The 102,836-nt window shown below is 43.1% G+C and overlaps 1 protein-coding gene across 1 annotated transcript; it reads left to right on the top strand.

Moving 5' to 3' along the window:
• Positions 1-10,781: 10,781 nt before the first annotated feature.
• On the top strand, positions 10,782-78,352 carry CCDC170 (coiled-coil domain containing 170). Its single transcript, XM_054976315.1, has 13 exons — positions 10,782-10,980; positions 14,411-14,475; positions 15,487-15,514; positions 20,598-20,729; positions 30,975-31,231; positions 34,667-34,805; positions 36,477-36,662; positions 52,928-53,245; positions 66,833-67,033; positions 69,835-70,008; positions 70,121-70,363; positions 74,676-74,912; positions 77,956-78,352. Exons 1-13 carry the CDS (start codon positions 10,858-10,860, stop codon positions 78,142-78,144), a joined length of 2,292 nt encoding a protein of 763 aa, XP_054832290.1. The 5' UTR covers positions 10,782-10,857; the 3' UTR covers positions 78,145-78,352.
• Positions 78,353-102,836: the final 24,484 nt, after the last annotated feature.

A 102,836-nucleotide genomic window follows, 5' to 3' on the forward strand; every position in this document is an offset into this window, starting at 1 on the left:
CATGTTGTGCATCTCCCAGAGGTGTCTCAGTATTCCCGTGGCCATACATTTTACTTTATTTCCCTCCCCTCCCTTTCCTTCTTTCTTTCCATGTCTTTCCTTCCCTTTTCCTTCCTTCCTTCCATGATTTTCATATTTTCAATAAAAATGTTGGGGTTGCCAGGTCTTACTCAGAAAATACCTGGGGACTTTGGGGGTGAAGCCTAGCAAGGATGTGTGACATCATTTTTGTGATGTCACTTCCAGCATACAGCACCAAAACCCTACCCCTTCCTGTGACGTCACTTTCAGGACACTCCACCAAACCCGCCTCTTCATCTGAAGTCACTTCAATGCATCATGTCTTGCGGCTCTCAAACATCTGACGTTTATTCTATGTGGCTCTTACATTAAGCAAGTTTGGCCACCCCTATAACTCAATCAAATGGCTCATTAAAAAGTAGTCCAACTGGTGAAGAGTCCATATAGACATCCAAAATTTTCTTATCTAGATGTTGTTTTCAAAATGCAGACCATCATTCAGGTGTAAACGACCTGGAGCTGAATCTCTTTGTCAAAGATCAGCCAACAGAACAGTTCTTTGACGAAGAGATTCAGCTCCAGGTCGTTTACACCTGAATGATGGTCTGCATTTTGAAAACATCTAGGTAAGAAAATTTTGGATGTCTATATGGACTCTTTACCAGTTGAACTACTTTTGAATGAGCCACTTGAATGAGTTATATTGATTGTTGCACTGTTGCTAGTTATGTAACTCTCTTGTTATTTATGAATTGTTTATATTAGCACAAATTGTTCTTTGCACTTAGCACTTTATTAAATTCTACAAAATTTATACTTAATAAGGACTAGTACCTCCGAGGTGTTTTGGTTAAGCCCAAAATGATCAAGGCAGCTGCTTCCAAATTGGTGTAACCAAATATGTTCAGGGCAATTTGTGTAAACTTCCTTATCAGTGTTAACAGGATTCAGGTCCAAGCTCAGAAAGTGAGGAATGAACACTGCATGCTCAGAAGTTCGGGATCAGAAGGAAAAGTGACGAAGCTCCGAAATAGGATTAGAAAGGAAAACAGAAAACAGACACTGTAATAAATTGAAATAATCAAGCCCTGTAGGCGTAGCTCTCTGTGCACTGACTGGGAGAGCACAGAAGGCAAGCAAGCTGGCCCTGTTCCCCACCTCCATGTGATTGCCAGCTCATGAGCATGGTGCCTACCCACAGAGCAAGTGTTTGTGCATACCCTCCCACCTGCTGAGCCACATTTGGATAGCAGTATCCCCAATCAAGGGGAAAGAGTGTATGCAGACACTTCCTCTGCATTTAGGCACCATGCTCATGAGTGTGTGATCATGCAAAGGCAGGGGGTGGGGCCTCTTGTGCCCACTCCCCTTCCTTGCATTTTCCGTTAATGTTGAGAGGGGTGTATAGAGGGCTTCTGAGATTGTTTATTAAAGGGGCACAGGCAATTAGAGCAATATTCTAACACATTTCAGCATAAAATTCTAGCACATTTCAGCATAAGCACATGTGCAAGATATCAGTGTACTGTGGGAATGGCACTTGCTTATAAGGACCAAGCAAAACAGAAAACCAGAGTGGACTTTAGCAGGCTTTCTATATAAGGAGGAAGAAGGTGGAAAAACTGAAAGTAACAGCTTGCCATTCCTCCAGTTAGGAGGGATTGGGGCTGTAAAAGAGGCTTGTTTGGTCCACATAAACAAGAACTGGGTGTGAAGCATCTAATTTACCTGTTTGGGAACTACTGTGAAGAAACATTTGGGAATAAAGGCAGCTGTTCAGCTTGCATTGCTTGTCAACATACAATATAAGAGCCCTGTAGTGCAGAGTGATAAGCTGCAGTACTGCAGTCCAAGCTCTGCTCATGACCTGAGTTTGATCCTGGCGAAATCTGGGTTCAGGGAGCCAGCTCAAGGTTGACCCAGCCTTTCAGCCTTCCGAGGTTGGTAAAATGAGTACTCAGTTTCCTGGGGGTAAAGTGTAGATGACTGGGGAAAGCAATGGCAAACTACCCCGTAACAAAAGTCTGCCAAGAAAACGTCGTGATGCAATGTCCCCCTCCCCCCCCCATAGGTCAGTAATGACTTGGTGCTTGCACAGGGAGACTACCTTTACCTTACCTATACAATATAATTGCCATGGTTGTCTTGGCTGTGCTGGTTTGGGTCCACCTCCCAGGACTTCTCTAATGGTTCCACCTGCATACCGTATCATCTTCCTTGATAAACCACCAATTGCCTCATGGGGCCTTGCATTCAATCATCCCAGCCTTGCATTCTTTTTACCAGCCTGCCTAGAGATCTGTCAAACTATTCCAGATATGGCAAAGGTAGCCTGGTCAGGTGCTAACTGATGCCAACAAAATGGAGGCATATTGGTCTTGGCAGCAGTACTTCTTGTAGACACAAAGGTCTCCGGGGATCTTCTGAAGCACCTCCTGCACTAGGGTGGTGAAAAAAAGTATTGGTGCTCTGGGAAAGCAGGAAGTGGGTGTCATATTGGAGAACATCGACCTAAAACATATTCTGTTATTCTCAGGGGCCTCTCCTAGGCAGCTATCCTAACCCTTAAAGAAAAAAATACTGAATACCTAGGGCAGTCTCTCAAAATCACAAGAAAAGCAAATCCCCATCAGCAGCGCGCACACGCGCGCGCACACACACACACATGTATTTTAAACAGTTTGTAAATAGGTGTTCATGACACACTGCATTGAACTCATAAATGCGGTGAATGCATTTGCTTAAAGAAGAATTCAGAATTTCTCAGCAACTTCATTTAGTGGTTTGTATGCCGTACAACTGCAAACTGCCATGAAGTAGATATGGGTGCTTTGGAAGAATCAACTGAAAGGTGTTCATCTGCAAACCAGTAACCACTGTTCAGTTTCCCTCAGTCCTCTACCACCACCTCCGTAACTTGTCTTTTGAACACATTTCTTTATATAAATGGTATATGAGTTGCTGTAATAGCACAATTCAGTTGTCAGAGATCTGGTACTGGTTGCAGAATTTCACCACTATTATAGAGCTCCAGAAGAATACTGCATACTTCCCACCAACAGGTAGGACAATGGCTTTTGTTTTGTCTAGTTGAGACAGGTAATACCTCCATTATACTTCCAACCACTCCCTTGCATCAATTTGGTTCTGTTGGGCTTCCTCTTGGTTTTGGAAGTGTGCCTTTGGCCCCTGGCAGTCTTGCCCTTGTGTGTTTCTGCCTGAAAGCTGGATGGGGGGGGAGGGTGTTGCACACCCCTAGAGTGAAATACTTCAGGCACCTGACTTAGAAGAATAGTATGGCCAATGGTAATGATAGCTACTGAACATTGTAGAAGTATTAACAGGGCTGCACTTCCACACAACAAAGATAATAATTAGATGACCTTGGCAATTTGTGTCTCAAAGCCAGTGTGGGATCCAGATTGTAATGGACCTATATTATCTGTCTCATCCATGAAAATATTATACTTTACAGTGTGGTTACATGATCAGTTCTCACACCACACTGATAGTCCTTGCAAAGGAATCCAAATGGAATGGATACTTCACACCAGTGCAGAACCTTTTTGGGTTGGCAGTACTAGCATGGAAACTAACAATTTAATGCACCCATCTCATCACAGTTTACAGTTTTGGTACAATGGGGGATACAACCATGCAGCACTGGCAGTCACCCAGCAAAGTGAACACATATACTTTGGGTTCACTTACCAGGACAGAAGGCACAGTTTCTCTGTGTTAGGTGTTCAGCAAACGTTGTCTGTTAGAAAAGTAATATTCTTAGTTATTTCATTTATGCCCCACCTTTCTCCCCAATGGTGGCCAAAACAGCTTACACCATTCTCTCACAATTCTCACCATTCTCACCGGGTCTCACAGTTCCCAGTCTGGTACTCTAACCACTATACTACACTGGCTTCGGCTCACTCCAATGATACAGTCCAATGATACAACCATGGGATGAAATGATATATAATTACTACATTGTTATAAACAGGATTCTGTATCCATTGTGGGGAAAATGCTAATTTGCTGTAAATCTTGCATGTGTGGATGTTTAGTAGTCAGCTGAAATATTTCTAATCTTTATAACATCCTGTCCAAAGTTCTGGCAATTCTCATAGACAAGCAAAAGTGGTCCATGAAAAGAACAAAGGCTTTGTTCCCTTCCTCTTTATTAATTGGAGAGACCGTTTCTTTTTTGGAAAGGAAATTGGCATGCTTTAAAAGGACAGTTGAAATATATCTAAGAGGGTCATGAAAATCCCACACTCCCACTACCCATAAATAACTTTTAAAAATGGATGTGAGTGGAAGTTTGCCCAAGTAAAAACTGAAATTGCTTTTTGAGTTTCCACAAAAAGATTAAAGGCTTGTCTAAGATTTTTACTAAGTGTTCTGAATTTTATATACCTTTACCAATAGAGTTTAATAAGCTGAGATATGATTTCCAAAGATGACGACCCACAGTGCAATCCTATGCAGAGTTACTGCAGCCTAAGTCCATTGAAGCCAATGGGCTTTGATGGAGTATCTCTAGATAGTATCGCACTGCTAGAAGTCTAATGAATTTTATAATTTGGTCTCACTTAGATCTAACGTATTCTCCTTATAATAAGAGATAGAACTCAAATTCTTTAGCAGTCTGTTCTTAAAGATCCCAAATTCTGTCTGCAATTAAAGTAAGGGGGAGTGGTAGAGTATAAATAATGAAAAAAGGAGCTAGTTGGTTCTTTGTGTCATTGTTTCATGCCATTGTTAGCAAATATTAATTTATTCTGCCCTTATAATATTGTAGAAGCCAGCAGACAAGTGCTGAAGGAACAGAATAGCTGGGCTGAGAAATTTATTTTCAACTCAGATTGAAATAATTGTAAGAAGTTATCTTTCATTATATCCTTATATAAAGTGTGTGTTATGTACCATCAAGTTGCTTCTGACTTATGGCAACCCTATGAATTAACATCCTCCAATTACCTGTCATTGACAACCTTGTTCAGGTATTGTAACCTGAAGTCTGTGGCTTCTTTTATTGTGTCAATCCATCTCATGTTAGTTATTTCCCTCTTCCTACTAGCTTAATTTTTCCCAGCATTATTGTCTTTTTCACTGTCTTACATAGCAGAATGCTATACAGAAAAAGTGAACCACTGTTTAAGGATATAGAATTTGCTTGAAAAAATGCACTGAAAATGTTCTGTCAAAAGTGGCCACCCTTTATTGATTTCATGTCTTGTTTTAATATAATTATGTTTTTGTAAATAGTAATATTAATTTGTAAATAGTAATATTAATCATGCCTTTTTCTTGACTGTATGACTGCTCTGCTGTGATTTTAACCTTTTGCACATCACAACAAAGATGAGTAAAGAAAATGTTTTCCTTCAATAACTTTCTTTCCCATGCTGATCCATCAAATTCTGGAGTTAACAGACAATTTAGAAGAAGAGTGTGAAAATGTGTGGTTGACTACAGGAAACAACTATAGATGTGCCAAGTGATAGTTAATTACAGATAGAGGACAGTGGGAGCATACCTAGGACATAAGTAGTTGTATCCTAAAGCTATTTATCTCTACCAACTCCTCAATATCAAAATGTACGAATTAACATGTAGAAAATATTATGTTTCAAAAGAAATCTGAATTTTTTTTAATGTATTGGTTTTATTCTGCTTCCATACGCCTTCTTGCATGGAATGCAAGAAAACCCTGAATGTCCAAATGAAGTTATGCTAATTCTGAGCAAGATTCGCGGGCTTCCAGGGATTTTTCCCTCTAAACTGATTCACCTCCTTCCCTTTGAGGTCGGTAGATCCAGACTAAATTTTCTATCAGCAGAATAGAACTTTCCTGACTATGCCCTCCCACTGCAGCCCATGATCTCCACAAAATGCTGCTCCCACCTTCAAGAACAACATAGTGGGGGTTGCAGCAGGAAGGATGATTGGTAGAAATTGCCAACCCTTGATCTGGTTCAAAGGGGATACTGTGGGATGGCTGCAGAGTTTGTGCATAAAACCACAGTTCATAGCCATTTCAGGAAGGAGAGTTAGTCCCCCGCTCTTTGTTCAGTTGAGCCACACTCTAGTTTTACACTGTGGCTGAGGCATGAAAGAGATAAGAAAGGGAAAGCCCATGTAGATCTGGCCTGAGGCATTTTCTGAGGGAGCAATTTCAAACTATTCAGTTGTTAAGAACTTGGGCTATGCGAACAAAACAAGCAAGCCAGAAATACACCCAGAAATCACTGTTTTGTTTCATTAAAGCAGCTTCAGGAATGGTGAACCAAATCAGGGAGATCAAGTTATAATGAACTCCCTTCCACCCAAAAGTTTGTTTCTTTCTTTCATTTCTTACTGTACAATTGTAGCAACAGGCAGGCACTGGGCTGGCAGCATCTTGTTTCCTTAACACCAACATCTCCTACCAATTTCATCCCAAGGGGAGAGAGGTCCTTACGTTATACCACCAATTTAACTCCACTGGAGCAATGGGGATATGTGTACAGGAGTGCTTTTTTTTTTTTTTGCAGCACTGCCTTGGCAATGGCATTGTCTTCCTGCTATCTGGGTCCTCACAAGGGGAGAAACAATGACCACTCCCTGCCTATCACATTTGGAAACATCTGATTAATTAACTCTATTGGAGGGAAGGGCAAATGTGTTGGGGTATGTGAGGTGGAAACTACAGTTCACAGCCTGAAAATATAATAAGGAAGGTACTGACTGGTCTGAAATGAAGGTCTCCTGAAGGGAGGCTGGAGGCTGGCCAGAGAGAGGCACCACTCCAGCACCATGGCTGTGGTCTGTCTCCCCCACCCCCATTAGGCTCTTAGATGATCAGTCACAGTCATCACTGTGAGGAGAAGTGCCACCGGGTGGGGTGCGAGCAGACTGTTCAATCATTCAAACTTGATAAAAGCTTGGAGGCTTCAGTCATGGTCTTTGGGGGCTCTCTCTTTCTCCGAGTCAAACAGCAAACATGTACCCCAATACAATTTTAGCTACTTCACAGTTCCTACCTATGCAACAAACAATCTAGTCTTAATAATAACAATAATAACATTCAATTTATATACCGCCCTTCAGGACAACTTAACACCCACTCAGAGCGGTTTACAAAGTATGTCATTATTATCCCTACAACAAAACACCCTGTGAGGTGGGTAGGGCTAAGAGAGCTCCAAAGAACTTTGACTAGCCCAAGGTCACCCAGCTGGCTTGAGGTGGAGGAGTGGGGAATCAAACCCGACTCTCCAGATTACAATCCCGTGCTCTTAACCACTACACCAAACTGGCTCTTAAGATTTCTCCATCCTACTGCAGTGACTCCCCCATCCAGCATCTACCAAAACATTTTTAAAAAGAACTCCACATCAAGATTAAATGAAGCCCCCTGCAAGCCATTAGCCTACTCTGCTCTTTCAAAAGTAATCCTGTTTGCACACAGCAAAATGAGAACTTATGGGGAAAATATAGGTCTGTTTGTGGAGGAGGGGGAATTCAGACAATCATACTGCCCGCCTGCCCTCCCGTCCACCCTTGGACAATTGGCCGGCAATTGCCACAAGAACTCCCTTTTGTCGCAGAACACTCAGCATCAAAAGGAAGTGTTGTTTTAGTTGTAAATTTAATAAAATTCATTTTTTTAAAAAAAAGGATCTGCCTCATCATGGGAATGAAGCTGCAAAGCACAAGAAAACATGTTAGCAACAGGCAACATCAGGATGCAATGGTAACAATTTACTGGCACTATCATCACTCAGAAAAAGAAAAAAGGGAACATAAAGCAGGTTTTTTTTTATGTTGCTGTGCTTTTTGGAGAGCTTTCCTGTTTGGGCATCACCCAGCCCTGTCACCCTGCTACTGCTTTGCCAGTTTCCCACCATAGTGTGTGCCCACTGACATTCACCTTCTTCAGGGTCCATTGTTGTGTGTGTTGGGGCAAAACTCGGTGGATCAATATTTAGAGGGAGGACTATGGTCTGTGCAATTTTTATGCCATTAGGTATGAAAACAGTTCTCATTTCCCCACCTCACCTTTGAAACAGTGAGTGCACCAACACTTGCCTTCTCCAAACTCAGTTGTTGTGTGTGCTTTATGCTCAATGGCTTGATGGTTTAAAGGGGAGACTATGGTCCATGTGATTTGGGTACCATTAGTGAGAAAGAGCTGCCTCCAAAAGTCTTGAAGTCTTCATTGCAAAGAATGGGTCTGAAATGCACGATAGCAAAAAACAAAACACCAGATTAGAGCCGAACTGGCAACACCCCACCCAAACACCCCAATAATGGCAAATAGTTCAAAAACTCCAGAGTTGAAACTGAAATGAAAATTTTCTCAGTGCACACTTCTAGTAAGAACTACAGAGCATGCATATCACAGCCACTCTGCAGTCACTCCACTGACTACTAATCAGTTACTAGGTTCAATTCAAGGTAATAGTTATCATAATCAAAGCTCTTTATGGACCTGGACCTACAGGACTGCCTCTCCTGCTATGTTCTGCTGAAATAGCTTTGCTCATCCAAGTAAAACTTTCTGAAGGTCTCACCCTGAAAATGGGTAAGATCGATAGCTGCCTGCTCACGTGCATTCTCTGTTGTGGTTCCCACCTTGTGGAATAGCTTGCTTGAGGAAGTCAGGAAGGCCCCCAGGCTTCTGTCATTCCACAAACTATAGAAAACTAATTGTTCAGGAAGGTATTTGCATATAGTCTAACTGAATGGTTTCAGGGAAGTGCTTTTATAAATGAAACAGAAAAAGAAAGCTTGGTATCATTCCCCTCCACTGGTCTACACCATGTCAGATATAACTGAACACTCTTAGGGATGCTGCACATTTGGAATGTAACAAATCAAAATCTGATCCAACCACATCCCCTTTTAACAACTTCGGAAGTATAACTAAAAGGACTAAAACTTCCCTTGACTTTGGCTCCAAATTCGCAGGCCAAAAGTGGCTATTTTTGTGGCAACATCATGTTGTCTGTTGCTGCACTTTGTTTTCAACTTCCATTTCCCCAACTATCTTTAAAATTTAATCTCCTGGGTGTGGCAAGAGGAAAGAGATGGACAGTGAGGGAAAAAGAGACAGCAAGTATGTTGCAGGAATGAGTCTGCTTTCTCATGTGTAAAGCAGATGGGGGGATTTGTTACAAAAGCAGGTCATAGACGTGAGGGGGGGGGGGGAAGCCTGCCCCTACTGCAGAGCCTTATCAACTGGACAGTTTGATTGTTTGAGAATTCCAAGGAAGAGGTTCTTATCTGTCTGAAAGTTGGGAAGGAGAATCCCCTGGTTTACAGATACAATTCTTCAGAATTTCACCTTATTTGGATGGGAGACAAAAAGTTCTAGGTGGAATTGTGTTTCCCACTAGGAGCAATGTAAAAATCACCTGAACATAATAACTACATTAAATAATCAATTTTCTAAAAAAAAAAGAACTAAATGAATCAAACACAAATGGGAATTTATAGGCCACATCTCCAGAGACCTGTTTGAATATGAACTGGACACTAACTATTTGCACTAGTCATTGAAAAGGAAGAGGCTGGGAGATAACAACATTCGTGAAAATAACTTCTTTCAAAAATTCTGTGGAAATTGCACAACAATTTCCACAGGAAGTCTGGAGACTAATAATTCAGTAAATATGAGAATATTAATTGGATGATAATTTTAGCTCTGGTTTTATTTACTGTAATTTTGAAATATTGTAACAGTAGTTGTGTTAAATGTTGTATGTATGTGTAATCACTCTGGAATTTTTCTTAACCATTGGGGGAAAGGGCACCATATGCTGCCATTTGGAGACAGCCCCTAAAATTCACTGCATAAGCAACCAAGGCTCCTTGCTTCAGCAAGTTCCTGTATCCATTCAAGATGAACCAAATAACTACTCTGTCATTCCTGAAGACTTACTGGGCAACTCAGCATCCAACTGCCTGCACTTGGGAGAGTGAAATGGCATGAAAAGGGGTAGAAACTACATTGACCTCATGAGACTGCAGGAGGCTCTCTCTACTAAGCAGTATATTGGTGAAGATGGAAGCACCGCTACCCCCATTTAATTGCATTTTATTATTTTAAATAAGTTACCTTGGGGATCCTTCTTGAAAGAAAGGTGGGGCAGAAATCAAGCAAACAGAACATAATAATACTACCTGAATTCACATGAAGAGACAGTATCATAAAAATAATAAAATGGGCACGAGGACGAATTAGTTCACGGCTCCCTAAGTATTTTAAAACTTTATCAAATGGATGCCAACTTGTCATATTTGCCCCCAAAATTTTTACCTGGTGAAAGTAGCACGTTGCCCCAGAGAATCTAGTACTTTGACAACTTAAAAATGTACAGTCTCTAAATCGGTAGTGCCACCTTGAGGGATAATACAGAGACAATATGTCACAAATTAAAACCACACGAATGCCTTTTAATAGTGATTTTTAAGTCTAGAAAGGCGATTTAAAAATCTTTTGCCGAATGCCCAGGACGTAAAAGATTATCACTTGTTGCTGTACTTACAGTCTTTCTAAAAGTAGCTAAGCTCGCTGGCCAGCTTTAACACCTTCAGGCCGACCTGAAAGCATGGAGCAGTAAGAGAGAAAGAGGCAAAGGCGCTCACGCGATTTGCCATGCTCCTCGCGAGAAGGGCGAAGCCAGTCCCTCCTCCAATCAGCCGCCCTTTGGCATGCATCTGTTGCCATGGTGACGGGCGTCGCTTAGCAGGATTTCTCCTTGGGGACGCGCGCGGACGATTTCCTGGGGAAAGTTCTGTGCGAATGCTGGAGCAGCCTAGGGGCTCGCGCGTGGGGGGCCGACGGGGAGCATGAGGAGCAGTGGCGGCGGCGGCTCTCGCGCAGGTTCTGCCGGCTCCAAACTCATCGACATGAACAGCAACACATCGTTGCTGCCCTCACCTGTCTCTGCGGCAGGGTCGCTAGTCCCAGAGGTACGGAGCAGACCTGCGTTGCTGGAGGGCGGCTAAGAGACCGTCGAGTTGGCAGGCAGTGGTTTCTAGGTGTTAGCGCCCAACCCACGAATTTTCAGCTGCCACCTTGAGAAATAAGTTGTACTTTAAATAATAATTCCCCTGGGGAGGGGTTGACTGTTCACCTCAGGTAATGATATGTAATTAGGACCCGCCCCCGCCCCCCGCCCCCGTGCTTCTAACAAAGCCCCAGTATAGGCAAAGCGTGAGACACACTATTGCAACACCCCTGGTATAGTTGTTGGGGAAAGTTGCACCTTGAATTTCTGCTGGATACACTTCTCCCAAGAGCACGGAAATGTTGCCAGAAAAATGGTGTAGGGGTGATTAAAGCATACAGTTAGGAAAAGGAATGCACCAGTAGTGGCTGAAAAGTGCCCTCCAGTTTTCCTTTCGCTTACCAATTCCTGTTTGCAACACTTCGTTGATGCAACTGACTTAAGTTCTGTGTAACTCTGGCCCACGGTCAGTGCTGCAGTTGTCCAGTTATACAGACTGAACCATTCTTCTCTGTTGTAGATTAGCAACAATATTGAGTAACCGCTCCACCTATATATCGGACCAGTTTCTTCTTGCCCTCCATGCATCTGACGAAGAGAACGGTGATTCTCGAAAGCTTATGCTACAATAAAGTTGGTTAGTCTTAAAGGTGCTACTGGACTCTTTTTGAGTTCTGAAAAAGAAATTGGAGTGACCACATGTGACTGCAGAAGCTCCAGTTGTCCTCTTTATAGATTTCTAATGCCTGACCTTAGTAAATCACAGCTTATACTGTGTACCTATTTCCCCCCTTTTGGAGATGGTTTAAAAATGTTAATATGCACTATGCACTAGAGTTTCCATTTTTCACATTTCAGACCCCTTCCCTGGTTTTTAGAAGTTAAGGACATAAGTGGGGGCTGCAGTTACCAGTGCACATACATGCGTTATGTGCAAACAGATATCAGACACTGCAGAGTGCAGAGCCCACCATTTCATACAGTGTTTGGGATGCAGGGTTTTTTGTGCTTTTTGTTGATCAGTTTCTGTTATATTGTTAGCCAGAAGGCACTCTCTTTGCTTTTAAGTCACATGACCAAAGCTTGGTTGTGGTAGTGGAAAAGCCAGAGCTCTCATTTTTTTGTTAATTTCAGTTGATACTAGGGGAGACAATCACTCCCTGTAATCCCATGTGCAAGCATTTATTGTGTCTTGCTGCGGGGAAGGCAACATAGGAAAAGTTCTCTACCAACAGTAAAAACCTCGTTATACAAAAAATGGATCATCCTCCCCTTGTCTCATCCTATACCATTTCTCAAGACTGGCCAAAATTAGGAGTAAAATGTGTTTTGATCTGGATAACTGCTTGTTTATATCAAAAAAAAGGGAGAGCGCAGGTAAGTGAGTGGAACCTTGCTCCTCCACTCCCTACTTTGCTGCTGTCTGGTGTTTGAAGTGTTTTTCTTTGAACCCAGGTGTAATACTGGAAGGGAGGTGCACAGAAGACAAATGCTTTGAGCAATGGAGCATAGCCAGATAAAGAAAGGGCAAGGTTTAGAGCCCTCCACCAGCGAGTTCCATTTTCTTTAGGCTATTCCTGTTTTCCATGTGAATGGCAGGCACCTGAATAAAGAGGTAGAGATGTTCTCATCTCATCTATTTCTAGGTCTTACTTGGTTTATTGAACTTTCTGATACTCCCTTGTTAATCTATCTTCATGTTCTTATTGCCCAGTAACTTCTCAGTTTTGGCAATTTTCTCTTTGATCTGCAGACCGAGATGGTCTTTCAAAGGGAAACAGAAGAATTATGTTCTTTAGAAATGTTATATATGAAATCATTGCCACTTTTATCCTGTAATCTGAAATGTAATCATTTTTTTCCTCCTTTGAAATGTAAAGCAGGATTTTTCTTTTATAGACTGGTTTGCTCAGTAGTAAATCTGGCCCTGATTTCAAAGAGTTTAGTAAAATAAATTAGGAAGGTGTAGGTTAATGAAAACATGGTACATTAGCCAAAACAAATGGGGAGTGGGTGGGAGGGTGATTATGGTTCAGCTACATTCTAAAATACTTCTAAAGTTGCTGTTATTGAGTCCATTGCTGGTGTGCAGCCACTTGTTATTTGGCATAAGGGCCCGCATCAGTATACCAGCCATGATGCAGTCAGGATTCTGCAGCTTCTGTGCTGCAACTTACAAGGAGATAAATTCGCAGGTGAAGGCAGGCGGAACCTCCTCCATAAGCTCAGTGATAATTCTGTAATTGGGAGCTGAGAGGATACTGCTACTTTGAATCACAATGACCATGGCTAGCTGCAATGCATCATGCGGGGCAGTGCACCTGCTCTGCCTAATACATTGCTGAGAAGGAGTGGGAAGTGAGGGGTGGGTGGGATGGGCAGAAGGACATGTCTGAAGTTGTTTAATTACTGCTTAGCATAGCTTGCTGTACTTACGTTTCTCTTGGATAAGGAAAGGTAGCCACTACTAAAAAAAAAAGTTTTGGAGCAGGGTGTTAAAGGGAATGATTTCAAGGTCTCATTTCAGATCAATCTTACTTAGTTGACCACTTCCTATCAGGAGAGTACTTAATTTCAGCAGCTGCAGTGCCTTGTATGTTACAAAACCCTGAAGATTACTGCTTCAGTTATATTCAAGTACAGCTTGATTATTAAAGCTTATCTTTATAGATTCAAGGACTAAACTGTTTCTTGTTAAATGTTGTAGAAGGGAGGATTTATCCAAGGTTTTCTTCTCTGCAGTTCTTTATCTTTCATCCTGCTCATAGCTTTGATCTAAAGTTCAGAGAAACTCAGGAATAGTGCTGTTTAACTGGCTCCCCCAGATGATAGGGGTGGGGGGAGAACACAGTCTGTGTGTAGCATTCCACTTGTACTGCCTTTGCTCAGCACCTATACAATGCATGGAAAAGGAAGATTTTGTTACAGAGAATATCATTTTTGTGCAGACTAGAATGCTGCCCTCTCCGTCTTTGAAGTATCTAGGATGCTGATTCACACACAGGAATTGTTCCAGTCCTAGTTCCCTGAGTCCAAGGGGCAGACTGGAGGAGTTGACTTGAGTAGTACAATTAACACATTTGTACAAACTAATACAAAAATTTCACAACCTTTTCCTGAATATAGTTTTGTGTTTTCCCTCAATTTATTATAGTTATTGTGAATTTTGAAAGAATGAAAGTGCAATACTAGTTTGTATTGATGCTAAAGCTAAGCAGCATAGGGATTTTGTTGCAGATGTCTTAAGTTATTTATTTTAAAGTGCAACAATAAGAAACAGTGATGAAAATAAATGCCCACACATTCTGCTGGGCCAGCCATTACATAAATAATTGCTTTGCAATATTGGCTTTCAGCTAAGTTCGCAAACTTTTTTTTTTACCATTTATTAGGCCCTGGATCAGCACAACATGCTGAAAAATGAAGTAGAACGAAGAGATATATTGCCAGCAGAAAGGTAAGAATCAGAGAGATGCTTAGAATTTGCAGGGCCTAGTGGAAGATGGCAGGAGGAAGATTTTCAATAAATCAGTCTGGGGCACCGGAGATTGTGATCCCATATTCGACCTGAGAGAAGAAATTATAATGGAGAAGCAGGTTCCTCAGATAGCTGTCTCTTAGCTGGGGTGGGTGGTGGTGGTTCTGGGCACATGGAGAATTTGGGGGCAAGTTCTCAAGGCTACAAGTGAGCCAGTGAAAATTTAGTGCCTTGGATCCATGGTATATCCCTGCTAATGGAAGGCATTCCATGAATGGAAAGAGACTTCCTCACCTGCCCTCTCCTGTTGTTGCCTGAAGTACTCCACCGAATGGTGCTTCTGGGGGACAGGGGACCCTCAAGAACAGCATGAGGGGCAAATTGGCGGTCTACAGCCAGGAGAGGGAGAATTGGCAAATACCAACCACCTTTAATTCATTCATGTAAATTTACCATGGAATCCAAACCAGTGAAATTAGTACTGTGGACACTGGGGAAGTCTGGATGTTGCTTCAATGACCAGTTTGTAGCATGGTTTTTCAAGGAAGTGTGAATGCAAGTATGGCTGCTTAAGGAAGACAGGAATTGAGATAATGTGCAGAAGTTAAGACAATGCAGTTCTGACCAATATTCTGTCTAATATGATGGTAAGCAAGTCACTGGAGCAGTGTACAGTCTGTGGAAAGTAGTACCATGGCTGCAGATTTGAACCATGCTGTTGAAATTGATCCTGCTAAGTCCATTTGCACCACCTTTGTTCAGCACAAAGAGAGACTGGTACTGTGTTCATTTGGCTTGCAGGAGTGAGGCTTGCTGATCCACAGTGCCATCCTAAGCAGTTATACCCTTCTAACTCCACTGCAATTAAGGGGCTTACAAGGCTCCTTAGGATTGCACTGTAGTGCACAAAACTGTCCATGCTCTCAAGGCAGAATTTGGAAAATTCTAGATAGTCAGATGTCAAATGTTTATTCTGTTTTTGCTCTGCAGAAACCAAGAAATAACAGAGACACAAAAGGTTAGTATTGTTATTTGAGAAGTTTCTTTGTCTTACCGCAAAAACTGTTTCCAATAATGGTGTAGCTGTCAATCTGAGACTACTGTATCATGTACAGCTGGTTCTCCACCAAAGTGACCCAAGCAGTTGTTTGAGGTGCCACTTAGGAGGATGTGATAGGTGTGGCTCATATTTAACAGTACCTCCCAAACTGGTCCAGGGCATCTTGCTTTGGAGCAACGTAAGGGGGGATACATGCTCTCCCCCCGCCACATGCCACTGCTACTCAGCTCCAAAGTGCTGCAGAAACCCTATGAATACGTACCTAAACCCATGAAGTTGCTTTAGACTGAGTCGTGCCATTAGTCTTTCAAGGTCAGTATTGTCTACTCACACTGGCAGCAGCTGTCCAGAACCTGAGGCAGGGGCAGATGTGTCTTTCACATTACCACTAAATTGTTTTAGCTGGCAATTCTAGGGATTGAACCTGCGACCTTCTTCATGCCAAGCAGATGCTCTGTCACTGAGCTATATGCTCCCCAAGGTCTATCAGGGTTAGTATTGTCTACTCTGGCACAGGTTCTCCAGGGTCTCTGGTGGAGGGCTTTCGCATCACCTGCTGCCTGGTCCTTTTTTTTACTGGAGATGCCAAAGATTGAATCTGGGACAAAGGAGGTGCATTGAGCTGAGGCCCTTCCTCCTTGAAGTTCAGTGAGGACGGCAAGGGATGAGAAATGCCATCCCATCCTACATATTCCACTACTATCTGGCTCCAACATGATGTAGACTTCCCTGCATTCCCTTGGAGCTAATAGGAGCTCTGCATGAGAGGAGATTCTGTACTGCTATTTCATAACCATTCTTTATTTGTAAGAGAAATGAAGAGTTGATAGGCCTGTGCTAGAAGAAAATGGCTCAGAGAGATGTGTTGGTGACTATATATTATACTACTGTGTACTGTCTGTTGCTGTAAATATGCTCCTACTGGATAGTTCCATGCTGTTTCATGTTTTGTTTCAGCATTATTTTTCTTTTTATTGCTCTTGCCCTGTATTGAATTTCTGCCTGTTTTCATGTTTCTGCTATTCTACCCTATTGTATTGTTTGTTAAATGTCCAAGCTAATGTTCATATTGATTTATACTTTCTAATCTGCCTTGAGTCTCAGTGAGAAAGGCAGACTATAAACTAAATAAATAAAATAAAAACCAATCTGGTAAAAATGCAAAAATCTGCTTTCCCCTTTTCATGCATTTATCACCTATAGATGGCATTAATTGTCTCATGTTTATTGGTTTTGTAATACAGAATTATTCCTGCTTGAAGTTTATTGTATATCAGGATGATTATACTTTCTTTCATAACCCATCCTATATAATAGGTGCCGGAACTCTCCATAAAGTTATTGAGGGATTTGTGGCCACAAGTGCCATTTACTAACCCTGTGTACGCTAAAGGCAATTTTGCCTTTAGTTATGTGTGACTAAATTTAATAAAAAAGATAGGATAATTTTCCTGTCAGAGGGTTTTTTAGAGTTATGGCGGTTCTTTGAAATGTATTTAACTCTCTACTTAAATCTGAGCTTTGAGGTTACAAAGGCATGAAGGGCATCTGAGCATGTCTCCTCCTTTGCACACATTTCAGCTGCTCACTCTACCAGACTGTGAAAGAAAATAAATCACTGAGCAATCCTCCTCTCTTTACTCTTCCAGACTTCATTCTTGAGCAAGGTGATTGAAAGGGTGGTTCCTAGAAAACTTCAGGCTTTCCTCAATGAGGCAAACCATTTAGATCCTTTCCAACCTGCTTTTAGGTCTGGTTATGGGACTGAAACAGCCTTTGTCTCCCTGGTGGATGCCCTGTACCAAGAGATGGACAGAGAGAGTAAAACTGGGGAGTTTGGGGAGTTTAAAGGGCCCTGCTGCTTGCAAGGGGCAGGACCCTTTAAACTATCAGCTGGCAGGCAGCAGGGGGGTATTCCCCTGCCTGCCAGCTGATAGGTTAAAGGGTCCTCCCCCTTGCAAATGGCAGGAAAGGGCCCTTTAAACAATTAAATGCCCCTTTCCCTGCCAGAAAGGGGCATTTAAACCCCACAAACCACAAACTGGTTCATAACTGGGCCAGTTCCATGCCAGTTCGTGGTTCATGGTTCATGGAAACCCCACAAAACACAAACCCACAAACAAACAAACAAATGATGAAATCATGGTGTAGAAAGTACTACACACTGTAGAGGCAGAGATAAGAACTTGATAGGAACTTGATAGGAACATGGACTTCTGCTCATAAGACATAATGATGAATTTATCAAACAGCATCTGGTGCCTGAGCACAAGTAAGCACCAGAACGAGGTTCCAAGAGTACATTTCTAATAAATTGTTTGTTACTTTAAAAGCTATAGCCCAAAGATAACCGAAGTGGAGGAAGGAAGATGTAACATGAAAATTATAATCTAGAGACATTTTGGAACACTCATTTAAATAAACTGCAAATTTAGCTTTAAGCTCAGTTTAATTAGCAAAAAGAAGTTGGATAACCAAAAAATGATGGAAATGCCATAGTTCCTCAGTCAAGTAGATATGCTTCACACATACTAGGCCATTTGTATGAATAGGCAACATATAAACAGCACTTTGGTAGTGTTCTATTTCTGAAAGTGTCAAGTAGTGAGGGAGGGAGGAAAACATGGCGAAACAACTTGATTGAGTTATATTCCTTAAGGAATACTTGGCTGTTGAAGAAGGCAGATCTAAAATATAATTCTGCCAGAAGGCATCATAAATGTGTGTATATGTAGTCGGGGCTTTTTATTTAAAAAGTCAGCAATGTAGTTTAATATTGCTAGACATTCAGCAGCTGTGGGTTTTTCTTTTAGCATTATATCTGAAAAGATGTCCCTTATACTGATCTTACAGTTTAAGGTGGGTCACAAAATGGTGGTATTATTATCAGCATGATATATTACATTATGCATTTATGACAACATTCTTCAGCATCTCTTCTGGTGGAATTATGGATGAATTTAGGGCATTTTCCTATGTTTCCTTAATAGTGTATGTGCTGTAGCAGCATGTTCCTTGCTAGGCCTCTTAGGCGATGCTGGAACCACAAAATTATGTGGGAGAAGTCAACATGCAGCTTTCCACCCAGGACCCCTCTTCAACATTAAGAACCAAGATTCATGTTATGCTTATTTTGTGAAAACAACCTAAACCTGCCATTGAATAGTTGTGAAATTAGTTGCAGCTTTGTGGGTTGAATCCAGCAATTGGTCAGAGGAAGGCAGTAGTGGCTATAGGTTTTTCCTGCATTCCCCTCCCCACAGGAGTCTTTCTGACCCTGGAAAAGTTTACGCGTACAGTTGTACAACCCATGTGGACTAATGGCCGCAAGAGTGGGGAGGCTGCAGTGAGGAGGGCAAAGGTGGAAAAAAACTGTCCTTTCTGCCTCTACTGTCAGCATAGACCTGCTGTCAGACGGTGGGGGTGAGGAGGTGGTTTCATCCCCCTCTTACTCCCCATTGTAGCCTTCCAACTTTCCTGGTGATTAATCTATGTAGGTCCAGCTACCATTGGTATGCACTTTCCAAGTTTGGAAAGGACTAGTGGATGGAGAGCAATGTGGAAACGATCTGTGATCCTTCCATCTGTGGATTGCTGGATCCTACTCATTGAAAGGTAACTGGAGATAAAGAATACAAGGAGGAAGCTAGCTAAAACTCCATCTCTGTCACTATGACTTCAAGCCTCTGCAGCTCTGTGTGTCTGGCAGGGAGGCTCCTTCCAAGTTATGCACAGCTAGTCTGCTCTCCATGTGATAAGCATAATATGAAGTATAATTCCAGCACTTTTCAACAGTAATATCTTGTTCTCTGTTTTTGAAAAACATGATTTTGTTGGTTTTACAACTTTGTAAATATACAAGATATAAGACTATGAAACGCAAAATCCTTTCCCCACTTCCCAAAGCATCTTGCAAGCAAATACTAGCCCAATAGGTACTGTGTCATTTGTATATAACAACTTATCATTATCAACTTGGTCATTGTAGCCTCCATGCTACGTTATAAAAATAGGACCAATACACACACCATGACCCCAATTCCTTATTTAATGTGAAGAGCCAATAATCCACTTCAAGATCAGTCCCAGAGCTTAGTTCTGATGCTTTTGTATAATGATTTGAACAACACATGAAGAGTAATTCTTGCCTTCCCTAGTTTTTCATTTGTAGTTGCACTGTTTATGCCTCCTTACTAGAGTTAAATACATTTATGTTCCAAAAATGCATGAGGCTTAATCTTATTTAAATGGACACTGCAGCAGTTGCTCAGACATCCTGTTTAGAAGGTTATTTGGAAAACACTGCTTTGATTCACCTCACTTTCCTACTTATATACCCCCCCCCATTTTATTTAAGATAATCGGGCTTTGGGGGATAATTGCAACCAGCTGTTCTCAGGGCACAGAAGCAGTGCTTGATATTTTGATGCTCCAAAGCTGAGCAAGAGAAAGATGCAAATGAATACAAAATACCTGCCCTGATACTCATTTCAGCCACTCATCCGGGCAGGATTAGGCATGGCTTACGTACACATTGTTCCAGTTGCTTTTTGGTTACAGCTTTTGGTGACATGTTGCAGGCCTGAAACACAGTAGTAATGGGCTCTGGTGGGGTTTCAGCTTGACCCCCAACACTGTAGAACTTCACTTGCATGTGCTTGCAATTGAACCTGTACACATACCTGTGCCCCAGCTCCATAGGATTTGGATGATGGAAGTGAATCCTGTTTCTGCCTAAAAGCAGTTTTATAAATTGCATATGTAACTAACTCTGGACGTAATCCTACATGCGCTTAACTGGAAATACAAACTACTGAATTTGCTGGCTCAGTTTTGAATAAACATGCAAAGGTTTGGGCAGCCAGTTGCTTTCTTCCAGAGCTATAAAGGGGAAGGTTGTATCTCCTGGGTGTTGTTTGTTGGCATGCAGCTTCTTGGAAATGGTTCTTTTGTAAAACTGAAGCAATGAATGTGAAGCTGGGTGAGTTCTTCTGATTATTTTTGTCCATCATGTTTTATTTTCTTTCTTTTTTTTAACCAGGGAGCTTATAATTATTTTATCTTGGATATTCCTGTCACCCGAGAACAACTATTTCACTATCGGAATGCAGCAGAAACAGCCCGTAGTGAGCTTGCCGCTCTCCTGGTGAAGTATGAATGTGCTCAGGCAGAAGTAGGTTTTGAAACAGATGACTGTGCCTTTTGGCATAAATATTCTTTGCACGCCGTATAGAACACTTCTTAAGTTGCACTTACCAAATGCCACGTGCTGTTGTGTGTTTCTGTAACAACTCCTGTCTTCTACTGATACATGCATTGTGGTTTTGGCTACTGTATCCTGCCTATATCGCAAACTGTATTCCTCCTCTACAGCTTCCAAAATGTGTGTCAGTCCATTCATTATTCTTGCTCCTCTTCCTTTGTTTAGCCATTCATGTTCCTTTGAACACAGTTAAGCAACAGTGCATAAATCCCATTGAAATAAATGAACTGTAAGCAGCAGAACTATGTGGAACTGTAGCCTTTCCCCTTCTTTTGTATATTTGACATCTGTAGTCCCTGCCCATGTTTAGCTTTTAAATTTTCCATTAAAGTTGATCCATTCAGCCTCTGTTTTATCATGACCCTTCCTACAGTTTCTGAAGCCTATGTTTCCTTCTTCCTTCTAACAGCTTCTAGCATCCACTTCCCCGTGGTAGCTTTGCTATGGGCCTTTTTCTTCACTGTAAATGTGTATCAAGCCTTTACTTGGATTCACTGCTTAGACTGGAAGGAGAGCAAATAACATAGATGCCCAAGTAAACACATTGTTAGGCTGAATGTTTAATTTGAGGATATTTTGCCTGCGTAGCTGAATGACCATTGTTGGTTAATGAGATTTCTATGTTTGTATTGTCTAACCCAGAGGTCCCCAATTTTATTGTGCCTGTGGATAATTTTGGAAGTTAGAGAATGGGGTGTAAACATCACCACAAACCGGCTGCCATGAGATATTGGGGCCAATCACAAAATTTTGGAAGGTTCAAGACAGGCATTCTCTTATTTTTTTTTAATTGTATTTTATTCAACGTTTTCAATAATTTTTTTTTAAAACAACAAGAACCAGTTAACAACATAGTATTTCTCTTATAATGGAGACAGCTGTTTCCGAAAAGGTACTCCTGTTCTTCTGAAGCATTTCCTGCTCTAATGAGGTGGAGGAAAGCCAGGGCTAGCTATTTGCTTGGAGAAGAAGCAGATAGGCAGGCACCAGGAAACCCGTTAGTGGGTTTCATGGTGCCCATGGGAGCTTTGTTGAGAATCACTGGTTTAGCAACGAAATATACAGAAGCAGTAAGCAAGCAAGCTTTAGTAACTTGCGCTTAATTGGAGAACATTGATGCATGGATAAACAACATGTGAATAGTGTTTTCTGTGTTCATGGTTATGTATATTCAACAATTTGTACCCGTAAGCATTAAAATTGGTACTAGCGCAGATTTTGACAACCAGAAGTTTCCAGCTTTCTGGTTTTTTAAAAGTTTCTAGTCTTTAAGACTATGAAGACAGTGGTAGCTGTTTCAGGTGAATTTTGCATGATAATATGTTGACTGCCTCTTACTTTTAAATACATTTGTTTCAGAGAAAAATTGAATATTTCATGGCTAGGGAGAATCTCTGCTGTTAAAATGAATATATTACCAAAATTGAATTTCTTGTTTCAAATGTTGCCAATTTATATAGATGAAAAAAAAAATTAAGGTGGCAAAAAAAGGATAAATGACTGTATGGGATGAACAGAAACCAAGGATAAGATTCAAAATATTACAATATGAAAAAAAACGAGGTGGATCAGCGGTACCAAATATCAAATTGTACCACCAAGCAGCAGTATTAGTTTCGATTACAGATTGGATTATAAATGCAAACAGAAGACTTATAATATTGGAGACAATTGATACCAAGAAAGGAATTCATAATTATTTATGGGTTAAGAAATCACTGAAAACTATTCAAAGACAAGACAGCACTCATGTTTTGAGAGAGGGACTATTAAGAATATGGTTTCAATGTAGAAACGGACCAAGTCTGCCAATTTCACCAATGACATCACCAATAGACACCTACTATGATATGACTACAAGAAATAGAACTGATCATGTAAATTATGAATATATGATAGACAAACATGGAAAAATAAAAATATGGCAAGAAATTCAAGCTCAAGGGGAAAAGATTCCATGGTTGATGTACCATCAAGTGGTGTCCAAATTTAAAGAGCAACTATCCAAGAAGGTGGCCAAATAAAAGAAAATACAGTTGTTTGAACGACTGATCAGTGGAGCTCCAAAACACTTGTTAGGAAAAGTGTATAAAATCTTGTTGCAGTATGAAACAGAATCAGAGCAAGTTAAAAACTGTATGATAAAATAGATGCAAAACTTTGAAGAAAATATGTCTTTGAGCCAATGGGAATCTTTATGGACTAAAGAAATTAAATTTACGGATTGTCAAATGTTAAGGGAGAATTGGTATAAAATGTTTTTAGATAGTATATTACTCCTAAGGAAATTGCAACAACCAATAAACACTATAGTGGAAGGTGCTGCAAATGTCAATGTATGGTTGAAACATTCTATCACATGTGGTGGACATGCAAGAAAGCGAGAAGATATTGGATAAAAATACATGAAGAGATGCAAAAGCTACTAAAGCTCTGCTTTGTGCTAGACCCCAAAAATATGTTATTAAATACTACACCAAGTAATATTGCAAAAGAACACAGTGAACTCTTTAAATATATGATGATGGTGGCGAGAGTAGTATATGCAACAAAATGGAAGGCAGAACTTTGTCCTGACATGACTGAATGGTTGAATAAATTGTATGTTTATGGGACAATGGCTAAACTAACTTCTTATATGCATGATAGACCAATTTCAGAATTTCAAGAAAAATTGAGTCTTTTCTGACTATATGGCTGAAAGAGGAGTTTTTTCTTAATATCCTGAATATAAAATTACAACTATAATGTATTTTAACATTAATAAGTGAGGAGATGGGGAGGAGAAATATGTAGTTTTAATAATCTGCTATACATTCTGGTTTTGATATTATTATGCCTGTTCTTTAATGGTATGGCTTGTTATATTATTATGTAGTTTTAATACTTCATTACATATTTTGTTTTTGATATTATGTTTACAATCTAATGTTACTTTCTATTATATAGTTTGCTTTTGATGTTTTTTCTACAGTCCAATGCTATCTTCAGTTTTAATAAAATTATTAAAAATAAATACATTTGTTTCAGATTAGATTATTAGTAAGTTTCAGCAATGTTCCTCTTTCTTTCCTTTAATGTATTGCATGATGAATAAGCATTGCAATTTAGTTTCTTAAGTCGGATGCTCAATTGCTATACTTATAAAATGGTAATTGGGGGATCACAGATACAGTTTAACCCTCCCAAGGAACAAACCCCGATCACACTACTTTGAAATTGGGGTCAAAATGACCCCAACTTACAACCCCAAAACCAGAAATCTGATAGCTCTCTCAATCATGGCATTAGCTATTAAGAAAAAAAATCAGGCCTCAAGGATAAAACTTCCTTCAGCAATGCAGAACAAAGAAGAGAGAAATCTGGAATCGGGGTCAAAAATACCCCTCATTGAAAACATGAAATCCTCACAGAAATGTAAATGGGGTAAAATTTACCCCCATCACTTTTAAAGCACAAGGCACAGTTTATTTTAATGAAAGCAATCATTTTTAACAGTTATAATACTGAAACTGCCACCATGTGCAATTTGCCCACCGTTGCCACCATGTGTGACTTGCCTGCAGTTGCCACCATGTGCAAGTTACCTCATTTGCCTCCAATGTGTTCCTTCTAAACTGTGCAGTGTTATAAGCCAAAAATCTACTTTGTTAGCTGAAACAACAACTTAAAGTTCTGAGCACACCTTTTTTTAAAAAAAATATATTTCTGTCTACAAACATACAAACATAAAATTACAAACTACTTTAATTTGTATTGTTTCTCATGTGGAAGCAACAATACAAGCAGTCATTCATAAATGATTTCTAAATATCAAACTAAATTACTCTGTAGGTAAAGTTATTAATGCTTCTCCTTCCAAACTGCTTGATATACAAATATATATATATCTGAGAACATGTTCTAGGGTCTGCATCCCATCCTGAGCACATTAGCCTTTTCTATTCCAACATGATTGCAGCAGGTAGGTGGAAAAATTATAGTATAATCGTGTACAAAGTAACTCCAGTCTAAGCCCATTGATTTCTAGCCTCTGTAGAATCCAAAAACAAAAACCATGCAATACATTTTGATTATAATCAAAACAAATTAACAAAAAAAACCAGTTGTCCAAGACCATCTAGTTCCATTAGATGAAAGGGACAGAAAAATCAGAGTATATTTCTGTATAAAGATGGATCTGTCCGTGCTGATTGCAAATGGGTAGTTGTGTTAGTCCTTTGCTGCAAAATAAAGCAGACACCCAGCAGCACCTTAAAGACTAGCACATTTATTTCAAGATGAACTTCTATGAGTCAGTGCTGACTTCTTCAGATATGTATGGAAATCTACCTGAGAATCATTCTTACATTTTCTTTTCCCCACATAATGAATCTGCAGTTGAAAGACTCATGAAAGAATTCATCCTTGATCTTAATCCCTACCCCACCCAACTTGCCTCATAAGAAGAATTCTAAGTTTGATTTCTGCATCTGAAGAAGTGAGCAGTGACTCTCCAAAGCTCATACTGAAAAGTTAGGTGCCAGTGGACTTTTGTTTTACATTCATGCTGACTGGCTTTCTTTTGGTTCAGGTGTGATTCTGACTATGGACTTCTCATCTCAGGCAGTTAGCCATTACCCTATACAACACCTGGAAATCTAACACCATATAACATTTGGAACAGTTGTGCTTTAGGCAATTAAAAAAACACATAAAAGCTGTCCAAATGCAGTATCTCTCTCATAGATTTGTATTCTTCTCCATGTCACAAAGAAGATGTGGCTCATCTACCCCTTTCATTTTAGACAGAAGCTGTGAAGCTGTGAGTGGAGGTGTAAACATTGCTCAGTTGCTCACATTAGTGAATCTGACAAAGAGAACTGTGATTCTCGAAAGCTTATGCTACAATAAAGTTGGTTAGTCTTAAAGGTGCTACTGGACTCTTTGATTTCACATTAGTGGGAACACTGGTTGCCACCATGTGTGCCTTGCCCGCAGCTGCCACCATGTGTAAGTTTCCTGCTGCTCCCACCATGTATGAGTTTCCCGTCATTGCCACCATGTGCGAATTGAAGTTGCCACCATATGTGACTTGCCCACAGTTGCCAATATGTGTTAATTTCCTTCCGTTGCCACAGTGTGTGAGTTTCCTGTCACTCTGTGCAAGTTGCCCAGATTTGCTACGACATGTGACTTGCCTGCAGTTGCCACCATGGGACTTGACTGCTATTGCCACCATGTCTGACTTGCCTGCTGTTGGCACCATGTGTGAGTTTCCTACTGCTGCCACCATCTGCAATTTTTCCGCAGTTACCACCATGTGCTACTTGCCTGCTGCTGCCACCATGGGGCCGACTCACACATGGTGGCAACTGCAGGCAAGTCACACATGGTGGCCGTTTCAGGATTATAACAATTAAAAATGATTGCTTTCTTTAAAATAAACTGTGTTTTGTGCTTTAAAAGTGGTGGGGTCAATTTCACCCCGTTTCATTTCTGTGAGGATTTGATGTTTTCAATGAGGGGTATTTTTGACCCCGATTCCAAATTTTACTCTTCTTTATTCTGCATTGCTGAAGAAAGTTATTCTTGAGGACAAGGAAAAAAAGAGGCACATAACATATCGTTGCAATGAAAAGGGGCATTCCATTCCTGCCAGTTAAAGGGTTAACAAAAAGAAGAGAAAATAGCTGTATTCTTTCTGCTAGCCTTCTTGTTAACCTGCCTTTGGGCTGCACTTGTTGGACCCTTGAGAGCTCTTCCTGAATAGCAAAGGGGAACAATCAGCTTAGTGGACAGATGGCTATGGGTTTTCTAATGTTCCAGGCTGAATGGCTCTTTCAAGTCTGGAAAATGTGAAGAAGTTCAGATGATGCCTGCAAATATGCCCAGGTTTGTCTTGCAGGGTGCTAGAATGATCCCATTTTCCAAAATTGCAATACAGTTCAATTTGAGGTTTTCAGTGTGGCTATGGGGCAGAAGGGAAGCTTTGATAGAGCACAACAGGGAAAGAATCAGCTCAGTGGACAAATGGCTAGGGGTTAGCTAAAGTTACAGGCTGAATGGCTCCTTCAATTCTGGAAAAGTGAAGCAGTTCAGAGGATGCCTCAAACATGTCCAGGCTTGTTTTGTGGGGGGCTAGAATGACCCCATTTTCCAAAATTGTGATACATTTCAATTTTCGCTTTTCCATGTGGCTATGAACATAAGGGAAGCTTTAAAAGAGCTCAAACACAGGGCTTTTACCTGCTTCTAATATATACACAACAATTCAGGTTGCAAACAATGGTTTCCTTGGGGGTCATTGCAACCCCAAATTCCAAAGCCAAAAGTGTGGTATTTTTGCACAACAAATAAATATAAATTATGGAGAAAATTTAGTTTTTATTGTTTGCTCTACCCAGGGCCGGATCGAGGGGGCAGGGGGGGTAGTCTGCCCCCGGCGCCACCAGAGAGGGGGTGCCGGGAGCAGCTGCCAGCTGCCAGAGGGTACAGGCAACAGACCCCCACGCCTCGCAGCCCCCCACACTGCCTTTTGCCTGCCCCGCAGGACAGGGCAGCCAGCTTGCTGCGCACCCCCTGTCCTGCAGGGCAGGCAAAAGGCAGTGCGGGGGCTGCGGGGCCGCCCACGCCATTCGCCTGCCCTGCAGGACAGGGGGCGGCCGCCCGCCCCCTGTCCTGTGGGGCAGGTGAATGGCGCGGGTGGCCGCACTGCCTTTTGCCTGCCCTGCAGGGCAGGGGGTGCGCGGCAAGCCGGCCGCCCCCTATCCTGTGGGGCAGGCGAATGGTGCGGGTGGCCGCGCTGCCTTTTGCCTGCCCTGCAGGGCAGGGGGTGCACGGCAAGCCGGCCGCCCCCTGTCCTGCAGGGCAGGCGAAAGGCAGTGTGCGGGGCTGCAAGGCCACCTGTGCCATTCGCCTGCGGGGAGGTGAATGGCGCGGGCGGCTTCCCAGCCCCGCACGCTGCCTCCGCCGTTCCACCCTGTGTGATTAAGTCACTGAAGTGACATCATCACGCAGCATGGGGAGTGCGCGCGCTGCACGCGCACGCGAGGTGGTCAGCCTAGAGTTGCCCCAGGCACGGGCAACCCTAGATATGGTGCTGGCTCTACCTTCCTATAAAATGGAGATAATAGGTGTTGATCCATCTATTTATACATGGGAACAGTGTTAAAATGATTTTTCAATAATTTTGGGGTCACTAGAACCCCATTTACAATTATGCAACTTTCACTTTCAAGCCAAGTCTATTGGGAACCAAAATGACCCCCTTTATGCTTTTGATGAACCTCAAACTTAAAAAAGAAAGGCAGTGAGGAGGGAAGAGAGGGACTTGAGTGCATTGGAGTTCATTGAGGAGAAAGCATAACAAGAGATTAGTGTCTGTAGAAAGTTTTAAATGGGTAAACCAATTTTTTTCAGTGACTTCAGGGTTCAAAATAAACCCCGTTTACTTGGGAAGGTCAGTAGTCTCCAACCTGGTGCCTGTTGGCACCATGGTACCAACTAATGTGATGCTTGGCACCCAGTTTTCTTTTCCACAGAGGATCTCTTCCTCAAAGCGAAGAGCCAAATTTGGCTTTCCTCTGCTTCAATTAGTAGGAGAAGTCCAGGGAGTACTCATATGGAAACAGCTGCCTCCACCATAGGAGGAAGCTTTGCTTGGAACTTGGTAAAGTTTTGTGGGTCTCCCAACTTCTGATTGGTCCCACCACCTCTCCATAGCAGCCATTTTATTGTGACACCCACTATTGGTTCTCAACTTTCCAAAAGTTTGTACAGAATCAACAAGGTTGGGGACCCCAGACTTAAGTAAGGAGTCTGTCTGCAAACCTTTTTGCTCTGTGCACATTTTTTATTTTAATGACCAAATAGACCACATAAGAAAGCATGCACAAAATTTATAGCATGACTGAATGTGGTAAACTGCTGGCTCCTTTTACCTTGTTCTTTTCTTGTGTGCCCAAGGTTGTTGTTTTATAATGTATGGTATACTTGTCTTCTGATTCACTCTGTAAATCATTAATTGTGAATTATGAACACATTCATTGTTGCCAATCTTTTGATCTGTTTAATTAGCTTTTGGATCAAGAGCCACTTTTTAATTGTACTTTGTTACCATGTAAATACAACTTTAAAGTGAAAAATGTAACTAGGCTGCCAGCTCTAGGTTGGGACATTCCTGGAGATTTGGGGGCTAGAGCCTGGAGAGGGCAGGGTTTGGAGAGAGGAGGGAGCTCAGTGGTGTATAATGCCATAGAACCCACCCTCCAAAGTAGCTGTTTTCTCCATGTAAATTAATTTATGTGGCTTAGAGATCAGTTGTAATTCCAGGAGACCTCCAGCCACCACCTGGAGGTTAGCAACCATATGTAACACCTAAACATAAGCTGAACATTTGTTATAGTATTGGAAGCTTTTCTGATTCCTATCGTCACCCTTTCTGTTAATTCTATAAAAATATATTTTATTTGTTGCACAAATTAAATTTTAATTGATTCTGTGTTGCAATGAGATTCTGATTGTAAAGAGAAAGGCTTTTCCCTTAAAGGATCATTTTAAAATTATACAAAACCATAAAGAAACATCACCAAATTCACAACTCCACATAATATAACAAAAATTATGAAGACTTTAGTGAATAGGGCTAAGGGTACAGTCTTTTTTGGAAATAAATTCTACTAAAGTTACTGGGACTCGCTTCTGAATAAACTTGTTTTGAATTGGTTGGCAAGTTCAAGAACTCTGCTGTGGTATTTGCAAGGAAATGGAAGCATATATTTGTAGATGTTATACAACTGTTAAGATATTTCAAATGTTTGAAACTAGAGATTAAGGATGCAGTTAAAATTCAAGTTTAATTCAATTGATCCATACCTTATTAAAAACTAGTAATTCATAATATAGGTGCTTTGAGACCTCAGTTTTTCTCCCTTCCCCATTCATGCATCTATCTACATGTGTCAGTGTCTCAAGGTTATCACATTCAGTCAAAGTTTGAGCATATTTACTGAGGTTACAGCTTTAATACCATATTTATTCAAAAGGAAAATGACTCAGAATGTAAGACGACCCCCCTTAAAATGTTATACACACAAAGAAATTATGGATATAACTGTAACTGGTATGTGAATATAAGACACCCTCCTCTTTTTATGGTCTACTTGTGAAAAAACCTAGTCTTTCATTTGAGTAAATACTATAGCTTATGTATAGTATAAATTAACAAAACATGATTACTCTTACTGGTAGCTGGCTGGGTATTATTTAATTTATATTTATTGATTTTTGTTCTGGTAATTAGTTTTCATGCTGTTTAACTTCCTTCGAAGTAACTTCTTTTGTTTAGATCTGTTACCTGTGTAGTACCATTCAAGCTATAATGACAGGTGAGTCTGCGAATGAGGGTTTGCTAATTAGCTGCTGTTTTAGACTCATACAGATAAGTTAATATATTGCTTTTTTGCATACAAAAAATGTCACTTCCTCAGACTTAGTGATAAGGAATCTGTCACAATCTGTTGGATATCAGATTGTACTTAGCATGTAATTACATGATACCCCCAACACGTGCTAGGTCATGCAGACAGATGTACATAGAAAGGGACTCACCTTTAAAAAGCACTTGTTTGCTTGGAGCTGTGTGGGAGCACAGCAAGGGGGCAGAGAAAGCTTCCATTTTCCCTCTCACTCCACTTTTGCCAGTAGAAAGGGAGGCAGGGAGACTTAGCACTCTTTTTCTCTGTCTCCACATTTCCTTCCTAGGACACATGGAGCCAGAGAAAAGGGGCAAAAATCCACCTTGCCTCCCTTTCCACTGGCAAAAGTTATGTGGGATAGAAAATGGATAATTCTTCCACCTTGCCACACTCCCACACAGCTCCAAACAAATGAGCAGTCACACATCTGTGACCTGGTATGTGTTGGGCATATCTTGTAGCTTGGCCCTTAGATCATTGGTCCAGCCCAGCAATGTACTGTTTACTTTGCCCAGCAGCAGCTACCCATGGGTCTTTAAGATCTATTCAGGGATGTTACATATACAAAACATGTGCCATAGTACTGCTAGCACTTCCTCTCCTTTCTTGAAAATGGTTAAAATATACAATCTTCCCTGAACTTTTTTTAGACGTTTCCTTCTCCCTCCTGCATTTCTTGATCCATCTTTCTTTGCAGCTTCTAGATCTTAAATCCAAAATAGCCTCTAAAGAAGTATCTATCCAGGAGCTGAAGGCTGAAATTGAGAGCTATAAGGAAAATGATGCCCGGCAATCTTCTCTGCTTTTCTTTATACAAAGTAGAGTCCAAGAGATTGAGAAGGAATCAGGTATAATTTCTGTTTCTAAAAAACAAGCGGATCTAAAAGCAGAGACCTTGTTCCACGAGAACGTAGAACTGAAGAAGACAATTCATGAACAAGAAGGGCAAATCAGGTAGGGGAATGAAATAATCTGCTTTGAAATAATTCTCAGAGCAACATAAAGTAGGAAGTATTATCCTCAATAATTGCTAAAAAAAGAGGCATAGGACTCTAACAATGAAAATCCCCAACTCTTCTTAGGATTTCACTGTTAGCATCTTCCATTTGCTTTTGCTCTGGAGTCAATCTGGAAGGGCCTATGTTTAAGAGGTTAGGCACGAAGGTGTTTTGCTGGATTTTCAGGGTGTTATTTTAGAAGTTTTCACCTTGCATTTTTAGACTACATTTTGTTGCTAGGGTTAGAACCAAATTATATGTTGCGTCAGTTGGATCTGGGTTCCCTAGATCCAACTCAGGTTACGTGCAGCCACATAGCAGCTGTGGGAAATGGCTTTTAAAAAATAGAGGTAAGCCTAAATGGGCTTGGAATGACACTGTGAGAGGGAGGGCTTCTGCCCCCCCCCCAGCTGCATTCCCACACTACAACAGATCTGGAGGGGAGTTCTCCCATTTTCTTGCACTGAAATATCTCTAAAGGGGAGTTATTTCCCTGTTTTTGCTGCTCCATATGGAGTAGTCTGTGCATGCGGAGCAGCAACAACAGGAAAATAACTACCCCCCCCCCCCGCACTGATTTGGTGTGAGAAAGTGACTTGTGGGGAGGCAAGAGTCCTGTGGCAGTGCTCTCAGTCCATTTGGATTCCCCTTTATTTTTTAAAAAGGTTGCCGGAGTTGCTTCAATTGGACCCAACTCTTTAAAAACCCCAAAGTGCACTTTGGCCCTTAGATGACAACTCATTTGAAGCATTCAAAGCAACATAGGATTGAAATCCAAATAGCATATCCCTGAAATTGCGTCTCACAGATCCTTGTTCTATGAGATCTATTGCTTCATAGATCCTTGTTCTATGAGATCTATTGCTTTGAACTTTGCATGCAATAGATCTCATAGTTTTTAAAAATCCAAATATATTTTGCCTTTATTTTTTTGATTTGATTTTATTTACAATCCACTCTCCCTACAAGCAGGCTCAGAGCAGATGATAGTGCAATGAATATATACAATATAAACATACATAAAAACACTAACACATTATATAAATATTATTTTAAAACATTTTAAAGCAGCACACAATGCATCCCACATCAAATATCTTCAGGGTCAACGGGGCAGGTGGCTACGAGCTAGTTATTATAGGGTCAGGGTACATAATACACACCCCCTCCCACACTGGCAGGAGGCTGGTTAGGTGATCTGCCAGCCTCAACCACCATAAGCCCGGTGGAACATCTCCATCTTACAGGCCCGGTGAAACGATAACAAATCCTACTGAGACCAGGCCTTCATGGATAGAGAGTTCCACCAAGTAGGTGCCAGGGCCAAGAAAGCTCTGGCCCTGGCTGAGGCAAAAAGAACCTCCTTGGGGCCAGAGCAACCTCCAGGGAATATAGGGTGAGAGATGGTCCCACAGGTATGTTGGTCCCAGTCTGCTTTCTTCCTCAATGTATTTATTTAGCATATTTTAATCCTGCCTTTCCCTCAAAGAGCTTGGGTTGGCCTATGTGTGTCTCCCTTCCCCCACTGTACTCTCACAACAATCCTATCAAATAGATTAGGTTGAGAGGGAGTGACTGGCCCAAGGTCACTGAAAGAGCTTCAGGGTAGATGGGGATTTGAACCTGGGTCTCCCAGATCCTAGTGCAACATTCAAACTACTGCAACGAGTTGCTTATCAAGGGTCTTCTTTCATTTTTTAAACAAAGTTGTACACTTTTTATCCTAAAATGTGATGTGTGTAAAGCTTTTGGAAGTGCACTATGAATTATGGTTACAGAAGCAGGGGTGGCACCAGGGTTTCTGGTGCCCAAGACTGGGGGCAGCATCAGGTCTGTTGCTGCCCCTACACGCGCCCCGGACTGTGTGATGATGTCACTGTGTGTGACGTCATCACGCAGCAAGCCGGCCCCATTGGTGTGGCGGGGGGCTGGGACGGTGCACGGAGGCTGCCCACGCTCCCAGTCGGGCATGGCCGGTGGCTGGGGAGGTGCACGTGCGTCCTCCCAGCCCTCCTGCTCTGTTGTTCCACATGCTGCCCCGGACGCCTGCTGTGCCTGGCCCGCAGCTGCTCTGCATGGCCGAGGGCGTGTGTTGGTGGCGGCGGCAGCGTGGGGCGGGAGGGCTAGCAGGCTGCAGCAGCTGTGGGCCAGGCTCAGCAGGTGGCTGGGGCAGTGCACGGTCGGCTTCCCATCCCTCCTGCTCAGCTGCCAGTGCTGCCACTGCCAGCTCTGCGGTGCACCCTCCCCCCGCATCCAGCGCCCCGTCCAGCACCCCCTTCAGTGCCTCAACGCTCGAGGCGGGGGCCGGACCTGACTCAGTGAGCACGCCGGCCCTGTACAGAAGTATAATGGACACCTATGATTTGTGATGTGCCTTCTGACGGAGAGCAATATTCATCTCCACCCCTGCCCCTCCACTCTGTTCATTAGTTTCTATCTGATTTTGGACACATGACTTTGTTTTGTTTGAGGGTTTTTAAAAAAGCTGTTTGAGACTTGTATACTCTCCTGCTGTCTAATTCACATAGGAAAGTTGACATCTTATGGCACTGAAAATGACAAACTTGCATCTTCTGACTATGAAACTAATATTGTTGACTAAATATTTGAACTTTCTCTTTCTGATCTGATGCTCCAGAGCAAATCAGCAGAAATATCAGTTTAAAGTTTTGTAGAATAGAAATAGAAAAGTCAGATAAGTTTGTGAATAACTGGAGCAGAGATTTTTTGAATAATCATAACTGTATATAGTTTTGGGTGGGTAGCTGTGTTGGTCTGCAGTAGATGAGCAAGATTCCAGTCCAATAAGCACCTTAAAGACCAACAAGAGTTTCCAGGGCATAAGCTTTTTTTATCCCAGTCAGGATGGAGCTGGAATGGGTGTTGCAAAGAAGCAATATAGGATCTGATAAAAGGAGTTTGACTCCCAAAAGCTTACACCCTGGAAACTCTTGTTGGTCTTTAAGGTGCTACTGGACTCAAACTTTCCAAATAACTTTATATGTGTCAAATTGACAATTTCAGCAAATTTTGATATGAAATGCAAACTATATTTAAAGTTTATTATTAATAGTTATTTTTTTAAAAAATTAAAGAATGGCAAACTGCAGCAAGAGTCTCCTCTTGCAAGCCCCTTGAGAGGCTTATGCCTATTACATGCAGACAGAATATTGTGTAATTGTTACTAAAATATCTTTTTGTGCAATTATTGCAGAACAGCTAAAAAGTGAAAAGGACAAATGTTGACTGAGCATGTGGAAATGCTGTAATGTAATGCCAAAAGAAGAGAAAACGTAATCTTAGGATAATTGAAAGGAACACCATTTGTTGAAAGGAACATCCTTTTTCATTGTACCTCTCATATTGTCATGTTTATTTTATGCTCTATTAGACAATATTTGAAAGAGTCTGAAGAAAACAAGATCCAAGCCTCTAAAGCCAGAAGTGAACATGATGCATTTATAGTGTATCTTTGTCATTTCTTTGACATAAGAGGGAAAGAAGAGCTGCAAGAACTTCTGCTTTCAAAGGTGTCTAATTTATAAAATAACCATGAGATGATATTTACTATATTTAAGGATCTGGTGAAGATACCAATCTGGAGCTCTCCCTATGTCCATCAAAGAATGGCCAAGTCAAGTGAAAGCATGGCATACATTTTTTGCATAACATTATGTATTATTTACTCTGTAATAACTGTTTGGGGAAACCCACATGTTCCCTGCGACACATGTGGGTTTTCCAACAGGGCTGATAATGCCTTCCTGGGACTGGTTTAGGCTGGGAAATGGCACAGGGCGGAAGGTTGAATCCCCTTCTCCACAACTCATGTGAAGAATGCAAAGCAATATAAAAGTTTTGCCATATCAACCTTGCTTGACTTTGCACATGAGATGCCTATTCTCTAGTAATCGCCCTTGAAGGATGAAGGCATACTGAAGTTCTAGGTCCTAAAGAATATCCAGCTTTAATTAAATCAACCCCACATTGTTAGTTCTTAACAAGCCAATAGGGAATCGTAGTCTATAAACAAAGAGAAAAGTGCTCTGTGGGATATTTTTGTTGCTTGATCCCCATAAACACAGCTCTCATTCAAGACCACTCTTTTGCTTTAAGTTCTGAAGTGGCATATGTAAGAAGGAGGATGAGACAGCTCCAATGAACCCATACTAGTGGTCTTTAACCCACAGGTTGGGACTCTCAGGGGCATTGTGGAGCCCCTCCTGCTGGTTCATGAGCCCATGTAGAGCAGTCATTTGGGGCTGCATTTTGGAAAGACCTGCTGTAAAGATCAAATGTGCTGCACCTCCTGCCTCTCTTTGCATGCATGCTGAAAAGAGCTGAAGGATAAGTGAGAACACAGAGTGTGGGGGGACATTCTTCCATTGTTCTGATCTTTGACTTATTTCTCCACATGGTGTTTGGCTCAGGTTCTCTGTCCCCAGCTGTTTTGGTTTGCTGCCATTAATACTGGTGAGGTCCTAGGACCCGCCCCCCTTGTCAAATGACTCTGTCACATGACTTCCTGTCATATTCTTTCAACTCAGTGGGCTCTAGGTCAAAGACTGCTGTTGTATACTATGAGCACAATATCATGCATCCATAATGGCATGTTATTGTAAGTTTACTCAAATTAGTTTTAATGGAGAATGCAGAATTGTTTATGTTCCTAAATGTAATTAGTTTTTTATTTAAGTCTACTGTTAAAATCAATGAGACATGAAAATAATTAGCTGAAGCAGAATGAGGGCCTTAATTTCCAAGAAAACAAGTCTGACATGATATGCAAACATCTCTGAAATTAGTAAATACAGACAGCTATATTAACAGGAAGAGCCCCGTGGCGCAGAGTGGTAAGCGGCAGTACTGCAGTCCAAGTTCTGCTCACAACTTGAGTTCAATCCTGGTGGAACCCAGGTTCAAGTAACTGGCTCAAGGTTGACTCAGTCTTCCATCCTTCCGAAGTCAGTAAAATGAGTACCCAGTTTCCTGGGGGTAAAGTGTAGATGACTGGGGAAGGCAATGGCAAACCACCCTGTAAAAAGTTTGCCAAAAAAACGTCATGATGCGACATCCCCCCATGGGTCAGTAATGACTCAGTGCTTGCACAGGGGACTACCTTTACCTACCTTTATATTAACAGGAAGTGTTAATGGTAAAATAACTGATTTTATATAATTACATGGTTTCTTTGCTTCCAGATTAGTGGCATACAAAAAGAAAATGCTGTGTTAAAAGGACAAATTGCCACACTTGAGGAGGCCATTAATGTACATGAGATGGAATCGAAAGCCAGCAGAGAAACCATCATGAGGCTCGTTTCAGAACTGAACCAAGAGCAGAAGAACTCAGCAACCTGTTCTGAAGACATGGAAAAGCTAAGCCATGTAATGTCTCTTTTAGAATGCCTCTCTTGTGTACTGGCCTAAAGTCTGTCTGTGGACAAAAATTTTTTGAAGGGTTTGTTTTGAAGGAGGGCATTTGTGGGGAAATACCTCAAATAATACATTACAAAATGTTTTCTTAAATCATGCCATTTAAAGAAAAGGATGTGGCATACCAGACACTAGACACTTAGGCTATGCAAGGCACTCATACTTTAAAATCACTTCATTTTATTTATTTATGTTATTTATAGTCCACCTTTCTCACTGAGATGCAAGGCAGATTACACAGTGTTAGCCAATGCGATCAACTGCTGAGACATTCAATAAAAAATGCAATAGGGTATGGATTTCTGAAATTTGAAAACAAGCAAAAGATATGATATACAGCTGAAATAATGCTGAAACAAAGCATAAGCAACTTAATGTATTGAATGATGCAGAAGCTACCCAGTAGGAGCATACTTGCAGTAATATACGGTATGCAGTAGTGTAGTCCACAGCTCTTATACCTTTACCAAAGCATTTCTCTGAATCCTTTCCTAACAGTACAGCCCTCCTACCTATGTAAAAAGCCTTACTGAACTGTTCAGTTTTACATGGTTTGTGGAAAGTTCTACTAGAGTTGTATAAGGAAAACTTAGCTAGTGGTGGGACTCAAAGGCAAGAACTATATTTTCTTTCAGTGGGTTTGCATAGTTTGCCCTTTGTTCACCCAACAAAGATCAGGAACATACTCAGCAGCGGCAGCAGACTGAAGGAACTTCCTCAACACTAAGGTCAGATGTGGTGGAAGAAGTGGTACGTGGGCCAGTTTTGATGCACTGTTCTGGTGCTGATGGGATTATTTTTGGAAGTAATCCAATGAGAGCATACATGTGGTTAGCACTGTATATGTGTCTCCCTCCCCGACAACAGAACAGGCCTTATATAACTACTTGTAACTGTACAATCTCTGGGTTGGAAGTTATAGTGGAAAATGCTGAAGAGATAGAGTTTTCTGTGAAGTTTTCCCCTTATGCTCAGGAGGAAACCCTATTTTCAATTTCAATTTCAGTTTTAAAATGCAAAAGCGTCTTTCTTTAGCATTGCAAGTGGATGCAGTCAGAGGCCATCAAGTAGTTAAGATTCCATCACTATCTTCCGTTCCCCTCCATCTCTGAGTCATTAAAAAATGAACTCCAATCCAGAAGGGGGAAGGCATCCTTTTTATCTATGGATTCAGATGCAAAAATGCCTAAAGCTGGTTTGTAGCTAGAAATGCAGCCAGTGGGTATTAATTCAGAGGCCTTACAAGCAACCTTGCCACAATATAACCCTAAAGTAAGGCAATGTGATCCTCCACAAAGACAAGCCAGCTTCAACAGCAGTGCTCAGGGCAGCAAGAATGTAATAACTCCTGCAACAGATGATTAAGCGGGATTAAATATGAGGGGAGTGTGTAAAGAGAGTAAAGAGTGTCAGGGCCTGCCGCCACTGCCGCTGGGCGTGGCACTGGACGGTCTGCTCCTGACATCATAGGGGGGCCAGGGATTCTGCAGGACCCTGCTCTGTGGAAGGAGGGGCTGTATACCTCACCCAGACTCCCTCTCAGTCCACTCGCTGGGCTGCTCAACCTGGCCTGCTTACCCTCTGCATCCTCCATCTCCTCCTTCCAGAACTCTCCTCCAAGCCTCCACCCTTGCACCTTACTGCTCTCACTCCACATCATCACTCCTCACTCACACCCACCACCCCAGGGCTCTTCCCAGCCAGCTTTTATAGGGCTTCCTTCTACTGTCCCCCCCCTCTTCCAGCCTGGTCTTGGGCTGCACCAAGCAGTTGCAGCTGGGGTAGCTGATCTGGCCCCACTGACCAGCACCAGCTGTGCCTTGTTCCCTGGCTGCCCAGCCTCCCTGCCTTGGCTGATTGCTGAAGGCCTGTCCAGCTGCAGTCCCCTGGCTAGCAGCCCGGCCTCCCTGGCTGAGCTGATGGCTGAAGGTGGGTCCAGCTGCGGCTCCTTGGCTGGTTGCCCAGGGCTTCCTGCAGAGTGCCTCCAATAGCCGCACCTGGAGTGGCTTGGCTTTTGGCAACTCCTGGGCCAGGCTACTATTCTCTAGCTGGGGCGTGGCTTTGGGTTGTTGGGGCTGCTGCTGCTTCTCCTCCTCAGGTAAGGTCTTTGGGTGGGTGACTGCTGGGCCCCCAATCCCTCTGCCCTTGCCCCCTTCTGCCTTGCTTAGTCCCCCTTCCCTCCTCAGGGGAGTGGAACTCGCTGGCTTCTCTCTGCCTCCCCCTGCCTCCTGAGGCCCTGGGCCTTTGCCCCTTGCCCCTGGCACCGGCAGGTTCTGGATCCCCTTGCCCATGGGAGGGGTTGACCTGCTGTCCTCCGGCTGCCCCCTCTGCCTGCCAGTCAGACCGGTTGACCTGCTGTCAGCTGGCTGACCAGTTGACCTGCTGGCTGCTGGCTGACCAGTTGACCTGCTGGCTGACCAGTTGACCTGCTGGCTGCTGGCTGCCCCCTCTGTCTGCCCATCAGCCCGGGTGACCTGCTGTTCCCTCCTACCAAGTCTGGGGGCTGGGACCCAGACCCCGGACAAAGAGTGTGACTCACTCAATTGAGTTCATCTGGTTTAAATTAAAATCTGATTATATGTGATAGCCTTAAAACAAGTTAATGGTTTAAAAAAGAAACAAACTTGGCATACAGAACTTGTTGGAAACCCTTTAGCAGCGCTTAAATATAAGAACTTGTTTCTACTGTTGCTATTTAATAGAAACCTGGAATAAATAAGAAAAATAAATGAAGTTCTGGCATTTTGAGATTGGAAGCAATTATTTATCACAGTAAATGTAAAGACTTCCCAAACTGGTGCCGTAATAATTACTATAGATTGAGAGATCTTATTGATAACAATAGTATTCTGCCCTTGGATGGAATGTGATGAAGATAGGAGGTTATAGAATCACAAGTTTTCAATATTTTCAAATCAGACACTTCTTAATGGCATTTTGACTTGGAATATTGTTAACATTTTACTTTCTTCGATAAAAAAAATGACATGGAGGTTCACAGAAGAGTATGTACTGTTAGAGAGCTCAGCAGATTTTTACCTATTTAAGCTACAATTAGAGCACTTAGTTCACACAGAGGAGCAGAATCTGATCTTTCAAATATTGAATCAATTCTTTGTATTAGAGATGGGCACGAAATGAACCACGGAACAGAATTCCGTACGGAATGGCTAATTCGTTTGCACCGAAACACACGTTCTGTGGGAATGCGTGTTTACAGAACAAAAGAATTTTTTCCAGCTGTTCCGTGGCCAGGTTCAGAGTTTCACAGACCCTGCACCAGTTTCAGCCCATGGGCTGAACCCTGTGCGGGGTCTGTGAAACTGACAGCCCCTGTGCAGGAGAAAGGGGCTTCAGTTTCACAGACCCTATGCTGGGTTCAGCTGATGGGCTGAAACCAACACGGGGTCTGTGAAACTGACAGCCTCTTTCTCCTGCTACCCAGGCTGTCAGTGTCACAGACCCTGCACCAGTTCCAGTGCGGGGTCTGTAAAACTGACAGCCCGGGAAGTAGGAAAAGAGGCTGTCATTTCAAAGAGCAGCAGAAAAAGAAGCTGTCATTTCACAGACCCCGTGCTGGAACCAGCGCGGGGTCTGTGAAATGACAGCCTCTTTTCCTGCTGCCCAGGCTGTCAGTTTTACAGACCACGCTGGAACCGGCGTGGGGTCTGTGACACTGACAGCCCAGGCAGCAGGAAAAGAGGCTGTCAGTGTCACAGACCCCATGCTGGGTTCAGCCCATCAGTTGAAGCTGGCGTGGGGTCTGTGAAACTGATAGCCTTGTTCTCCTGCTGCCCAGGCAGCAGAAGAAAGGGGCTGTCTGTTTCAAACGCCCTGCACCGGCTTCAGCAACCCATGCAGGACGGTTGAAATGCCATGGAACAACAAACCATGAACTGGGAAAAGGTTGGAAGTTCGTGGTTCGAGGTTCCGTGGAATGCTACAAACCACGAATCACGTGGTTCATTTTTTTCCATTCCGTGCCCATCTCTACTTTGTATGTCTAAATCTAAAAGAGGCACAATTAATCTTTTGATAGTACTTTAATCTTCAGAAGTTCAGTAGACTAACAAATTCTATCACTGGAAATCTAATAGTTCAGATGCAGATGATAAACATATTTGGTAGGTATGTGTAAAGATGGCAGATTATTGGGGTATGCTAACTTATATTATTTATGTTATTTAGAATAAGAAATAGTATGTGTTCTATTTAACCTGATCCAAGGATAAAGAACAGACTTTTAATTATGAGCCAGTTTAACGGCTGCAAAAGTAGTTTATGTGATGTATTACAGACAACTGCAGAATGGACAGGATTTATTTTAAAAGTTCTTTATGTAGTTAAAATGGAAAAGCTGAGATATATCTGATGGGCTCATGTTAGTGGAAAAGAGAATGATTTACCAGATACTTCACAAATTTGCAAAACGACAGTACAATTATTTATTGATTTATTTAGAAAATGTGTATGCTGTGTCTTCTGGCCTGCTCAAGGCAGATCACAATAATAAATAATAATATTGGAGTAGACTATATGAGCATCTCCAAGCTCTAGTAATTTATGTATTGTAAATGTTATAGATTAGCTGGATATGAGACAGTAACTGTAAAGGAAGTAAAGGGATTTTTTGTACATATTTGTATTAAACAAAAAAAAAATATGCTGAAAAAAAGTTTTGAGTTCACATGCCCTGACAAAACCCCTTCATTTGGAAACAGACAAGATGGTTGGATTGGACTAGCCATAGATGCAGGGATTGCAGATCTTTCCTTCTTTCATGCAGTCCTTTCCAACACCAGGTAAGTTCCAACCGCAGTAAAATGTCCAAGTGAATTGGGAGGATGCAGTGGAATAAGGAAAATGAAGAAATGGCTCTCTCCTGTGTCTTAGTGGAGCTGTGCTGACAGAAGACACAGAGGGGGCAATTTCATTCCCCCCTCCCCGCCACTGCAGTCTCCAAATCCACATGGATATTAGACCACACAGGTTTTATAATCCCAGGAATAAACTTTCCCAGGGTTAGAAAGTACTGCTGGGGGGAAGGGATGGAATGGGAATGGGAAAGGTCTGTAACAATGTCTTTTGCTGATGGATCATGTGATGCAATCCAGGGGGAGAGTAACCTGCAATCATTTTTTTAGAAGCTATTGTTTAGCAATGATTATAAAATCATTGGGGTTTTTTCTTGCGCTCTACAGGCTAGCTGGGTCTGGGCTTCTCTGGAGTAAGGTCACCAGTTGGCTGGCTAGATTTGGGAGCATAGACTGGAGGCTGGAACTGACAGCAGGGAGCCTGGGGCTGGAGCACAGGACTTGTGCCTAGTGGATGAAGCCTCAGCCTAAATAAGATGGGAGTTAATCTGGCTCGGCTGCATTTGCTGGCAGGCGTTGAGGCTCCTGAGACTGAACTGAGCCTTGGCCAGGATTGTGCAAAGCAGCGCTACTCTCAGAGCCTAGTTCAGGATCCAGGCTGGGATTGCATGCTGCCAGTCTAGTGCTCTGCCTCCCTTGTTCTGTCTCACCCCAGAGCTTTTACTGGTGTTGCTCTTGCAGAGTAGGAGTGGGTTCTGAGTTGCTACACGCCAGGGATTATGTCCTGGCTGCCTGAGGCCTTGTGGTTATCTCAGAAGCTGGTGGCAAGGTCTCTTTTGCTGGCTCTGGGAGGATGGCTTCTGTTGCTCCTGGAGAGTCATCAGCAGGTTCCTCTTCAGTGTCCGATCCTCCCTGATCCCACAGTTTCCCTGGCCTTGGCTCCTCAGGCTGTTCGTCTTAGCCCACAGAGTCAGAGTCACTGGACTGGCCAGGGTGGGTGGGTGGATCGTAACAGTGTTGTAAATAATGAAATCCTAACATCTTCTAGTAAAAAACAAGATCTGCTGTGGGACCTAGGCATGCCAGCAATAATACATTTTGCGAGTTTGTCACATTGCGGGCGGTGGGGGGGTGGATTTCTTCCCAGTCTCTCTTCCAACTGTAGATCCCAACTTTGACCCCTATGCTGTTCATGAGGGTCTGCTGACCCACCAGAACAAATTTGAAGGGACAGCTTAGTGGGCCACAGCAGGAAGGGGAAGCAAGGAAGTTTTAATCCACTAACAAATCTCAGTGTACACAAGCCAGTGCGTGCAGTGATATATGTACAAAAGAAATTATTGCTTGGCATCTGTTTGTAAAGTAACGAGAAAAATCACAGATCCTCCAGTAGTGGATTAATCTGTATTTTGTAAAAACATCCTCTCTGGTCACAGCAGAGTTGTTAGGTTTTTGGTGATCCCAAAACCCCAATTCAACCCTTTTCTGGATTAAGTTTTCTGCCATTAATTTCTCATTTTAGTTCATTTCAATTAAATGTGAGCATTTCGGGGAGGGGTAGCATCTTATAATATTATAACTCCAACAGCATATTGGTCATATTGGTCATTTTGTTTTGCACATGTTTTCTCCCGATTACACCATTTAACTTTTTAAGGCAGGCATGCTCAGCACAGCAAATATACAGTTCACAGCAAATGAGAAGAAGACACTTACAGAGGAACTATAAGTTACCTCTGAAAAACTTGAATAATATTCTCATCCCCACAGAATAGGACAGGTTTAGCCTTCCTGCTGTGAGATTAACAGTGCAGTCCTAAGAAGAGTTAGCCCAATCTAAGCACATTGATGTCAATAGTTTAGACTGGAGTAACTCTGTTTAGGATTGCACTGTAAATTTTGATGGGATGGAAGGAATGGACAGCCTCCAAAGATAAAAACCAGCAGGATAGACTTTGAAGCACAGAAGTATGCATGAGATATTTATGCATGAGTGGCATAGCCACCATCTATTAGGAGGCTATAAGACTAGCATAGTCACTGGAGGACTATGTCTAGTTCTGGAGGCTACACTTTTAAAAAAGATGCAGACAAACAAGAATGGATTCAGAGGAAGGCACAAAGTTGTTTGGGTGCTTGGAAAACACATTCTACAAGAAAAGATTGAAAGGAACTTGGGTATATTTTAGCCTGAAGAAGAGAAGATTAAGGGGAAGCATGACTGTGCTTTTCAAATAACTGAGTGGCTTTTTTTGCCAGAAGTTTTCAAGCAGAAAGTTGGACAGCCATCTGTCAGGAATGCTCTAGCTTTGGATTTCCTGCATTGAGCAGGCAACTGGACTAGACTGCCTGTAAGATCCCTTCCAGCTCTGTCAGTATGCAATGGTTTCCACACAGGCTTGTATGATTTGTATGGTTCCTATTGCCAGGACAGCTACCAATATAGTACAGCAACACTGGGGCTACCACATGGCTGATTTCCCTACCCAGTCCTCCTCCCAGTGATCATCTCCCCTCCACCAGATCACTGGAGCTATTTCAATTATGTTTTAAATTGGTAGTTGAATATCATCGTATTGGTACCCTTATAACAATAAGTGTAACAGGATTTCTGAATTCTCAGTTTCTGTTTTTAAAAAAGTCTATAGACACTTGGTTTGCAGAGATAAAAGAGAGAAAATGTATCACTTCAATAGAAGGGGCTAGTGACTTACTGTTAACACTTGTTGTTAATCTATTAAGACTTATTGTAACCGTATGTAGATATAATGATGTTCAATTGCTGATTTTTAAAAGGCATTCCCCCCCCCCCCGGGCCTGTTAGCAGGGGGAAGAAATGGCCACTGTGGAGGTAGTGTAAGGGAAAATGGCCGCCATGTGGGTGGGCAAATCCAAACTTTCCCACCAACATGGTTGCCAACCAGACTTTACTGCAAACTTTCCCAAAACTTGGCAGAAAAGTGAGTTTGAAAATGATCAGAGAAAAGCTGAGAAAACCCAAGGAGGTACACAAATGCTTCATAATGCTGCATGGAAGCACAAAAGAAACCCGCTTACCAGCAGCATTAAACACATGGTGGATAAACTGTGTAGACTTCCACAAGATAATTCAACAATATCTCTGTAGCAGTACCTCTACCAATTCTCTTTTTCCACCCAATGGTAGTACTAAAAGGGGGATTGGTTGGGACTGTTTGATCAGCCCGTCTCACGTGGCTGGGGGTATTCATACATATGTGGGATGGCTGTAGGGACATGTGAAGGGAGTCAGTGAATGACAGATTATCACTCCATCTGCAGTGATTGGAAACAGATCATGCTAACCGCCGCCCCCCCCCCCCCACTATTCTAGACATTTTCATGTGCCGTATTTTCTTTAGCATTTTCTTTGCTGTATGGCAATCCTGCCAAACGTTCTGTCATTCCTTCTCTCTTCTTGAACTTTACTTTTTTGTGTACAACAGTTTGGTGTACTGGTTAAGAGCACAGGACTCTAATCTGGAGAGCCGGGTTTGATTCCCCACTCCTCCACTTGAAGCCGCTTGGGTGACCTTGGGCTAGTCCCAGCTCTCTGGAGCTCTCTCAGCCCCACCCACCTCACAGGGTGATTGTTATTGTGGGGATAATAATGACATACTTTGTAAACCGCTCTGAGTGGGCATTACGTTGTCCTGAAGGGTGGTATATAAATCGAATGTTATTATTATTAAAGTTATTATTTCTGCTTTTTTTTAACAGGTAAGCAGTCTATTTGATCTTATTCACAGCAGAGCCAATTCCAGGTTTTTGGGGACCCTGGGCAGAGAGTGCTCAGCCCTCCCATGCCCACTACTAGGCTCCCCATTTTTGCCCTCCCACCCACATGCCCCCAGCTACCTGTGCATCCTTTCTTTGCCCCCACTCACGGGCTCTCCCACCACCTGCAGACACAGCTGCCCACACTGCCTGCATTATTTTCCCAAGGGCAGTGGGTGCAGCTAGGAGTGCCACTGCCACAGTCACCAGGAATGCTGAAGTTTTGTGCACCATCCATATGCCCTTCTCTACCAGCACTAGAAAGCATATGCAGCTGGGAACAGAGGTGACAAAGCACTCAAAAGCAGGCAGTGGAAGGTGTGAGTGCAAGTGTAGTAGTTTCCAGCAGCCCTGCATGGGGCCCCAGAGGGGCTGTTGGTCATCGGCTGATGTCAAAAGGCAAAATTCCAAAAGGACTGGCAAATGAAGCCTCACTGCCAGGGTAGAAAGCCACCACTAGCCTCTCTTAACTAAACCTTCTGCTGGTCATAAGAGAGCATAAGAGAGGCATACCAGCCCTGCAAGGTATGCACTCAACAGGTTGAGTCCAGAACAAACTAGCATGTGGCAAAATGTGGCAAAATGGCCAAAGAATCAGATTTGGATTGAAGCCACAATTCTCAATAACTCCACATCAATTTAAGATAGGGTTGCCAGGCCCCCTCAATCTCCCAGTCGGGGATTGGGGCCTGGCTCTTACCTCTGTTCCGAGGGCGCTCCTGCAAAGTGTGATGATGTCACTTCCGGGAAGTGACGTCATCACATTGCGCATGCCCCCCAGCGTGCCCACGCTCCACAGGGGCTCACGTTGGGGGCTGCTGTGGAGCACAGGAATGCTCCTGCACTCCACAGTGGCCCAAAACGCGCCCACGGATTGGGCCCATTTTGAGGTGCTGTGGAGGGCAGGAGTGTTCCTGCGCTCCGCAGCACCTCAAAATGGCCCTGTTTTGGCCCAGATTAGGCCCATTTTGAGCCGCTGTGGCATCCTGTGCACCATCCTGCGCACCATGGCATCCCAAAACAGACCTGATCCACGCCAAAACACACCTGATCCGTGGCCGTTTTGGTGCGGATCGGGCACGTTTTGGGGGGCTGCGGCACACCGGAGTGCTCCCGCGCTCCACAGCGGCTCAAAATAGGCCCAATCCGGGCCAAAACAGGGCTGTTTTGAGGTGCTGCGGAGTGCAGGAGCGCTCCGCAGTGCCTCAAAATGGGTCCGATCCGCGGGAGTGTGCACCTTCGCAGGGGAGCGCGTACAGAGGGTTGCGCCACCAGCTGGCCAGGTAAATGGGGCCAGGGTATGGGGTCTGGCACCCCTAAATTAAGAAAAGGAATTTATTAAAGAAAACTGCAAAGGCAAACAAACATAGAAGTATGTGGAGAAGCACAAAACAGCAGCAGACAATTTAAGCTAGGCTATATTCACTAGAAGTCCTTGAATTTGCTCCAGGTGTTACCTTCAGCAAGTTTCAGAGTTCAAAAGGAAGCTTTAGTTCTTAGGTCCAGAGATCACAAAAACAAGAACACAAAGGTTGCTAGCACAGGAATCCACCAGTTATGTAGTGTAACTTCTCTTTTCATGGGTTCTATGGGGCTTAGAAAGCAACTTTCACAAAATTTTAAGAAATAACTTTTTTTCCTTTTAAACTTTTTAACAATTAATAAAATACAACTTTAACAAAAATTAACTCTTAAGTGCAACTATACAAAAAAACCCTCCAAATCAACAATGTCCTTGAAAAGGCAAACAGTTCAACATCCAAGAAGTGATGAGCCCTCTCTCATCCATTTGAAGCAGCTGTACCCCAGGCTTCCGTCTTCTTGTTGGGAATTATAGCCCTGCAAAAATAATACAACCCCAGTAACACCAACTACACACAATACACAAACACCACTTTAAATCATATTTTACATACAACATTTGATTACCTTATTCAAGGTGATAAGAGTTTATAATTTATTAAGCTCCCCAGCAAACAGCCTCCTCCTCAGCAGCCTGCCTCTAGCTTCTGACTCCACCCCACTGGGCTAAACCAATTAACCTCACAGGGGTTACAGTAGCATTCAGGAACAAGAGCAAAAGCAGGAACAGATCCCCTTCTCTCTCCTCTTTCTACTGATACACAGAGACTGAACAAACAACTCTTTTTTCAAGACCAGCTGCCTACGGCTGGCCTAAATTCCTTGTGACAGTTGTAAGATAGAATATAATGTTGAATACAAAATGTTTAAATTTCCAGCTGTGCTGAATCCCCCCTCAAAAAACCCCTAAAAATGGGTTATCAGATACATTTAGAAGTATTATAGTTCATTCTTTTTTCTTTTTTATAGTAGAAGTGAGGGAGAGGAGTAAAAGTATGATCTTTATGTCTGGGGATGAGCTGTCCGTACCCCTCGGACTTACCACAGCCACAACACCTGGCACCTGCTAAAGGTGAGCCACCGTCACAGCGGGCAGCGAGTGGCAGGACTTCAGTGCCTGGGGGAGCCCCAGATGTGCAAGAAGGCAGCCAGTGGACTCTGCGAGACCCAGGAGCAGCCACAGACAAACCCCAGACCCTTTCCCGGGCACTAGGCAGTGAGGGGCGAAACACACAGGCCGGAGATACCACTGCCCCTGCGCACACACTGGGTGGGGCTGGCAAGCCGGGTGTCAGGACCACAGAAATGCCACCTAACCTGGGGATCTGCCTAGCTGAAAGGATACCCAGGGAGAAATGGCTGCCAGGCTGTCTTGCCTGGAAAGGCCCTGCCAGCCCCATCCTCCAAATAGGAAATAAGGGAAAAGGGAGAAACTGGAGCTGGGGGGAGGCACCTGGAAGCCTCCCCAGCTGGCCCATATCAGGAGCAATCAACCCACAGGAGGAAGGGTGGAGAGCGGGGCAGGAAGTCCCATATAAGCCAGCTTGCCTGGGAAGGCCCTGCCAGCCCCATCCTCCAAGTAGGAAATAAGGGAAAAACTGGAGCTGGGGAGAGACACCGGAAGCCTCCCCAGCTGGCCCAGATCAGGAGCAACCAGCTCAGGGGAAGAAGCGAGGAGATCGGAGCAGGGAGAGACACCGGGAAGCCTCCTCAGCTGGCCCAGATCAGGAGCAATCAACCCACAGGAGGAAGGGTGGAAAGCAGGGCAGGAAGCCCCATATAAGCAGGCTCAGTTGGGAGCCAAGGGGTGGAGAGTATAGGAGCCATTGGTGAATTGTGTAGGAGTGGTTGGAGAAGGAGTTTACTTGGCAAAGGACAGGGCAAGAGTGGAGGAAGAGCAGAGGCTACCGAAGGACAGGTCCATAGGTGGCTGAGAGGGTGCAAGGGTGATGTATTCCCCCCCCTTCCATTATCCAGGGGTCAATCCCAAGCCTGCTCATGCCCAAGGCCCCTACCGTGGATACCCGTGCCCAGAGCTCTGCCGCTGCCATGGCAGAGCCTGACAGTTTAGTTATGTTACATATTCTGAATATCTTTCATGCAGCTCAAATCTATTACTATATACTCATATACCCAGATCATATACTCATATAGCAATAGATGTAGCCTATTGTATTTTGTATAAGGTTTCTGATGTAGTCTAATGTATTTTGTATATGGTTCTATGCACTTTCACTTGTTATTTCTCTCTCTTTTTCTAAATAAAAATTATAAAAAATTTAAAAAGAAGATCCCTTGGCTATTGTTACCAGGCAATGCTGTTTTCATACAGAATTCAGATTTTCAAGCTCTATTATATGTTGTTTTGATGCTTACTTTTATATGGGAAAAAAAGAGTAAATATTGGACAGTGAAGCCTAATCTGCCTGACGTGTCACTGTTTCTGTTCTGGAGTTAGCAGTGCTGCCAGCACATTTTCATCTTCCTATGGCTTCTAAACTGTGGTACTTCCTAAAGCAAGTACAAGACAAAGAGATGTCTTCAAGGGGAGAGAAAAGAGAGCCCCTGACTCCGACTCGTCATAATTGCTTTATTTAATTTGTCTTCTAAATGCTTGGTCCCTGCATGCTTTACAAATAGTCTCCTTAATCAGTTGTCCTTTCCACTTCCTGTAATCTCCTTCATTAGTATTCCAATAATTAAAAAGATCACTATGCAACCACATCTGTTGAAAACAAAATATTCCTTCTTTATGCTTTGTGCAAACACTGTATGCATACTTCTGAAGCACAGGTGTCACCAGACAATGACTCATAAATGGTGATTTTTTTTTTTACAAAGATGGCTGGCTTTAAAACAAAAAATGCATTATAATTCTTCTCTTTAAATTATTGTGCCCAATTTTGTGGTTCAGAATGGGCTCCTTTGAACTGTATTTACATTTTAAAATCTTAATAACATCAAATGAGATCACCAGCAGCTATTACTAGGCTGGTAAGCTGTGCTGCACCTGTGTTGGGGGAAAGAACACTTGTTGAAATAATACTGCAGTTTGTAAATGTTTCCTTAATTTTCTGTAATAGCCATAATTTAATCCTTGGCATGGGAATACCTTTCCCCCCTGCTAAGATCTTTAAAGAAAAGAACTAGAGAAATTAAATTCAATGGAAATATGCCAGGAGGCAGAAAGGTAGGCTTTGCTGGCTGTGACATCTTCAATTAAAGTAGATTTCAGCGGTGGTGTATGTACTGAGCAGAGTTCTTTCTTTTTAGAAAAATCTATATCTAGGATTGGAATAATTACTGAAATAAACTTGACCCTACAAGTTCTGCTCCCATTTGGCATTCAGAGCCAAAGTCAACAGGAGAAAACAAAAGAGTCCCACTGAGCACATATGACTGGTTGTCTAATGCTTGCACTTTATGTGACCTAAAGGATTAATAGCAATTGCTGATATTAAATTATGCCTAGTCAAAATCTTTTCATGCTCACTAAACACTTAATGCTTCCATTTTGATACTTACTAACTCTCATCAGTCTTTAATTAAATGGTACCAAAATCTTTTCTTTGCCTTCTTGTTTTTGGAAGTAGTGAAGTTTGTAAACAACTTCTGTCAGTGAGGCCTAAACATTTAGAACAGAGTGTGTAAACTGCAGTGCCTCTGTGCATTCAGTCTTAAAGCCTGAGGCACATAATTGGTTTGTTTTGGGGAGGATGAGCAAGAGAGAGTGAATAGTTAGATGAGAGAGTGAAGAGAGAGATGAGAGAGACCGTGAGTACTGTAAGTTGGCTTGAAGCATTATGGGCATGCAGGATCTCCTTTCGGGGCATCTGATATAGCAGATATGCTGTTCTGTAGGAAATACACTGCTTCCACCTGTGCTCTACTTAATATTTGTAAATGTTACAAAACAATATAAATTTCCAGTGCTCTCCTTTCTAAAGGAAACCAACCCTAGTGTACATTGCTTCTAGAACTTTCTGCTGCTCAGAAAAGTGGGTAGCATTACAACACGGGTTAGCAGTGGGATCATGTTTCCTTGGGCTGCTGTGACTGAACCAGAATACAGCCAGAGATAGCACTGCTGAGAGCCAATTTGGTGTAGTGGTTAAGAGCAGTGAGACTCTAATCTGGAGTAGAGATGGGCATGAACAGGAAAAAAAATGAACATAATGTTCGTTGCCATCCACGAACAGGGACTCATGAACAACCACGAGCATGGCCCTGTTCACGAACATGTTCATGGTTGGCTGTTCATGGGGCCAGCAGGCTCTCCTCCAGCCATCAGCCAAGTCAAGATCCCAACTGCACCACTCCCAGAAATCTGACCTGAGCAGGCACCTGGAAAGGTACCAATAATAAATAATAGCTTGGCCCCAGAGCCTGGCAGCAGCCCTGGAACTTGAAGGGGTAGATCCCTACCGCACCACTCCCAGAAACCTTACCTGAGCCGGCAGCAGGAAAGGTATCAATAATAATAATAGCTTGGCCCAGAGCCTGGCAGCAGCCCTGGAACTTGAAGAGTTAGATCCCTATCCCACCACACACAAAGAAAATTCAGCCTCCAATGCACTCTATCAAAATGCCAACAGCAACTGTCTCTCCACTGTCTGCAAAGTCAGAGCTGGGAGCCCCCCTCCCCCCGGTCTTTGCTCCCTTGTTGTAACCAATTTGGAGCTCCACACTTGAAAGGAAGAGCTGCCTATCAAGCTAAATTGGGCTTAGATTGGGGTTTCCAGGGCAACAGCAGGAGTTAAGACAGAGTTCAGACAATCCCTGCCTGAGTTGCCAAGGGAATTGATTGCAGGTGCCAGACTGGCTTGATGAACAGCAACAAAGGAGGCTTGCAATGACCACCTGTTCGTTTAGAATGGGGCCTCATGAACAGCTTGTTCATGAACAGCAAATTTGGCTGTTCGTGGCTTTTTTTTGTTCGTATTGCTGTTCATGCCCATCTCTAATCTGGAGAGCCGGGTTTGATTCCCCACTCCTCCACTTGAAGGCAGCTGGGTGACCTTGGATCAGTCACAGCCCTCTGGAGCTCTCTCAGCTCTACCCACCTCACAGGGTGATTGTTGTTGTGGGGATACTAATAACATACTTTGTAAACCGCTCTGAGTGGGCATTAAGTTGTCCTGAAGGGGGGTATCTAAATTGAATGTTATTATGTTACGTTATTAAGAAAGCCAAAGGTTTTTTTGGGGGGGGGGAATGAAGGCAGTGGTCTTTGTAGAAGGTAATGCATCCCAATGGAGGAAGCCCAGTTGAAGAGCATGTGTTTGGAAATGGCTGAGGACAACTGTGAGGTAGATGAGCAGCTGATGGGCTTGTACTGTGGAGTGTGCCAGGAGAAAAGCTGAAAGCATAAAGTTCACCAGAAGATCATCCACAGCACTGAATTATGGGCTCCCCAGAGGGATTTTAATGGCAGTAAAAACAGATATAAGAACCTTGTAATGCTTGGAGGAATGGTATAATTGTATGAAATTTACCAGTATTTTCACTATAGCAATATCAGCCATCCACTAATGGGCCAGCCACAAAAGTTCTTCAGACCCAAGTGGCAGCCATTTATAGATTACCTTGCTATGAAAGACTCACGAGGTGCAATAAAGTCATATAAGACATTTCTGAAACTAGAACTTTGAAACAATAAAATTTATACCAAATAGTATACCACTATTTAAGCTTCGAATACTTTGTCCTCACAATGCTAAAGAAACATATACATTTAAGGAAAAGTAAAATGAAACAATGATGTAATACATATGCTATCAATGTATAAATATGTTAACTACATAGATTGTTAAAATTGTACTTTATTATTGTATATGTGTTTAATCGATTGTTAAAATTTTAGCTTGAATAAAAATGAAAAAAAAAAGTTCTTCAGACCCCTTTCCAAGTCAGTGCTGACCTGTCCTGCCACTGTTGACAATTCACTACAATACCTGGTGTTCTGAGGGAAAAGAATTGGTGGGGAAGCTATGTTTTAAAAAAGGATAAGCTTTATGCTTCTTACCCTTGACAAACAAGACATGAGCATGCAAACTCTCTGTTTAAGGTAGGCCCATTAGTTAAAGTAGAAATTCTTTCTGTGGGTCTATAATGAGCCATATCAGTTCTACTGGCAATCATTCCTGATTCCACTACTTTTCCCACAAATGATTTATGTTATGAAGCAGCTGCTATTTTCTGTCTTATGTAGTGTAAATAATTTTATTTCTTTGGTTTATATTTTAGGATCTAAACAGCACTTCAACAGCCAAGCAGAGTCTGGAGAAGGAGGTCAGAAGCCTCCAAGAGAGGCTGGCTGCATGCCAGAGGGCTTGGGAAGTCTCACAAGAAGAACTGAGCTACGTAAAGAGATGTTCTAACAAAAAAGAAGAGAGTCTGAAAAGCTGCATAGAGGAGGCTAGGGCAGGAAAAAATCTGCACAATGCATTTAAAGAGAAAATCATTACCCTACTCCAGAGCAAATGTAACACAGTCAGTCCATCTGAAGAGTTCATTGTGGAGACAATTCGTGAAATGTGCCATGCAGAGGAGAGCAAAAAAACAGTATGTGGACCTCTATTATTGTCTATTATAAGTATTCAACATGCTTAATTTTCTATTACGACATGTGAATTAAAAACCTTAAGACCATCAGTGGCCTCTTTGTGTATATGCCCTTAGCAGCCCCCCCAAAACCTTGGTGTTTTCCACACGGTCACTTTGCTTCCCATGTTCTCCAGAGTTCCACACATGCAAGGGAGTCGTGGGAAGCAGAAATTGTTTTTGTCCATCTCCCCCCCGCCCCCTTTCCACCCCTGTGCACATTCAGCGATTTTTTTTTAAGCTGCTGCCCAGTCGCTGCTGGGGTGTGTTATGTCCATGCAGAATCAAAAATTTCTGTTCTGCTTCTTGTGCTCATCACTACCTTTTCCCCAGGAGCTGATGGGTCTGTCCACCGGTAACCACTCCCACCCTCCTCAGCTCTCTGAACTCCGTTTTGCCACTTTTATTAGTAAAGCAAGGTAAGGGTCATAAGACTGCTTCTCTATTCGCTTCATTCCTCCCGGGTATGCACACATTCTCTTATTTTTTTCCAAAGCCAGGAACAAGTCCTAACGTTGCTGCTTTTCCCCAGTTTGTTGTAAAAGCTGGGAAAGGGTTAAATAGCTGCTTTTTCCTCTCTCCCTCCTGGCGTTTTGCATAGGGCACCTTGGATGGAATGAAGCAGCAGCATTTTAACTTTTTCCTGGCTTGGCTTTAAAAAAAATGAGGGTGGAACAAGCATGTAAAGTACATGTTTCCCTCCAGAACTCTGCCACCAATGGCCTCTCCATTGGGCACATGAGAGCCCAATCAGCAAATACAGGGAAAGGGGGGGGGATGGATTCCAACACTGCAAAGTTACAACACAAGCAATTAAAATGCTGCTCCAGACACATCTCAACTTGTCAGCGGACACCAAACTGCCTTGAGGTCATGCAGTGCAGAATCTTGGGACCCCAAGCCATTTCAGCACTGATTGGCATGAACGCTCAGCATGGCTGGCTTAAAATGTGCCATGCGAAATGGGCCCTTATCTTTAGTTTCAGCATCTTTTCTCATCACTTCATAAAGTAGAGTGTGTCACTATTTCCCAGGTGAATTTGATGATGAAGAGTCAAATGTTTCCCTACCCATGTGACCTCAGAGAAGAGAGTTTAGGAATTAGCTACACAGCTGCTAAAACATTTGAACCTGTTTAGCACTGCATTGTAAATCTCAGACTTTTCCTTTCCTTTATGTAAGACAAATACACTGTGAATCCTTTATTTTCCTCTACTAGTCATAACATGATTGCCTAGCCACCTACATTGCCACATTTATAGCAATAGCGTGTTCTTGATTGTCTTCATAAGACATGGAAAGGAGGTGGTCTCTTTGGTGTGTCATGTCCAAAAGGGCTTTCATTGTTATAAGTTCTGGTGAGGGCCACATTTTGCATGCTCCTCTATGTAAAACGTTCTAGCAAATTAAGAATTTGCATATCCAAGGAAAAGGTTTTAGCTTAGCCCTTCACATGCTATGCTAGTTTCCATTTACAGGGAATTATTAATGCAAGGGAACTGTGAAAAATTCAGTCTGTTTCATCAGCACTCTTCCAATTCCTGACAACCTCAAGCCTTACTCTACTTACCAGGAGGTGCATTGGTGCCCAGTGGTCTGTTGATGTGTAATGGTGCAAACTCCATTTCCCTGACATTAGGGAGCCTGTAATTTTCTCTTGCAAGGAAGGAAATCTAAATATATGATGTGGAGAAAGTGACAGGGTTGCATACAAGTAGTCATAGTGTGGCTAGAAAGGATGCATACGGAAATAGTGGTGGCATAGTAGAGAGAAGTCTGCTTTGTTAACCTGCGTGAATTACTAGTGGTATGTTTTCTTAGTCATAAAAATATTGAGTTTTGGACTCTTTTTCTGGATAGCAGGTCCACCTTTAAATATTTAGGCAGCGTCATGGTTTTCACACACCCCAAAACCCTCTCCTCTGGCCTCACACTTACATGATAGGTTTGGTATGCAAGTTGTAAGGCTGAAGGATTTAATATACAACTTTTCTTTGTAACTGTGTATTTAGTTTATAGACACTCAGAACGTACCTGCATGAATTACAGTGTTAAATCTTTATAGTTTCACACAAGGTTTCTTGGTGTACGACAAATCCTTGCTAGATTTCAGGTACCTGGCACTTCCCATTACAAAGCTTTTTCTTTGGTTTTTTAAAATTGTTTTTTAAAGCCTCTTTAATAACCAAAATTAATTCCATACTTGGTGTCAAAACTTTCAGAGTGAAAAGCAAAACAAAAACCCAGCAGCAACAACAACCCTCCCCTCTTTTCTTGAAAGTTTAATAAGCAAAACTTTAGATAAAACAGGCAAATTATATATAATTTCAAAAATCTGTTGGATGATCCTTAAGAATTAAAACCCAGGAGGGGAGTTTTCTTAGGAGTGTCTCGTTCTGTTTGTGCATTGTACACAGCTGCTGACCTTCTGTTGCAATTTCACTACACTGGAATTCAATAATGGAAGAAAATTGCTTGTTTTGATGGTAAAATTTCCTTTGTCAGTGCAATTTATTACCAGTGGGAAATCTCTGAGGGCAATTGTAAGACAAGAGATAATTAATTGCAGTGCTGAATTTCATTGAGTGAGTTATATTACATCTCTTCTATGACTCATTTTTTGATGCTGGGGCTCACTGTTTACTGATCTTTACAGCTTTTGTTGCCTTTGTTACTGTATTTTAAAATTTCACATAAGTGTAGACATTATTTTACCACTAGCTGTTCTTCCTTATTAGTTCATCTGTAATTCAATGCACATACTGAATACCTAAATTATTAAAGCTTTAATTGCCCAAGTAATATACCTAATTTTTACATCAACGGTGCATGCTAACAGAGCAAGGTAATTCTCATAATTAAGGTGTTTGTTTATTTGCATTTATTTAAGAAATGTATATCTTGATTTTCATTTTTATGGATCTGCAAGATGACTCATGCTTCCCTTTCACTGATGGCTCTTCCAGTTACAATGAACTATTCAGCCTTCTCCTCTATCCCCAATATCCCACCTGTTGGTTGCAACTGGTCAATGTGCCTTTAAGACCTTTGTAGCACTAGGACTGTAACTAATTTTAACTTTCATTTTCTGCAGAGGCATTTCTGTGCCTCAAAAGCAGCTTCTTTAAATACTGTAGCTTTTCTTGTTCACAGTCTCTACTCCCTTTCCCTCAGCAAAGGAGAAGGCTCAGCACCTTAGATGAAGTAGAATTTCCATTGGCTCTTTTCCTTGCTTCCACCTTTTTATCACTTCACTCTACCTTTTGACATCTCTGATCCTCCATGGGCATATGACCATTGACTCCATTGAGCTTTACCCCACTGCTTCTGCCTCTGGGTGGGTAGATCAGGTTTGCCAAGCTTCCAGCTGTGGTGGGAGACTTCCCATTTGCAAGCTCTGTTGCCCACTGCCACTCTTGCAGTGGCTGGAGATTTTTTTTTTAAACCAGCAACTTCACCAATATCACTTATGTCGCTTCTGAGAGAAGATCTAGGCTGATTTATCTAGGGTAGGTCCTGGGTTGGATCCCATCCTTTGCTATATTTGTGCCTTCCAAAAGTTGGCAATTTTGTCCCTCTCCTGGAAATGGCTTCTAAGAAACCATGGCAGCAGGTGACATTCATATGTGTTGGGACTTCTTTACCATTGCTCTAAGCGTAGACTGTCAATATTATCTGTTCTCCACTGCAGCTTCAAGAGGTAGAAAGGACTGGGGGGTGGGGGGACAAGATGGCAGCAATTCTCACTGCAGCCCAGGTGTTTGAAATGCTGCTGTTGATTCTTAAAGCTGTGGCACGACCAATGTGAGACTGAAATGAATGACTGGAGCGGACATCTTGTTGAGGAGAAATCAAGACCCCGTATTTAGTATTGGAATTTTATTAAAGATTGTATATAATTGTATACTGATATTCTGTATGAATTATAGAGGAATCATTTTGTTGTTCTGATACTTTGATTCAATATTTCTTAGTTTGCCATAATCTCAATCTGAGGCCTTTTCTGCATGGGCAATTTTCATCAGTTCTGACTCTATTGCTTTGGGTTTTCTTCTGAATTCCGCACATTTAATTCCCCCTTCAGATTTTAATGAAATGTTTTCAATGGTTCTTTGAATTTTCTGCATGCGCTTATTCTACATTTTTCTAGATGCAGTTTTGAGTTGGCTTTTTCAACCATGCAGAATTTCCTTCAGTTTTTTGCCTGCCATTCTCTGTTCTGCCCTCCTCCTTCTCTCTGCAGGCCACTTTTTGCTGACTGGTCTTGCCATTCTCCTCGCAGCTCCTCCATCACCCTGAGGGTTGTCAGGTGTCCAATATTCCCCCAGATAGTTCAGTATTTTGGGAGACTTCCAGGGAAAACGTTCCCCATATGCCAGATGCCTGGCCTCCCTCCTGCTTCTAGGCTGCTTCGTATTTGCCAGCCTGCCTGGCCTCCTGTGTAGCATTGCCAGGAAGAGTGGCCAGCTGGTCTCCTGTGCAGTACTGGGAGACATAGTCAGCCTGCCCACCCAGCCTCCTATGCAGTGCTGCCACTAGTGATGTCACTGGGCCAAGCTGGGAGTGCAAGTATGCAAAGTAAGTCCCACCCACCCCCGGTCTCATATTCTTCCAGACCCCATCTGGCAACCCTACTCATTCTTCCCCTCCTCCTTCCCCTCGTCCCTCTCAGTTCCCAGGACACATCTCTTTTCTCAAGACAAATCATAAACAAAAACGTCTACTTGGAGCATAGCAGTTGTGTATTGTGGAATTTTTTCAATACCAAACATAATAATGTTATAATGTCATAACAATGAAATGACAGCTATGGTTACATGGATCTCTTTTAGGTTTTCAAAGATTAGTTATTTATGCTTTTTAAGTAAAAAATTCTATTTTTGGTTACTCTGCACCAACACTTAACACGTGCCATGTTGGGTTTCCTTTTGCTTTTGTTTCTCTCTCTTTTTCCACTGCTAATACCATACTGCTAGGCACCTCTGGTCTTCATAACATCATAATGTAATAACATGACTGGACATACATGAAAATTTTTAAAATTTTGATGGCACTATGATGATGGCACTTATGATGGCACTAGTGATGCTAATGGTGACATCCAACCTCATCACATAATCCTCTTTATTTCATGCTGGTGCAGATAAAAAATGCCGGCATGACACAGAATGTACACCAGTATTAAAAGTGATGTGCAGAAAGGTAGGTGGCCAAAATGAATCTGATCCTTGAGGGGCAGATATTTAAAAATAGAGGAGTAAATTGCCAGTGCAGAAGAGCCCTGAGTTGTGTTCTCATCACCACTGTCCATACAGCAATGTAGCCATTGCCAGTCAATGACCTTGATGGATATTTTTCTGAGCGCACTTGATAAAATGGAATCTAGAACCGGAGTCCACTAAATTTTGCAGGCAGAAAAAAGCTTTGTTGTTAACATGATTTTTGTGCTTGGATTATAATTTTCCACAATATAATTCAACAATATCTCTGTAGCAGTACCTCTACCAATTCTCTTTTTCCACCCAATGGTAGTACTAAAGGGGTGATTGGTTGGGGTAGAAAAAAGCTTTGTTGTTAAAGTGATTTTTGTGCTTGGATGATAATTTTTTTTAAAATAGGAGATATTAACAGCTAAAAAGCTTTAGTGAAAGATAGTTTATGAACATATGCACACTTCTAGGACCTTCTGACCTGAAGATTAACTGTCACCACTTATTTATTCGAGATTGCTGATGGGCATTTCAAAAATTGTTTGGTTTTCTGCATGACTTACTTGCAGTTTAGGTACTTTCAGATTATTCAAGCATGCTATAAAGATGTTTGTTTGCTAAGTAAAGGTAAACTTTTATTTAAAAACACAAAACAAAACGAACATTCTCAAATGGAACAATATAAGCTTGTGAATAGCAGAAGGAATCCATTTTCTTACTACCTGATCCTAAGCTGTGATGTTCAGTGCCAAGCAGGGCCGGCGCCAGAGGATTTAGCGCCTGCGGCAGCGTGCCGTACGCCTCTGCACGGCGTGATGATGTCATCGCAGACATCATCACGCGCCGCAGGGGGGCTGGGTGGCGCGTGGACCACCGAGCGCAGAAGCTGCGGGCTGCTGCTGGAGCGGCGCGCGGAGGCTGCTCCGTGCGCCGCCCCAGCAGCAGCTCATGGCTTCTGCGCTTGGCTGGCTACAGCCAGGCAGCCCCGTGCCGCCGCCGCCACATGCCCCAGCCGAGCGCAGAAGCTGCGAGCCAGGGCTGGGGCGGCGCGCGGAGGCTGCTCTGTGCACCACCCCAGCAGCAGCTCACGGTTTCTGCGCCCAGCTGGGGCGGAGGAGCGTGCAGCGGAGCTGGCGTGGGCTGGCTACAGCTGCTGCTGCAGCCATCCAGCCAGCTCCGTGCTGCTGCCGCCGCGCGCCCCAGCTGGGCGCAGAAGCTGCGAGCCGCTGCTCGAGCGGCGCACAGAGGCTGTGCCCGGCTGGGGTGTGTGGCGGCGGCGGTGGCAGCAAGGGGCTGGCTGGCTGGCTGCAGCAGTAGCTGAAGGCAGCCCAGTCATGCCAGCTTCGCTGCGCGCGCCTCCACCCCCAACACCCCCTCCAGCGCCCCTCCAGTGCCCACGCGCCCGAGGCCACCGCCTACCTGGCCTCCATGGGCGCGCCGGCCCTGGTGCCAAGAGAACATGGAACCAGGTTCTAGGCTCCTGAAGTTGGAACTTTTAGAGAAGTCTTCTTGATCTGCCTTTAAGTGTAGTGCAAGGGATAGTGTGTAAGAGGGCAGACTATACTACAAGACTTGTCAGGATTTACAAAAAGCATTTTTTTGGATTGCAGAGTAAAGTAAAAGAGCAGATCAACAAAGGCAGATTGATACCCAGAGTCAGCCTGCTACGAGAAAAACTCAGAAGGCAACAACTGAACAACAGTGGCTGTAACCTTCAGCTCAATTTAAACTACTTCAGCCCCTTCTGGATAAACTTGACAGGCCTTTCCTTGCTTCCTGGTAGCCCCCTAACTTAAAACAGCTTATCACCAACTACCATGGATCACTCAGAAGAGAGACAAACCTTGCAACAGACCTAGATGCCAACCTTGTCCACATATACACTCAGGAAACCTAATAATAGCTAGACCATTCTGGGCTCATCACTTGCACATCATCCAATTTGATATATGTTATCATGTGCCAATAACAATCTTCTGCTGTCTATGTTTGGCAGACATGTTGGTCTTGGCATGTAAGAATCAATGACCACAAACTGAGCATGAAAAACTACAATATCCAGAAACCAGTGGGAAAACATTTTAATGTCCCTAGATATACTTTTGCAGATCTGAAAGTCATCCTGGCTTAAACAGAGTCTTGGATTTCCTTTCACATTACAATCTCTAATAATTCTGCAAGAATCCCTTTTATTTTTTTAAAAAATGACTTTTTAATGCTTTACCAGACTTTATACTAGTATTGGTAAATTTCCACTTACACTTATCACTTAGATTTTCTGTTTGAACCTCTGACCTCTCTCAGTCACACCTACATTTCTACCTCCTTTTTATTTATTTTATCACCCCTCCATTCTTTCCAGTGGGGACTCAAAGCAGCTTACTGTCCTGCTTCCAGTGGCTGCCGAATCTGCAGAGTGCTGCTGACAGGTCACAAGGTCCAGCTGGCAAGGCGAGGAATGTGCAAAGTCCGTAAATCAAGGGAGTAGTCGAGGACAAGCCGGGTCGGAGGTCAGGGAGACAGTTCCAAGGAGCAAACGCAGGCAGTACAGTAGCAGCTTAGAGAACTCGTTGAAGCCACGCTGAAAGGAGCCCTCCCTCTGGCTTTTATACTCTGAGAGCATTCAGTCAGCTCTCACAGCTGCTTCAAGTCTCCTCCTCTGAAGCCCCTCCTTCCTCTGAGAAGGCTGGCCTGTTCAGAGCCCGGAGGCATGCAGATTGACGTCGGGTCTGTAAGTCTCTTCTGTCCCTGCTACGCCGACGTTGCTCTCAATAGTCTGGAGATGTTGGAGAGGATAAGGAAGCTGGCTGCGTCTGGGCTGATGGCTCTGGGTGGGGAAGGGGAGCTTCTGGCTGGGATTCAGCATCTGACCGTTCAGCTGTGGTCAGCTGCTGGGAGGCAGGCTGCTCCTCCTCAGGAGGAGCAAGGCTGTCAGCAAGCATCAGCTGTTCCAGCTCCTCCTCCTCTGAGGACTCGTCAAGCTCAGGCTGTACTATGACACCATCCCCTCCCCCAGGGCCCCCCCCCCCACTGGATGGGGCCGGTTTCCGTGGATAGGCCTGGTGGAAGCGGCGCACCAAGTCAGGGGCATGAAGATTCTCCGCAGGTTCCCAAGAGCGGTCCTTGGGTCCGCACCCCTTCCAGTCCACCAGATACTGCAGTTGACCACGTCGTCGTCTGGAGTCCAATATTTGCGCTACTTCATATTCCTCCTGGCTCTCTATCATGACAGGTAGTGGTGGCGCCTCTGGGTCTCGGAGAGGATGTGGGGGTGCAACGGGAACAAGGAGGGACTGATGAAACACAGGATGGATACGGAGCGTAGAGGGTAGCTGTAACCGGTAGGCCACGGGGTTGATTTGGGCAGTAACTAGGAATGGGCCAATAAAGCGGGCATCCAACTTTCGGGAGGGCCTCTGACTTCGGACGTGTCGAGTTGAGAGCCACACCTTGTCCCCAACCTTGAGAGTCTCTCCTGGCTGACGCCTACGATCGGCAGCCTCTTTGTATGCCTCTTTGGCCTGGTGTAGTTGGTCCTGCAGGACCTTATGCAGTGCCTGCAATTCCTCCACAAAGTCGTTGACAGCTGGTACTGGTGCAGTGGGCAAGACCGGCGGGAAAAACCGGGGATGGTACCCATAATTTGCCATGAACGGGGTCTGACGGATTGAGGTATGCACTGAGTTGTTGTATGCAAACTCTGCCAGGGGGAGCAGCGGGGTCCAGTCATCCTGCTGGTGGTTTACATAGCACCTGAGATACTGTTCCAGTGTGGCATTGGTGCGTTCCGTCTGGCCATCAGACTGGGGGTGATAAGCGGAAGATAAGTGTACTTGGGTGCCCAGTAGGTTGTGTAGGGTGCGCCAGAAGCGGGAGGTGAACTGGGTCCCCCGATCAGAGATCAGGTGTTCTGGCAATCCATGGAGGCGGAAAACATGGTGTAAGTACAGCTGGGCAGTTTCGCGGGCAGTTGGGAGTCCGGAACAAGGAACAAAGTGAGCCATCTTAGTCAGGAGGTCCATCACCACCAGGATGCTTGTGTTCCCTGCAGAAGTAGGGAGGTCTGTGATGAAGTCCATGGATACAGCTTTCCAGGGGCCATTAGGAGTGGGCAGGGGAAGCAATAGTCCTGTAGGCCTGCCAGGGGGATCTTTGGCTTGCCTGCAGGTGCTGCAGGAGGCTACGTACTGGGCTACATCGGTCTGTACATGGGGCCACCAAAACTCCCGGGTCAGCAGATGCGCTGTCTTATACCGACCAAAGTGTCCAGCGGGTTTGGTGTCATGCGCTAGTTGCAGGACTTCGGCCCGTAGTGGCCTCGGTGGCACATAGACCCGGTCTTGGTGGGTGAGCATCCCTGCCTACTCTCTGTAACCCCTGGGGGGATTCTGCGTAGGATCACAAAGACACTGGAGCATCTTCATGGCGAAGGGGTCACGTAGCTGTTGTTCCTGGATCCGCTCCTGGAGCGAGGCTGTGGGAGGCACGGCAGCAAACACTTCCGGCAGTAGAACTGTGGATAGAAGCGGCTCCTTGAGGGACGGGGAAGCGAACTCAGGTTTTCGAGAGAGGGCATCTGCCCGCTTTTTCTGAGAGTTGGGAATGTAGGTAATGGTAAAGTTAAAACGGAAGAAAAACAGGGACCATCGAATCTGCCTCTGGTTCAATCTACAAGCAGTCTGTAGATACTCAAGATTCCGGTGGTCTGTGCGAACTTACACGGGGTGACGGGCACCTTCCAGGTGGTGCTGCCAGACCTCAAACGCTGATTTAATCGCCAGGAGCTCCCTCTCCCAGATGGTGTAGTTTTTTCCGGCTGCGTTGAGTTGCCGGGAGTAGTAGGCGCAGGGTCGTAGAGGGCCCATGGCAGTGTCTTGCTGGGATAACACAGCGCCAACTGCGACACTGGAAGCATCAGTCTCGACCACAAAGGGTAAGCTTGGGTCTGCGTAACGTAGGAGCGGTTCCGTTGCAAATCGGGTTTTTAGCTGCTGGAAGGCCTGTTGCACTTCTACTGTCCAGCGGAAGGGTTCTCGGGGCCATAGCAACTTGGTGAGGGGCACTGTTAGGAGGGCAAAGTTTGGGATGAATTGCCGATAGTAGTTGGTGAAGCCGAGGAACCTCTGAATGTCTTTCCGATTTCGAGGTGCCTGCCAAGACAGCACCGCCTCCACCTTTTGGGGGTCCATCCTTATGCCCTGTGGGGTGATGAGATGCCCTAGAAATTCTACAGTGTCTAAGTCAAATGCACACTTCTCCAACTTAGCATACAGGCCATGTTGCCTCAGGCGTTTGAGGACAGCCCGAACATGTTTGGTGTGTTCAGCGGGGTCCTGGGAGAAGATCAGGATGTCATCAAGGTAAATTATCACAAAGTGTTCCAGCAAGTCCCGGAAGACATCATTCATGAAGCGCTGGAACACAGCCGGGGCATTACAGAGGCCAAAGGGCATGACTAAGTACTCATACTGGCCATACTGGGTACCAAACGCAGTCTTCCACTCATCTCCAGGGCGTATACGCACCAAATTGTGGGCGCCTTGCAGATCGAGCTTGGTGTACCTTTGGGCCCCCCATAATCAGTCCAATAGTTCTGGGATCAGTGGCAGTGGGTAGCGGTCCCTGATGGTGATGCGATTGAGGGCCCGGTAATCATTACATAGGCGCAATTCCCCGGATTTCTTTTTTTACAAACAAGACAGGGGCTGAGGTAGGGGAAGTGGATGGACGGATGAATCCTCTTTGCAAATTCTTGGCCAAAAACTCTTGTAGGGCTTTTCGCTCAGGTTCTGATAGGGAATACAACCGCCCAGTGGGCAAGGGGGCATCAGGAATAAGGTGGATGGCACAATCATATGGCCGGTGTGGGGGCAACCGGTCGGCGCCTTTCTCTTGGAAGACATCCTGGAACTCTGCATATTTGGCTGGGAGTGCAGACAGATCTGAACTGGTGCTCCCTCCCAGGAGCACAGAGGGCGCCTCATGGGGACATGGGGTCTGGAAGCGCAGGTTCTGCTTGCTCCACTCAATTAAGGGATCATGCTTCTTCAACCAGGACATCCCCAGCACTACTGGGAAGCGAGGCATGGCAGCGATGTCAAAGCTGAGCTGCTCCTGATGGTTCCCTATGTGCAGAACTAGAAAGTGGGTTTCCTGAGTAACTGGACCCGAGCGTAGAGGCCAACCATCGATGGCTTCCACCAGAATTGGTGTCTTTTTGGTGCGTCGGCACTTGGTATTGCCTGACAAATGGGGCATCCATGTAGGACTGGGAGGCTCCAGAATCCACCATGGCGTACACCAACAACCAGCGCCCCTCTGGTAGCTGCAGCTTCACGGGGATCAGAAGATGCTGGGGCCCAATATCAGGAGGCTTTTGGTGTTCTATGGAGGGTCCAGAATGATAGGGGTGGCCTCCCCTCAAACCCTGGGGTGTAATGCTGACAGCCGAGGCTTCCACTTCGCTGGACACCGGGGTCAGGCTTTGGGACAAGTAGGAGCAGGGGTTGGATCCCACAGCAGGTGGTTGGCTTTCGGAGTGGCAACGTACTTCCTTGCGGCCCTGCCATCGACTCTCCAGGCGACCGTCGATACGCAGGCAGAGTAAGATCAGGGCTGGGAGATTTGGAGTGCGCTCAACTCGGGCCACCTCATCCAGCATCTCCTCAGACAATCCCTCCAGGTACTGGTCCATGAGTGCGTCCTCATTCCAGCCCAGGTCCTGTGCCAATAGCTGGAAGTCAGTGGTATAGTCCCTCAGAGTACCTGGCTCCTGCTGCACCTGCCGAATGCGGCGGTTGGCCCGCTCTGCCTTCAGAGGGTCTGCAAAGATAGCCTTCAAGTGTGCCACAAAATCAGCAAGACTACTCAGCAGTGGTGAATTCATGAGCAGTAAAGGTGTCACCCATTTGGCAGCGTTCCCCTTTAAGAGGCTTAATATAAAACTGACCTTGGTCTTGTCATCAGGAAAATCTTGAGCCCGCAGCTCCATGTAGAGCTGACACTGTGCCAGGAATACAGGGAACTCTTCAACATTCCCTGCAAACTTCTCTGGAGGCTGCACTGGGCATTTCCGGGGAGGTGCAGGACCTGGCCTCAGGGTTACCTGCTGCTGCAACAAGGCTATGGTCTGGGTTAATTGCTGCACCTGTGTCTGCAGCCACTGGGTCTGGGCAACAAGGTCAGTGGCAACAGCAGTGCCTTCCTCCATCATGCTGGAGAGTTTTGGGTGGCTTCAAACTGTCCTGCTTCCAGTGGCTGCCGAGTCTGCAGAGTGCTGCTGACAGGTCACAAGGTCCAGCTGGCAAGGCAAGGAATGTGCAAAGTCCATAAATCAAGGGAGTAGTCGAGGACAAGCCGGGTCGGAGGTCAGAGAGACAGTTCCAAGAAGCAAACACAGGCAGTACAGTAGCAGCTTAGAGAACTCATTGAAGCCACGCTGAAAGGAGCCCTCCCTCTGGCTTTTATACTCTGAGAGCATTCAGTCAGCTCGCACACCTGCTTCAAGTCTCCTCCTCTGAAGCCCCTCCTTCCTCTGAGAAGGCTGACCTGTTCAGAGCCCGGAGGCATGCAGATTGACGTCGGGTCTGTAAGTCTCTTCTGTCCCTGCTACGCCGACGTTGCTCTCGATAGTCTGGAGATGTTTAGGGGATAAGGAAGCTGGCTGCGTCTGGGCTGGTGGCTCTGGGTGGGGAAGGGGAGCTTCTGGCTGGGATTCAGCATCTGACCGTTCAGCTGTGGTCAGCTGCTGGGAGGCAGGCTGCTCCTCCTCAGGAGGAGCAAGGCTGTCAGCAAGCGTCAGCTGTTCCAGCTCCTCCTCCTCTGAGGACTCGTCAAGCTCAGGCTGTACTATGACACTTACATTGTTCTCCTCTCCTTCATTTTATCCTCACAACAACCATGTAAGGTAGGTTAGGCTAAAAGTGTGTGACTAGGATTGGGAAGACCCCAGTTTAAATCCTCACTGTATCTTGGAAGCTTGTTGGGTGACCTTAGACCCATCACATACTTTCAACCTAAACTACCTCATAGGATTGTTGTGAGAATGAAACAGAGGAGAGGACAATATAAGCCACTTTGGGTCTCCACTGGGGAGAAAGGTGGAGTATAAATGAAGTGAATCTCTCTCTCTCTCTCTCTCTCTCTCTCTCTGAGGTATATGTTAATATAATGTATGACTGGAATTTGCTGTTGGAGTAACTTCTTTCCTGCTAATTAAATTTTATTCTTCCCCTTGTTTGCTGAAGAAGAGGTATTGCTTCTGACGGCAATAACATCTGTTTATGCTATAAATTAGTTTCAAGTCCAGCCTCTGATTTGAATTTATTTTTTTCTCTAGATGGTGTGCCAGCTGGAGGCCCAAACAGCCAACCTGACTGAGGCACTCAGGACTCAGAATGCATTGCAAGAGGACTTTTTGCAAAGAGCCAAGAAAGCAGAAAACAAATCAGAAGCTCTTAACAATCAGTTGCTGCATCTGGAAGGCGAGCTGGTGTCTGAGGGTGTAACATGTGATGCTTTGAAGCTGGAGAAACAAAAAGTAATAATAACTGTTCGTAGGAAGGACCCAATGCAAGCTAGAGAGTCAACTGAGTTTAATGACCTAGGCTGATTCTACATGAGGATTTCCTTTCCTCGTGTGTTGGTCATGTTGCCAGTGTGATTGATGCTTAATTCACATTTACAACAGAGATTCCACACAGTACATGGTCATCTGTTTTTTAAATCCTTGTGAGCCATATTTTCCCATTCACACCAGATTTTGATTGCATCCCCCCTCTCTCTCTCTCACACACACACACACTGTTCACATCCCACTAGCATGATTCTCTGATTACCTTTTTTATTCCATGGTGCATGTGTAGCACTGCCCAAGAATAACACAATACTACATCTTTAAAAAAAAGAATTTGCATTGTGCTACTCCAAATTAATGCAATACTTGAATCCTTCAGAAATCCTTTTGGTAACTGCTGTAAAGTATTGGGTGTCTCCCTGTGGTTATCTACATTGGAAAGTCTAACTGGCTCCCTACTGCTTGCAGGAATAGGACGGAGCAAATGCTAAGTAAGAGAGGAAAGAAAAACACTTGCCATGTATTGTATTATTATTGTATTAAATTTTATTGTCTGTAGCCATAGGCAGTCACAAACTTTCCAAACTGTACATCATAACGACAAAAAACAGTTAACATCAAGCATCACAGTTTAAAAAGGTTAATTAAAACAGGGTACCAAACCATCCCAGGAATCACGAAACCACCCCATTCAGTACCATCTTCTTAACTGCAATTGCAAACTGAGAGAGACTGTAGAATACATGGTTGTCAGTATCAGATAATAAGAACACAATCTTCTCGATTTTGGAATATGTGTTTGTGGCTGGTAGGATTCCTGCCAAAAATTTAGCTCTAGGCATGCTATATAATGGACAATAGAGTAAGTAATGGGGAAAGTTCTCCACTGTGGATGATCCACAAATGCAGATGGGATGTTCCACAGGAGTGTGAGAATAACATCCTGCCAAAAGAGCTGACTGCATCATCTGAAAACGCAGAGTTGTAAGAGACAATCTGAGATTGTAGTGGGAAATACTGGCTAGGTAATTGGATCTTAAGTGATCAAATTTAATTAATTTATATCAAGGAGCTGCCTTGGATTTTAATATTGATAACCAGTCCATCACTGCATCTGACTTGTAAATCCACTAAGTGGGGAGCTGTTGGGTGAAACCCCTAAAAGGTTGTCAGGGATGGTGTATCTTTGGCGAATGTCACGAAGAAAGCCAGAGCGTGTGGGGTCTTTGGATAGTAATAAGGCAGCTTAGGGAGCTTAGGGAGTCAGAATTGTAAAATTTGACCCTTTTCTAATATTTTAAGACTTCAAGGTGTGCCCGCACCCTAAGGAGGGGAAGTCCTGTTTCGGTGCTCATCAGGGCAGCAGGAGCACCTTTGGGTAAAGCTAGAATCTGTCTCAAAAACTTGTTTTGAATTACCTCAAGACTGGTTAGAATATCCTCCTTCCAACCCCACACTTCAGCTCCATATATGTGGGACGACCTTGCTCTTAAATAATTTCAGTGCAGGATGTATCAGTCGACCCCCCTTTGTATGGAAAAAGCATATGATTGGTTCTGGGGGGATTCCATTCCCTTGTTTTGGTTTGGTTCTGTTGGGCTTCCTCTGAGTTGAGCTTGCATTTGGGAGTGTGTCTGTGGTCACTGGCAGCCTTGCCCCTGTCTGTTTCTGCCTGAGAGTCAGCTTGGAAACTTTCCATCCATAGAAAACAATGGAAAGTGGATGGGCACCTTGCTCAGGGGACACTTGGCTTTGGGGGGAACTTCAGTTTGGTTCTGTTGGGCTTTCTCTGAGTTGAGCTTGCATTTGGAAATGTTTTCCCCCCAGGAAACAATGGATAGTGGGTGGGGTCACCTTCAGATCCCATAGAACTGGATCCTGAACTGGATCCTGAAACTTAGGGAGTCTTTAATGGACAGTCAGAAGTAGGTTCATGAAAATTTGGTGGTGTTTGCTTGAAAAATGCTCCCCAGACCCCCAGATTTTTTTTTAAAATATAGGGAATAACGGCCAGATAAACCCAGGATTCTCTAATCTTGCTGAACCAGATAAGATAACCTTTCTTGGATTTCAAGAATACTGTTTTTTGGGGGGATCCCTGAAATCTGGAGCCAGATTTCCCAGATTTTTGTTGTTGTTGTTGTTCATACCCCTAGTGCAGAGCCCATCTTTTGAATTTCTTCCCATACTTGAGAGACAACTGTCTTCAGAAGGCCAGTTGGCTGAATGAACCAAATTACTAAAAAAAAATTGTGTAACCCATTGCATGTTTATGTGACTATAACTCTGTGAGGTAATAATGATGGTCCTATCTAACTAGAAGCTGGCCAGCAGGTGCATAAGAGACAGAGCTTGATTTCTGTGCTATTGTAATGTGCATGATGGTGATTCATTAAACTGAGGATTCACGAATGGAGTGGTATGATACTGTTTGGGGAAAACGTGTCATCACAAAATTTAGAGGTGGTTTTGATAGATCGATTAGTACATCCTTGAAGAAAAATGTCTGTATGCAATTGTTAAAAGACCAGTCCCTGAAACAAACAAATAAAAATTGCATGCATGATAGGATCCCAATTTAGATTATGTGTAAATGCTAGAAGATGCATGTCAAAACAGGTTAGTACTAAAAGACCAGTTAAAGTTCTCTATGAAAAAAAGATGAGGGCTCAAATGAGTGCAGAAGAATGTATTTCTCATCTTTGAAATACTAGATGATCTTTTGTTGTCCCTTCCCACTTCTTTTCACATTTTTTCCCCTGAAGTATCTTAAGTTTTTGGATCAGCTTTCTGGAAAGATGAATCTGGACAGCATGGCTGCTGATATTGGGTTTGACATGAGGATGGATGCAGTACTGGCACGGACAGAGCAATTGATCAAATTGGAAGGAGACACATTGACTGAAAATAAAATCATAGCACGCAGTCTGCAAAGGAAGGTAGGCAAAGTGGAGCAGGATTAAGAAATATTTTAATATAAACCAAAATTCTGTGTCTAATGATTTCACGTTTAATGAGGGTGAAGTTGTACTTTTGTACTTTTAAATGTAGTTGAAAACTCAGAAAGAGCAGCTTGATAGTAAAGATCTACATATGAAACTTTTGCATCAGAAGATAATTCAGCTGGAAGAAGAGAAGCAAGTACGCACAGCCCTGGCCGTGGAAAGAGATGAGGCTAACCTTACAGTTCGAAAGTTACAAAAGAAGCTGGAGAGGTTGCAGAAAGAACTCAGCTTGGCAAGAGAAACAAATACTGAGCTGAAAACAAAACTGGCTGACACCAACGAACTGAAGGTAACAATCTCCCTTTTTCCCACTGTGTGGGAGGTGATTCCAGTCAGTTCAGCAGTGTGAAATATATTAATATATGTACATACAAAATTATTCAATTTATAGTGATTATACAACAAAAAAGCAACGCTTGGAAATGTATGTTCTTTACAGTGCTTGGTATACTTACAAGAGCTCTGTCAGGTAGACCAGCTTTCCTGTTGCAACATGAGACAGAATGTTCATCTAGTGGGTTCTTGGGCAGAGGTGAGATTTGAACTAGGAGCCTCCTGGCTCATTGTCTTAGCCAGCCCACTATATTGGCTCAATGGGCCGCTAAAGCAGCATTTGCTTTACAGTGCTATTGGCTGTCTCAATATGGCATTGTTTGTGTTTAAATAAAGAGATCATGAATCCTTGATAAAAAGAAGTTAGCTGCATGATATATATGTTTTAATGGAAGAAAAAACATTTACAGTAAGTAAATAATAAGTATCAGAGCCTGACGACATAATTTTTTAAAAGCTTCTGATGGGCCATCGAGAAGGTGAAGTAGCAAAGGTCAGGTGCATATCTCTTTCAATGTGTACATGCATTAATTACTCCTTCCTCCTGCTCTTCATCACTTTGTCACCCCTCAGAAGGCACTTTTCGCTCGTATACACGTATTTTCAAGTATGATGCAGTCAGCCTCTCAGACTATGCATTGAAGTGGCTTTCTAACCACCCACCCACTTTGCATGGCAGTCCCAGTCAATCACAGCATTTGCATTTCTGCTGTGTCAGAATCAACAATGGGCAAGGCTGGCCAAAGGCATTTTGTACAAAGCAGATATTGCGAGTGATGCCTCATCCAATGTGGTCTGAGGTGGGCAGTCTTGCTCTGCCTGCTAGTATAGCTGGCCCTAACATAGGTTGCTCCTTGTGCCTTATTCTGCACAAAGTCAAATGGAGCTGTAGTGCAGACAGGACCTCCTTGTGATGACATGCAAATTATTAGTCATGCCATCTCTGGCTTGAGAAATTTCTGGGGATTTGGAGGTGTTGTTTGGGGACGCCAGAGTCTGGGGATGCAATGCAATAGAGTCTGTCCTACAAACCTACTATTTTCTCCAGGAGAACTGATCTCTGTAGTCTGGAGATTAGCTTTAATTGGTAATCCTAAATGGGATAGAAATGTTTGGTTCTGATTTTGACTTTTCTTTGGCATAGAGATTATGGGTTGGATCTAGACTGAATTTTTTGCTTACAGGAGGCATTTCCATTAGCGGAACAGAATTTTCCTGCTTCACTCGCTCCCTGCAAGCCTTCATTCTCCTGAAATGTAGCTCCTGGGGGATAGGGGACTTTCAGGAATGGCATGAGGGGGAAATTGGAAGTCTGCATCAGGAAGGGGGAGTTGGTGGATATGACACCTACCCTTCCATTAGTGAAAAACTAATGGATCCAACCCTGTTTGTCCAAATGTAGAACAATAATGATCCTTTGTCTGCTGTCAAACCCTGTATTACAACTGCTTAAATTCCTTAAGGATTGCATCAGGCAATACTAAAATGACAATGGACAGTTACAAAAGTGCTCTGGGGAGCAAGAGACCCTTGCACCCAAGGTAGCGTATCGGGGGCCAAACTGGGAGTAGCAGATGCCTGGGGGGGCATCATTAAAATGATGTCATTTTCTAGCACAGCAGAGGACCTACAGGTTGTGCTGAAGCATGGTTCATTAAAAATCATCTCCAAATGGACAATGTTTAATTAATTGGGCTTCAGTGCAACTCGCAGTTTTCCTGTTGCACTGGAAAATGATGTCATTTTCTGGCAAGACGGGAGAGCACAGGAGCCTGCTCATCTCCCCCCCCCCCCAAGTACCTTTCCTCCACTAGCCAGATGAGCAGGGCAAGGGGGTGACAGGTGGAGGTGGGGGGATCTTCCAATAACACCATACAAGGATAAGATTAATATATTTATTAAGAATTGTGCAAAAGATGACATATATAGAAAATGTGTAAAACAAGATAGTAAAATAAGAAAGCCTACTTAACTAAAACTTAACCTCTGCCTGTTAAACCAGATGTTACCTTGTAAAGTCAGGCTACAAAGTCCAAACAGAACTAAACTCCAAGAGCCAATAACCATCCAACAGCTGGTCCAAGAATAAATGGTGAAATAACCAAGTACAGCAACTGTGTCCACTGCTGGGCCAAGAGCAAAAAACTAACTTAGAAACTCCATTTTATCCCGTATCAGCCTGCAACATGGGATGATTCTAAGAACCAATAAAGGTGTTGCTAAGATACATGACCATGGCTGTCTGCAGCTGAGACATGTTCTCCAGTCAGAACAACTAGCCCCTACCTGAACTCTGATCTTTAATGAGATGGGATGCAGGGGGCACTAGGGTTGCCAGATGGTCCCAACCTAAACACCAGACACACTTCATGTTCCTTGTGTGTGCACATAGCATGCACGTGGTCCAGAGGCCCCAGTGATGTCACTTCTGGTTGAAAACCAGAAGCTGCAGTGTCTCAGTGTGTGTGTGGTGGGGGAGGGGTTGTCAAAATCATCTCCAAACATAGCATTTTCACACACAACCTCACGGAGCACAATCCTAAGCCTGCATATTCACAAGTAAATCCCCTGGAGTTCAGTGGGTCTTACAACCTAGTTTAGGGTTGCAGCCACAGTCTATTTCAGTCATGCTACAATAAGAAAGAAATATGCCTTGAATCATGTACAGGGAATCTCTCCTCCTCTCCACCTCCAGTTCATACATACTCTTCGTCTCTCCCCATCTAACTTTTCTCCATTAGCTTCATTCAGTCTGATGTCAGGCTGCAAACAACACCTCTCTGTTTAAACACCTTCCCAGCCTTCCTGGGACTCCATTTCTTGCTTTCCTCAGCTGCATGATTCAGTGCTTGGGGATGAAGGAGCATGGACAGCTCTTGGGCTCTCCCAGTGGCTTCTGTTCCACTTCCTCCATGTCCCTTAAGCCCAGAAATAATGTGAGGATGCTTGCAACGCAAGCAGTGCAACCGTCTTGGAAGAGGGCAACAGATTCAAAAATTGCGCGAGGAAGCTGGCAGCCTTCTGTGAGTATCACACTATTTTTAGATCGCGAGGAAACAGCCATTGTTTCAGGGACAGTTCCAGGTTTTCGGGGGCCCTGGGCAGAGAGTGCTCAGGCCTCCCGATGCCCACTACTAGGTTCCCCTTCTTGCTTTCCCAGCCATGTATCCCAACTTATCTGTGTGTCCTTCCTTTGCCCACTTACAGACTCTCCAACAACCTGGAGTTATAGTTGCCTACACTGCCTGCAAAACCTTTACCTGATTGTGGTGGGTGCAGCTAGGAGTGCCATTGCCATGGCCACCAGGCATGCTAATGCTTTGTGCACCTCCCACATACCTTTCTCCAGCAGCACTAGGCAGCATATGCTACTGGGGCCAGTGGTGACAAAGCAGTCACAAGCAGGCAGTGGGAGTGTGGGAGTGCAGGCATCAGAGGAGATACGTGAGTAGGGAATCAATAGCAGAGGGCCCCACCAAAAGCCATGGACCCTAGTAGCTGCCCAATCTTGCCATATGCTGACACTGGCTCTGCTTTGTTTTACATCATGTGATCTGCCTTGAGTCTCTGTGAAAAAGATGGGCAATAAATAAATAAATAAACATTTAAATAAAATTGAGCAAGTTTTTGAGTTCTCCAGAATCTTGCGTAACTTTGAATTTTGCATTAGGGTTGCCAGCCCAAGGCTGACCCCGGGGGGGGGGGGGAGAGGCCTTGCTGGCGGTGACATGACATCACTGGTGACATGGTGATGTCACTTCCAGCACAACTCAGCAGCGACATCACCACGTCAAGAGAAAATCTCTAGCAGTTGCTCAGACTCTATGGTTTAATCAGAGTTTGGGGTGAATGCTAGAGCATCGCTGGATGTGATAGCATTACTTCCAGATAGTGCCAGAAGTGATATCATAGTATCAGTACTGATGGTGACCCCCTCTGTTCCCCTGGGAATTTTTCTCCCATTACCCTGCTGTGGGTAGCAGCAGTGGGAAAAGCAAGTGGGGAACAGGAGACCAGGCATCCCAAGTTTGCATACAAATGTCATGTACTGTACTTGCATTGCATGGCCTTTTGGCCTCATTTAAAAATCTTTTTTCCCTTTCTGTACCTGTGTATATGCATGTATGTTAATTGAGGATAACATTTAATGGATCTGACCAAAATGGCTCATTTCCATTAATTTCTACAACACACCATACATCTATTTCTACTTCAAGTGTCACAAGATCTTTTGCACAGTAATTTTCTGTCTTTATATTTGTTAACAGATCAGAACACTGGAGCAGGACAGAACAATTGAAGACCTAAGCAAATCTCAAGAGAAGATGGAAAAGATTAAGGCAAAGACTGAGAAGCAGCTTACTGCAGTGAAGTCAGAGTTACATATTGCAGAGCGAGAAGCAAAGGAGGATAAAGAGCGAGCTAAAAACATCCTGGAATCTGTTACCAATGAATTGAAAACCCTTAAAACTACCCTAGACGAAGTAATGAAGAGAGAGAGACAGGTATGTGTCAGTATGGCTGATGTGGTACCTGGCCAGGGGCAATGGGTATTATGTTATAATTTTTTAGGTAATCAATACAGAAAGTATTTGTACGTCCAGCACAGGATCTATATACTATTAATGAACTGTTCTTGTCATGAGAGAATGTTGGCAATTACTGAGGCAGAACAGAAATGAAATGGCAGCTTGTACAGGTGTACATGAAACTTAGAAGTGCATCAAGCTTGGTTCCCAAAATCCACAGATAGACAGTCCTCCTCCCTTATGAGCTAAGAACTGCCATTTCATTGAATCCAGTATATTGACATGAGTATGGGCAAATCTGAGGAATGTCTGCTTGAAACAAAACTCTTTAGTTCCAAATTGAGGGAATGAGTTAGAATGGTGAATATTATGTGTGGCAGTTGGCTCCAAACCCGAATTGAATGACAAGAATATCCTGACCAAAGTCTTGTGGGGTGGGAGACCCTTCTACTCAGCTGCAATAAACCATAGCATTCTGCAGAGATCCATACCAAGTGCCTAGACTGAGAAAAATGGTGAATGGAAAGAGCAAGACAGTGAGATTGTAGCTTCAAAACGTATAAATGTGTAGGTTTAACATGTTTGCCCAATGATTTTGTTTGTGATTCATTATTTTTCTAAACACTGAGTGCTTGCAATTATTACATGATCTTTAATCTCATAGGTGGTGTTTGTAGTCCATATATTGGTTATTGTATTGGCTGTACTGGTTACACATTAACTGATTAGTTCTTGAGGAGAGAAACTCTGGCAATTTTTGCCACTTTTGACCCCCATACCTCTTTGGGGTTTCTTCTGAATTCCAGATGCTTAATTTCCCTTCTGATTTCAATGGGGCTTTTTAAGGGTTCTCTTCTGAATTTTCTGTTCAGGTAATTAAGAGGAATGGGGTCAACAGTGGCAAAAATCACCTGTGAATAGATTCCTCAAGAGACCAGCAAAAGTTCTTACACATGTAGTCAGTGTAACAAATGCGTGCCAACTTCCTTCTTGATCAAACTCTACTTCTGCTGGACTTCTTTCCAAAGCCTCTTGCTCCCCACTTTGTGCACTTCTCCTCAATCTGGCTCCACAAGGGACTATTTTGTTTCACCTCAAATAGTCACAGAACTACAGGTTAAGTAACTGACTTTTTTTTTCTTGTGAGCATCTTCCAGATCCTCATGAGATGATAATGTTGGATGTCTCTCTGTGGTTAAAGTGGCTCATGGACACAGCCGCTTCTGGGTCTGATGCTCCAACAGCAAAGCTTTGAGATGGAACAATCCATTCAGTAGAGGACTCAGAGAATAGAAGTTCCTGCTCTTCAATATGGAAACAAGTGTTTTTGAGTTCAGAGGCAGCAATATAGTTGCATACATTTTGGACATATTTTCCAAAACTTGTCATTATTTTAGAAATAAGAATAATGAAACTTGTTAAATCAAATCATGTTATGAATAGCAGACTAAAGAGCACACAATAATTGTAAGCATTTGGAATATGACCTTTAGAACACAATGAACCACAAACAAAGATCTGAACATATTTTGACATTGATTCAGGTCATGCAGTGAAGTGTATAATATTTAATGTGTCGCTGCAATTTAATTTACACAGAACTTCAGGGTTTTTTTATCCATTTGGGCTAAAGTGCATTATACTTTTATTCTACTTAATGGATATAAAGCAAACTCTTTCTGGGCTGAGAAGTAAATTAAACCTAAACTGAACATCCATCCATCCATCCATCCATCCATCCATCCATCCATCCATCCATCCATCCATCCATCCATCCATCCATTTTTTTGTCTGTTTGGCTAGTTTATTCATCATTATATTTTATTATATCAAAATCATTTAAGTAATGGACAGCATTTTAAAGGTCTTTGGGGGTCCAATTCAGCTTAGGATTGCACCATGATGGAAGAGGGGCTCCCACCTCCTCCCCCATTCCAGTTTCCTGATGCTGTTCTCCACAGTTGTTATGTAGGTGTGGGAAAAGCAAATAAAAAAACCAGCACCCCCTAAGAAGGCTGACTAGCCACTCTCCATTGTTCCCAATGATGAGAACTTTTAGAAGTTCTTTTCCAGGGGCACATATGTACAGGGCAGGGATGCCACAGCTGAGGCATACTCCTAAATGCAAGTTCATCCCTGGAGAAGCTCAACAGGCTTCTCCAGGGATGAGCTTGCATTTAGGAGATGCCAACAGGTCCAAGTTGTCCTCCAAGTAACAGGAAGAAATCCATGTAGTTCAGATCCAGCAGGCTGGCAGAGCTCACAGAGAGAGAAGCAAAGAGCCAGCAGGAAGCCCTCAATCTCGAGGCAAGGACAAAATGGCCTACAAACAGTGAAGCCTCCCATTTAACTCCTTACAGCATTTTTTAAAAAAGCACTCTCGTTTCAGAGAATCCCATTGGCCAGAGAAGGAGAGCTGCTGCAAGGATTGGCCACTCACACTTCTCCCTCCCTTCTCTGTTCCCCCTTCCCCCTTCCGCCTCTGATTCAATCCAACTCCCCCTCTTCCCCCCTCCAATTAGGTTAAAAAAGGCTGGAAGCACTTTCTTTTGCAAAGGAATAGCAAGAAGCAGTGCTGCCGTACTTTGCAAAGTTTACCAAATTTTACTGAATAAATTCAGTAAACATCAATTTGGTAATACTGAATTTTACCAAATTGGGTAAAATTCGATATTTCTTACTGAACTCCAAACCCGAATTGCATATCCCTAGATGATACAATACATGATGGGATCAGATAAACTGGTCTCAATTAATAGTCTGGCTGCCACATTTGGCATCAGCTGTAGTTTTCGCAGCACTTTTCAGAGGCTGATGCACATCTAGATGAGTGTAAGCTATGTGTGACTACATGGTTTTGTTATACCTAATTGTAGCAAACAAATAACACTCCAGGGCTTGCCTGTGACAACAACCCAGTTTTGTTGACTCCTCCAGTCTGTCATATCTCTCTAGCACCCATCTCGGCATGATTCTTAATTCACTGATAGTGTCTCACCCCCGCACTTTTCTGTTACAGCTGGCAGACTTCAGAGACGTGGTCTCCCAAATGCTGGGCCTCAATATTGCTACTATGGCTCTTCCTGACTATGAAATAATTACTCGCTTAGAGAGATTGATCTGTTCTCATCAGCATCACTTTGTTCCATGTGTGTGCTTCAAAGACATGGCAATACGGCATGACGGATCACTGCAACTTCCTCACTAAGTACTTCTTCTTTATAGCAGAAATGAAGACGCTGGAACCTCTCTCCTGGAGCTTTCCTTCTCTTTGCTAGTATAACTGGTGGTTTAAATAATCTGACGCAGAGCAATTTAGCTAAAATGTATAGTGCCTTTAATGAGACAGCTTAAAAGAAAGATCAATATTACTTTTACTAAGGTGAAATATCCTAATAAACAATATATTGTTAGAATTGAAACCGTTATGTGTGTTAAATACCAGGTTGTAATAAGAACAGCACATTTGGGCAGCATTTAGGTGTCATGATTAACCACAGCTTATTGAACTAACCATGGTTTCTGTAGAGCCATTGAAACTAAACAGGGTCGGCTTAGAAACCCTGGTTGTCTGACAGTGAGTACTGACAGCAGCAAGGCCTGGCAAGGATTTTTGTTGTTGTTATTACTTGACAGCTGTGACTCTGTGCCCTGGGGTTGATGCTATTGAACAAACTTGGATTAAGTGGCTATCTTTCATTCAGACATAATGACTAACAAGAATTACTACAAACCAGGATTCAGAAGCTAAGATGTAACTCTGGTTAGAAACCCAGTTTGTGGTCCTTCTACCAAATCAGACTCACAGGGTAGCCAGCATTCAGACGTGAATAAAATATAAAACACAATTCAGCATGTTGTCTAAATGTAGTCAGGATCCCAAAATAGAAAATAGTCACTATATGAGAAATTTTTTATTTCCTTTTGCTTTGTGTAGAGGACTCATAGCAAGATAAGGTATATATGCACATAATTAATAGTTAGCTTTCCTGAGTTACTCTGTTTTATCATTTTATATCACACTTTTATAATCTCTATGGGGATCAGCAGTAGTTTTTGCTCTACTGTTCTTTTTCAGCAAAGAATTCCCTCAAACTCCTTCTTTTTTACTTTTAATCTCTTGTACTCCTAGCAGTTGGAACTCTGATGACCATCAGAGTTTGTCGATATAAATAAAGATTTCAGCTTCAGTTTGGAATGGATTCAGCTCTAGATGGGTTTCGTGAACAGTTTTTGTATAGAGCTTGTCCCAAGAGAAATGATGATGTACAAGTGGGTGCTGTGGTGAGAATTTTGTTTGGCAGCCTTGACTGTGGGGGTCTTTCAGGGACCTGCTGTCTTACCTATTGCTTCAAATGTTTAGTTTATGGATGCTCAGCCTTGTTGAGCTGGTAAGCACTTTTGGAATTCTGAGAGAGGGAAAATGGGTGCCACCACAAGATGATTTCCATGGGAAGTGGGACCAAACATAAAATGGCTGTTGGGCCATTACAAAATGTATGTAGGTTCTAGGCCGACCATCCTACTATGATGGGGGTAGTGATTACTCTGGGCATCTTTTGAAGCACATCCTGATGAAATGAAGACAACCAGGACGTGGAGAAGACCAAGTGCGGTAAATACCTTTCAAAAATGGTAAGGAGGTTCATTTTATATATGTGTAAATCTGGCCCCAGGTTTTACTATATAATTCTGAAGTATTTCTTCTACTTGATTTTGACTTCACGTGTGTGTGTTATGTGCTGTCAAGTCACCTCTGACCTATAGTGACCCTAATGAATGAAAGACCTCCAAAGTGTCCTATCATTAACAGACTTGCTCAGATCCTGCAAACTGGTGCATGTATCTTCCTTTATTGAGTCAAGCCATTTTCCTCATTTCCTATTGACTTCATGCTTTTCCATAATATTCCAGGGGTGACAGAGTCTTGCTTCCCAGTAAGAGTCTCCATGAATAATCTGTTCAGAGTGCAATCATACGTAGTATAGCCATTACTCATTTCTTGCATACAAATGACGACTTCCCTCAAGAACATTTTTGGTGACGACAATGAGCCCAGTAGGAGTTCTGGGAGAATACTGTCAATCAAGTGAAATAGACAAATATGTTTATATTTGAGTTACTGACTTTTAATTATTGCAATTAAATTTTAATCTAAAGTTTAAATTTTAATTTTTTAAAACAAATGCCAATCACACAGGCGTTGGTCAGCCATCATTGTACCTTTGCTGGAATATATGGAACAAGTTCATTCCTTAAGTAGACACATTAGTCAGTTCAGCACATTGACACAGATGAATTACAAATTGTTTCCTCCTTTAAATGTTCAAACAACATGCTTCAGCTGTCTTTGATGAAAATACTTTAACAAAAAGAAAATTATAAATTCCTGTTCCAAATGTTTAAAGACAAATGTTTAAAAGGGGTGCACACTGCAAGGTTCTTGACTTTTCATCTCTTCTTATTCCATTCTACACGAGTCTAAAAAGGATAGCCAGGCACATCAGTTAAAACTGCTTACAACAACTACCCTGATCTCATAGTTCCAATGGAAGCCAGTTCTAGTGTTGGACATGCAGCTCAAGATGGCCACGAGGGCATTCAGTCAGATCCCTCTCGATCTTTGACTGTGGACTGTTGTTTTATTGTTTGTTTATTTGATCATAATATATATTTTAAATCATAACAAATGTTTCTCTGCCTCCAGAATACCACAAATGTATAGGGTTAGCTCCAGATAATTGTAAGCACCGCTCTGTTCAAAGAACACATCTGTCCTGCTTCTCCTTGTCTTTGACATCCTTCCATGCTGCCCCAAAAGTCCTGAGCGCTGGAGAACTTCCGGGTACAATATGGATGGAAGGGCTGGTAGCTGTAGCTCAGGTAGGAAATCTCCAGAAAATGAGATTGTGCAAGGGCGTCTTTGGATCCAGTTTATTGTTTGTGAACAAAGAGAATAATAGAACTGTTTCAAAGTGCATTATGTCTAACTGAGCAAACTCAGTTGTTGAACAAACTTTAAACTTTATGGCAGTAACTTATTTATAGAGCTCTCCCAGTCTCAGCTTTCTCTCCTTCTACACAGGCCCCAACTGAGGAGATACACAAAGTGGATGTTATACTTGCCTACTTCCTGGCTCCTCTCAGTCACTACAACTTAACCAGTTTTTTCTGTATTGCTACAAGAACATTGGCTTTAATTGTGGATCCACACTAGTGGATCCACACTAGTGGAAGGCAACTTCTTACCCGCCCAGCTCATTATAATTTCAGTGCCCCCAAAATCGTGCTCTTGTAGGACAGTGGACCCAAAAGAACAATGTGGGTTTCAAGTTGGAGTCTGCAGCAGCGGGTCTCCATTCCTTTCTTTGCCAATGAAAAAGTTATTCCAGCAGAGGAGCTGCTGCTGCGTTGATGAAATGGAACCTTAGGATAAAAGCAAATGACTTTAGTTTTTAATTTAATAGCACTTAACAAGCTGGGGCCTAGAAGAAATTGAGAGGTGGGCTTAAACAATTTGAGAATTCTCCCCACACAAGGATTAAAAAATCTTCCACTCTGTAGCTTATGGAGTTATGGAGGGGAAGATTTTTTCATTCTTGAGCAGATAGATTTATATCCTCATTTCCTTTTGACTGTCAACTGTTCTAAACAGTCTGAGCTTTCTGTGGCATATTCAGCTGCCATCAGGTTACTTTTTATGGTCTTTTGCGGTGTGTGTGTGTGTGTGTGTGTTAATTTTCAAGTCATCCTTTTCTGAATATCTGGGGTTCCCTAAGTAGAAATCTCTACCTTATCTGAGGGTGGCACTATTGTGCTACTTTTGTGAACATAAAGGGGGCAAACCATTACTATTAAGAAGAACAAGATGCTAACCCAAAAAGAATCACTGGAGGGGAAACAATTTGGAAAACCTCTAACCCTACCTCCTAATCTGCCCCTTCAGGATTTTGTTAACTTTCAAGGATTCCTCCTTTCCCCTTAAATTGATTCTCATGAGAGGGGTGTATGACCTTTTTAAAAAAATTTGTCAAGCCATATTTTCCTGTATATCTGAGAAGTTGCCTGAGTACATAAAGACCCTACCTTGTTTGGGGTTACTTGGTTTTGCTGTTTTTGTGTGTTTTCTCCAAGGGAATTGATTTCTGTAACCATGGGTTGCTTCCATTCCACCGCAGAAGGAGCTTTCTTGCCACTGGAAGAGGCTCCATGCACCAGTGGAAAGCTTCTTATGCCAGTAAAAGCTCCACCCATTGTGACATGGAATTGTAGGGGGCACCCTCCATATGTTGTTTGACTTCGTTTTGCTTTTAGTAATTGACTATTTTTCTGGGTGATCATTATCTCAGTGACAACTCACTCCTAAAGATTTAGGCCAACCTATCTACCTAGGGTTGCAACCTCTAGGTGGTGGCTAACAATCTCCTGGAATTACAACTGATCTCCAGGCTACAGAAATAAATTCCCCTGGAAAAAATGGCTGCTTTGTGTCAGGTTCTGAATGCTTTCATGTATGTCTTTGCCTAACCGACTCCATTTTTAATCCTTTCAGTGTTTAAGTGCTTTCTTCACAGGTGCCAAGGTTCCCAGGCAGCTATCTCACAGAGAAGGATTGTTTTGGCTACTGCTGTTCCACCAAGAACCGGCCTTGAAGAACTTTTGCTTTCCTAGCTTCAAAGGGATTGTTTTGAGAACTATGGGGGGAGGTTGAGCCTGCTGGGATCTGTTACTTTGTACCTCATGCTTTGCCTGTCATTGGTAACAATGCATATGTACCATCCTGAATATTGTATTCAGGCCAGTGGACTATAATGAACTAATTCTTCAGTAAAAACCTTTTGGAAACAATGGACTGTTGTCTGATTGCAGAAGGTAGTCTGGAGTAAGGACATTACCTAGCCACAGCTCTGACATTTTGTTACCAATCATCTTTTCCAATGCCTAAGCCGGATCAAACGGACGCCAAAGCTGTCCCGCTCAGGGATCCTTTGTTTGACCCGTATGCCTCCCCCGGCTCCCAAGGATTGGAACCTCAAGGTCCTGTACCAAGAGGAAACAGCTCTTCTGTTACTACACTCTACACTCTCGCTCCCAGCAGTGCAGATACCCGGCCTAGAGCTACAGTCGAACCACTGTTTTCCGTACCCACTCCGACGCAGTGGGGCGCGAGACCAAGGGAGACGAGGGAACGGAGGGCCAGTACGATGTTCACGCAAACACAGGTGGATAGTCGGCGCAGTTTGGAATCGATACCTGAGCATGCCAGCAGCCAACCGTGGCTTTACTGGAACAGGACGACCAAACAAACGGAGTGGGAGACGTCCCGCCGTGGCGCCCTGAGCTGGGATTATTCGGAAGTCACCCCGTGGTCGGGGCAACAAGAAGTAAGTGAGCACCAGTGGGTGCAGCTTCAAAGCAGAATGATTGCAATTGACTCTGGGATATCAGCAATCACTGGTTTGGCGAAAGGGATATTAGCTGCAAGATCTCAAGAAGAACAAGGAATGGAAGAAATCATACCTGGTCTACCGAGGCCACATACTGAATATGTGCCCACCTCGCAAGCTACTGGTTATACTGAACAGGAGGAGGTGAATCCAGACAGAGTGCAAGTGTTGGAGACCAGACTAGCCAGCATGGAAGAAAGTTTAGCCCACACCGTCCACCTACTATCTGTACTCATGGTGGGGGACGGTGGACGTGAACCGCCAGCTGGTCTACCAGACATCAGTCAAAGTTTGTCAAACCTGCAAAATCTTTTGCCCCGTCCGGAGGGCCCTATCCAACCGTGGCCGCAACAGCCACCGGAAACGCGGGATTCTGACTCTGTAACCGGGGAAAGACCTTGTCCTGAAGACCCGTGTCCAGAAGAACCCCGTCCTGAACAGCCGATCATACCAGATGACAACGGAGCCGGTGGAGGAGGTGGAGAACCGAGTCCAGAAGACCCCCCTCCCGATCGTCCAATCATTCCCGCTGACAGTGGAACCGGAGGAGGAGGTGGGGAACCAGGACCACCACTGAGGCCCACTTCCCCTATAGTGCCTCCACCCACGACCCAAGCAAATCAGCCACCAAGCCTCCCGAGAGGTGATACACCGCGAGTCATCCCTGGGACGAGCAGAATTGGAAGAGGTACCACTCCCAGGCCACACCAAACGCCGGGGCCGCGGGGGGCCATGGTGCCTCTCCAACCTATCTCTCCTCACCCATCCCCGTTTCAACCGGCACCCCAAGGGCCGATTCCCGCTCCTCTTTTACCAGCGCCCAGATTACCGATGCCTCGAGGCCCACCGCCGGTGCAGCCAGCACCCTTACGGCCAGCGCCGCTACAACCCATACCTGGAGGGCCTCCCCAGCCGATCCCGGGAGGGCCTCCCCCACAACAACCTCAACCTTATCCCCAGCAACCTCCGCCGCAGCTACTGCCAACACCGCGACAGCCTCCTTTACAACTCGCCCCGCTCGACGTCTACCCGATGCCAGCACTAGCTCCCAGGCAAGAACTTCCCATGGGTTGGGTTAAGCTGGAAGCTACGTTTGATGGAGATCCTTCCAAACTGGGATTTTTCCTTGTCCAAGCAGTACAGTTTTTCAATCGATGGGGACATCTATTTGGAAGTGAAGCCAGTCAAATCGAACACCTGGGATCGAGACTTCAAGGCAAAGCGGCTGACTGGTATGTAGGACTTTATGATATTGGTGCCCCCGAGTTGAATACACTTCAAGGGCTAGTGGACGCGCTCCGAGCCCAATATGAAGATCCCCTAGAAGAAACTAGGGCCCGGACTGAATTGCAGTCTATTAGGCAAGGCAGCATGTCGGCTAGAGACTATGTTACAAAATTCCGACAGCTCGCTGTCAAATGCCCAAGGTGTGAGGAATCCACCAAAATCATTTTATTCAAACAGGGATTGAATCCTAAATTGTTGGACAGAGCTCTCATGCAAGATAACCCTCCTACGCTGTTAGGATGGATCCAGTTAACTTGCGAAGTAGAAAATCGCATGCTAGAAGTTCGTTTAGTGGAACAACATCAACAACCCGCAGGCCAAAGGCGCTCCTCAGTTCTCATTCGAGGGGGCCAAGGGGCTGGATACGCTACTCGTGGAGCGAGAGATGCTAGATGGCAACAAGGTTTGTGCTTGCAGTGTGGTCAAAGCGGCCACTTTGCAGCGCAATGTCCGTACCGGCCTGTGCAAAGACCTCCGCTCCAACTAAGACGTCCAGCCCCCGCAACCTACTCGGCGCCACCGCGCCCAACACCAGCTCCCAGATCAGCGAGGGGCAGAGGAGCTCCTCGGAAGAACCTCCCTGAGAGAGGGTTAGAGTTGGAAGAAGTTATGGAATATGATTCAACAGCTCTAACCGGGGAGGAGAATCCAGAAAGTCCCGCTTCGGGAAACGAAATGGATCTGTCGTAAAAGGACCCAAACGGCAGATCAAACCTCAGTCCGTTCCTGCTTTGAACAGACCTCCAGGGTCCATACTTTTCATACCGGTCATACTAGTTAATCCAGATAGAAAAATGCACATCCGCGTGCAAGCTCTGATAGATTCGGGCTGCTCAAGAGACATTATTGCACCAGCCTTGGTGAATGGATTAGTGCTTCCTGTACAAGAATTGGAAACGCCCGTTATTTTTGAGCAAATGGATGGCACTAATATGAACCCAATCACTACTGAAACCACTCCGGTCGTAACCGGCATGGGACATCACTGGGAAGTAAGATCGTTCGTCATTAGTGCCACTGCCAAATACCCCTTGATCCTGGGAAGCCGGTGGTTGTGTGACCACAACCCCTATATAAACTGGACAGAAGGAAGCATCACGTTCAGCCATGATGCCTGCAAAAGTCACCGTTGGGATAAAAATTGGGGTACCAATCCTACCCACAACGAATCAGCTCTCCCCACCCAGGAAGAAATTAATCAAATACCCAAACAATATAGAGCCTACATCCAAGCCTTCACAGAGGAAGAGGCCAATACTCTACCTCCACATAGGAGGACAGACTGTGCTGTAGAAATTTTACCGGGCGCCTCGCTACCTAAGGGCCGTCTATATCCCATGAGCCCCAACGAAAGAGAAGAACTCCGCAAATTCATTGACACTAATCTTCAAAGAGGATTTATACGACCTGCGAACAGCCCGCACGCTGCGCCAGTGCTCTTCGTCAAAAAGAAGGATGGGGGCTTAAGACTGTGCACTGATTTTCGGGGACTTAACGCTGTGTCATCCAGCAACGCATACCCCATCCCGCTCATCAGAGACCTTCTCAACATCGTGGCTCAAGGTAAGATCTTTACAAAATTAGACTTAAAAGATGCCTACTTCCACGTTCGTATCAAAGCAGGGGATGAATGGAAAACTGCTTTTAACACGCCCCTCGGCCAGTTTGAATATTTAGTTATGCCGTTCGGCTTAGCTGGGGCCCCATCGGTTTTCATGTCCATGATTAATGAAGTATTACATGAATTTTTGTACAAAGGAGTGGTGGTTTACCTAGATGATGTCTTAATATATTCAGAATCTGAGGAGGAACACGTAGATCTTGTAAAAAAGGTTCTGACCACACTAATGTGTAACAAACTGCCCATCATACTATCTAAATGTGAATTTCACCAAACAGAACTCACTTATTTGGGCTACTGCATCTCCAAAGATGGTTTAAAAATGGATCCGGGCAAAGTACAAGCAATCCAAAGTTGGCAAACTCCTACTACTCGCAAGGAACTACAATCCTTTTTAGGTTTCGCCAACTTCTATAGGGAATTCATTGCAAACTTTGCTCAACTTACACTCCCCTTAACCGAACTGTTAAAAACTAAAGACAAGGGGGACAATGCCAAAAAGCCAAGTGCCAAATTGCCCTGGACACGAGAATGCCAAGAGGCATTCGATCTCCTCAAAATGCAGTTTGTTTCCGAACCCGCCCTCCAACACCCCGATGAAAATCGCCCCTTTGTAGTGCAAGTCGATGCCAGCGACACCGCGATTGGGGGCGTACTTTTGCAAAAGGGGGAGGACGGAAAACTCAAGCCCTGTGCCTTCCTATCCCGAAAATTTTCTGAAGCGGAGAGAAATTGGAACGTGTGGGAAAAGGAGGCTTTTGCTGTAAAGGCAGCCCTCACTACCTGGAGGCATTGGGTAGAGGGAGCCCGTCATCCATTCGAGGTTTGGATGGACCATAAGAATTTAGAAGCCCTCCGCAGCCCTCGGAGGCTAAATGCTAAACAGCTGCGCTGGGCAGAATACTTTTCCAAATTCAATTTCACTTTAAACTTTTTGCCGGGCAAAACGAACTTTCTTGCTGATGCCCTATCGCGCATGCCCCAACACAAAAGCAAAAGGGAGGAGACTATAGACACCATCTTTTCCCCTACGCAATTAGGGGGTGTGGTAACAACGCGCAGTCGCACTGCTCATCCCCCTCAACCCGATCAGGGATGGAGGTTAAAGCTGAAAGCTGAAGTTACCTGTGATGCTAACATTGGTGTAGTGATTGTGTGGTCTGACAGTTGTACAGCAGTTTGTAAGCCTCCTAAGTGCTGATGCAGCATGAGATAATAATTACTGAGTCAACTCTTACTATGCTTTCTTAAGACTATAACTATTTTTAGTAGCTTTTTAAAAGCTAAAATCTGGCTTTAAAAAAGTTTTCAGATTTTAGTGGGAACAAAATGCCATTGTCGAACTTTCAGATACGTAGTATAACCTTAAGCACATTTGCTCGGAAGTAAATCATACTGATTTCAATGGTAATCACTTCCAAGGGATTGTGCATAGGACTATAGCCTGGTTCTTAAATCCCTGAAATACAATCCTACATACATAAGTGGTGGTACATAGGTGGAAAAATTCAGTCATTGGATAATAACTAAATATGAATTTCTTGCAAAATAATCACCAGAAGTAGCTTGAAAAAATTTTGTATTGATATATTACTATTGTTTTTTTAAAAAAATCTCTTTGACTACATCCCTCATATTGATCAGTTGTTAATATTCTCAATATTTACTTTTCTTTTGGAAGAGTATTAGCATATGTGCTCATTTAGCCAAAGCAAATAAAAAATAAGTTTGGTATGAACAAAGTTCAAGAAGGCTGTTGAACTCTGCAGCATAATTAACATAGATAACTTTACAATGTTCCCATGAGAGGGTAGAGGTAGAGATGGGCACAATCCGCATTACGATCGAAAAAAACCCATGATAATGGTGATCGCACGATCGTGATCGTCCATGGCCAATGATCCAGCGATTGCGAGAGGCCTGGATCGTTGCGTTCGGGCTCGGATCGGGGATGCAGACACTCAGGCGCCAGCAATCTATTCCCCTGGCAACGGAGCCAGGGGAAAGCCTGAGCTCTGTTTGCCCTCCTTCTGTCACCCTGGAAACCCGAATGGAAGCCCAGCAAAGCAGGGGAGGGAGGGGGAAGGGGGTGTTCTGTAGCCATGGCCACTCCAATCTCATCCCTGCAAACCCTGATAGGCAGCTCTGATGGCCAAACACAGACCTCCTGTGTTGCTGAATGGAAACTGAGGGGAGGCGGCTCATCGCCTCCTCCATGCCCGCCAGGCCTGGCGGCCGCCGCCAACATCTACCATTCATGTATCACTGGGATTACCAGCACGCTCCAGTTTGGCCTGGTGGGCGGGAACATGGGGGGTGCTGCCGGCAAGCGGCCTGCCCCCCCGCCCCCTGAGGGGAGGCGGCTCGTCGCCATCTCCCTGTGCCCTCCGGGCCTGGTGGCTGCCACCACCACCCACCTTCCCACATAGCTGGGAATAGCAGCGCGCCCCACTTTGGCCTCCATGATCCACGATCCACGGATCGGGAACGGGAGATGCTTGGTGTGGATCGTTAATTTGGGATCGTCGCCGACGCCGATCCACGATCAGCTGGATCGTTAATTTTTTTTTGATTATGCCCATCTCTAGGTAGAGGTACTGCTATAGCTAATAACAAATCTATACAATGTTACTTGGAAAATTAGTGCTATTTAAACTCTTAATTTTTATTTTTCAGTTTCCATACAGCAGCTTTAATTCCAAGTTGATTGTATATTTAGAGTATCAAGTGCCAAAACACCAATCCTTTTCATACAATCAAATTGATTTTTATGTGCATTTGTGTATCTAATACAAAGAATACAAGGATGTAAGCCAATGAAATGACTTGTAATAAAATGGTTCAATACAAAGAATAAATCTATTGTTCCTTGCAAGAACTGCCCTCTCATGACAGACCAACAGTCTTTGTGGCACTATGACATATATACTATTGTTTAATAATCATAAATGCATAAAAATATTTTCAAGTTACCAAATAAATTTTAATTTGGTTAGCTTTGGACTAAATTCTCTGGAAATGACTATTATGTTGATAAAAATGTCACTGAAACAACTGTTCTGATACTGAAGTAAAGTAAATCATGAACATAAATTCATGTTTATTGCAGTTTGTGATTGTACTTTACTTACAGGTAACTTTTCATGTTAGGTGGCTTGCCCTTAGTGCTTACTTTTAACATTTTACTTCATTTATCCCCCACCTTTCTTCCCAATGGGAACCCAAAGTGGCTTATATCATTCTCCTCGTTGTACTGTTCTAATAATAATTTTAAAAGATCAAGATGGATAGCCATGTTAGTTAGAAGAAGCAGTAGAAAAGAGCAAAAGTCCAGTAGCACCTATAAAATTAACAAAATTTGTGGCAGGGTATGAGCTTTTGTGAATCACAACTCACTTCTTCAGAGCTGTGACTCATGAAAGCTCGTATCCTACCACAAATTTTGTTAGTCTTATAGGTGCTATTGGACTCTTGCTCTTTTCTACTAATACAAAAAAGAAAAAAACATTTAGACCAAGGTACTCAAATTGCTTCAGTGTTCCAAATGAATAATGGTTTTAAAAGATTGTATATTAATGGACAATGGTGTGAGCACTAGGCCTTTCCTAGATCAGTTACTGTAGCTCAGTTGTCAAGCACATGCTTTCCATAAAGAGTGTTCCACATTCAGTCACTCTGCTTTTAAAAAGGTTTTCATTTAGCAGTGTTGGAAAGAAATGTGGAAAACTGCTGCTAATGTTGGCCTAGATAGGTCAATGGTTTCAATGTAAGTCAGTTTCCAATCCTGAATTCACAACCAGTTTTACTTGTAACCTAAATATGTAAAATGTGAATGTGACAAAACAGGTATTTAGAAACACATGAATCATATAGGTATTTGAGTCAGAAAGCTGAGATTGGTTGTGTCTCCCTGTTAAGGGAATGTGGGTTTGTTGCAGGATTATTTATGAAATGTTCCCAAGGATAGATATACAATAAAACAGTGCCAAACAATACCTTCAATGGATCCATGAAGCCCAAGCCATGAAGAAGTGGGATGCATGATATACAATATGACGTGAACTTGCTTTTGCTGCCAAACTTGATCCAGTGTAAATGGCTGGCTGTTCTTAATGAACAACAGGTGCAGGAGAGATGTTCAGTGCTACTAATGGTTAGACAGCCATTTTCAAATTTTGCCATTGAAAAGGATAATCCTGTAGAGAAGATGAGATTCCTTGAAATATGCTTGTTATGCAACAGAATAATTCAAATGTGTTGTCAACCCAAAGAGCTTTCACAAAAGGCTATGAAATTATTTCATGAAAAGAAAACAGTATAATAGGGAGAAATCATGAAAACTGTCAGATTTCTTTGGCAGCTTTAAAGGTCAGAGGATGATTCATGGAAAAAGTGAATATACTGACCGTCAAAGAATGTCAGATGTGTATCTTATGTTTCTGCTAGCAATATACATGTCATACTTGACCAAGGAGGAAGGGACAGGTACAAAGCAACCCATGTGGGCCTAGAATGCAGCTCCATTCGTCAAATATATCGCACAAAAGGAATAGTTTTAAGGGATTTAAGTGTGAAGTTTACCTCTTTCACTTCCTGCCACCCTCCAGGCTTTCATCCAAGTTGCCATCTCTGCAGTCTGCACATGAGGACATGGCTGAGTTTATCACAAGGCTTGGAAGGGAGGGCTCAAGACAGGAAATCTGTCTCTCCTGTCACAACCTCCAGCCTGAAGCATAAACATATCCAAGCTGAAGACAACTGGCATGATCCTGTTGGGTTGCCAGCGGGTAGATGGGAGACCAGGTGTAGTGCACTGGGTAAAACACTGAGTGATTGAGTTTAAATCCCTGGTCAGCTATGAAGCTCTGTGGGTGACTTGGAGCAAGTCACTTGGAGCAAGCCTAATCTACCCCACTAGTTAATGTGAGATGAGATATGAGACTTCCACCTACACTACTGGGAGGTACTTGAAGGGAAAAAAAGAGAAGGATTTAATTAACCTAAACTGGCTGTGAAGTTAAAGTAGTGCTCTAAGCTCCCTGGAAGATTCCAGATATATAAGTGGAAAAAATGCATAATCCACCTACAGATAACTGCGGGACCTGGCTCTTTAGAACTTTCACTTACCATGTAGAAGGTGAAGCAAGTTTAGGGAACTATTACTGAAGGAAAACTGTCCTATGTTTATAACTGATGTCCCATACGGACTTTTATATAAGCATTTTTGTATGTTTATTAGTGAATTAAACCCCAGCAGGGAGGGGGTGTCACCATAAGTCAGCTATGACTTGGAGGCACTTTCCACCATCATGGAAAATAATGTATTATTTATTTGCTTCGTTTATATCTCACTTTTCCTCTCTGTGCTCTTCTTGTTGGCCTGAGCAGTAGGCGGTATCTATTGAACACATCACCTAGGGCCATAGAGAGATCAAAAACATGAAAATTAGGTACCTGAGCATCAAAGCAATTGGTTTGAAAGAAAACAACTCCCTAACTTTTGAAATCCCTGCATTTCACTTTTTATTATAAGTGTTAAATGCCATTTTTTCTGACACGGTGGGGTGGGGGGGATAAATTGTATGTTTCATGAGACTGTGAAAGAATAAGCCTCCATATGAAATATTCAGGATTGGGCCAGTTTGAAAGTGGTGAGACTTGGAATCAGACCAGCATCCCAATCAGTAAGCTTAAAAAGCTTCCTGTTCTATGAAATTATTTATTTCTTTATTTAAACAATTGGAAGCACTGAGGATTATTGCATTTCTGTACATGTGCAGACAACATAATTCCTCACTGGACTGGTTTGAGCAGTTTGCACAAGACCTGAACAGCCCTACGCACATTAAGATCCCATGATATGATCACAATGCGAGCCAAACTTATAAATCTTGTATATCTCTGGAGTGACATGCTATAACTTTCCAAATTTTAAACAGAGATGGAATTTTTCCAGCTCTAATACCTGAAAGAGAGATATGTGCAGATATTAACTAAATAAAACCTGATCCCAGCATTCTGCTTTTATTAATATATTCATTATAATTAATATGAATTAAAAATAGACTGGCTGTTATTTTGACACCTAGCTATCAGGCATAGTGTTCAAGAAAGTCAGCATGAGGGAGTGAGGAAGTGAGCCAGCAGATATGTAATTGACATGGACATGTTCTACTCCCCAGAGTTATACATAGGCTTTGCCTTTGCACAAGGATTGTTCTGATAGATCTGTCTTTCCAAAGTGGTGTTTAAACCAGTCAATCCCACTGTTGGTGCACTGGCATTGTGTGGTCTTTGATTCTGTATTATCTAGGGATTGTGTTTGCTTGCTATTCTGTTGCTTGCTGTGGTGCTGTACATGCATTTGCTTACACACACTGGAATAAAAGCTACAGACTGAGTGAAGGGATAATGGCAAATTCTATGCTCCCCCTGCCCCAGCAGCATCTGCTATGCATTCTTCCTTCTGTGATGTGCACTGCAATCAGTCACACATATCCGCATGCAAACTATGCATCCAAAAAAGAGCAGGTGCTTTTTGTAGTATCTATGATGTCATCTCCGAATTGCCCACTTTCCTGGTTTTGCCCTGCTTAGACATCTTTCCAAAACTGATTCTGATGCAATATTTTTGAAATATTGTAGTCAAATATACCTTTGCAAACCATGTGGATAGGAAGGTGTGCATTTTAAAAGTTCCTGCCCACAACAGTACCATTTTCCCTGCCTCATCTCTCCACAGCTTCTATATTCTGCCATCAGAGAGTTCTGAGGATAACTAGTAAAGAGTCCAGTAGCACCTTTAAGACTAACCAACTTTTATGTAGCATATGCTACATTACAGTTGGTTAGTCTTAAAGATGCTACTGGACTCTTTACTATTTTGCTACCACAGGCTAACATGGCTAACTCGTCTGGATCTATGACTGGGGATAACTGGCTCTGAGACATCAGTTCAAGCATGCACACTGGATGCCTTTGGCAAACCATAGGGAATCCCAGCCCCAGTGAAGCCCTATGAAACTAAACTCAGCTGGGTACCGGCTGAACATCATTTCTCCATTATGCTTACTCTTTTTAAGGGGGCATGAGTTGAGTTCCAGAGAGACTACTACTCATGCAGCTAGGAAGTTGCTCTATGAATTGTGACATTTGGGTCCATTCGTACTTCCTCCTGTTTTTGCCTCATGTGTCATGATGAGTCAGTGTGATATATTGGTTAGTGTGACTAGGGCCATTTCCACACTAGTTATCCACTCCAGGTTCAATGCTTTATGGAAGTAGGTTTCTTTCCTGCTTTCCCACAGCATTGTGAAGCATTTTTACACCTCCTGGGATTTCTCCAACATTTCTCTGATCTTTCTCAAGCCTACTTTGCTGCAAAGTTTTGGGAAAGATTGCAGTAAAGCATGGATTACTGCCATGTGGGTAGAAATGTTCAGATTTTCCTGCTCACATGGCAGCCATTTTCCCAGACACTGTTCCCATGGCAGCCATCACCCCCTGTCACTAGGGGGATTTTTGCTTTTTTAAAAAATCAGCAATTGAATATCACTATATCAATATAACATTATTTTATATATTTTTATTTATTCATGCAAAGCCAAACAGAAACAACAATTGTGGCAAATGTATACGTAGGCTTCTATAAAAGATCTCTGAATATTTACAAATAAGTTTATATGCAATTATGATCTATATGGAATATATTCAAATGCTGATAAGGTTATAAGGACCTCAATCCAATTAATTATGGGAAGTGGGATTTTGTCTTTCCATTCAAAAAGAGTCCAGTAGCACCTTTAAGACTAACCAATTTTATTGTAGCATAAGCTTTCGAGAATCACAGTTCTCTTCGTCAGATGCATGGAGGGCCAACAGAAACTGGTCAAATATAGAGGAGAAGAGGGGAGGGGGGAGGAGAGGGGAGATGCAAACAACTCTTTTTGTGACTGTAAGGGAAAAAGTGTACCATATGCCAAAGATTGTAAGGGAATGGAGAGTCCATTGCCATTGACCATCAGTTAGGCTCCTGGAGACAAGTGGTGGTGAATAGTATCCTCAAGTCATAGCTGATTTATGGCAACCCCTGGCGGGGTTCACATGGCAAGAGACTATCAGAAGTGGTTTGCCATTGCCTGCCTCTACAACCCTGGTCTTCATTGGAGGTTTCCTATCTAATTACTAATCAACGCTGACCCTGCTTAACTTCTGAGATCTGATGAGATCAAGATCACCTGGGTTATCCAGGTCAGGGCCCTGGAGACAGGTAAATGTTTTAGAAGTACATAAACATTCTCAAAAATAAATGAGTGTTCCAAAACAGAAATAATATGAGTAATGACTTCCAAAAGGACTGAATAACTAGACATGTCAAAAGCATATGCTTAAGAGATGTATCTTGTAATTCTGTCCAAACTTTCCATAAAAAAGATTTCCTCCCAGTTTTTAAATCTGAATTGACCCATAATCTTAGTTTAGCATGTGAGAATGGGTCAAATTGATATCGTCATACTATTATGCACCATACTTCTCTAACTTCAGAAAATGTTGGAAGAACAGGATCCTTTTTTGTGTAAGTTGACCCTAATATTCCATTTAAGGAGCAGCTCCAAACAAGAAACCTCCAAAAGATTCCAAGATGGATAATCTACTTGAGAGAAGCAATCCCAATAATTTGAACAAATTAGCATATATGCCTGATGATATAAACTAAGATCAGGAAAACCAAATCCTCCTTCATTAATTGAAAGTTGCATCCTCTTTAGAAAAATCCGAGGTGGTAACGGACACCACATAAACAAGCACAGTATTAATTTTATGAATAAATCAAAAATAAGAGGAGAAAGAGGACACTTTGTCTAAAACTCAAGAGGAAAACATGCAGAAAAGATGCCATTGGTCTGTACCCTAGATCTAGAGGATGAATAAGGAATTCTAATCTATTTCAAAAATTTGTGAGGCAAGCTAGATTTGCAAAAACAAATTTCCATTATATATTGTCAAACGCTTTTTCAGTGTTGAGTGAAAGAATAGGAACTTGACCAGGGCCGAATCCACACGCACTCACCATCCGCTTATCTTGCGCAGTCATGGCAGTTGGGTTCATTCCGCTACCATACTGTGCATCATCACATTCAACCTCCCAGTACGTCTTTGTGGTGCAATCAGTTCTCCACACGCCACTGAGTAAAGCGTTATAGTGGGCGGTTCCCTCCTCCGTCATCATCATTGACGGCGCATATCACTTTTGTTTTTGTTTTTAAAAAAGTTAATTTTGCACTATACCGATATTCCGACTTTTAAGAAATGACAAGGCCCCCTTCCCCTCAACTTTGATTGGCCCATTTTTTGCTCGTCACAGACCACTTTCTAACAATTGGCTGGTTGTTATGGCGGGCAAATTTGAAAATAATTTGTCACATTAAAACATTCTCTGGAAACTCTGTTGCTCACAGTGGTGTTCTGCTTGTAGTAGTCACCAACATGAATACTCAGAGCATGAGCATTAACGCTCACAATTAATGATTGTGGTTGGCATGCTTTGCAGCACAGCCAATATGTTCCTAGCCTTTTCCCGTGCAAACCGTTGCTCACTAAAGTAGGTTTTGCGCTATACTAACCTTTCTTTATTGTGCAAATGCGCTATGAAAGCCCCTTTTTTTTAAAAAAAGGGCCAGGCAAAAACAGATTTCCGCCATTATCACGTGGTACGGAAAGGAGGCGCAATTGTGGTGCAGTGATGGCAGGGAACACATGGAATGGGAAAGTGTGTGAGTATCTGCTTGAACAGCGCCGCGGTTGCGAAAAAGGTGCAGAAACAAAAAGGGTGGATTTGGCCCAGATCTCTTTCTATTTAATGCAATCACGTCAGCAACCAATCTAAGGTTATCAAAATATTGCCTAGTATAAATCCTACCTGGTCTACAAGTACCAAAGTTCTAAGAACATTTTGTAATCTGATAGCAAGAATAGCAGTTAAAAATTTTAGCATCTATATTCACCAAAGGAATGGATTGAAAGTTTGCACACTGAGTGTGGTCTTTGCCAGGTTTTGGAATCACGGTTATATAAGCATCCTTTGGTGATGTTGACAATATACAAGATTAAAAAATCTCATTGTGCAATTCATTACAGAATTAGAATATCTGAAAAGGTTTTATACCATCCAATACGCAGCCTATCTGGTCCTGGAGATTTGCCAGTTTTCATATTCATTATTACTGTCTTGATTTCACCCATATGCAAAGGTTCTGCAAGAAGCTGTTGCTGAGTAATATCTAAACATGGAAGATCAAGGTGAGAGAAAAATGCTTCCAAGTCTTTATTAAATGGTTCTTGGCCCTTACTATACAATTTAGAATAAAACTTTTGAAACTAAATTTATTTCAGTATAGGTAGCATATATTCTTCTCATCTTAATCAAAGGAATATAATTCTTATTCTCTTGCTCCCTTAAACACAGTGCCAATAATCTACCTGGTCTTCCCCCATCCCTTCCAGTATGATTGATATAAGCAGGTCAAAGCATATTCTGCTTTTCCAGGGACGAACACCCTGGACTTGCCACAGATTCCCTGCCTGAGGATGAACAGCACTCCAGCTGCAGGCACAGAGAGCCCGGGGGAGGTGACTCAGCCCCAGCTGGCAGGGAGTGAAGGGGAAATGGAAGAAGCCCTATAAAGGCAGGCTCAGTAGAGAGGTCAGGGTGGGTTGTGTAGGAGTGGTTGGAGAGAGAGAGAGAGAGTGTGTGTGTGTGAACGTGTGAGTGTTTGAAGGAGGAGGAGGAGGAGGAGGAGAAGGAGCTCACTTGGCAAGGGATGGTGCAGAAGTGGAAGGAAGAGCAGAGGCTACAGAAGGATAGGTCCGTAGGTGGCTGAGAGGGTGTGAGGGTGATGTATACCTCCCTCCTTCCACTATCCAGGGGACAATCCCAAGCCTGCTCATGCCCAAGGCCCCTCCTGTGGATACTCCCACCCAGAGCTCCACTGCTGCCATAGTGGAACCTGATATTGTTTTCACTAACAATATGTTATTCAACTCATATTCAACCTTTTGTGACTCGATAGAGATCTGTTGTGGGAGATGTAGCAAGCTGACTTAACAAATGTTTCAGAGTACTTTTCAAGTTTGTTTCTTCCCTTTGTCTAACTTCTTCTTGTGAGAAGCATATGCAATAATCTTCCTCTGATAAAAGCTTTGGAGCATTTCATTCAATAGCAAGGGTACTAGCAGTTCCTTATTTAGTATTAAAATACTCTGAAAGCTCAGCTACCACCTGTATTTTAAAAGTTTCATCATTAAGAAGAGAGACATTAAGATGTTGTAAACAGGCCATCTAACCCAGTTGGAAACCAAAGGGCTAATGAAATGGGTGCATGATCAGAAATAACAATTACATCTATTTTGAAAGGTGTATTCTGAGGCATAAAAGCAGCTGAAACAAGAAAATATTCTAGTTAAAAGCAACTATGATGCAGAGAAGAAACAAAAATATCATCTTTGTCCTTTGTGTGTAACATGTGCCAAGGACCAATATCACCAAAAAATATCTAAGACTGTATTCTAGGATTCAATTAAAATCTCCCTCCAAGAAATAATTGTATGTATGATTTACAAAGTTGCTAAAACACTAATGAAATATATCAGGAGAATGCACATTTGGGCCACACTCATAATCATAATAACTATAACAGAATCAGAACTGTTCACTTTCAGAACAATAAAATTACTATTTGGGTCTCTTACCACTTGCAGAATCTGAAAAGAGACCCATTTTTTAATCAATATAGCTTAGCTTGAGTAGATGTGTCTGTAACGTATACTTCTCCAGCCCAGTCTTTACACAACCTATTCTTATCATTACCACTTTATGAGTTTCTTGTAAAAATTATATATGTATTAAGATGCTTCAGTTTAGACATAGCATTTTTAACATTTAGTAGAGTCCCTTAGGCCCTTAACATTCCATGATATCACAATGAACATAAACCTTGAAAATATAAAATAATCTCTCTCTCTCTCTCTCTCTCTCTCTCTCTCTCACACACACACACACACACACACACACACACACACACCATTATAACAATATATGCAAGCGGTTATCTGAATTCCCAACTTTAATTGTTTTAAAAAGTAAGTCTCTAGCTCCTTCTGTAGTGGAGATATATTGGTAAATGCTAGAGACACAACAGAAGGAGCCAGAGAAATAAAAAAAAGAAACCAGAAAATTCAGAAAACTTGCTACAAACATCGTTATAATACTTTAGGGATATAACAATCTCCAACTGCTATTTTTAAAAAATGAAAAAGCCCCAGTGACTCAGGGAAGGGACCAAGTTAGGACCGAGTGTGCAATGAGAAAATTTTTATTTTAGCCAGATCTTGGCTTTAGATTGCTTATTTCTGGATGTTTTGAGGGGGTGGGATTCTGGAGTTCAGGGGCCATTGTTTTCAATAGGGAATGCATACAAGCATCTAGTGCAACTGTTTACAAAGATAATGGCACCGAATTTGCACAGAATACAGTCCTCCTTCGAATCTAAAGACCCCCTAATTTCAAGCAGATTGAACAAAGGAGGTCGATTTTACAGACTCCCAAAGTAAGTCTCTGTGCAACCGCACTAAGTTCTCTCTACTAATTTCTAAAATGACCATCCAGCAGCAGCCAGCAGGAAAGCTCCAGTGACCACCAGCATTTAGAAAAACAAATCCCCGTCTGTCTTCATTTCATTTCCCTGATCTTGCAGTGACTGACTTTTAAAAAAATCTTTCAACTGAAAGCTCTGCATTTGCCATCCTTCCTTGTTGTAGTTTGTTGTTGTGAGGAAGGCTTCCATTGGAGAGCCCCCTATTCCATTGGTCTGCTATTATTTCCCAAGGGTGAACTTTGGGGGAGGCTGGAGTCACTGTTTTTCAACCAAATTACACCAAAACTGCAGCAGAGCTTTTTCTGTCTGTCCATCAAAGAACCCCCAAGTTTCAAGCAAAGCGTACAAAAAGGGGATTGATTTTACAGATCCCAAAATTAAGTCTCTCTCTGCACAGCTGTACTAAATTCTCTCTTCTGGTTCCTAAAATGGCTGGCAAGCTCCAGCTGGCCACTAACAATAAAAAATCTGTTGCCTTCATTTCATTTCCTTCTGTTACAGTGGCTGACTGACATCTTTTTTACCTTTCTGCTGAAAACGCTGCTTCTGCTATCCTTCCTTATTGTATTCATTTGTTTCTTTGAAGACCTTCCCCCATCAGTCTTCCATTATTTCCTATGGGGGGCTATTGTGTGTGTGTGGGAGCTGGAGTCATAGTTTTTCAAACAAATATTACCAAATTTCAGTGGAGCTTTGTTTCCTAGCCATCAAAGAAAATTTCAAGCAAATTAGACAATGGGTTTGAATTCTATTGGCCCCATTGTCCAGGAAATCAGTTGAACAACAACAAGGTGCTTTGTGCTTAGTCGTTACAAAGTATGTTATCTGCTTCAGAATTGGAAACAACGAGTAGACAAGCCTTAACACGTCATTGTTTTTTTACAGAAACATCGCCCAAATTCTGAACAATACTCTAAAGTCCCTACTGGATTCCCTGCTGATTTCAGGATATCTCCAGCCCATTTGAAGATATCCCCTTTCCCTTCAAAACCCAACTCCTACTTTACAGTTGATTGTTGGAAGTTAAACAGGTTCAGCACCACCCCCTCTGCAACATTCCAGTCAGCATTTCAAATCTGATTGGTCCAAGTTGAATGGAGAAGAAAAGAAAGAATAATCTTCTCCTGTCTGTCAAAGAAGTCCCCTCAATGGCTCCTTGGAGCAGGACTGAAGCTCTTATCTCCTGTTTTTCTTTGCAGTGATCTTTCTCAATGAATTGCAAGATGGCTCCGTCCTGACATTTCCATTAATAATGTGGGAGCAGCTGTTGGAGTTGCTCTGTTAATTCTGGTTTGTGCTGGCATTGTTTTGGTTTCTGCTTTGCTGCTGATAGTGTATGGAATTGGGACTGTATGATGCTGGTGTAAGCACGATGTAGCAACCAGTGGCAGTAGGCTAGTGCAATTGTTCTGCCCAAACACTTTGTAAATATGAATGGATCTTGGGTGGTTTGTTCATTTTCTTCTAAAATTATGTTATTTTATTGCTAAAGAGTTTTGTCTTAGGGGTTACACTTCTATAAGAAATATGAACACTTTAATCTCTTATTTTTAATGGTATGTCACAGTCTTTGGTTAAAGAGTTAATAAATTTGTTAGCCTAGTATTAAATTCAGAAAACTTCATTAACTTCTTTAAAGTTCATTAAATGTGGACCTATAAATAAACTTATTTTCAAGTTGATGCACAGCCTTTAAAAACTTTTACAGTACTTGGTCAACTGTACCTAACTGGTAAAGTGAACTATACCCTCTGTTCAAACACCTATTAAGAGACTGGTAAGTATTTAGACTAGAGATACAGAAAAGAAGGGACTTTACAGCAGGGTCATTAGAGTGGAGCAATCTGCCCCAGCAACTAGTCAGAATTGTTGGTATAATATGAATAGCTGAGATCCACTGGGACAGATCTCTGCTTGCGTTCTATGAATCAGGCTTTGCCGTGTAAATGGATTAGTTATTTCTATCCAGAAATGTCTATTTTCATGGAACTGTAGGAAACATTATTCAAAGGTTGGTGATATTTCTAAACGCAAATAGCTTTTGAAAATTAAAAAAAGAACAGCAAATTTTAGCATCCTGTTTCTAAATTGTAATTACTGTTAACTGATAGTATGGTAATATGTTAACGATATATACTTGGAAATTTTAAATTTTTATTAATCTTTAATTTTTTTTCTTATATAAATCTACACAGTAATATATTGGAACATTGAAACTGGAGGAAAAACGCTTGTGGATATACAAAAACATTTTATTAGTTTATTAATGTATTTTTAATATTTTGAGTATAGAATACTCTAGAATTCACAATACATATAGATCGTGGGTCTACACAATCTGCCACAATCTGTTACAAAAGACTAAATAAATATAAGACCCTCCCATCTGCATTCTTATAAGTGCATTCTATCCATTCTATTATTTTAAGGGACAAAATGTTTGATTTTAGTAAATGTTGTGTTTTGTATTGGAGTACTCAATCCAAAATTAAAGATACATGATTTAACAATACTACATACTGGTAGCTATTTCATGGATAAGATCTTGTTGCTCTGCCGGGCTCTGCCAGCAATGGTTGATACGGTACATGAACTGGAGGCCCCTTGGCCATCTTCAGAGTTGATATTAGAGCAATTCAAGCCACTCTCTCAGGATGAAGTGGACAAGATCCTGTGTGTTGTGAAACCTACCACATGCCTGCTGGACCCATGCCTGTCATGGTTGGTAAAAACTGGCGATGCCAGAATCTGGGCCTCTTTAGCTGACATCATCAATTTATCCTTGAGTTCTCAGATTTTCCCAGACTCACTGGAGGCAGTGGTTTGGCTGTTATTTAAGAAACCATCACTGGATCCTATTGATCTAGCCAATTACAGTTTCAAATCTTTCATTTCTAGGTAAAATAATCGAGAGGTTGGTAACGGAACAATCCCAGGTATTCTTGGATGATTCCTCTATCCTGGACCCATTTCAATCTAGTTTCTGACCTGGCCATGGTATGGTAACAGTACTGGTCGCCCTCACAGATGAACCTGTGACAACACTTGGATCAGAGTGGGTTGGTGCTGCTGGTACTTCTAGTTCTCACAGCTGCCTTCGACATGGTTGATTACAATCATTTGACCCACCACCTCACCTTGCAATGGCTGAGCTCCTTTTCCATGATTGGGGAGAGGGGGTGGTGCTAGGGGAACAGATGTCCACATGCCATTCTTTGGTGTACAGCATCCCTTAGGGGGCGATTCTTTCCTTGATGTTGTTTAACATCTACATGTGCCCCCTTGCCCAGGTGATCCATAGCTTTGGGGTGGTCACTAGTATGTGGATGACATCCAGCTCTATCTCCTGATGGACAACCAGCTGGATGCTGTCCTGGATTAATTGACCAGGGGTCTGGATGCCATAGTGGAATCGTTGCAGCAGATTCACCTGAAACTGAATTCCCTGAAGATGGAGATTCTGTACTTGGGTCATGGAACAACGGGTTTGGGAATCGGGCTCCCAACCCTCAAGGGAGTGCAGTTAAGGCCTTTGTCAATGGTAAAGAGCCTGGGGATGCTCCTGGATGTCATGCTTTCAATGAAGGCCCAGGTCACTGACATTGGCAGATCTGTATTTTTTCATCTTCAACTGGTCAGGTAGTTGGTGGTCTATCTCTCGTCCCAGGACCTGGCTCCAATAATCCATGCAACAGTCACCTCCTGGTTGAACTACTGTAACTTGCTCTATGCTGTGCTGCCTTTGTTTGACCCAGAAATTATAGCTGGTCAAAAATGCAGCAGCACATGTTCTTACTAGGATGCCATTTAGGGCACATATCCATCCAGTGCTGTGCCAGCTGCACTGGCTCCCAGTCAAGTTCTGGACCCAGTTCAAAGTGTTGGTTTTGGT

Source organism: Eublepharis macularius, chromosome 1, assembly GCF_028583425.1.
Source record: "Eublepharis macularius isolate TG4126 chromosome 1, MPM_Emac_v1.0, whole genome shotgun sequence".
Classification (NCBI taxonomy): Eukaryota; Metazoa; Chordata; class Lepidosauria; order Squamata; family Eublepharidae; genus Eublepharis; species Eublepharis macularius.

Excerpts from the sequence above, each read along its gene's own strand:
- CCDC170 (XM_054976315.1), top strand. The coding sequence starts at position 10,858 with ATGAGGAGCAGTGGCGGCGGCGGCTCTCGCGCAGGTTCTGCCGGCTCC. Across the intron at positions 34,806-36,476 it reads AAGAACTTCTGCTTTCAAAG|ATTAGTGGCATACAAAAAGA; the intron begins GTGTCTAATTTA and ends CTTTGCTTCCAG. Across the intron at positions 67,034-69,834 it reads TGAAGCTGGAGAAACAAAAA|TATCTTAAGTTTTTGGATCA; the intron begins GTAATAATAACT and ends TTTCCCCTGAAG.